Below are 144,179 nucleotides of genomic sequence, written 5' to 3'. Positions count from 1 at the left end.
TGACATTTACACCTGTTGTTGTTTATTAAAAATAAATGTGACTAAAAGATTTTTTTTATTATAGTTTGAGCAGGTGAAATCTTCATCCATTAACAAACCTGTTTTATGCAGTTTAAAGCAGTGCGGCCTGGAGTCTCCATCAGCAGCACTGACAAGGCAGAAGTTAAACTATGAGAAGGTGCTATTCTATTATTAAGCAAGTTATTCACAAAGTCCAGTTAAAGTAACAAGAACATCTTTGGGGTCTAGGAGTTAAAACATTGTACCAGCAAAAAAAAAAATCCAAAAAAAAAAAAAGACAAGAAGAATATGCACATTTTACACAGACAGCGGCCATACAGAGTTTCATTACCCAGGACTCTGAGGCTGTGATGTAGCCAATCCTCAGAATATGCCACTTTCTCACATAACTTTATTATTTGCAACATGCATGACAGCAATAAGACTAATCAAACATCCTTAGTAACAGGAAGAAAGCAGCCAATGAATAACTGAAAAGTTACAATGAAAATGGCCAGCCGCTGCGGCTCGGGCTCTCGAGGGTCCACTCCAAGTTAGAACTGTTTCACCCGCTGTAGAAGTTATCAGTGGTGACCAAGTCATTTTACTTCATGGTTGTCTGCTAAGCTAGAGGAATGTTCTCTTTAGTTCGGCAAACTATTGAGGTGGTGAAGCAAAGAAGCCATGAAAGGTGAAGGAGACTGAAATTCAGCCTGACATTATGGCAAAGTGCGTCTTGCAATGGGCAATTCAACAAAGAACAACTCCTGCCATAACCTGAGCAAAGCATTCAATGTGATATTGTTGCCATGTACGTATTGGCTAATTCATTCTTTACAGTATTCGAAGATACTTTAAAAAGTATTTGTATTTTTGGTATGTATAAATATAAATTGATAGCTCATTTCAGATTTATTTTATTGGTTGTGTAATTTAGTTGAGTGTATAAGAATTTATAATGACTTAGTAATAGCTAACAAATAAGGCCCCCTTTCATCCTCCCTTTCTCTTTTTGTTGATTGTAAGTTTTATTTTACCATCAATTGCCTGTCAGTTAATTAAGAACTTCACTTTATGAGTGTCTTAAATGTATAACTCCATCCCAAGAACTATTATACTAAGAAGTATTTTTCTTTTTCCACTTCTTCACAATAGTTGAGAAACCAAGATGCTAATGGATTATAGGGTTACCAGTAAGGGTGCACTGCAATACACTTGACTCGAGCATTCCTACTTTTCATCCTCTTTCTTTCTCTGTACGTTTCCCATTTGTTTGCTCAGAGGTTGATGCGCTTGCTGCTTCCCGAGCAGCTCTTCTTTTTTCCACCCTAGCAGCCCGTTTCTTCTCTTCTTTCATCTGCATCTTTTTGTGTTAAAACTGATTAAGTCAATGTTTGCGTTGCAATTACTTAGTACGTTTTCTTTCATTTTTCACTTAAGCTGGCACTTAAGTCTTCAATCTGCCTCAAGAATGATTTAAGATATGAAGAGTTAGGGGAAGTGACGGCAAAGGTGGTAGGGATGAGAACGGCGCCCGTACGCATGCGCTGCACGGCCCGCCCTGCTGGCCACTGCCGAGGGTTGATTCTAAAATAAAATAAAAGGAGGAATAACCTTGAAACTCAATCATCATCCCGAAAGCGGATAGTGGATGTCATGTAGTACATGTGTACCAAATGTCAGGTCAATATGTCAAATGGTTTGCGAGCTACAAATGATTTAAAATCCTGGACAGACAAAAAAACAGCCACGGTAGTGTATTATATATAAAGGTTATTGTCACATTTATATAGTACAATGGGTTTCTTACTTGGGTGTGCTAATCAACATGAAACTGACATAAATGGATTTGTGGTAATGACGCCCTTAAAGGAGCCTAAGACAACTGCTTTCCCAAACAGCATGGCTAACTACAGTGCAGTCATTTATAGGAACAGGGAAAAAACAGTAGGGCTAATACAATTTTACATCCCTATACGCGTACTATGAATAATTCCTGTGATGTGTACAGGTAGGCAGTATGAACTTTTATCAGCCATTTGCATACACCATTTGGAGAAGAATAGCGTTTGATACCATTAAACCACTATGAGTCTTATGTGTCATCTCAATTCAGCAGTCGGTTCTCCCCATCATTGAGGCAACTGAATTTGGTGTTGGTGCAGAACTGAGGCAAATGCCCTTCTGTTGGCAACAAGTTAAATTGGCTGTGCTGCCCAATAAGTACCAAGGAATGTATTTATTTTACTGTAGAGTGTCTTCTTCTGGCATTCCACAGTATTTCCTCAGCACGTTTGGTTTGTAAATAGTGTATTAATTTGAAAATATGTTCCTGTTTGAGTACCAGAGGTTTATTGTACATAATATTACACTTTCAGATGGATTCTGGTAACAATACAGTACTCTGAGATATATGATCACAAAGCTAACCGCTGTCACTGCAGTTGTAATTCAAATACTACCTTGCTACGTTATATTTTGTTTGGTAAAAGACTCCCCCTAGTGTTCAACCACCTGAGCACACCGATGGACCATATTGTATCCATTGATTTTCTATATCCACTTCTTCCTGTATAGGCATGCTTGTATCTGGAGGTTATTTTAGCAGCATGGGGGTAAGAGTTATATAAATTTGACATGCCCAGCTATTTTCAGTTGTGTAAATTGAAATGATCTGGCCTGTCCACCACCTTCTGTCTCCAAGTCTGACATCCCCAACGACTAGAAGTCACGTAAAGTGACATCGGCCTAAGGGTTACAGTGGTAAATATCAGACAAATGCTTATCTGTATTACATAGAAATATGTTGTTAATTGAAAGAACAAAAGCACATAAAGTTGTATTTACTAATATTACTGTATATAAAAGTCATGCTACAGCCACATTTCATATATACTACCATGTATATCCAGCAGACATAACGGCCTTTATGCCAACATGTTTTAGAGCAACCCAAATATTCACAGATACCACATGGCTACAGTGACAAAAAAATTTTCATAGATGGAAACATTTAGCTCCGTAAATGGTGTTCAGAAGTATCCAATTTTTCATCATGTTACAGGGAGCTTGAGGCAAAAAAAGTTTGAAAAAAAAGAAAGTCCCTTCTGGTCACATGTGAAGTGTGAAGAATCAGCGATCAAAAAAAGAAAACCACAGAGGGCTGTGCTGCAAACAATCTTTTTGATGACAACGAATCACTCAATAGCTTTTCTCCATGCTCTCGGCCATACTTTGTTTTATCGGTAGTGTTTTTTGTTGGACAGCACAACAAAACACTGGATGTGTTCAATGTTCTCAAGGATGTCATTTCCATTCAGATGATAAACAGCTCTGGGATTTTCACCAAGTTATTCATAGCAAGACATGACTGAGGTGCCCCTTGGCCAAATCAACTGTCTTAAAAATGTGAAATTTTTGGCACATGATATTTCATAAAATCCATCTTTAAGAGATCTTGTACATGTCTTATATGTTTAACATAAGTAACTTAATAAACTACAGAAAACATTTAGTTTCATCAAACTGAAGCTTGTTTGGAAATGGCAATGACCCTACATGCCAGCATGTGACACAGTGGGACAATAATTAGTTTTGCTGCCTTTTGGATCTAGCATCCTCGGTCTGTGTCCTACACTTCGGTGCTGTCTATTTGAAGTTTACAGGTTTTCCATCTGACCGCAGGAGGTGTTCACAGGGGACTCCAGCTTTCCTCCCAACTCCCAGTCCTAAATTGGCTCTGTACTGGTGTGCACATGCAGTAAGTGGCCCCTGTGCTGAAGTGGTGTCCCATGCAGAGCTGGTTACAGCCTTCCATTCCACGTGGCCAGTATAGGCTTCAGTATAAGCACAATCCTGAAATGGATTAGCTAACACTTGTATGGACCACCATAACATCACAGGGCATACTCACTCCTAGGGGGCCAACTTAGAATTTACAATTAACTAAACCTGCACATGTCTTGAATTTGTAAACAGATTTGGACTACCAAAAGAAAAAAAAAAAAAACAAAGTGGGAAAGCGGACAAACCCCACAGAGAAAGCAGCCTGGTCATGGTTCTGGAGCTGTGAGGCAGAAGCTCTAGCAACTATGCTTTCTAAAAACAACTGTATCTACATATAAGCCACATCAGCGTCAAGCTAACCTCAAATAAATATGGACGTTTCAGGTCTCAGACCATCACTGAAATCATTCATTTAGAGGGCTTCATGCAACACTTCTAATGCACAAAATCCGGGGTAAGTTTGCAAAGTCCCACAAGACTTTGGTACTTTTACTTGCTGCTATACTTTTGATTGGTCATGTGCAGATACATTTTAACTCAGTTATTTCTGTTCTCACTTCACATTTACAACCTGAAAAATGATGTAGACATTTATAAAACAATTTATAGTTAAAACATATTAAAAAAAATTTTTTTTCACTTATTATGCATGATATTATTTAATACTACAGAAACATAACAGAGTGTGCCATGTCATGCATCTGCTGCAAGTGCAGTGGTAACTAGAGTAATGTATTAATTGATATTGCTAATCAACAATCAACATTAGTGCTACAAATGAAATGCCATTAATTAATGAGGACTGGCACTTCGGGTCTTAGCTGGGAGAATCAAATGTACAGTTTAAAGATGGCGTGCAGCTGATGACACAACCACATGTCAAATGCAGGCACCGGGGTTAACAATTACAGGCTGACTCACCCGACTACTCAGGAATTCTTTTGTGGTGAAATAAACCATTTATTGAAATATTTAAAGTTGCCTTGTAGGTCCAAAAGTTTCCACTTGGCTGTCTGATTTCCATATTAAATTTAATTTTGAGTACAAGGTTGGTATTTATTTTCAAAAAAAGATAATTAGCTCATATGATAAGATTTGCAAATAATGAATGCAGTTTTTGTTTTTTCTGCTTTGATTTATTTACACTTTTCTTTAGAATTTTTTTTGTTCTTTTGTTTACATCTTCAATATAAAATAATCTGCCTAGATGAATAGTCAGTGCCTGGAAAAGTAATATCCTGAGAAAAGAAAACGTCCATCTCAATGTAATTTCAGCCTCCCCATTTACTGCAGAGATGAAATGTAGATTTGCATTATGAGAAGTCATTTAATCTAGAGAGCCTGATTATACATTTATTAGTTTATAACAGTACACTGTATGCTCCCACCTTTACTGGACATCTATAATAGTAGAAGGGAAGTATGAAAATTTAGGACAGTAACAAAATAACTACGGGGTGGATCAAGCAGCGTTTGTTAATTCTGCTCCTTGGAGATCACTTTAGGTGCTAGCTGTAGTGTTATTCATTTTTATTTTATTCACATATAACCAGCAGGCAATGTAAGAAAACAGCATGGGGACACAGCATCAGGAAAGGGGTGCGACAGGACTGTATTCTCCCTCCATTTCTTTTCAACATGTATGCTGAACAATCATGAGAAAACTTGTCTTTGATTAGGTGGAAATTGGCGTGTTAGAAAGTAAAACAATCAGTGGCCATAATACCAACAATCTGCAATATGCAGATTATACCATACCATATAGAGTTGATTCCAGTTAATCGGACCAGCCGCTTATTCGGACCGAATCCTAAAGAACCGAAACAGATCATATTACATAAGCCTAATATTGTTCACTAATTTGGACCAAAATTCCGTTTAATTGGACCAAAGAACGTGACAGAGAATAAGAAAAAGAAGCCACAAGTCGCCCGCGGAAAGCGGATGTAAGCGTAAAGCGAAAGACCAGGAAAGTGATGATGATGGCCCTAATGAGTTAGTGCAAGTGACAACACAGGATGCCAGGAAATGCATTGAAACTTTGTGCCGCTATTTCATGCAGGAGGGAAATGAAGGCAGTCCCATTGATGCATTAGATGTTTGTGGTGATTTTGTTCAAGTGCAGTGCGTCAACAGAATGCGTCAGATCACACTAGACAAGATCTTCAAACGTTGACTGTAATTTGGTAATGTAACCTTTTTTGTTGTGCTGAGGGTCGTGTAGATCGTTTCGAAGAATTGGTAGATTTCTATTTCAATAAACAAAGTTGTAAGCAACCGTACATGTACGTAGTTCTTGTTAGTACGTTCGCCATACGCGTGTGCAGCACAATAAAAGTCATAATGACATTTTAATATGTTACTTATAGCACGTCCCATCTTGGTTGCACATGTATAAGGCATGTTCGTGTAATCGGACCAGCCGGTTATAGGACCAAAATGATCGCGTCTCGATGTGGTCGGATTAACGGGAATCAATTGTAAATAATAAACACCTTGAGCAGCTGATCAAGTAAGTTAGAAATAAGAATGTGACATTGGGTATGTATCTGAACATCAAAAATCCAACAATTTATTGTCCTGTGATTCAAACATCAGGCCTTGAGGTGAAATGAAACATAGCATTGGGTTGAAGTGCAGTGATGAACAGAAACATCATCTGAAGATGTCAGTCTTGCAATTAAATACTGACTTGTCCACACCATCATGTTCTTTCTTGCTATGTATGCCTGTCAAAGCTGGACTTTGAGAATGGCAGACAGATGAAAGATCAACGTAATGGTGCTGAAGGAAGCTGCTTTGCCTACATTGGACAGTGAAGGTAACAAACAGAGAAGTTCTAACTCACATCAAGAAAGTCATCACTCTGGAAGAAAAGATCAACAAGGCAAAACTGACTTACGCTGGACATGTGAAGTATGCCAACGCTTTAGAAAATAGAATCATGCTTAGAAAAGCCAGCGGAACAAGGAGACCAGGATGACAACGAACACACTGAACTGAGCCCATCAAAAATAACACAAACAGGAGTTTTCAGCACCTAATGGATACTACTCAAGACAGAGGTGTGGAGGAAGCTGTCCAAAAGAGTCGCCAAAAGTCAAAACTGACTTAATAGATAAATCAAATTAAATCATCCGCAACATAAATTAAAATTCTCAATTAAACCTATATTTCTGATTTTAGCATTTCACAACAGCATGCGTTGTACCAGATTGTGTGTTCATAATCACTTGGAAGTTTTAGAATTTACATATGTACAACAATAACAATAAATCTTCACAAATAGTAAGACTTGTAATTAAACCTATTTATCTTTGTGATATTGACCAAAACACTGACACAGATGCTTCAGTATTTGTAAATTAAGAGAGTATATGTATCCATAGTATTCCACAAAACACCATCAAGGTGAATGACAGGTTCAGAGATGGATAAATGGATGGAATAAGTAGAGTTGGTTAAAGGAATTGGCTTCTGGTAAGAGACCTTTCAGGACAAAACTACAGGGTGGTCCAGATCTAAATATGTAGATCCACATCGTCTGGATGACTTTGATTTATGTGGAGACGATTCCAGTTCAGTGCGAAGACGATTCTTCATGTCGTCAGTTCGCACATTTCTCCATGGTCCGGGATTTTTCGGGTGATTTTCTATGTAATAAACTTAACAAGTTATAGCATAATGAAAATTGCATAATTAGATCTGGACCTCCCTATAGTAATTGGAACAGAATGAATAGCTCACGGCTCAGCTTGAAATCTTGATACCACACAAGTCATCATTTGTTTAAAATAAAGGCACCACGGTAAACTATATCTGCACGTTTGAGACTTGCTGACTCCCAATCATTTCTTTATTCTTTCTCTTTCCCTGTTTTTCAGGCGTTTACCACTAAAGGGTCAATTAATCCACTTTTCCATGACAGGAGTATGGAGAGCCTATTGTAGAAACACAGAGCTCCCAGGAAGGAATGTACAAATTTTGAAGTGGATGCTAACCACGGATGGGAAGACGCACTCAAACACCAGCGCTCGTTCACAGAGGACCAATTTAGAATTCAAACTAACCTGACCTGTGAGAAGCTTTTAGGCAGAGCAAACGGAGGAAATCTGCACACACATATATTGTGGACACACTGATTCAGTGACTGAGTTGGGTCCTGGAGCTGTGAGGGAAAACTACTAACAACTGCACTACCGTGCCATCCAAGTTGTGTGCTTAATGGTCATTTCATTATATCATCTGAATAACTAGTTCAAATTCCATTCAGTCAGTCAATGTCCAACCCGCTATATCCTAAGGGTAATGGGGGTCTGCTGGAGCCAATCCTAGCCCACACAGGACGCAAGGCAGGAATAAATCCCCGGGCAGGGTGCCAGCCCACCACAGGGCTCAAATTCCAGTAATAGTAAATTAAAATATTGACAGTGATATTGACGTTTGTTAACACGTCACTATCATCATTTAGCTTTTCCTGGTGGTAACTCAGTAAGATGGGCTATCCTGAATTTCTTGCTTCCAGCAACTTCCTCCTAGTGAATTCCAAGATGCTACCAGGCCATTTGAGAAATATAACCCCTTCAGGGAGTCTTTGGTCTTCCAGTCAGACATGCAAAATACATACCCAAACTCCCTCAAGTGTCCGTCTCCTCTTCATCCGGAGAAGCGGTGTTTCTACAAGTTCTTCTGGCATTGCTGATCTTGTCACCCTACCTCACAGAGTGAACCCAGCAATTTGACACAGAAACTGCATTTCAGAATTAGACAATGATGTAGTTAAATGTCTAAATAAATTTGCCTTTGCAGATATGTTGTTGGTGCATTTTAATAGAATATTGTGTTTAAAAAAAGAAATGGGCGGTTAAAGCAGAAACTTAGTTCCCTGAATGGCTGTAGGTTTTCATTCCTGCTGCTCTCTCCATTATTAACCAGTTACTAATGATAATAACTATGTTGCTTTGATTTTACTTAAATTCCATTTTAATTATTTTGTTACTCCTTTAACAAACAACTAAACAATAATGAGATGCAAAAGTGATCCAAAAGGAAGATTAGGCTAACTTTGATTTCATTTGCTCCTGTGCCTTTCATATAATATCTGTCTCGATAAAATATCTGGGAGAGAAAAAATAAATAAATAATGAAGTCTGAGAAATACTGATCCGCTGTGGTCCACAAAAAATATTTGGATGGAAACGTCACAAAAAAAGAAAATCACTTTTAGAAATGACTGGAGTGGCAGAATGAGAACAATAACAAGACATGGAATTAAATAACGTGCTCCATTAACAAGTAAACAGAAATTTGGTTGGAGTAAAAACGGTGGCCCTCAGGGACTGTTTGAGACCCCTGAGTTAGTCAGTCACCTGTTGGCTTGTTTTGTATCTCTTTATTATTTGATTACCATTTAAGAAAAAAAAACAATTAAGCAAGGTAATCATAATTAAGGCTTGAGTATTATGTTACATTAGGAGTAATAACTCATTACTAAAGCTACTGGGACGAAAAACTGCAGCCACAGTAGCTCTCCAAGATCGGAGTTTCACACCCCTGGAGGAAGATAGATGCACAGTTACATAAATAAAAATGAATGGTTTGGGGGGGTCAGAGTGAGTGAAACTTTAAATAAAAGTGTACCTTAGTTGCTACTCAATATTAATTTATGAGTCATCCGAGTTTATTATAGGCTTCTTACTGACCCTTAAAATGAACTGAATAACGCCGATTGTGCTCTTACAGACCTTTACAAATCACTAAATAAATGATTTAATCGTAGAGTAATGCAATTGTTTAGAAACTAAAGAGACAGCAACTACTGCATCTGCACTTAAAGCAATAAAGTCTGTGTTATGCCTTTCAATAAGCACAGTACAATTTTTGTTTGCATTTATAAAGAGAGTCACATGGTAACTCAAAAAAAAAAAGAGAGAGAGAGATTTGAATTTGCCATCCCAAGTGCTGCCTTAACATGTGCTGAATAAACAGGGAGCATTTCCCTCTGTGGAAAATGAGACCACAGGAGATGAGGCAATAAAGGGCAGTCTGTCCTTGTGGGTAAAGGATTTGAATTGTAAAACACAAGGTGAAAACAGATCAGACAACTAAATCCAACACTAGAAAAAGCAACCTAAAAACATCAATATTAGTATTATATTAATTTTATATAGTGCCTGCCTGCAGTGTATGCCTTCTCAAAGTGCACATCATGTATAGAGAACACTGTGAAGTGTTTAGATTTATTTTTTCTAGTTGTCACATCTTATATATAAATGTCTACGTGTGGAAGTGTGTGCATCTGTCTGTCAAGCCCGGAAGAGAGAGGTGAAGTCGGGGTAAGGGCTCTGCCACCGAGGATACACAAGCGAGGCCAGCACATCAGCAAAGTGAAACCTCTGAAGAAAGACAGTCACTTAGCGGCTAATACAGAAGTGAGGAGAGCACATCAGCAACACGAAACCCCCTAGGAGAGAGATGCCCAGAGTAGTTCCTTTCAATTACCGGACATCTCGACATTTCAGTTTTTTCTGAGGATTTCAATAATTTTTAAAAAGCTGGGCTTTTTACAGCACAGGCTTACATGGCTAGTACAGAATAAGTAGTCTGCTCAGAGAAGCTCGATGCACAAAAGCAGGGATTGATCCAACAGCACTGTGAGTTTCAGTTCAAAGCATTTGCCACAGAGCTACGTCCACTTAAAACAGCCTGAGGTTAAACATTAGGTGCGTTATAAACAGTAAGACTAAAATGACAAATTTCACCTCTTTCTAAGAATGAAAATCAAATAAAACTGTGAGTGACTTTGTGTGTGTGTATCTTAAGACAACAATGTGGATAACGTCCACTTTATAGGCAAAAATTGTCTGAGCTCCCACTCAATCACTTACATTACAGTTTTTCACAATCGATTTGACACATTAGACAGTCTCACAAATGTTAAAGTATGTCACAAACGAGGTAATACGCAGCACAGCTGTGTATCAGGCATGAAAACACTCAAAACGCTGAGTAAATGCATCAAAACGCACAAAGTCGATCAATTATTTGAACACTCTCACCAAATGGTTAGGTTCTGTTCATCATTTACAAACTCTTATGCCATACTTTATGTTAATCAAAACAATAATGGAGGGATTTAGAAAAAAAAATGACACAAAAATACTTACTGTATATATTTACATTTACTGACCAAGTAAACAATACGGGAAAAACATGATCATATGCTACCCCAGACAAATGAAATTGTAGGAAACGGAAATGTAACAGACAAAATAAAATAAAAAACATCCTGTATTATACGGACAACTGTAAACAGTAAGAAAATAACCCCCTCATGGGGCATCTATCCTCTTTTCTGCTTTAGGCCACATACCTGGATCAACACCATACCTTATGTTTTGTCTCTCAAGGCCCCTAAGGGGTTAGGGGGACAATAAATCTTTTGACATAATGAATTTGCCCACAACAAGAATCAGATGTCATGGCCACACAGCCAGCACTCACCACTTCCAGTAATGACATCTTGTCACATGGCTGGTGCTCATACACCCTCCATCCCCATGCTTAAAAAAGACCTCATTTGGGTTGAGGAAGGATGAATATGGTGGCAGGAACATCATGCACATATTTGGACGGGTATCAAGCTAAAATCTTATGCGACTGGAGTGGTGAAATCGGACACCACAAAATCTGACAGGTCTGGTCTGACCACTCTTCTCCCATTCACAGAAATGATGGCATTGCCTAACCTATCCAAGAATAGCAGAAGCTGATCTGTATTGCAGAACCCAATGGTTCGGATATTGTGGAGCACACTCTATTCAGTACACATGGTGATATTGTGCTCTCCTGGCACTTCCACTGTGGCCCTGTGCCTTGTGCATTATTGGACCTTGGCCAGATTCATGCTTGAAGCTAGTGTGGAGTTCACACACTCGCCTTGTGTCATACTAAAGATTTTGGGTTAAATGGTGACTTAAACTGATCCTGTGTTAAAGAGTGTGGCAGTGGCCGTGAATGTGATTTGTTACCCTGATGTGGTTAGGTTTTAACAGCCTTGTGCTAAGTGCTGCAGAATGTGGCATCAGCTCCTAATCACACTGAAATGGACATGTGGGTTACAAGATCAATCAATGTATGGATTAAAACATGACGACATTTAGCAAGACAATGAGTCACACTGCTTTTAATGCAAATTCAATTTTAGGATTAGGCAGATTTTTCTGAAGTTCAAGACAGGAGGAAGATATAATTTCTTTCAAATAAGATGAGATCGTCAGTACCCAGTCTTTTAAACAACTAAATACTGTATATATATTTTTTTTATTGCATATGGAATGGTTTCTTTTCTTTTTTAAATATGAGCACTAAGAAAAATCTGCTAAGTGAATTACAGTAGCCTCTTGGTCATGCCACCTTAATGAAAAGCCTGCCCCACATGCCTCTATGTGATGTAGATCATACAAAATCTACACCAATGCCATAACAATGTGAAATCAGCCAGGCAGCATTTTTTTTTAGCAGGAAAAGGAAGGTGCAGTGGTAGACAGCTTTGAAGTGGTTAATTTGACGCATTTTGCTCCTACACATGCTGGAAGGTGAACTACTGTAGATGTCTCAATTAAGTGTTCAAGGAACTTAAAATGTGGAAACACTCAGTTCTAGACCATCAAAAATTGCACTGATCTTAAAATAATGTAATATGTGGGAAAGTACAATACACCAGAAAGCGAACATACTATTGTGCTAATAAACAGCATGTTTATTAACGAAAAGAAATGGCTTCAGATTTAAGGAATGATTCAACACAAAACCTGTGGCTAATGCTACTCTCTCTGGCCAGGACTGCAGGATCTGTGCTCCACAAATTGAAAACAAGACTTAGATGATAGATATGATACACACGTGTCTATTCAAGCATACATTTAGAGCATCTAATAATAATAGAAATGAAATCATCCTCTTAACAGAAGTAATGAAACTGGCATGTTGTTTGTAAGTGTACAGTGCATCCGGAAAGTATTCACAGCGCATCACTTTTTCCACATTTTGTTATGTTACAGCCTTATTCCAAAATTGATTAAATTAAATTTTTCCTCAGAATTCTACACACAACACCCCATAATGACAACGTGAAAAAAGTTTACTTGAGGTTTTTGCAAATTTATTAAAAATAAAAAAATTGAGAAAGCACATGTAAATAAGTATTCACAGCCTTTGCCATGAAGCTCCAAATTGAGCTCAGGTGCATCCTGTTTCCCCGGATCATCCTTGAGATGTTTCTGCAGTTTAATTGGAGTCCACGTGTAGTAAATTCAGTTGATTGGACATGATTTGGAAAGGCACACACCTGTCTATAGAAGGTCCCACAGTTGACAGTTCATGTCAGAGCACAAAACACGGATGAAGTCAATGGAATTGTCTGTAGACCTCCGAGACAGGATTGTCTCGAGGCACAGATCTGGGGAAGGTTACAGAAAACTTTCTGCTGCTTTGAAGGTCCCAATGAGCACAGTGGCCTCCATCATCCGTTAAGTGGAAGAAGTTCAAAACCACCAGGACTCTTCCTAGAGCTGGCCGGCCATCTAAACTGAGCGATCGGGGAAGAAGGGCCTTAGTCAGGGAGGTGACCAAGAACCCGATGGTCACTCTGTCAGAGCTCCAGAGGTCCTCTGTGGAGAGAGGAGAACTTTCCAGAAGGACAACAATCTCTGCAGCAATCGACCAATCGTGCCTGCATGGTAGAGTGGCCAGACGGAAGCCACTCCTTAGTAAAAGGCACATGGCAACCCGCCTGGAATTTGCCAAAAGGCACCTGAAGGACTCTCAGACCATGAGAAACAAAATTCTCTGGTCTGATGAGACAAAGCTTGAACTCTTTGGTGTGAATGCCAGGCATCACGTTTGGGGGAAACCAGGCACCGCTCATCACCAGGCCAATACCATCTCTGCAGTGAAGCATGGTGATGGCAGCATCATGCTGTAGGGGATGTTTTTCAGAGGCAGGAACTGGGAGACTAGTCAGGATAAAGGGAAAGATGACTGCAGCAATGTACAGAGACATCCTGAATGAAAACCTGCTCCAGAGCGCTCTTGACCTCAGACTGGAGCGATGGTTCATCTTTCAGCAGGACAACGACCCTAAGCACACAGCCAAGATATCAAAGGAGTGGCTTCGGGACAACTCTGTGAATGTCCTTGAGAGATCTTAAAATGGCTGTGCACCGACGCTTCCCATCCAACCTGATGAAGCTTGAGAGGTGCTGCAAAGAGGAATGGGCGAAACTGGCCAAGGATAGGTGTGCCAAGCTTGTGGCATCATATTCAAAAAGACTTGAGGCTGTAATTGCTGCCAAAGGTGCATCGACAAAGTATTGAGCAAAGGCTGTGAATACTTATGTACATGTGATTTCTCAATTTTTTTATTTTTAATAAATTTGCAAAAATCTCAAGTAAACTTTTTCACGTTGTCATTATGGGGTGTTGTGTTTAGAATTCTGAGGAAAAAAATGAATTTAATCCATTTTGGAATAAGGCTGTAACATAACAGAATGTGGAAAAAGTGATGTGCTGTGAATACTTTCCGGATACACTGTATATTATGACGCTGACTTCTGCCTAGCCTCCAACACCCCACTTTGAGGGCTTAATGCACAGTGTAGTATATAGTTAAGTAGCACATTAACTGTTTAAAGTGTGTACTCCAGCGATCAGTTAGACAGGATTTAAATACTGTATAAGGTTAAGTCTCTCCCTCAAAATTAGGCGGTGCAAAAAACACATAATGACGTCATCACCAATCGCCTCCCTTACTCTAGTACGGAGGCACATCCCACTCCTGTGATTGGTGGATATCAGAGAGGTCACAGGTGACCACATGTGGAAGAATTCTTCACAAACGCAGGTGAGCAATGCCGCAATAATTTAAATTTACACGAGCTGTCTTTACGTTTCGAGTGATGACAAAGCTGCATATCAAGCGGTCATTTGAGTAGAATCAGCTCGAAGCCTTAAGAATGGATGAAATTTATTTAAAGGTGTAAACAAGTTCTTAAAAAAAACAAAGAAAGAAAGCAAGCAATGAGAGCAAGAACGGAACCTCGAGGTCACCTTTCCTTGTTATAAACAAAGCTGTCGACTTTGTCGATAGTTAATGGTAGTTAAACAGATCCGATTTCCCTGCTTATGAGCTGCACACACATTTATTGCTTTTATTAAGATCCCTCCTGCGATTTAGACCTTTAGTCATTTGGGCTTACTGCAATTCAATAATGGTTATTGTAAGATTCTCGTTACTTCACAAATACCAAAAGGAAAAACATTTCGGATATGGGTTTCACGTATTCTTTCTGAAAATATGGCAACGGTTACTCAATTTGTAAACGCGGCCCAGGGCAGAATGGGCGTCTCTAGAGGTGAAGTGATGAAATAAACTTCTAACGGGACTACGCAGTTGTTAATGTTGTAGGTCCCCCTAGGTGGCTTCTAGCATCCTTATCACCATCTGTGTAATTCTTGGCACATATATACATATTTTTCTTTGCAAAGAACCTTTCAAAAGACGTGCCACATTTGCATATTTCCTCTGCCGTTTTTTTGCTCAGCTTGTCCCCACTATTTTTACACCGAGTTTTTTTCTAAGCTAGTTTCGTTTTGTCGCATTACACAGCGACTTTTAGCTTGTAAGAGAAGACGTAGTTAGTGCTAGACGGAAGTGCTTTACAGTTTTGAATAATGCTTCTGCTTTACCACTAATTTTATTTTAACATGAAAAAAAATGCAAGTTGTGTTTGTTACTTTATTAAAAGAAAGAGAGAGAGGCGCGATGATTGCCGGGTTGAGTTTATTTGCAGCTGCCGGCTTCAGCCACTTATCCTGGAGGCTGTCCCGGCATGCATCACGTGCAAACCAGACAGTTACCCCCGGACTTGGGGAGGAAAGCGGAGCACCCACAGAAAACCCACAACACCACGGGGAGCACCTTGTTGATGTAAGGCAGCTGCGCTATCAGAATGTCTCGGTTCCGCTCCCTTGCATTTCAACTATGGAATAATAATTCAGTTCTTTGACGAGTGTACGTGTCACTAGAAATAATTTTTGAATATTCATAGTTCATTAATAGAAAATTTAAAGTCCACTGCTAGAAAAAGCATGACAGCTTTTCCATCCATGTAACTCCATTTAGTCCATCGTTAGTATACCCAAAAACTGATGCAGGTTGTTAATATTTTCACATTATTGGTAATTAGTATCTATTTTCCCCCATTTGTATTCACCCTAAATATTTTAGCTTACTTCAAATTCCCCATAACTTCTGTATTCCTGAGGAAATATTAAAATACTAGACAATAGTTACAATAATGGGCGCTAGAACAGTATTGCATAAACATTATTAGGAACGGTCTATATTAAATGGCAAGGGACCTTGACCTCATTCTGTTTGTTGTCTTAATTTTTTTGTTTAAAATATTTTTGCAAGTAAATGGCAACTTTTTCTAAGGTTTGCCTTTGAGCTTTATTGTTATGGCAAAGGCTAATGTAACTGGAAACTGTCTCCTTCTTATGGTAAAGGGTAAATTAGTAGAGGATAGAGCCAAATCAATATGGGGAATATTCTGACGCTCATTTTCTCTTTTACAATCGATCTTTTTGCTCGTATTTTCTTTGTCTTTCAGCCTTTCTTTTGTTGATGTTTACTTGTTGAGCTGACCTTTCTTCCAGGAGATGACACTTGTATACGATTTGAGTGTCTGTGTGTTTTGTCCTACTTGACGTGTCCTTTTTTTTTGGGTGGCATGTTGTTAGTAGATAGTTAGTAAACATGCACGGGGCAGTATGTGTGGCGTCTCCCCAGCAATGGATTTTATTTCCGTGGCCGCGACTTCCCAATCAGCACTCTCCCCAGCAATGCTGTCCTTTATTTGCTTATCATGCGCGGCTGCGGCTACACCATTCACTGTGTGCTCAGCTTCCAGTGTGTGTGCGTCCACGATGCCGGTCGTGCGTGTCGCACCGAGCATCGCGCTTGCACACTTCACCAAAAGACACACACACAGGGGTTTTATTAAAGAGGATATATTAAATATTAAAAGAACCAATTTTGCCTTTCTTACACATTTCTAGTGAGCACTCTCTTCAGCGTTCTTCTGATTTCCATTGTAACTGCATGCAGCATGGAGATACAATTTTTGGCACTGTTGCCTCACATTCTTCATTTGAATCCCATGCCCGGTCACAGTCTCTTATGGCTATGGTATGTTAAGTCAGCTGGCGATGCTTCTTTATGGTTGTGGCGGTGTATTACTGGGTGCTGGTGGTATGTGCCCCCATTTATTTATTGCTTTCATAAGCCCTACACTTGACACTGATAGCACTCTTTTAAATATTGCATCACTACCTTGTCTTCAGGAGTGATGGCATACTTGAGCTCCTACACTGTGAAAATATTAATTCTTCCCTAGCTGTGCTGAATGACTCAGAATTAAGTTTAAATTTTAATTTTTTGGAAAACTGAAAATACAAAGGGCAGCACGGTGGTGCAGTGCTGGCGCTGCTGCCACGCAGTAAGGAGACCTGGGTTCGCTTCCCAGGTCCTCCCTGCGTGGGTTTCCTCCAGTTGCTCCCACAGTCCAAAGACATGAAGGTTTGGTGCATTGACGATCCCAAATTGTCCCTGGTGTGTGTGTGTGTGCCCTGCGGTGGGCTGGCTCCCTGCCCTGGATTTGTTCCTGCCTTGCACTGTGTGCTGGCTGGGATTGGCTCCTGCAGACCCCTGTGACCCTGTGTTAGGATATAGCGGGTTGGGTAATGACTGAGTGACTGAAAATACAAAACTATTTTTATTGCATTAGTTAAATGTTTTGCTGAAGGTCCCATTTTGTTTGTATCCATAGGTCACACAAGAACCCAGAGAAGACATTTTTTATAATGGAGGTGTGTCCATTCTGTGGCAAGCCCTTTAAAAGGTTAAAATCTCATCTTCCTCACTGCAAGGCTGCCCCTTCAGCACAATCCAAGATTACTTCAACATCTAATCGCCATGCAGAGCAAGCAAACACCCGTCAGAAAAAGAGCAAAGAGAAAAAGAACCTGAGCAATTTATCAGCATTATCAGACAGCAGTTACCTAGCCATTTCTTCCACAACTAAAATGATGCCAGGGCATAACTCCAAAATTACAAAACCTAAAGGCTCTTCACAAATTAGCAGTAGGGAAAAAGAAATGTGGGTGTCTGACGTTAGTAGAGATGGTTCTTGGACAGAAGGTGAACATACCAAAGTGTTTCAAAAAGCAAAGAAAAAGAAAGCTGTCAGTTCACAGCCTGCAGCAAATACAGAGAGTAAAGGGGCAAAAAGTGACAGTGAGCCTTCATTACCCCATAAAGTCAAGCCAGAAAATGAAGCAGGAAAAGGAGACCATGCTAATAAAACCAGTGTTTGGAATCACATCAGTCATTGTTTAATAAATGGCAAGAATGTTGTGGGAAAGTATCAAATGCAGGATATAGCCGTTTCATCAAATGAAAGGCAAGACTGCCAGCGGCAAAGCCTGTTTTTAACCAAGACTAATGTGTGGGATCACATCAAAGACAGTTTTTGCTACACAAAATATGGAGCATCCTCTAATATAAAGAATACAGAAGTTCAATTAGGTGGACTGCAGGGGAGTGTTGACCATCAGAAACATATTTGCAATGGGAATTACAGTTTCAGCCTTGTGCACCCTGTTCAAGATCGGGCAATAGTATGGGAAATGGATGGCAGAAATGTGATCACAAGTGATGAAACCTCATCTGTGGCGTATCCTGTAGCATTAGGTCAGCAACGTCCCCGTGTGGCTGTGGTGGGAAGCATGGATTGGCTTCCGGAGCTCCATGCTGGATATTCTGCCATAAGACTCTATATGGTCCCTACTAAATGTTACCCTTTTCCTCAAGGAATTCACCAGCACACTGCTCAAGAGCCTCGTTTTGTCACTACCATTCCACACAGTCTACAAGCAGGTGTGAAAACTAGGTCAGGATTTTCTAGCAGTTGATAAAATTGTTGATCAAATTAACTGATAACAGACTAAGTACCCATAACTTGGATACTCAGTCTTTACTAAGCAACTTTCATAAGATGGCATTATTAATATTTATGAAAGAAAAGAATCAAAAACAAATGCAGATTGAATACTCCAGTTTTGTAATCCCATATTTACAAGTAAAATGGAAAACAACAATTTAAGCTCAGTATTAGATGCTGGACTGGTGTAGGTTGTTTCTTGAATTTTCCTTGCAGTAGACTGGTAAATTTAAATGATAAATGCTGCAGTTGTTACTATTAAATACTGCGAGGTGGGTGCAGGTGGCATCTTAATATGTAATGACTCTTCACTGTGAGAACAATACTGTCCTTGGTGGCCTACATTTTTTGAGCAATTCTGTTTCCTTAACATCTCTTGAACTTTAATTATTCAATAAGCTCTAAAAAACTCTGACTAGAATTCAGATTTCCTTTCTGCCAAAGAGGAGGTTATAATATATAATAATGTACCATCAAAGTTGGGTACCTCTTTGGCATATATGCAATTGCCTACATTTGCCATTAGCTAAAAGAGTTAGCTTCCCCCCCTCCAAGTCAAGGACTGGTCATATATAAATAGGTATAGTACAGGCCAAAAGTTTGGAAGTTAGGTAGTCAAAAACCAAATAAAACCATTTCGGGCGACTACCTGTTGAAGCTCATCGAGAGAATGCCAAGAGTGTGCAAAGCAGTAATCAGAGCAAAGGGTGGCTATTTTGAAGAAACTAGAATATAAAACATGTTTTCAGTTATTTCACCTTTTTTTTGTTAAGTACATAACTCCACATGTGTTCATTCATAGTTTTGATGCCTTCAGTCATGAAAATAAAGAAAACACATTGAATGAGGAGGTGTGTCCAAACTTTTGGCCTGTACTGTATATTACTTTTTCTTTCTTTCTCTAGCAATTGAATTTATCAGGGGCCTGATTTATAAAGTTTGTGTATGTACAGGAAGAGGTATGAAATGTACACTTCACAAAACATCGGACTTTATTCAGCGAAACGTGACAGGAGAACATGCTTATATTTACAACAACACTGACCTATGCATACGCAACATTTCAGAAAAAACTGGGAAATGATGATACCTTTGATCAAGCAGAGAAATGCAGCCAAACCAGCTAAATGACAAGTCAGGTGTATAATAATTCAGATCACCGAGTAGTTATTAGGCTGACCACTCATCATGCCAGCGATCATGGAAGACATAAACCAGCGATGCACTACATTCAGTTTTTGTATGGTGTGGGTTCACATACATAAAACAGGTTTTTGCCAACATAAAAACGGATTTTGCTGCAGTGTCCGATTCTTGTGCTGTAATCAGAGCGATTGACTACATTCATATTGCAACAAGAGCATTTAGCAAGAACAGAGCTGTTTTTGTTAACCACAAGTAGTTGCATTTCATTAATGCAGAAGTTATCCAGGAGGCCATGATGTGCCTGGAAAATGCTGTCTCTTAGTGGCCTGGGTCAGCCCATGATTTTGGGCAAAGTTGTTTTAGCAGATGTGACAGTACTGTATATTGTGATTTGCTGGTAACGTAACTGGCAGAACCCTCAGCATTTCACATAGCCTGTACTATTCACTGTAACAGCTATCACATTATTACACGTGTCTGGCCGTAGTGGCTACCTGTTCAGATGCTGGCACCTTATGCCTTTCCCACACTCCATGAGTGCAGAGGATAGGCACTACAGTACTGCGTGTGATCTTGCTCTGTCATTTGTAGAGCACAGCCAGATTCTCTTGAATGCAGGTGGTGCGCTCTAAATGCTGCTCGATTGGCCAGTGAAGTTCTAGAACATTGTATGAGGTTGGCTCCATATCGATGTTTCAGGACGGTGTTCGAGATGTGTCCACTAAGGCATATTTACAAGGTGGTTGTAGTTTATAAAGTGTAAATTGCATAGAAATGTGTATGCACTAGGTTTTATACTTTTTTTTGGTGTACACATTTTGCGGTTTATGGCATGTGCATTTTCACACTCAAATCCACACACACTTTTATAGATGAGGCTCCAGCACTTTATAATCTTAATTGATTCCTACTTTAAAATATTTTGTTTTGCAGACAAAACCTTATTAGATGTAAAAATTGGAGATCTGCCATCATGGCTGGCATCTTGCAGCCTTGCACCATGGGCAGCTGTTGCAGCAGCACAGAGAAGTAAGTTGGTGGATTTTTATACTTGTATGTAAGTGAATTCTTTGTATTTTCTGTCTGCTGGTATCAGATTTCACACTGTAAATAAATAAAACTAAACCAATGTCTTTAAAACACCATACTAAATCATAAATATCTTAGGCATGCATATATATATATATATACACACACACACATTACATATATTTGTAGTACTAGGATGTTGTACCATGTAAGCCATTATGAATGTAGAGATAAGCCCAGCTAAAAGACACCTTTTATTAGCCAACTAAAAAGATTAGAATAGATTGCGATATGCAAGCCTTCGAGGCAAGTCGGGCCCCTTCTTCAGGCAAGGTGTAATCAATTACATCTTGTCTGAAGACTGGAGATGCCTCGAAGGCTTGCATATCGCAATCTATTGTAATCTTTTTAGATGGCCAGTTAAAAAGGTGTCATTTTGCTGGGCTTCTCTCTCTCTATCTCTATATATAAATGAACATAAAGGAAATAAACATGTGGATACCAAAACATTTGGAACTGCAACAATTTTCTGTATATACACACACACACACGGCCGAAATTATTGGCACCCCTGGAATTTTCCCAGAAAATGCACCATTTCTCCCAGAAAATTGTTGCAATTCCAAATGTTTTGGTATCCACCTGTTCATTTCCTTTATGTGCATTGGAACAGCACAAAAAAAAAAGAGAAAAAAAGCCAAATCTGACATCATGTCACACAGAACTCCAAAAATCGGCTGGACGAAATTATTGGCACCTTTTCAAAATTGTGGGTAAATCGTTTTATTTCAAGCATATGATGTTCACTTGAACTCACCTAACTCACCTGTGGTAAGAAGCAAGTGCTGGCAATATAGCAGTAACACCTGAAGCCAGTTAAAATGGGAGAAAAGTTGACTCAACCTTTCTGTTGTGTGTCTGAGTGTGCCACACTAAGCATGGAGAACAGAAAGAAGAGCAGAGAATTGTCTGAGGACTTGAGATTGCTGATATTTTTCTACAAATTTTCTTAAGGCCACAAGTCCATCTCCAGAGATCTTCATGTTCCTTTGTCCACTGTGCTCAACATAATCAAGAAGTTCACAACACTTGGCACTGTAGCTAATCTCCCTGGACATGGACGGAAGAGAAAAATTGATAAAAGACTGCAACGAAGGATAGTCCGAATGGTGGATAAACAGCCCAATCAACTTCAAAACACATTCAAGCTGTTCTGCAGACTCAGGGTGCAACAGTGTCAGCTCGAACTATCAGTCGACATCTGAACGAAATGAAACGCTATGGCAGGAGAGCCAGGAGGACCCCACTACTGACACAGAAACATAAAAAAGCCAGACTGGAGTTTGCCAAAATGTACTTGAGGAAGCCAAAATCCTTCTGGGCGAATGTCTTGTGGACAGATGAGACCAAGGTAGAGCTTTTTGGTAAAGCTCATCATTCTACTGTTTACAGAAAACAGAATGAGGCCTACGAAGAAAAGAACAACACAGTACCTACAGTCAAACATGGTGGAGTTTCTAAGATGTCTTGGGGATGTTTTGCTGCCTCTGGCACTGGATGTCATGACTGTGTTCAAGGCATCATGAAATCTGAAGACTACCAAAAGATATTGGGGCGCAATGTAGGGCCTAGTGTCAGAAAGCTGGGTCTGCGTCAGAGGTCATGGGTGTTCCAGCAGGACAATGACCCCAAAACATACCTTTGAAAGCATCCAGAAATGGTTGAAGACAAAGCGCTGGAGAATTCTAAAGTGGCCAGCAATGAGTCCAGATTTAAATCTGATTGAACACTTATGGAGAGATCTCAAAATTACTGTTGGGAGAAGGTGCCCTTCAAATCTGAGAGACCTTGAGCAGTTTGCAAAAGAAGAGTGGTCAGAAATTCCAGCTGAAAGGTCTAACAAGCTTATTGATGGTTATAGGAAGTGCTTGATTTCAGTTATTTTTTCCAAAGGATGTGCAACCAAATATTAAGTTGAGGGTGCCAATAATTTTGTCCAGCCCAGTTTTTGAGTTTTATGTGAAATGATGTCAGATTTGGCTTTTTTTCCCCCTCTGTTTTTTGTGTTGTTCCAAAGCACATAAAGGAAATAAACGCTTATACCAAAACATTTGGAATTGCAACAATTTTATGAGGGAAACGGTGCATTTTCTGGGAAAATTCCAGGGGTGCCGATAATTTCAGCCATGACTGTATATGTATATATGTGTAAAAATGGTGATTTAAGTGCCAAATTATAGTTAAGGTGTACATGACTAAATGTGAAATTTGAAATTTCAGTTCCGTCCACGTAGATGAGATTAAAAAGCACTTACAGCCAACAGCTTAAACATTTCAGTTATTTAAAATCACAATCTGCATAACATAAGCCGATTTCTGTCTGAGCAGAAGTTAATGTGTTGGGCACATTCAGCATTAACATTTGTGATGCACCACCTATAGGAAAGTATTTTGTAATTTATGTAGTAATATAATGCATAGGATTTTTCATTCCAACAGATTGTATTTTACAAACATTCGCCTCGCTGTTGGTAATCCTGTACAAAATGCTGTGTAACCGAGGCAACAGACTGACTAATTTAAAGGAAAATGTAAGCAGAAAAAAAAAAAAAGGAAATAAAATAATCTCATTCAGGTCCAACAGTCTGGTGGGCTGTTCTAATTAAAAGTACCAAAATGGGAACATAAATATGTTATGTAAATAAATTAATTAGTTAAAAACCATAAAGTGGGGATGCTGGCTTCCTAGAACCCAAGTTTGAGACCCCTGCGGTCAGACCATTAGCCACTTCCTATTTGTGACGATCAATGGGATTACTACTTCTTTTATAGTTTTCTATGCAAGATTTCCTTTCATTAGTTTAAAGTGTAAGCTGTATGCACTGTTGTTGGAATGGAAAATTAAATGCATTAAAACATACGACAAACGCCTTAGAAAAGGTGCATCGAGGGGTGACGCTGTAGGTAAAGCAGACTGCTGTTACACTGTTGAATTCATTTCAGTTAGATGATTCTTCATCGCCTGGATCAAAGTCCTAGACCAGCAGTCCACATTTTATCGAGGATTAAACCTGCTTGTACTTTCATACCGATGCCTAAGTGATCCAGCTATCGTTTTTTACCTAGACTTATTCACCATACATATGAAGACATTCCACTTCCCCTAAACCTTCACTACCGCTGGTGTTTTTTTTTTTTAAAAAGGCATGGGGAAGAAAGGAATTTCTGGAGTACAATGTGTGGGTCTTTATCGTGACCGTCTTACTCAATTTACTGAAGGCTTGACCTGTGTGCAGTAGGTGTTTGTTATCAGCGGAGATATGTTCTCCTTTCCTCATAAAGAAACATTACACAAACAAGCATGACTAATTTTCAGCACTTTCTGGGACAACAGCTTGGGTCTATTGTTTGTGCTCTGAATGCATTTCCTTCTGGTTTACAGGTTGGAGAAGATACTACAGCAAGTATATCAATGTTAAACAGGGCACTGCTGGTGGGCTGACTATGTTGTTAGCAGGCTATTGTATCCTTAGCTATAGCTGGAACTATCAGCGACACAGTAAGTTCTTTGATTTTGACAAAATGAAATCTACCAAAAATCAGTCTGTTTGTGGAGAGCTAAAGGCTCTGAAGAAAATTAACACAAAAAATGCAAATGGATTTTCATATGCATAAGAACAGCAAGTATAGACCGTAAACCGTGCCAAATGGTACATGACAGTTAAGACCCAAAAGGAACTCTGCTTTGAATAAAGATTCCACAGGATGGGGTGGTTAGTCCCATCAGCGTTAGTACTCAAAAGGCACCCTGATTTTTAGAAAAGATGCAGTAGATTGGTGAAATGCCAAGTAAACACCGCATGACCGATACCTGTATTAAAAAAAAAAAAAAAGGATTTCTAAATTAATCAAGTGGAACCTTGTTGTTTAATTTAGTGGACAGCCACCAGTTCCTCAGCAGGGATACCTTGGCCCTGTAAATTAGTAAGAGGAGTATTAGAGTACAGAGATACCACCAGACATTGGACATAATCTAGTGGCCACTCCTGCTTGCCAAAAACCCATTGTACAGATAGTTTTAACCAAGGCCCAAATGCCTGGAAGATAGTGTGGCGATATTTTCAGGGAGGAAAAAAAGAGATTGAGAGGTAAATGGGATGATGTTTTAGGGAGTGGACACTATTGTGGATGGTGGGCAAGCAACTTCAGCCAAGGTACAGGGAGCAGAACCAGTAAAAGCAGGCCATGGTGAGGGGCTTGATTTCTGTTTGGTTTGCTTGATACCCCGATTCTTTCTATAAATCAGGCCCTAATCTGAGTTTACTTTAATAAATCAGTATTTTTAATACATTTGAACTTAGTGGTCTAAATCCAGAACAAGCAGTGCCATACAGTCCCACATTTTCCTCTGAAATTCATGTGCATTGTAGCCGTCGGCCTCTGGTAATCCTTAATCTCACACTCTCACTTTCTCATAACAGAGGATCATTCAAATCTAGGAACTAGTAGGACTCCTGACCTCTCACATTGTTTGGGAACGTGTGATGTTTGTCCCTCACACAAGCTATTACTAATTCCTGCAGTCCTTCAAGAACCCTCAGTTACTCTTACTAAATGTGTTGCCATTGCAACTGTGCAGTTTGTTTTTAGCATCACAACGTTGCAAAGGCCTGCTTGTGTCCTGTACCACTTTTTCTCTGTAGTCCTTTACTGCCCTGGCCAGGATTTTCTCTAAAAAGTGAGTCCATCTATCAATCCACTTAATCCAAATGCAACCCTGAATCATATTAGGGTGTTCATATTTGTGCTATGAATGTGAAGGGAAATCAAATGCGCATACCTCTAAATGTTTAATGCCACTGTTGATTGGTACAATCTCCTTCTCCTGTCTTTGTAATAGCTGAATATCAGAACCTAAAAACAGAACAGTATTAAAACCCTACAATGTATATAATTATTATTATATACACACATATAAACTTAAGAGACATTGTCTGACATTTGTAAATTGCATAAATGATTAAAATTGTTAGTGCTGCTTATTAGGCTGGAGGTTAGGAATCTCCATAAATTCCCAAAAACCTGTAACTGTTACTTGGGCATTCGTTTAATAAACATAAAAAAAAAAATTGAAGGCAGATGAATAAATTGGAGCAAATAATGACATTTGTCATATAATAAGACATTTCGGAGAATCTGATAAGTGTTCTTTTCCCAATGTATATTATATATAAAGTGTGCAGTGCTTGAATATATATTAGTGAAGTATTAAGTTTGACTTTACTGTATGGAATTTTGTTTTTTTCATTTAAAGAAAATAACACCCTTCCTGTACAATGTGAAAACTGACTTTATACAGGTTGAGATTTAAGGTCAGAAACTTCACTTTGTCGAACTTCATATTAATTCCAATGGTTGCTTTTCTTAAGCCTTAGCAGGCACGGTGATAAATATGTAAAAGTTATCATTTCAACTGCACTAGCATCTACAACCTACAGTCAATTTACTGTAAGTGAGTAAATGAGATTTTCCAATCTTCATTGTTGCAAGTGACAATTATATTAAAGTACCCATTCAGAGGTCAAGAGTTTTTGTTGTGGTAACTATTAAACAAACTAAAGCTAATATATTGTTTTATGAAAATACGTACTGTACATGATAACCAAATCTAAATTGTGTGACTAAGACTGAGATTTTAGTAAATACAAGCACAACAACTTAACACCACCATATTTAAAATGTTTAATGACCCCTGGGTAGTCATAAGTTACATATGTTCCTTTATATTTTGTTTCTCCATTTTTGTTTAACAGAACAAGACCGATGGAGAAAGTATCACTGAACTAGCATCCTCACCAAGATCAAGAAAATGTCTGATAATTTCACATTTTTCTACTTAAGAACTGGAATTATTATTAAAAAGACTGGATAACCTAGGCATTGGTTCATTATTGGCTTTATTTTACAACGTTGCTTTCAGATGCTCTTCATGTGTTCCTTCTACAGCAAGGATGGTCAAATAAAGAGGGTCATAGTGGCAACAGGTGTTTGGTCCAACCCAATTTCTTAATTAGAAGTTAAATTACCTCTGTTAAAGCAGGGTCTTCAAAGCAACATTTGAATTGTGAATTTCCCCTTGGGATTAATAAAGTATCTATCTATCATTTTGTGCTTCAATTTGCTTTACTCACTCAAAGATTCATAACGTAGAATTGATTATTTTCTCTACCCTGTAAGTCTGATGGATAATATTCTAAGAAATGAAACTTATAGTATAGGAATAACCTGGTGTCAAAAATATATAAACAGGCCATACAACTAACAAGTTCTATCAGCAAAAACTGGCTTCTTATACTGTACAGCCACTGACAGGCCTCCAGGACAGGCCCTGAACACCCCATTAGAATACCAAGTACCATACAGAGTGATGGGAAAAGTACTTTAGTAATGCTAAACCAACGGATGGATAAAAGTTGTATGTGACTGAATATCTCATCAGCTATGTACTGTAGTGGGTCTACAGAATTCCGAAGTACAGAGTCGTAAGGCTGAGAATGTGTGCTTTTCACCTTGGCTTACTTTAAACTGGACAATGTGATCACAACTGTACATTTGAACTTTAATGTACTGAATATATTTAGTAGGATATTATTTTTGTATATTTTATGTATTGTCTCTTTAATTACTATGGTTTTGGCAGCAGTCTCTAATCAGGAGCCCGGGATTCCCACACATTTTTCATTTTCGCTGGAATGAAACTGCTGTAATTCCCGGGAACGGCCAAGCTCGCATATATAGCGTGTACAAGTGTAAAAATCGATCAAGAAACAACAGAGTTATAGTTGAAAATAATTACCAGTAAGTGACACGGTTTTTTAGTCCACGGTGTAGTGTTTTGCAGATTGATTCAGTCAACCAGCAGCAGTCGTCAGTCTCCCGGCTCTGACAAAGACCGAGCACAGTGGACTGGGAAGAGTCTGCACTTGGCAGCTCACGATTGCTGGGGCAAGGCAGACTTCATTGAAGTCTGTCAGACAACAGCTTTGAACAGCAACTTGAAATGGCAATGTGTCCGTCTGTTGCATCCACATTATTTGTGCCAGGAAACTTGCCATCACAGAATGACGACAAGAAACTGGATGCATCAGTAAAAGCTGAAATGGTGGTGTTTCAGAGCAACGGCAAGCGCGGGCATCGTTTAGAACAATCTAACTATCAAACTGTCTGATCAGGTAGATCGCGTTACATTCAAAACAAATTTTTTTTTTTTTTTTTTAAGGGTTAATCTATCATATATCCTCCCTATGGCATTTGCCACTTGATTGACATACAGGGCGGCAAGTCTGAGATCTCTTTTCTTCTAACACACTGGTCATCCCACATGCACCCATACAATCAGATTGTGATTCAGACTACGAATGCCATGAATGTAATTACCCTGATCTACATGCTGTCAAATAAACGAACCACATGCTGTGGTGCAATGTAAAGGACGAAGCACGTGTCGCGTACTCTTTGAATTATTTGACAGTAAAACTATGCTATATTATATATAGCATTTTTAATGTAGGTAGATCATTTCGACCTGATCATTTTTAAAGTAGCTCGCAAGCCGAAAAAGTGTGGGCACCCCTGAACAAGATACATGTACTTATATGACAGCATGAACTGCTTGTAGATAAGGTTAGTCTTTTATTGGTGTCAACATATTGCAGCAGTTTTAGTAAAAATAAGTGTCGGTCGTTCTAAAACTGTACACATGTGAGATGCCCGTGCATTATGTCACTGTGTACGGGATTCCCGAATTCCCAGGAAAGGACAAACCCGTCCAGGAATGGATTCCCTAGTCTCAATTCAAAATGAACATATTTTTTTTTTTTTTTTTTAATAAAGGTGACCCTCCTCAGTACTGTACTATTTGTACTAATACTTTACTAAGGAAAAAAAAAAGGGTTATTTGGCAAATCTCAAATCCCATTTTATAGGATGAACACACTATACTAAGCTATGTAACAATATTGTCAACCCTAATACAATTTAAGGTTCCAGCTCCCCACAACCCATTTCAGCAGCACTGAGTGCAAGACAGGAAACAGCTTTTGCCAGGGCATCAGCCCATCTCAGAGCCCATACACACACACACACACACACACACCTTTATACTGCGCCAATCTATAACTGGCAGTCAATTTGTGACGGAGAACACACACACACACACACACACACACACACACACACACACACACACACAGAGTGTAAACCCCACATAGACCAGAACAAATTCAATCCCAGATTCTCAATCCATGAGGCAGCCACTGCACTACCACGCTATGACTGGTGTACTACTTTATTATGTAGCATCTTGAAAGTGTATTGGAAAGCTTTGTACACCATTACAAATCAAATGACAAAGGCATTAAAAAGGTTTACACCATGTAAACCCTGGTCTCTGTACTGCGAGACAGCAGCACTACCACTGCACCACTGTGCTGCACATGAAATAACTACTTGTTTTTTAAATTGCCATAACTTAGTTTGTAGATGGATTTCACTTGCAAATCATCTGCTTTAAATGAGTATGTGGATAAATCCCCACATGTTCAGTACATTGCCACAGTATGCCAGACATTTCAAAAGAAAACCCAAGTCGTTGGAAATGCACAATACCATCTCAGAGGAATTCCATCTCACTAAATCCAAGTGTAACCCTTTGGACAATAAGACCACAACGATAAGCAACTTCCTAGATCTAGCCACCCCTGTAAACCTTGTTGTTAAGGACACCTTTTAAAGATTTTACAGCAAAGACAATTGCAACAGAGATTAGTTTCTAGGCATCAGTGGCAACTATTAAGGAAGATGTTCATGGATCAGGAATTTCCAGTGGTATTCCACATTTCCTTTTTGAGAATATGGCAAGAATGGGGAAAAAAAAAAAAAAGTGTTTGTAAAAATGTCGCCAAAGCAAGGCTTCTCAAGATCAGTCTTTGGGTCCTCTTGTTGCTACACGTTTATCCTTTTTTTTTTTTTTAACTGGAGTCCAACCTTAATTATCTAAACAGGTATTTTTCAGATTGTATTTTTACAAACTGGTTATGCTAAATTTTGAATGAATTAAGCAAAAATGTATATGTGCTAAATAGGTAGGGATTCATTCATTTTCTTTTAAATATTTACTAATAAGCACAACAGAAATGGCTACCCTTTTAACATTCAGTGTTGTTTGCACTGGTGTGTTCTCTGTTCATCATTAGCTGTCCATATTCAGATACACTTAAGACATTTCACGGAAAAAAAAGAGGAAAAAGGGAATTAAAAAGGAAACAGAGCCGAGTATGAAAAGATATGGCAAATACGATCTTATAAATGGAAATCTCACTCATGACATCAGTTAGATATAAAAATGTCCGACTGTAAAACTGCTTGGAATGATAAAAGGCTAGCATACCCACTAGTGCACTCCGAAGTAAATAATGGCTTAAACATCTGGAAAAGCAGAATGAAAATCATGATTCTGATAATGAAAATTTTAGAAGCCAAGATTTAAAATACCAAAATTGTTTTCATGATGTTGTTTCTTTAAAGGGATGGCACCCAAAGCTCATCCACAGGAGAGACCAGGATGTAGACTGACAGTTAAATCTAAAGCTTCGTCTGAGCTCTTTGTTTCTACTACACCTCCATAGTCAGGTATGGCATCTGCAATACTACCACTGCTACTAAATTAGCAGTCGTTCTTTATATGATTAGTTCTTAATTCAAAGTTGATAGTTTAGCATTCAAGCTCAAGGGAAAGGCTACTTTTCTTCTTTAAGTCTTTTCAGAATACCTTCACGAACTTCATAATATAACTATGTCCGCACTAAAAGTTCTTTAGAATTAATCGATCACTTAGGGGAAATGGTAGTTGTATGCGACTCTCCATTCTTTCAAAGTAACATCAATATTTACTACGGAGTGAGCTGGAAAGTTCACACTCTCTCGTGAGTGAGTTCGCTCTTCTAGGGATCCTCAATTTCATATACTGTACAAACATGTCTATGAATATACTTTAGATATCTTTTGTCATACTTCAGTAATGTTATTACTACACTTGGACATACTATAGATTTCATATAAAAATTAAGGGGGAACTGAATTTTTTTTTTTTTTTTACTTTGTATGTAAAGCGACCTTGGGTTTGTAAAAGGCGCTCTATAAATGCAACTTATTAATTTTACTTCTAGTTCTAAATGATCTCATAGGTAATATAACTTGGAGCAAATAAAATTATAAATATTTAACAGCTCAATGTCCAATAGCTCTCTAAAAGAAGATAAAATGACGAAGGCTGATCTAATTTAAAAGTATATGGTTGAGTCTTAAATTCTGTAGTTTTAATTAGAAAGATCATTGTATCGTCTTGCAACAGCTGTAGGAGTGCAGAAAATTGCTTTTGCTAAAATTAAATGCCACCATTACATAGAAAAGCATAATTTGTTTTAATTGAAATACATTTCTACTTACATCAGACTAAATAATCTGAAAAGTTTTTTCTTGATAGTAGAACTTGGTTATAAATGTGAAAACTGGAAATCACGTGGCACTGTCCTGCCCAGCGGTCTCTCGATCTGGATCACTCTTCAGAATACTCAGCCAGAGTCGTTTGTTTCAAGCAGCCTGGTACTTCGATGTTCAGTGTGCAGGTACAAAGCCAGAATGACCTCTTCCACACTTGTTAGCATAATGGCCCTTTTCACCACACTGTCAGGCAACAAAATAAATTGCAATTAGTGTACAAAGCGCAAGCATACGAGTGAGTTACAAGAACATACAAAATGGTAAACAGTATGGTGAAATGTATTCATCAGACAGATTCACGAACAGAAAATTCACTAAAAAGTCTGCATTTATGCTCAGAATTCATTTTTGTCTCCATGGAACAAAAAAATAAATAAATCCCACCAGTAGTGGTAGTAAATACAGAACATTGTAATTTTAGATTGTGGGATATTCAGCATTTCAGTTTAGCAATATGCTTTACAAATAAATATGACAATGTCATCAAGTATTTTTAAAATGTAAATTAAATATGTGACACCATGGTTAAAAAAAAAAAAAAGTTATCAATTGCAAATATTTACTATTTTATACAGTACCTTCTTACACCCCCCCATTCACAGGAGTAGAGAAGGAACATAAACCTCACAGAGGGTGACTCTCAGGATCACAATAAGCAATGTATGGTAGACAATAAAAATGAAGTGAAGCACTACCTACTGCTACAAAATTCGCTGTGTAATCTACAATGACAATAAATCATTTTCTCTGCCTCCTAAATCTGAGAGCCCATACTATCAGGCACAAAAGTTAATTAGTAAGCTCATTATTTACAATGATAAAATCAAATGAAGCGTTCACCCACTCTTGGAACCTACATAATCCAATTTTAAACACTCAGGGAAATGGGGTCTATCCTGGGAGTGTAGGATGTCAGTATATTTTAGAGCACAGTCCTTCAAACTAGTCAATTTAGACTGCGATTTCTTTTAAGATGTGGAAATGTCTATATAATCCCACAGAGGATTTGGTCAAAGTCCAGGAATAATCTTTAAGCTACACAAAATGGACTCCAGACCAGGACCGGTTGGGGGGGGAAAAAAAAAGTTAGGTGGGGGGAAATGAAGAATAAGGCAATTTGGGATAAAGTCAAAGACATAATGAAGTTTTACTGCACTGCTTTAGTGTGTGCAAAATTTCATAAGCTGCTTAAAATATTGTTATTCTAGAAAGTTTCTTTTAGGTTTACTTTCAGCGATATCAAAGCACTAGAGGTGTTTGGCTCCCCTGTATCACAAGTTAAACTGAATTTACTTTTTATTGTCATGTGATTTTACAATTAAGAGACTAAATGAGTTGGGGAAAAAAAAAATAATAATAATAATCAGAAATGAACAAGGTCTGCACAACACAGTACCTTACGGCCCATAATACATTAATTTTTTTCATGTTTCATTTTTTTTTTTTTTATATAGCCTTAAACATTTTTTCTGACATCTCTCCATCCACTTTCTGGATTTCCTTACTCCACTTCACATGATATAAGAACCAAAGCCTATCCAGGCAGCATCTCCTTCCACAGCAGGAACCAACTGTTTAACAACCACTGCAAATACAGTAACCAATGTGCCAAAATCTTATGTCATTTTATTGTCCTCTTCAAAACACACACATACGTACAGTAAACTGGATGTTTTTGCTGATATTTTATAAAGAATTCTAATCATTTTTTCCAATTGCAACTCTACAATTGTTGTATGTTTATTGAAAATATACCTTTACAGGCCTCATCAGTTAAACATTAAAAATGTACCCCCATTGATGTTTAAGTACTTAGGTCTGTCATCTGACCAGATTTGCAAACCATATTTGAGCTTTTATTGTAAAGTTACATTACTGTATTCATTCTAATCATTCACATCAATTTTGCCACAATGTCCGTACTTTTAAATATTTATCAATAACTATTACGGCTGTGTTTATAATAGCATCCTTTAACAGAGAACTAAACTTGAGACACTTTTTGATTTATTCCACATTTATGGGAACTGTAGTAGATTCTAATTTGATTTCTGTATCTCCAGGTTATAATAAGCTCTTTTCCCTGTCACAAAATATCAGAATTAGTGAAGTTACATCTCTGCCTTTGCATTCTGCTGTAAAACTATACAAAGATATGGCCTTTGTTTTGCTTAGCTAAGGAATGCTGTTCACTTAGTGTTTAAAAAGCAAGCTGCCACTTAACGCTACAGAAAAAAAAAAAATGTTTATTACTATGAACTCTTGTAAAAGTTTGACAATGGATTTGCTTAAAAGTAGTGTTAGAAGTCGTACACAAAGGCAGTGCGGAGTATTCTCAGTTTCACTGTAATCGAAAACAAATTTACTTTGCATTTTGAAATGTGTGTTGTTTTAGATCAGCGGTTCAGAGACTCATTCCTGGGGACCCATTGTGGCTGCAGGTTTTTGTTCCATTGTGAGTTGCACTCCGAGCCTAATTAAGTGAGCTGGTATTACCCACCGTCCGGGTTTCAGTATAAAAATTACAAAACTAAGTGGGGTAAATTTTTATAAAAATGTACTAACTAGTTCTAGGAGGATTTTTTTTTTTTTTTTTTTTTAAACATTTGTATCCTGATTTTTATTCTGCTTTTCTAGGTGTTCTGCTTATTTCATCCATTACTTCAGAATTGGACCCATTAATAAGAAAGTATCTGTACATTAACATCTTTTGGTGTTTGGCTGTTGTGACTGCTCTGTTCATTTTTAATTGTTATTAGCATACAATACTACAAAAAAGGGCAAAATATTAGGAAAACTGCACATAATTAAACATATAAAGCTGTGGCAAAAACAGAAATATTTCTAAATGTAAATGCTTTTCTGAATACAGAATAAGAGGGGAAAAGACTACAGCTAAATAATCGATCAATTATTACCATGGATTGGAACAAACACCTGCAGCCACAGTGACCAAGTCTGCGATCCACGGTCTTCAATGTTCTGCACACAAAAGGTACGTAAAAAGAATTCCCATCATTTATTATATGAAAAACCCTGCTTCTGTTAAGTTTGAAAAATTCAATACAGAAAATACCGCAGTACTTTTATTCTTGTGTTGAACATCAATTAGTGTATGGGTGTTTGGGGCCTAATTTCATTTTTATATTACAAGTGTAAATCTTGGGTTTAGGAGCAAATCTAATTCATTCCTATTCATTTTCTTAACAAAAATGCCAGAGAGGCATACAAATGTCAGAGAAAACCCCTCAACAAGCCATACTTTAAAATTTATCAGATTATTGCATGAGGTAAAGTTGCACTTTTTAAACACTAGATGGTGGAAGAGCAATACGACGTTTGTAAATTAGGGTTGTGTTTGAAGATTGCTAGTATTAGAACGGATTTAGCCTTGGAGCAAAATGAATCACAGATGCAAAATAACTTCAGTCAGGGGTCGACAAATAAAATGAGGGAGAAAATTAAGAGTTTTTTTTTAAACTACAAAACAGATCAATTTAAGAGAGACACAAATGTAATCTAAAAGCCTGAATGTAAAACTGGAGTGATGTTGGAACAACCTGATAAGAATGCATCATTCGATTGCCGTTCATAATTTACTGTAAGAACATGTAGAACTTTTAAATAAGCACAGTAAATATTTCAGTCCAGGATACTGTTCTGTCAAAAATAAGAAATGGTAGAGCAGAAGGTTTAAATTTAGAACTGGAAGAAAAAGTTACCCTTGTCAAGGATAAAATTTTAATCTAAAGCTCTAAACCCAATACACTTAACCAAAGAAAGTCTTCAAGAGACCTACTGAAGAAGATTGACTTTTAAGCATGCAGGAATTCATTCTGGGATATCCAGAAACTTTGATGACCTGAACTGTGGTCCTCCACCTTAAATAGAGCTGACCTGTGGAGTCCCACCCGATATGCGTTAAACCCACACACACACGAACATGACCTCTTCAATTCATTAGCTTTACTTGTCTCTACAATGTCTCACCTTATAGCAAGTAACCAGCTGGAATGACTTCATAGACCCCTGTGTGGATGTAGAGGCCTCCTGCATATGCCTTTGCTGGCAATGGACAATACCAACACCAGACAGATTAAAGTGTGGTATCTTCTGAAAAACCAAGTCCTGGCGCAAGACGAATGAAGTTGCGTTTGTTGACTGAGTTTGAGAAGATTTATTTGTAGAGGAAACAGCAACCTGTATAAAAAACGCGTTGAGATTTACAGTAGAATACATAGCAGTGGTAAGTTTTTCATGTAATGAAACAAATCCTAGTTGGCTGTCAATTCATTCCCTACAGATTCACTGTGCAACCGCAAAAATATTTAAGCTGTGTGTTAAGCTAAATACATGTATTCATGTAAGATACGGTAGTACACCAGTCCGATGCTGCAAAATATCCACATTCAATTTGTCTGATAAAGCTTCCAATGCTGCAAAGTTCTCAACCCTCAGCACAGTGTGGCTGGAAAAATATTTTGAAAAGGATGAATAATAATCAATTTACTTATACTTTGTAAATCTTAAATTTACATTGGAAATTGTGTTGCATTTCATCATTCTTGAGTGTATTTCATATTCTCCTAACAATTAAACTTACAAGTGGCACAGATATTTCTTTACTTGGGGCATATCTAGAAATAACATACCTTTGCTGGATCAATGCTAACTGGCAACTCAGCTTTGGGACTAAAGGAGTCAAAGAAAAGAAAGTTACATTGGTGAAAAACACACCTCATCTTTGGAGCAGAACTTTCAAAAACATTGTGTCTATGCTCCAATGCAATTATAAAAAACTGGGAAAATAGACAATTTCCTTCAACTATTTAAGCAACTGTACTGCTGCTCTTCTTTCATAAGGCTATTTGCAGTTTGTGCTTGCATAGCAATTTTGTTTCGAGTCATTTCCATTAAAGTGATCGGAGTCCAGACAGTGCTTTGAGCTCTCAGATATATCATCATGTATGTCTTATTCCTAGTATTTAACAAAGTAAGGTAGCACCTCCTCCAGTTTACAGGTATAGCAGGACAATTTGATTCAAGTACTGTACGCTGCTACTTCTACCACCACTCTGTGGAATGACGGAGAATACACAAGGCTCATCTTGGCAGAAATGTTAAAACACAATCTGAGGAGCCTGCAATATCATATAGTATACAAGTACCAAAGTAAATCCAAGGTTTATAGCCTTTATTTAGGTGGACATTTATTTTCTATTGTTAAAATAGTAGAAAATGTCAAAACTAATAAACATGAGCAGCAGGACAGGCAGAAGATGATCGATACATTAGACTCGTGCGGGTTTTTAAAATTTTACTGCGATTTGGTTTAAAAGGTCATTTTGTAGCAGCAGATAACTAAATCATTACTCTTAGTAAAATATATAAATACATTCTGAAAACAGCAAATCATCTTTTGCCCTCCGTTGCAACAGTCCAATATCAGCAGAGATGGGAAGAGAAACAACAGGGTGGGGCAGAACTCATTGATGATAAAGTTAAATACAACTGCAGTGCCTAACCAAGTCAGCAACCCCTACTTGTAAATTCAAATCAGGATGCTGTAAATCTCAAGCTGTACGACAGTATATTGTACATAACAGTCATATTCGAACAGCAAGATTATAAAATGAACTCCACTTCTTCTACAGCACCCTAGTTTACACGTTTACAATCGGAAAGCAGGCAAGTTTAACAAATGACATTTCAAGGAGATGCTTTTTCTTAGAGGTGTGTTCCCTTCATAGAGGTTACCACCACTTTAAAATCATTTGCAATGTATATTTCAGAAAATGTGCAGAGTGGAGTGCATTTAAAACCCGTCGCTTGATTATTTCCTCTTAGAAAGCATCAAGAGAGACGAGAAGCTGACAATTCAACCTAATTTGTAAAACTACATAATATTTCAGAACAGTACATGTATACATCTGTAGTAATGTATTTACAAACTACACGACATGTGTTCAAGACTCCCTCATGTCAGTTCAAGGGTGCCAGGAAGGTTAAAGCATTTTACTGGAAGTATATCTATTCTATTTAAGGGGAAAAAAACAACAACAACAAACAAAAAGCAATATTATATATATATATATATATGAGAGTTTGAAACTTCAACTTACACAGTAAACATCCATAAACACAATTTGTCCACTTTAAGAGTGATGTGTCAGCATTTAAGTCTGTGGATGTGAGAACTTAACAAGAAAAAAAAAAAAAAAAATGTGAATGAAGCCCCTCAGTTACTAGCACTGTAAAATGCGAATGCTTATTGATTTGGAGCAAAATTTCCCACTCTAGAGAGAAGTACATAATCCTTAACTGGATATGTAGGTGTATAGGTGTACTTTTAAATATTTCACACCCATATATAATTTTGTGGGAAGGTACTGCGATGCATCAAAAATTTTAAGAGACTGTCATCTTTGAGGCATTCTGAAGCAAAAATGTACTACTTTTGGAGTGATGTCTGTGTGTATATGAAAATTCATAAACGAGTCACTATCCAAATTAAACTTGGCACAGTTATTAGCACAGTGGAAGGCCAGAGGCCAATTATTTTGAACAAGACTACTCTTCTAGATTTTGTTCTACAGAGATAATATGCGTTTTTTTTTTTTTTTCTACTTATTTGTGTCTCAACTATTGCGTAAGTGGGGAATGAGAAAATATTTTATATATATTTAGAGATATATATATATATATATATATATATATATATATATATATATATATATATATATATCTCTATATATATATATATATATATATATATTTAGATTTATATATACAGTGGTGTGAAAAACTATTTGCCCCTTTCCTGATTTCTTATTCTTTTGCATGTTTGTCACACAAAATGTTTCTGATCATCAAACACATTTAACCATTAGTCAAATATAACACAAGTAAACACAAAATGCAGTTTTTAAATGATGGTTTTATTATGTAGGGAGAAAAAAATCCAAACCTACATGGCCCTGTGTGAAAAAGTAATTGCCCCCTGAACCTAATAACTGGTTGGGCCACCCTTAGCAGCAATAACTGCAATCAAGCGTTTGTGATAACTTGCAATGAGTCTTTTACGGCGCTCTGGAGGAATTTTGGCTTACTCATCTTTGCAGAATTGTTGTAATTCAGCTTTATTTGAGGGTTTTCTAGCATGAACCGCCTTTTTAAGGTCATGCCATAGCATCTCAATTGGATTAAGGTCAGGACTTTGACTAGGCCACTCCAAAGTCTTCATTTTGTTTTTCTTCAGCCATTCAGAGGTGGATTTGCTGGTGTGTTTTGGGTCATTGTCCTGTTGCAGCACCCAAGATTGCTTCAGCTTGAGTTGACGAACAGATGGCCGGACATTCTCCTTCAGGATTTTTTGGTAGACAGTAGAATTCATAGTTCCATCTATCACAGCAAGCCTTCCAGGTCCTGAAGCAGCAAAATAACCCCAGACCATCACACTACCACCACCATATTTTACTGTTGGTATGATGTTTTTTTTTCTAAAATGCTGTGTTCCTTTTACGCCAGATGTAATGGGACATTTGCCTTCCAAAAAGTTCAACTTTTGTCTCATCAGTCCACAAGGTATTTTCCCAAAAGTCTTGGCAATCATTGAGATGTTTCTTAGCAAAATTGAGACGAGCCCTAATGTTCTTTTTGCTTAACAGTGGTTTGCGTCTTTGAAATCTGCCATGCAGGCCGTTTTTGCCCAGTCTCTTTCTTATGGTGGAGTCATGAATACTGACCTTAAATGAGGAAAGTGAGGCCTGCAGTTCTTTAGACGTTGTCCTGCGGTCTTTTGTGACCTCTCGGATGAGTCGTCTCTGCGCTCTTGGGGTAATTTTGGTCGGCCGGCCACTCCTGGGAAGGTTCACCACTGTTCCATGTTTTTGTCATTTGTGGATAATGGCTCTCACTGTGGTTCGCTGGAGTCCCAAAGCTTTAGAAATGGCTTTATAACCTTTACCAGACTGATAGATCTCAATGACTTCTGTTCTCATTTGTTCCTGAATTTCTTTGGATCTTGGCATGATGTCTAGCTTTTGGTCTACTTATCTGTGTCAGGCAGCTCCTATTTAGGTGATTTCTTGATTGAAACAGGTGAGGCAGTAATCAGGCCTGGGGGTGGCTACGGAAATTGAACTCAGGTGTGATACACCACAGTTAGGTGATTTTTTAACAAGGGGCAATTACTTTTCACACAGGGCCATGTAGGTTTGGATTTTTTTCTCTCTAAATAATAAAACCATCATTTAAAAACTGCATTTTGTGTTTACTTGTGTTATATTTGACTAATGGTTAAATGTGTTTGATGATCAGAAACATTTTGTGTGATAAACATGCAAAAGAATAAGAAATCAGGAAGGGGGCAAATAGTTTTTCACTCCACTGTATATATATATATATATATATATATATATATATATATATATATATATATATATATATTTTATATCTCAACACCACACACCATTTTAATGGTTTGAACTTTTGTCCCTAAACAATGTCGAGTTTGTGGTAGAATATATCACATGGATCCTTTAGAATACTATAAGACACGGAAGAGCACAGTATCACCTTATCTTGTTTGGAACAGAAAATCAGAAGGTCTTGCAATTTATGAAATATTAAAGCAGACATGAAAACTTTATGTTGTCAAAAATGTTAAACACAATATTTTCTCTCTGGCTCCTGAATTCCAGTAATACCCTATGTATTAGGTATCAAAAACAACCACTTTCATATTTTCTTCCTAGCAAGTGAATAAATTTATTTTATAACATAAAGATGACATTTTTCCCACAAAAAAAATTAACCCACACCTCAAATTAAAAAGCGCATTACTTACTGGACAAACTTACAATTAGCCCCTTCCGGACAGAAGCCCACTAAATACTGGGGGCACATCACTCGGCGAGTGTGTCTGTGCTTGCACAGAGGACCTGTAGTATTAGCAGAGAAACACATCCCAATGTGTGTAAGCAGAGCGCACTTTGGTTTTGCACAGATGACTTTACGTGTACAATGCAGACTAAAACACAATACTAAAGAGTCCTAAAGTGACAGCACGTTACACAACAGTGATCCATAACTGGTACATACAAATAAAACTGTTAAATGTGAACGTTGATTACCTAGCACTTTTCCAACAGACTTCAAAATAATTAAGGTTTTAATCAGTAATCATTCATTAGTAAAACAATTTTTTATTGGAGACCATAAAGAAGGCAATGTGAGGGGAGGGGAAAAACCAAACAAACACACTTTCATGAATTTAAAAGTTTTTAAAGACATTAAAACAGATGATGCATCAAATTCTTGGCACATTGAGGAAGGAAAAAAAAAAAAACAGAATTATAGCGCATTCTACACTTAAAGACTTTCCACTTCCAGTCATTTCTTATTTTTGCAGTTTGGAAACACAAGGCCTCATGTTCACAATGGCAGCTGTGAGTTATTCTGTGTTATAAAACTTATTATAAATGCTAGAATGAATTCAAATAAAAGGGCATTCTTGGCCATCACCTCACCGTGCTTACAGAATCCCCTGTCGTACCACGGGCAGTCCTTCACCTTGCAGGCAGGGTCTATATGAAGGAAAGGGCACTCCTTGTTGCTGCATTCATCTGCAAGAAACAAAGTAGTAAAAGATCATTTCAAATGGTGACAAAGCCTCACTGTCTGGAGGTTATGTAGGTACTGGTTGCACCCAACACAGGTGACTAATAAACTAGCATTAAATGCACTGCTGATGTCCATCCTTCAATGACTGAAATGTCCTACAACTTCCTGTGCTCCATTTTTTACTGCTGGAATACGCTACAGCGTTTAGAAGGTAATATTTGTACTTGAGGTACACAAACAACAATACATAAAAATAATCAAAGGTAATACAGACTAACAAGTAAGAGACCTCAGTTGCCTTCAAGTTACATCACACACTTCACTAAAGAAGAAAAAAAATCTAAATGTTTTCTTACTGAATTTAGAATAAAAATAACACTCTGGCATCCTTGTCATGTCGTACTCGTGAAGGAATTCACACTGGTCCCCTTTTTTGCAGAGGCCCCGTAGCCAATGTTTGCACACAACTGATTTTTCTCCATGCAGATGACGAAAGGAACACACGGCTCCTGCAACAGACAAAAAGCAGACCCAGACTTCTGATTAACTTAAAAAACTAGATTATCTGTGTAGAGTTAAATAAATAAAATAAATAATAAAACTTGGGAAAGCATGATTCTATAATCTGAACTACATACTGGTTACATTTAGAGTGCATTCAAATTTGTAAGCAATACGTTCCTCACAAAGCACAATTATTTGTTGATGCAGCTGTGATATCCACAAAGTGAAAGCAGCCATCCTAAATAACCGACTAGACCAGGGGTCCTCAATCACGGTCCTGGAGAGCCGCAGTGGCTGCAGGTTTTTGCTCCAACCCAGTTGCTTAATAAAAAAGCACTTCTTGCTAAAGTAACACTTCTGCTGGAGCCCTTATTGCTTAATTTTGTCTTAAACAGCTATTTGAATTGCTCCTTATTATCAATAACATGCAAATGACAAGAGAGAGCAGCATTTCTCCATTTAGCTTATTTACATTTACACCTCTGTGTATTTACCTGCACTATTGGGTTTAATTAAATACTTGGAAGAAAAATGAAGAGAAAAAAGTGAAGGACTGAGAATTACTCGTCCATTTTAGCCTTCAAATCATTTGCATGATAGAAAGGGAAAGAAAATCTAGGATATGCGAATGACCTGACATAGCAGAGTTAATTTAATTTCATAGCTTGTTAGTGCTTTATTGGCAAGAATTGCTTTCTAATTAAGCAACCAGGTCAGAACAAAAACCTGCAGCCACTGCGGCTCTCCAGGACTGCGATTGAGGACCCCTGGACTAGACACCTGGGGCTCGTCAGAGTTTACTGCTGTGCAACAACACAAAAGATTCCAGATGTATGTTAATGGTTTTAAAAACAAAATAAAATGGGGATCAAAGTTTGTAAAGGAAGCCTTTATTTTATTTTTGTTTCACTGCACACTTTTTTTTTGGACTAACCCCATTTTTCCAAAATGTTTAAAAATCATGGAGAAATTAAAATGCAGTAAAAACACCCTTTTAATAAATAGGGTCACGTTAAGTGCTTTAGGACAGGCCGAATAAACAAAATAAATGCTACAACACATTGACTTTATACAATGCTGGAAAACCCGCCGAGGCAGGGTGCAACTTACCATTTGTTAAAGTACATGCCGAGTCTAAATTATGTTCACACTAATTGACTATTTTTATCCCCACCACACTTTTCCAGGTCGATGGGTAGGTCACTGCGGATCACTGCCATGGCCTCCACACTCCCTCCGATTTGACACCCTGTGATTTCTGGTTATGGGGTTTGGTGAAGGAGTGCGTTTATAGCAGGAAAGTCTGTGATATCAATGACCTGAAGGCCAGAACACGGGCTGTGGTGTCATCGATTACCCACAAAATGTGTGTCTGGGCTGTAAATGGTGCTGTTGCTCGTTGGTTTTTGTGTGTTGCCAAAGATGGTGAACGGGCCGAGACAGTCTTGTAAATCATCTTGAAGTATGTTTTGTGAATAAATTGTTTCCACCATTCAAATGTTAACATAATTTTGACTCACCCTGTATTGTGTTAGTCAAAAAGAGGAGTAGAATTCAGTACATTTTTCCTAATAGTGATTTTGTTTTTTGCAAACGTCAAGTGGATCAACAGTATTTAAAAAAAAAAAACAAAAACAAATGGATGCATAAAGATGCATCAGGAATCTCTTTATAAATATCGGAGTGGCCCGCGGACTCCTAATCTCATCCAGTCAGGAGGTGCCCCTCACAACACCACATCACAATCCTAGCTTATCCGCTGGACTTTCAAATGTAAGGATACTGAGCACATATTCTTCCTAAATGAGACAAGTCCCCTGCACTCCTCTGTCATCCCTGCCATTCTGGTAACTGCACTGGTCAAATAAATCAAAGCTCTCTGGAAAGTTACATGACCGTCCATTATAGAAGCTTTTTCTAATTCTACATCAGGGTCACAGGGAGTGAAAAGCTTCTCCCTTCAGCACCTGGCACAAGATGGCAAGCAACCATAGATGGTGCACCCTAGTCCTTCAGATGAGAAGTTCATGTAGACAACAAGCCAATTTAGAACTTCTAAACCTGGCCAGCTTGGACTCTTATAGTTTCCCTCCCAAAGAAAAGCTCACAGAGACACAGGGAAAATGTCCTCATTCTGGGTGTATGATGAATAAACTGTGATTTGATCCTAGGATCCTGAAGCTGTGAGACAGAAGTCCTAACCACTGCAGGCCAGGACAGCACAGCACAGCTACTGCCAAGGTCATGTGAAAAATTTTAAATTAGTGTTACAGTGAGCAGTGCTGCGCTCTCACTACAGAAACATCCTGGGTTCAAATCCTTTGCCCCAATGCTAACCATGTAAAATTTGCATGCACATGGACTGAAGATTTCAAACTGGCAATATGGGAGTATGGACAAGAGGTTACACTGGACTTACAATGGGCTGGCATCCTGCCTTGCTGCTAGTACTGCTAGGAGAGGCTCAGACATGCCCTCTGTCGAACGGGACCAAGTGAACAGAGTACTGTAATGTGATAATCCGATTTGAGTCACATATGAATGTGTAAGACGTGGTTATCGCCGCGGACTCACAACTCCAGACTCCCAACATTCAAATCTCAACCCAGCAATGCCCATCTGCAGATTCTCCCATCATATCTCAAAGATGTGTGTGTCAGGTTGAAGAGCCAGTGGGTGTGCATGGCAGTAGGTTGTGCAACAGACTGGCGCCCCATCAGCCAAGCAATGCTAATCTAGGAAAAGAAATCTCAACATGACAGTGGAGGGGCTTAGAAAATGTAGGGAGAGACAAATTCATATTTAAATTTTTTTTATTAACTCATCTTTCTTTTTTCTAGATATAGTATAATCAAAGAGGAATTATCATCAAGGCATTTCTACCGCCTCGCAGTACTTGAAGTAGTCCGCCTTACCCTTTTTGCAATGACCTTTGCTGAAGAAGTCACACACTGCAGATCCCGATTCTGTCAAAACAAATAAACGGACAAGTAAATAAATACTGTGCAGGATTACTCTTGATACTGAAATACACTGGATGCTGTCAAAATATTCAGCAGCACAAGTCGTTTTGAATCTTAAGATGCAGCAAATCACTAAGCTGGTGATCAATGTCATGCAGACGTTTGTGGAAAATGAAGGATTTTATGAAACCAAAAAGTCAGATTTTACCTAAATGACAAGAAAAGAAGCATAAATAAGTAAATACAAAGATGTGGAGCACATTGTCTTTCTTGCACGTCACTCGCATTTACGTTCTTGATTCCTCTATAAGGACTGTGGATGTGGACAACAGATTTAGTTAGTTATTTCTGACCCAGTGAGCAACACAAGCATCCTTTCTCAGTTATAAAAATAATAAAAAAAAAAATCATAATAAAAAAATGAAAGCGTCACTTAAGGAAACAAACTAAATACGAAAACTTGCCAGGCGACAAGTCGATTCTTACTGTCCATTCCTGGGAAGGGTAACGGCAGCGTGCCTCTCTGGTTAACCACATCGACTTCAATATCAAAGCGGATTTTTTCCACTCCGGCAATGATGTCCTGCATTTTTAGTTTGTAGACTTCGGCGCGATGCTAAGACACACCAAAAACATTGCAAAATAAAAGTGACGACAGAAGTCTTCAAGTGACGGAGAGTCTTGAGGTTTCTACGCGCTTAAAAAACAAAACACCACCACAACAACAACAACGTTACCGAACGGCGAACTCTGAAAAAAGCGCGCAAGTACACGTGGAAGAAGCGCATGACAACGGAGGAGCCCGGGATGCAGGGGGCTTCGGCTATTGGCAGGAGCTCCCGCCAATCGCGTCAAACAGTTTTCAAGTCAACCAATAAGAAGCAAGCTTAGTGAGCGCCTCATTTGCGAGAGCGCCTTGTGTATCCCAGTCAAGTGTAAACAATTAAGGAAAATGAGGCAGTCCGGGGACCGCGCCCGCAAATTACAAGATTAAAAGAGGGGCAGTGGGCAGTTAGCGCTCTCCGACATAGGAGGAACATACGTGCTGTAAATAAAACCTGGAAACGATCGCTTCGTGTGTTTCTAAAACACCGTGTAATGAAAGATGTGCAGGAAGGTTTTACGGAGTGGATAATCGAGCTATGGAAAAGTGAGGTACACGTGAAATCGGACAGCACGGGAAGTGGGAGCGTTTTATAATTAGCCATAGACTGATAATTAAGTATGAACAAAATCTCTAAATTGTCATTTTTTAATGATTACTAAATCTGACTTACAGTTATAAGAACGGCGACTGTTGACGTCTTAAAGCAAAACCATGTTCATATTTTAAGAAAGAAGACAGTGTTCAGAATCAAGCAATAGCCACAACGTTTATTTGTGTAACACATTGTGAGTACTTTACAAGAGGTTTAAAAAAAATCACAAAAGTGTGTTTTATTTAATGGGCTTGTTTATCATGTGTATCAGAAATCATGTTTCTTCCATCTTAAAAATGTTGGGAAATGAAGGCACTTCCGAAATAAACAGAATTCTGTCAAATTAATTCATGCATTTATTTCTAGTAGGATTGACTACTGCAATGCGGTGTTCACAGGATGTTCAAAATGTTCTTTATGCAGCCACCAGTTAATCCAAAATGCTGCTGCAAGAATTATTACAAGAACAAGAAAACAAGAACACAACTCCAGTTCTTAAATCCTTACACTGGCTCCCGGTTAAGTTTAGGGCAGATTTCAAAATCCTCCTTTTAACATATAAAGCATTAAATGGCCGAGGTCCGGCTTACTTGTCTGAACTTATCATGACTTACAAACCTGAGCACACATTAAGATCTCAAGATGCCGGTCTGCTTAGGATTCCAAGGATTAATAAAATAACAGTGGGAGGTCGAGCTTTTAGTTACAGGGCCCCTAAACTGTGGAATGGTCTTCCTGCTTCTATAAGAGATGCCCCTTCGGTCTCCGCTTTTAACTCCCAGCTGAAGACTCACTACTTCAGTTTAGCACACCCTGACTAGAGCTGCTGATTTACTGTACAGACTGCATGTGTTGTTAGTCATTAGCACTAAAATAAGTAACATGATAGTTAGAATTTGTTACTAACCCTCACCTATTCTGTTTCTCTTCTCGGTACTCAAATGTGGCAATTGGTGCCACGGCCCACCTGCCAAGTTGTTCTGCCTGCCTGCCTAAATTAAAGTCATCCATAATGGAAGATCGCTGGAATTATTGGGTAGAGGATTGGTTGGCCCACTGCTGACTCAGCGGTGGAATGGCCAATAGGGGGAGGCAGCTTGATGGCTGAGGTCTCCAGGACTCTGAACAAATCCACATTGTATTATCGGGCATCATCTACTTTTAAATTCTGCTCAGTACTTGTAATATTTTTAATGCACTATTATATTGTATTGAGGATTACTTGTATTCTGTTCTCTGTATTTTATTTTATTGACCCCCTTTATTTTACCACATCCACTGCACGCCCAACCTACTTGGAAAGGGGTCTCTCTTTGAACTGCCTTTCCCAAGGTTTCTTCCATTTTTCCCCTAGTCTTCTTAGAGATTCAAGGCTGGGGGGCTGTTAAAGCCCATTGGAGCACTACTTGTGTGATTTTGAGCTAAACAAAAATAAATTGTATTGTATATTTTAGTCGAGGGGAGTCTGAGTTGCAGAAAGTGTTTGGGTACCTGCAGGCTTTCCCCATCCAGCCACTTTCTTAATTAGTAACCAGTTGCTTGCTTTTTAAGATTCATTGTCCTCAATCATTTCAGTTTTCTGTAAGCTCCTTAAAAAAATCATATAAAATATTTTTTTGTAAAACAATATTGCTATGAATATATTTTAAAATGTTACTATGTGCTTCAAGGATAATTAATACAATATCTTACAGAATACTGAAATATATTGTAAAACGTAAATAATTGTATGTTGCAATTTATTTTCCAAAATATAAAAATATATTTGTAAAATGAAGAAAAATATACCATCATATATAGTTTAGAACGTGTGTTACAATATACTATAGATTCTAGTTATACTATACAATATATAGTATTATTAGTCGGCACTAACACGGGTTGTAAATGACATTCTGATATCCTCTGATGAAGGAAATTCCACTGTAATTATGTTGTTGGACTTAAGTGCAGCGTTTGACACCATTGACCATTCTATTTTACTGCACAGGCTAGAAAACGATGTTGGACTTACAGGCCCCGTGCTCGCTTGGTTCAGTTCTTATTTATCAAATCGATTGCAGTATGTACAGAAATGTGCTGACAGTACTCCATCATTATACACAGAAGTTGAATATGGTGTCCCGCAGGGCTCAGTACTGGGACCTTTACTGTTTTCACTTTACATGCTTCCACTGGGATCTCTCATTAGGAAACATAATGTTAATTTTCACTGTATGCAGATGACACCCAGTTATACCTTTCATTTAAATCAAATGAAGTTTCTCCGATGTTGTCTTTAATTAGTTGTGTTAGTGAATTAAAGGAATGGATGAATGAGAACTACTTGTCTTTAAATACAGATAAAACAGAGATGTTAATTGTTGGAGGGAATGACGCTGATCACAGCAATATTTTGTCGTCATTTAACTCAGTTGGAATCCCAATTAATTTTACTGAATCAGCCCACAATCTAGGAGTTATCTTTGACTCTAGCATGTCATTTAAAGCGCATATTACAAAGTCGTCCAAAACCTGTTTTTCCATCTTAAAAATATTAGGAAATTAAGGCGCTTTCTAAATAAACAGGATTGTGAGAAATTAATTCATGCATTTATCTCTAGTAGGATTGACTACTGCAATGCGGTGTTCACTGGCTGTTCAAACTGTTCTCTATACAGCCTCCAGTTAATCCAAAATGCCGCTGCAAGAATTATTACAAGAACAAGAAAATATGAACACATAACCCCAGTTCTTAAATCTTTACACTGGCTCCCAGTTAAATTTAGGGCAGATTTCAAAATCCTCCTTTTAACATATAAAGCATTAAACGCCAAGGTCCGCTTACTTGTCTGAACTTATCATGACTTACAAACCTGAGTGCACATTAAGATCTCAAGATGCCGGTCTGCTTAGGATTCCAAGGATTAATAAAATAACAGTGGGAGGTCGAGCTTTTAGTTACAGGGCCCCTAAACTGTGGAATGGTCTTCCTGCTTCCATAAGAGATGCCCCCTCGGTCTCAGCCTTTAAATCCTGGCTGAAGACTCACTACTTCAGTTTAGCATATCCTGACTAGAGCTGCTGATTAACTGTACAGACTGCATCTCTGTTGTTAGTCATTAGCACTATAACATAAGTAACATGATAATTATATTTGAATACTAACCCTCACCTATTCTGTTTCTTTTCTCGGTACCCAAATGTGGCCATTGGTGCCATGGCCCACCTGCCAAGTTGTTTGCCTGCCTATGGTAAAGTCATCCCTGATGGAGGATCACAGGAATCATGGGAAAGAGGGTCCTTTCATCGGAGCAATGTTTCAGCCGTGGCATGGCCAAATGGAGATGCAGCTAGATGGATGAGGTCTCCAGGACTCTAAAAATATCCAAACCTAATTATGTCATATCATCTACTGTTAAACCGTAATTCTAAAATTTTTATTATGCTGTCTTAAGGAATTGTTCTGTTGTGTATATTGTATTGTATTGACCCCCTACTTTTGACACCCACTGCACGCCCAACCTACCTGGAAAGGGGTCTCTTTGAACTGCCTTTCCGAGGTTTCTTCCATTTTTCCCTACAAGGTTTTTATTGGGAGTTTTTCCTTGTCTTCTCAGAGAGTCAAGGCTGGGGGGCTGTCAAAAGGCAGGGCCTGTTAAAGCCCATTGCGGCACTTCCTGTGTGATTTTGGGCTATACAAAAATAAACTGTATTGTATTGTAATATAGTTTAGAGTATCTACAGTTAGGTCCATAAATGTGGACAGAGAGAACTCTTTTCTAATTTTGGTTCTGTACATTAACACAATGAATTTTAAATGAAACAACTCAGATGAAGTTGAAGTGCAGACTTTCAGCTTTAATTCAGTGGGTTGAACAAAAAGATTACATAAAAATGAGAGGCGACTAAAGCATTTTTTTAACACAATCCCTTCATTTCAGGGGCTCAAAAGTAATTGGACAAATTAAATAACTGGAAATAAAATGTTCATTTCTAATACTTGGTTGAAAACCCTTTGCTGGCAATGCCAGCCTGAAGTCTTGAACTCCTGGACATCACCAGATGCTGGGTTTCCTCCTTTTTAATGCTCTGCCAGGCCTTTACTTTCAGTTGCTGTTTGTTTGTCGGCTTTTCTGTCCAAAGTTTAGTCTTCAACAAGTGAAATGCCTGCTCAGTTGGGTTAACATCAGGTGACTGACTTGGCCATTCAAGAATTTTCCATTTCTTTGCTTTAATAAACTCCTGGGTTGCTTTGGCTGTATGTTTTGGGTCATTGTCCATCTGTATCATGAAACGCCGTCCAATCAATCTGATTGCATTTAGCTGGATTTGAGCAGACAGTATGTCTCTGAACACCTCAGAATTCATTTGGCTGCTTCTGTCCTGTGTCACATCATCAATAAACACGAGTGTCCCAGTGCCACTGGCAGCCATGCACGCCCAAGCCATCACACTGCCTGACTCCACCGTGTTTTACAGATGATGTGCTATGCTTTGGGTAATGAGCTGTTCCACGCCTTCTCCATACTTTTTTCTTGCCATCATTCTGGTAGAGGTTCATCTTGGTTTCATCTGTCCAAAGAATGTTTTTCCAGAACTCTGCTGGCTTTTTTAGATGTTCTTTAGCAAAGTCCAATCTAGCCTTTCTACTCTGGAGGCTTATGAGTGGCTTGCACCTTGCAGTGCACCCGCTGGATTTACTTTCATGCAGTCTTCTCTTTATGGTAGACTTGGATATCGATCCAAGTGACGCATATTACAGCCACATACAAGGTCCCTCGCCATTTAATATAGACTGTTCATACAAATGTTTATGCACTACTGTTCTAGTGCCCGTTATTTTAATGGGCTTAATGTCTAGTATGTATTGTGGAAAGCGTACCCCCAGACACAGACAGACCGACACCAGGATGTCCAAAACACACTCCTTTATTGAGTTCTTAAGCACCACAATGTCTATCAGCACCAACTCTCTTCCTTTGTCTTCGTCTTCTTCTTCTTCCTCTCTCTCTTCCCTTCCTTGACCTCCTGTCCTCCTCACAAGCTTTGTCTCCTTCCTCCCAACTCTGGCCCCTCTACTATAGGGAGGCTTCCTCTTTTATCATGACCCGGATGAGCCCCAGGTGCTCCCCTTGACGTCACTTCCTGGTGTGGCAGAAGTGTCAGGAAAGCACCTGGAAGTCCTCCGGGTGACCTTGGAATTGCTTCCTGGTGTGGCGGAAGTGCTGCCATCCAGGCTTCTCTAACTGTCCGGCGCCCCCTGGCGGTGGCCACGTCCTCTAATAAAGAACACCCCAGCTCCGTCCCTGTGGTCCCCAAATAGCCCCGGGCGGCTGCCCTCTCGTGGCCGAGGAGTAACATTGTCCAAGTCGGGGACTATCCAGGCCGTGCAGTGTCCCCAGACATCTGTGACTATATATATATATATATATATATACACACACACACATTTTGAAAATACACTGATCAGGCTTGGAAACGTTTGGTGTAGCTGCAGAATGAAATCGCTATCAAGTCATACACTTAGTGTGTTTTATTAGCAACGACAACTGGAACCGAGTTTGTGACCCTTGAGTTCCTGGTCGTCTGTCAGCTGACTTTCCACCTTCTTATTATTTGGCTGCAGTTTAAGGGAAAAAAAGAAACGAGCCTTCTGAATCGTAAAAAGCAGTTCAACTAAAATGAAGGCACAAAAGTTTGCTTTTTGAACAGCAGTAATTGACTACTAATTAAGACGGTGGACAAAAACAAAAGCCGTCAACTGCTGTCCCCCTCCAGGCCCCCTCTGTTGTAGAGCAATGTCACCTACTGGACACGAGACACATATAGTATGTTAAGATCCGTCAGTCTGCTCCTTGGCTCTCGAAGTCCTAATAACGGTCTATTAGAGACGTGTACGGATTAGGAATATCAGACGGCTCATCTATACACGTCGTTGGGCTAACCTTGGCCCTGAAGGACTGCAGATATTCACTCCAAGTTTCTTAATTAGAAACCAGTTCTTAGGGTTAAAGGAACATTCCACTTTAAAAAGCCGCCTCTCGCCTGCCCATTTTATCCTTCAAACATATTTGAAATTCCTACTAGTCTACATTTCCTTTTTCTAGAAAAAAAAAAAAAAATTCCCATGCTTTGTAGACCCGAGTAGGTTACACTCCTTCAAACTATCCATTTAATCTTTGCTACAAATGTCCACGCACAGCTGGAAGTGGTGCCACGCTAGCTGGTGAGCCGCTGCCCACTTTATTGATGCCTCCTGGTCCGCACGTTGTCGTAGCTCAGGCACCAAACCTCCATTCACAAGGCTGCCGCTTTAACTCCCACGCTCGCCATGCCACGTGACTAGAAGCAGGAAAAACAATAATGGAGAATGTAAAATTTCTAATATGTTAGTTAAATGTCAATTCACTGTATTCTAATTTAAAAGACGGGCTGATGGCAGGTTGGCCGTTATGCGATATTTCTGTCTTTTCAGGTTACTCGTTGAAGTGATCACTTCTGGGAAAGAGAGAATTGCGAGGCCTCACGGTGAGATCTGCGCTTGACTGGTAGGCTGAACGTGCAAACGTATAGAAGAAAATCACCCAACAATCACATACGGGCATCTCTTTCTCTATCAAAAGCATTGTTGTAAAGTTTTAGAGTCATTCTCTATTCATTTTATCTGAGGTGAAAATGAAGGAAATGTGAAATAAGCTACATAAGATAAAAAGAATTCATTCTGAATGAAGCGCTGATGGTTAGCATGCTTGAGAATTTCAAGGATGAGCAAAGGCCGCACTGTTACTAATTTATAAGACTGCAAATAAAGAGCAAGAAAAAGCCATTTAATTAATGAAGTAAATTGACAATGGTTTAAGAAAATGAATTAAAAATAATAATAATTATCTACACTTTAATAAATATCTCTTCATTAATCGGAGACGTCACCCCACAGCGTTTCAGTCTGAAAATAACCATTCTGTGCTCTTTGTAGTCAGCAAGTTCACACTTTACAGATACTCATCTGATACAAAATGAGCTTGTCATCCAATACCCTGTTTAGTCCATTTCTGGGGTGGCCAGAACCCATCACAGGGTGAGGGCAAGGCAGGAGATTCCACTCCAGACCACGGTAAGGCACCGTTACCAATGCACAGCACCCTTTTGGGCCTGCCGGTTAACCTAAGTGCTCACGTCTCAGGGCTGCGGGCGGAAAACCCACACAGAAGTAGAGACCTTTGAAGGACAGGTTATGGGTTACCATTGGAATGCTTTATGAGAAGGAAGACGAGGGCAGGAGAGAGACGGATCAGCTAATGAACAGAGGAGCAGAGCACAACTGGTTTAGTCTTATTCTCAAAAGGAATTAACTTGACTGCTAGAATTTACTTTGAATCAATTAGTCATACATGGCGGGTTTTAAATGTACACGATCACAAAGTGCTTTACAAAATATTGAGGATTATATCCGAGTCAACTGTTACGCTATAATGTACATAAAATAGGAGCGGATACAATGAAAATAAAAAAAGTCTGAGAAACAACACTTCAAAAGATATATATATAAAAAAAATACCACACTTACTGTATATTAAGTTAAAAAGTAAAATAAGTCTCTCATACATCACTCGTAAAATACAAGGTGGGCACTTTTACGAAGATTTTAAGAAGTGTTTATTGAATGTTGATTGATGAAAAGCACAAACGCTTTTATTTTACAAGTGATGTATGAGAGACTTATTTTACTTTTTTAGTACACTTTTTACCTTAAGCATGGTTTTTAAAAAGTGTATGCGCGTGTGTGTATATATATATATATATATGTATGTGTATGTGTATATATATATGTATATGTGTGTGTGTATGTATGTATGAATGTATATATATATATATATTAGTGTGTGTGTGAGGCATGCCGGGATGTGGCAGAGTACACTGACTCTCTTACTCACTTGCCTGTAGACCATTCCCGGGGGATTCCACCTGGCTCTCCTGAGGTTGTCTCCTGTGGACTCAGTTGTATGCACTTCAGTGCTGATTATTTTGCTGAAACGACTTTTGCAGCCAGGATACCACATTACACGGGTGGCTGCCCCAAACCTTTATCTGTCCATGTCTCATTCTTGTGACAATAAATATATAATATATTGATTGTGAGAGATGGCTGGATGCTAGATGGAGTCCTCCCTGCAGCATGGAGGTGCCCCGCATTCCCACAGGGCATCATGGGAGATGGAGTGCGACTTCACAGCCCTGCTGAGTGCCATCGGAGGACGCTGCAGGGAGACACCGGGATTTCTATTTTCCATATAGTCCGGAATTACTCCCAAGCCACGGGGGCGGAAGAACAGAAGTACTTCCGAGCTGTAGAAAAATCTGAATCTTCATCTGACCCGGAAGTGCTGGTGAATCACGTGGACTGAAGGACAGGAGCACTTCTGGGTCATGGACTACTTAAAGGACTGTGGGAAACCCAGCAAGTTGAGCAGAAGTTGGGAGGAAGTGTGACGGAGCTGCTGGGAGGAGAGGAGGATTGATTTATTGTAATTATTGTATTGATCATTGAGTATTGTGGAGGTGGACGTGCTTTGTGCACAGTATATATGAAATTAAAATTATTTCTGATACTTTTACCTGGTGTCTGGACGTTTTGTCTGCAGGAGCGACAACGCCCTCTACTGTCACTATATATTATATATATTTTTATTTTCAACTTTTTAGTCTTTGGTTTGTTTTAGTATAATTCTGTAATCAATATTTCAACACTTTAATATTTCTATCCGTTACTAGCGCCATCTATTGGTAAAATCTTGAACTATTCTTCATATGAAAATTTCATTTCTTAACATGGATTAATTGATCAATTAGTGAAACTGATTATTGATTCATGTATTGTCTTCGGAAGTGAGTAAGTGTGCAAAATTTCAAGTCATTTGGACAATAGGAAGTGGGTTAAATATCAATTACAAGATTTGTGCCAGACGACAAACAGGTGAAGTTAAAAGAAGTGTGGCAATAATAATAAAGGGGTGAGAAGGAAGACTTTTAAATGTCACAGATTACAAGGAAGAATTCTGTATTTTGAATGGAAGCCTACAAATGTTCTTTCTAAAAGTAAACAAGTGTGAAATATTTCATAGCCATCAGTTCATCCATCTTTAACCGTCATCATCATCATGTGCGTCATTTCTCAAGAATTTCATTTTAGCAAAAGCCTAAGTGATGCACGCTGCAGTTCTGATTGATTATTTAATACTATTGCTTTGCGCCAGAAAACTCTTTCTAAAAAATATTGTCTTAACCTAAAATCCGTTACGGAAATTCATTTTTGAATTATGCAATTTGAAACTCTAGTTTTACTAGGGACCAGATATAAAAGAACAATTCTGATTTCTTATTATTTATATACATTTTCCCATGAGCCCCTAGCATGGGTTTTCCTCCGACACGCCAATAATGGGTATGTTACACAGACTGGCAACTCGGTACAAGTAAATGTGGGCATGTGCCATGCGTTAGACTGCCACCCTGGCTAGGGTTGCGTTCCGTCTTGCTCCAGATTCTTCCCTTATAAACAGGAACAACTGCACTCGATTAAAGGGGTAGAAAATGCTGGGGATAAGTGGATGACTGGTAGCATACAGCTGAGATATCCAGTGGAAACCTGAACTTGGTCTTATAGTAAACAAGTTGCTTTGGTGCCAAAACGACTAAACTACCTTGAATTTGATGTCGATATGGGAATGTTAATACATAAAACTGGAGTCTCCCAGAATCAACTGCTTACCTGTCCGTCGACTTCTTGACTGTACTTGAAATCCGTTTTATTTTGTGTTTCGGTATTCACAGTACGCCCCATTACAAGACACTTTACAGACCAGCCAGAGTAATGCACAGATTGTACGTATCAGCCAAGTTGCTATTTACACTCACCTGCTTATCTTATGTTTTCAGATCGCAGAGTCGACATGTGACTGCATCACAATCCATAGCATGGCAGGGACAAGAGGTCTAGTTGTTGATGGACTAGACATTAGTATGTTAGACGTGTTATGTGTGATATGCTGTGCCATTGACCGACGTTGTGAAATATAATGTATGTGCAATTCTAATCATCTTACACTTTAATGTACCTAAAGATCGTTCTTGTTATATGTGCATTTGTGCCTTTTTCTGTCTGCTGCTGTAATCCTTCAGGATTGAAAAGCTTCTCTCCATCTATCCACTTCTAACAATCTGGTTTGTTCCTAACTTGATTCACAGTAACCATACATTTGAAGCACACACTGTCAATGAAAGAGTGTGTCACTCAAAGAAATCTAGAGATACTTCATTACTTATTTTTTGTTAATGTCCATCTTAAACTGGTCAAGTGAGCCTATTGTTAGACCTTAACTTAACAGTAGTGGAGAAAAGTGCCACCAGGAGATGGCGCCAGAGAGCTGAGAGGGTTTCCTAGTGGGCATCTTCACGGGGGCAACGCAGTTTTTTTTTTTTTTGTTTTTTCTCCCCCGGCGTAGGACACACAAGCAGCCTTCACCTACCCTGCCAGTTCCCGAGTTATGGTTTCTTCCTTGTTATTGATGGCCCTCAAATGCCTGATGTCCAGCTCCCGTTTCTGATGCGTTTACGGGGATCGGTAGCGTGACGGAAGGATATTTTAAAGTAATCTTGGGCGTGATTTGTTTTTGCTTACCTGACCCCATTAAATGGTCGATGATATGCGATAAAAGAATGCCCTCGGTTTATAGCCGTGATCGCAACCGCGCTCCAAATTATTTCATGTTAAAAATTTAAGAGGACACAAAATATATTCGGAAGGGAAATGGAGGGCGACACCTGCGCTGTCCGTTAGCGTGAAGTACCTTTTATGTCAATGCTGCTAAACAAAACGGGGCACTGCTTTAAAGGCGGCGCTTTTCAAAATTCAAAAGTAACACCGCGCTCACAAAGGCACTGCACTTGAATTTTCTCTTTAGGTGTTTTTCATGTTAGTCGCCAATTTCAAGACTTGTGTGTGCCCCGAGGAAGAACACGTACGGTAAACTGGCGTCATTAGTTGACTGTGCCATGTAATGAACTCGATAAACTGGTTGGAAAATGGACGAATTTGCTTTTAAGGGCAATAACCTTTTTTCTGCGCGACTGGAAAAATGATCTTGATTCTGTTCCCAGATTTAGGATAAACGTCTTCTTAGATGTTGTTAATTCTCGTGTAGCCCCTCCGGCAAGCCGTTTCTGAAATGCGCTCAGTTACAGTACGTGGGTGTAATTGCGCTGATTAGCTCCTCTGAGGCTGTGCGATGCCCGATTGGTTGTCCGGACGTCAAAGGTTTGTATCTCATGAACTTAGCCAATGGGAGCTCCTTTCATTCAAAACATGCACCCAGTAATCGTGTAGAGCCGTTCGTGCCAGAGATGGGAAGTTCGGATCATTTTACCGACTTGGACCTTTGAGTCTCGTTCAGCCAAATGAACGAATCATTTTTCGAGTCATTTCGTTCAATTCTCTTTCCGGCTCAGACTGCATAGGTTAAGCTTATGGGGCTGTCACGTGATGAACGAACGACTCGAACCCGAAGACTCGAGAGATGAACTAATCAATTCTGTTTCCGGCTCAGACAGTTGGTTAAGCTTATGGGGCTGTCAAGTGATGAAGGAACCACTCGAAAAACTCGAAACAGGTGAATCAATTCCAATACAGAAACTATAGGAAGTTGCGCAAATCCACGCAACAGAACGAATCACTCCCACGAGACGACTCGTTCTTCCCGAGTCACATTAAAGATTCGTTCAGAATGAACGAATCGTTCAAGAACGACCCGTCACTAGTTCGTGCCAGGAGCTTGAGTTTGTGCGGGCAGTATGGAGGCCAGGGTACGAACCGGGGCTGGCTGGGATGCCAGTTAAGTTGGCTTGTCACTTGTCTTGCATTTGAGGCGGTTGGAAAAGATGTGCATAGTGGGTCGAGTGGAGACTCAAACTTGTCCATGCTTGAGAAAGTGTGCTGTGTAATGGGGTGGAATCCCTACCGGGGTTGGGTCCCGACTTAACTAACCTAAGGCGGCTGTAAGGCTTTGTGCAGTCCTGCCCAGGGTTAAGCATGTGGGTAAACAGACGGGGGAATGAAGCCCCACTGCCACCTCTCTGAATTGATCTTTCTCTATAGTTTTACAGTTTAGAACCTGACTTGGATCACCGAACTATAGCACAGTTTACTCTTATACTTTGGGCGGCACGGTGGCGCAGTGGTTCGCTTCCCGGGTCCTCCGTGCGTGGAGTTTGCATGTTCTCTCCCCGTGTCTGCGTGGGTTTCCTCCCACAGTCCAAAGACATCCAGGTTAGGTGCATTGGCGATCCTAAATTATCCCTAGTGTGTGATTGGTTTGTGGGTATGTTAATGTGCCCTTTGGTGGGCTGGCGCCCTGCGTGGGGTTTGTTTCCTGCCTTGCGCCCTGCGCTGGCAGGGATTGGATTCCAGCAGACCCCTGTGACCCTGTAGTTAGGATATAGCGGGTTTGATGATGGGTGGACTCTTATCCTTATTGTCACACCTTTTATCTTAGTGGTTAGGATTTTCTTCTAATTCATATACTACTTGGGGCATTGCCCCCTGCTCACTCTGCCTGCCATAACCCCCACCTGCGCTACACGCTGTTGTGTTGAGGGGGGCTGAATGCACCCCAAGGAGATACCCCCCCCTTAAACGGTGATACAATGGGAAACAGACACAGGTGTTTTGTTTTACCTCCTCTTTGCTCCATCAGCAGCTGCACGTGATCTGCACGTCGTGTGGCACTTCGAATGTTTAAATGCCTGGACAGCGGCTGTCCTTTTGTCTCACTGCCTTGTCTCTCTTGTCCTCCAGCCATCCTCAATGACTATTCAATCTCTTTTTGCTGTTCCATTATTTCACCGAGTAATATTTTCCATTTGTTTGTGCTAATGCGACCTTTACTGTCGTTTATTTTGAGACTTTCACATTTTCCTACTTCCATTATGTCTAAGCTGCTCTGCATGTTCATCGCGCCAACGTTATTAAATTCTTTACAACGTTCTACTTTGTCATCTACTCTTAATTTTATTTCCGGCCCCAGGTGTGGTTACATCTCTTGGCCCAAAGTGTCGTCTCTCCGACCAGGCCTTGTCTCATCCTAAGTTGTTTTTTTTTATATATATAATAATAGAGATTATTTACATCATTAAACTAAGTGATCTGTTCCTTGTGTTTCATGCAGCAAAATAAAAACAAAATGATCACAGATAGAGGACCAGGCATCTTTAAAATTCCTAAAACGTCAGACACTCAGATTGATTAATTGGTGCCCGTTATCGACTTCCATTATGTACTTAAAAACAAAGGCCATCGGCTTCTCACCTTAAGTCCGTCTGGTTAAGTAAGAATGTTAAAAGATTAAAGGTTTACAAAATCGGAGTTTCATGCAAGAAAGGACCCCAAACTTTCACATTTTTGAAAAAAATTAACAACCTTCATTATATAAAAGAGTTAGAGCAGTTCCCTTTCAGTCACCTTCAGAATACTCCCCTTGAGATGCAAAACTCGTACCCAGAAGTGCCAAGGTGTGTGCCAACAGATGAGCATCTAGGAAAACCATCTGGAGAAGAGTTAACACACCCAACACTTGATTATGAACCATGACAGCACACACCACATTGCCATTCCAAGAGCTACTGACCAGAAAACAACGTGGTGGCTGCTTTATACCAACAAGTATTTGCCAGATGTCACTCCAGGTGGCTTCTTTTTGTTCCCAACATTAAAACTGAGACAGAAGGGAAGGTGGTTTGTCACCGTGTTAGAAATCTAGGAGGAAAAACAAAGCAGGCAGTAGAGATGGCAACAAAAGAGAAGAAAGAGAGGGAGGGAGAGAAAGAGAAAAAGAAAGAAAAAAGACAAGGAGGGAGGGAGAGAGAGAAAGAAAGGAAAAAAGAGAGGGAGGGAGAGAAAAAGAAAAGAGAGAGAGAGAAAGAGGGAGGGAGAGAGAAAAAGGAGAGAAAGAAAGATAAGAGAAATGAGAGAGAGAGAGAGAAAGAAGGAAAGAGAGGGAGAAACAGGGATAAAGAAAGAAAGAAAGACAGAGAGAAAAGGAAAGAGAGAGAAAAAGAAAGAAAGAAAGACAGAGAGAAAAGGAAAGAGAGAGAAAAAAGGGAGGGAGAAAGAAAAGAGGGAAAGAGAGAAAGAAAAAGAGAGGGAGGGAGAGAGAGGTTAGGAGCCCACCCTGACAGAGCGCACTGCTGCACCCACCACACGACAAACCAACTCAGGATCCCAAATGAGGACCCGAGTGCAGCCATGCAGCAGGTGACGCCTCGGCACCACACAAGTTCAGATGGAGTGGCGCAGTGTGGGGTTCTTTTATGGTGGAGGAGCACAGGAATTGTTTCCAGGAATGAGAGAGGCGAGTTGAGTGAGGAGTTCCATGGTGGACAGCAGTCCACTCCAAAGCCTCTCAGCTACAAGCCCTCCATTTTTCCACAAGTTTGTAAACGGTCCTGGAGGCATGACAGCTCTGGAGAAGAGTCCAGTCCGGCTCTGGGCCTTTCAAGCTCATATGCCAGCTGTTACACTTAACATGTCTGTCTGTGAATAGAAGAGAATACCTTTGGGTAAAAAAAGCCCACCTAAATATGAGGAGAAGGTGCAGATTTCACATCCAGTAGACAGACAGCGGCTTCAAACACAGGTGGTGTGAGGCTGGAGTTTAAAAACACTTTGAGCCACCAATGACAAACAGACTGAACCCTGCAAACACGTGGGTCCCAGTTCATTCCCCACCTAGGGGGGGGTCCACAATTGGAAGCTGGTAACGTATTTGATTGACTGGTGAAGAGGTGAAGGTGCCTGCATGAATTAGTTAGCACCGTGTTTAAGATGAACGTTTACCTCAGTCACCTACTGAAAACACTGAAGAACTGTAAAGGTGAACCAAACAATATTAAACTGTTAATACTTAAATTCAAAACAGCCATTAAATAATTTTAAAGAGACTCAATTAATACTCACAAAAGTATTCACTTGTGACACGGGGTGGCCATCGTTATTCTCAGAGGTTTGATGACAGCAGCACTTGCCTGATGGACGCACGTCATTGCCGAGTTAGTTCAGGTCTACACAGCAAGTCAGACTCCAGTCACGGACTAAGGAATCATCTAAAAAACAACCTTCAGCCATTTCAGGGAGGTTCGTGACAAATGGCTAACCCAACAGGACCGTTTGCTATAGAAGGTCCACTTCTGGATACGACAGGCACCAGTCCAGCACTTGGTCCAAACCAACGATCTGTCAGTCTGAACCCCGAAGGTTTGGGGACGTGGAAGTAAAACCAAAAAAAACAGATAAGACTCCACATGCACATCTGACACAGGATTTGATGTCCCCCTCCCAGCCCCTTTATTAAAAGGTAATTATTTTAGTGACAGTCTGAACTGGTCTGCTGCTATCAGATTGCTGTGGTTTTGACTGGAATACGACTTGTGGAGGCAGGCAGTGTGGTGCAGTGGTCAAGGCTTTGGACTTCAGATCCTGCTACTGACACCGCGTGGCCACGAGCAAGTCACTTCACTTAGCTGTGCTCTGACAGCTCGGACAAACACAAGAAATGTAGCTAACTGTATCTCGGATGTTGTAAGTCACCTTGGATGAAGACATCGGCCTAACCTTCTTATGTAATACACTACCGCGGCTGTCCGTTTGTCTGGCCAGGATTTTAAATCACCTGTAGCTCACAAACCGTTTGAGCTTTGACCTGAAATCTGGTACTCCTATTTTGTCCACTTTCGCTGTGATGATTGACCTCCAAGGTTATTCCTCTTTTTATTTTACTGTAGAATCCACTTTTGGCAGCAGCAAAGGGGGCGACCGTACGGGTCACGTGTATGGGCGCCGTTCTCATCCCTACCACCTTTGCCGTCACTTCCCCTACCTCTTCATATCTCAAGTCTTTAATCTGCCTTAAAAAATGATTTAAGTGCCAAGTGAAAAATGAAAGAAAACGTACTAAGTAATTGCAACACAACCACTAATTTAATCAGTTTTAACGCGAAAAGATGTCGACAGAAGAAGAGAAGAAGTGGGCCGCTGGGGTAGAGGGAAGAGAAGCTGCTCAGGAAACAGCAAAGGCATCAACGTCTGAGCAAACGAATGCTAAACAGAGAGACGGAGAAAGAGGATGAAAACTGGGAATGCCAAGGATTTACGGTACGGCGCAGTTACTGGTAATAACAATAAGCCATTGTGCGTGTGTTTTAGGTTCATTGGCCTTTACAAACTGGCCCTGCATTATGGAGTGCTGGTTGGTGCTGAAATGGACTGGTATCCAGTCCACAGTGCCACGTGGCTTGCTTTGTGCCCCGCTGACCTTCACAACTGTATAAGAGGGGTGGAAGACAGATGGCGATGGACAAAACTCTTACAAGAAAATGCTAAACAAAAACAATGTAAGATACTAACTCAGAGTTAACTTTGCAAATGAAGCATATTTTAAAATAAAGAATCTGCTGATTTATAATCATTTATTCCAGCAGTTCTTTTCCATGTTCTTTACGCTTGTAATAAGCCGCTGCTTTCAGTGCGACATCAAGATTTCCACCGCCAGCCCACCAGTGACTTCTCTATCTAGTTTATAAGCCGTAAGAAATCATTAGACAGCTTTACGATTTCAATTCCTGTATTAACTTCATGAGTTGCTGCTGCTGCTGCTGCTCAGCCACATACGTGCACGCCTCCCTTCAATGAACCTTTAAATCCTGCTGGGACGCCCCTAGATTTTTAAAATATGCTGAAAGATGGTTATGGGTCGTTTTATCGATTCTCTGGAGGGCTACGTGCTGCAGACTGGAAGCTCAGTCCGTTTGTACTAATTAGGATTCTTCATTTCACGCTGGAATTGCAGAATGGTGCGTCTGGCGTTCAGGCCCTGCTCACAGCCGTCTGTGCAGAGAGTTCACATTCCCCACGTCTGCTTGGGTTTTCCTCCTCAATCCTTGAGCTGTGTGTTTTATGTTAATTGGTGACTCTTAATTATCAGCAAGATTGAAAGGGAAGGTCTACGGGATGGTAGTGAGACCAGCTATGTTATATGGGTTGGAGATGGTGGCACAGGATAGAGAGTTGGAGGGGACACTAAAGATGCCAAGATTTGCATTGGGTGTGATGAGGACAGACAGGATTAGAAATGAGGACATTAGGGGGTCAGCTCAGGTTGGGAGACAAAGTCAGAGAGGCGAGATGGTGTTGGTTTGGACATGTGGAGAGGAGAGATGAGGGGTATACTGGGAGAAGGGTGCTAAGGATAGAGCTGCAAGGTAAGAGAAAGAGAGGAAAGCATAAGGGGAGGTTTACGGATGTGGGGAGAGGGGACATGAAGGTGATGATGGGTGTAAGAGAACAAGATGATGAGGACAGGAAGATATAGAAGAAGATGATCCACCGTAGCAACTAATAACGAGAGAAGCCAAACAAATTTGAAGAAGGTGACTCTTAATTGTGTGGCTGTGTGTGTGTGTGTGAATGGGCCCGGTGATGGCCTGGTGCCCAATGCCACAGGGTAAACTCCAGCACGCCATCCTCTGAAACTAGATTGAACACGACTGCGACGGGCACTTCATGTTGTAGGTTGTGTGCCAAGTTCTACAAGCACAGCACTAAAACTCTGACATGCTGATGCGCCATGTTTGTCAAAATCTGTGAATGCACATTGAAAATGGAATTAACTCCACGTGCACAAATGATGAAAAATTACATACAGAAAGTTTTGGAATTTGTTTCCAAGTTTATAGTCAAAAAAAAAAAAAAGACCTAGCATCAGTTAAATAGCACGATAGGCAAGGTACGGGGCTGGCTGGCTGCCTAATGCCACTGCACCGTCTATTAATTAAAGATCACAGGGATCATCGGGAAAGGGTTGCTAAACAAATACCCTAATCTACCGCTGTGTTTGGGTGCAGGCTGATGTTTCAAAGACGGGACCGTTGTGTCCGGCCATACGTTGGGTTGGAAATTCTAGTGTTCACTGGTGCCCATTAAGGGCAGAACAGGATTGTGTAGACTTGCTGTCAAACAGCCATGATACCCTCAGGGAGAGCCAACTTGGATCTGCGGTCATATGACCAATGATGCCATGCATTGATTACATAACCCTTTTGCCAACAGCACTTTATTTAGGCCTCCTGTGGACCATCACTGGCCACAACTTACCGAGACTAATCATTGCTGTTGAGCTACTAAGTGCAGCCCTTTTAAGCACTAATCAAGTGCGTCTGGTCTCTGCGGAGGTGTGAGGGGCTCAAAGCCCACTGGCACTCGAGGGCACATGTTAACATCATGCAGACAGTGGGTACTGCTCCGTCATGACACCTACTGTTAGTGCAGAACAGATCTGTGCTGTCCAAAGTGCCATCCAGTATATTAGCCATTTGTCCCAGCTTCTCCTTCTGCTTGACTTGTCTCTCTGTCCCCACCTGTCCACTAATGTCCTACACATTGCACACTGGAGGAATTCCAGCCCATTTTCTCTACATGTTCCAATGATCTGACCTTTGTCAAAGTCTTCTAGCCGTGATCAGCATCCATAACTCTACTACAGCTGAGGATTTGGTTTACGTAGACAAACGCAGGGTCCCTTAATGTGTGCCATGAAGTGACCATCTCTTCAGACATTTAAATGCTATCAATAGCAAAGGTTGAAGAAGCATGTGTGCCAGACCCCGCAGCTAGGCATTGTTTCAGTTGACATTTTCGACAGTGTACAGTATGCCATTGTTTGTGGAGTTTATTATTTTACTCAAAGCAATGTATAAAACAAAGGTCATTTTGGTTGTTACCATATCTCCAAATTGTGAGCACTGGCCCGTCAGTCACCTATTGAGAGTGTGGTGGGGTATCATATACTCCAAGCTCAATGCGTTTTACTGCCATTTCCATATTATTTCAGTGAGAACATTAGAAGGTTAAGGTGATCTAAGGAGTTGGGGTTGACCTTATGGTGTACTGGTCAAACCTTCAGCTACAAGGTCATGCTGTCCTGTCTTTCCAAATGAATGTCGTCAAGTATTCCATACATCCACAAAAGGTAATTAAAGCACATAGCTGTTACTGTAAGTCAGTAAGGAGGACTTATTCTGCAGCCTAATACTTTACAGTAAATCTAATGATGGAGCCTCGGGGGGCCCATTGGCTGCAAAACAATCTTTCTTTTAATAGAACATTCTCAACCCAACTTAATCATACTCAACGGCGCAGAGTTTATCCCAGCAGCACTACATGTTGGCAGGAGCCAGGCCAGGGTGGGGAGCCGGTCCAATACTACTTTGTCATTTGTCATACAAAAGAGCATAACCGCAATATTCAGAGTCCTCTAATCCGCCCTCCCATCACTGTAACAGATTGTAGTGAACATGTAAAAGATTGAAACCTGCCGTTTAGTATTCTTCTCCCTCGGCAAGTTAATGACCAAATGTTTGCATCCTGAACATTTTTAAAGTTGGAAATAACCTCCACCTTTTCTTTTTCTTCTTCATGAAGCCCCAGTTTCCCAAGACACAGCCACCCACCCGACAAACCCAAGGCTATATTGAATCAGATGGAGCCGCCTCGCTTGTCGGCTTACCGTTTTTACGTCACCGAAGCTTTAAGACGTGCCATTCAGTACATGATGCTTTCTACTCTCGCTATGCTGCACAGAAGTACCCACACTGTCAAGATGAGCAGCTGCAGTTGCCTGTACTGAACCTACATGGGCACAACAAGGTGAGCTGTGATGGACCATCTTTGAAACACTGGCACCTTTAACAAGAAATGGGGTATAGGAATGTGACCAAGCATTGGACAGCAGAAGTTTAATTCAAGAAGCTGTACCAACTTGGACTGTGTACTGGACACAATGCATTGCCCCAAATGGCATTTTAATCTTTAAACATTGCTCTTGCTTTTTAAAGTCACATAATAGCCAGGTGTATAATGTACAAATATGCCACCTGGCTCAGGCACATTCAGCTGGTATGTGAACTTGCTTCTGTTGTTAGCAACCAGACAGAAAGCGGTGTTTATATTACAGACAGCAATTTCATTTAGTTGGGTCATCACAGTTGCACAGGTGGTGGGCATGGGAGAGTTTTCAGTATTTTCTGGTTTCTCCAGCATCCCAGATATATTAATATTACTTGCATAAAGATCGTTCCTCTGAATATCTTCATTTCTTTCCTTCAATCTCACCCAAACAGAAATGACATGTGAAGTGAGGGAGCCAACAGAAGACCAACGAAGTCAGGGCCTCAAACTTCAGACAATTTCACTCCAGTCGGTGTCGATTCTTGTCGTTAATTAAACCAGATCTTTAAGTCCAGGGCTTGTTGGTGCTCTCGTGGTCCATTAGCAGACATTTCCGAAATTGTTGAATTTCTCTTTCTAAGAGCTCTGGCCAAATGATTTGGGGACCTGAGCAGGTTTGCATTCTTTCATCTTTCTTTATTTTCAGATATTGTATGATGGACACCAGTTGTTTTGGCTCATTTTGTATCTCATTATTGTTGGGCAGCTGATTAAGGAAAAGGAAAGAATTAAGAGGTCTGAGTTTTCAAGAGCAAGTCAATTAAAATTAATTCAAAGGAAGTTAATTAGCAGCAAAAACAAGTCCCCCATTAAGAAAAGGGTCAGAATGAAAACCTGCCGCCATTGCGGCCTTCCAGGACTGAAGTTGGCATCCCCTGGTCTCTCTCAGACACATTATTAAGGGCCACAAGGTTCAGCTTACTCGAGTAAGGTATGGCACAGTGGTACAATGATTAGCACTGCTGCTCATGGCAGTAGAATCCTGGGTTCAAATCAAACTGTGCTCTCTATCTGTGTAGAGTTTACGTGTATTTTTCTGTGTCCAGTGTATTCCACAAACACACCAAGGACACACATGCCAAGTTATATGGGGACTCTGGAGGAAATTGCACTCTCTCACAGTGCAGCCACAATATACACAGGTTCTACTTCGCCGAAATGGATAGGTAAATGGATGGAGGAATATGGTGTGAACTCTGACATGCTACTCTCAATTGCACCCATGCGTTGTAATCGTTTATTCTATGGATGCTTAGCATACGGCGTATTCAAAACATGCCTGAAATTGGGAACTTTCGAGATGTCCGTACCAACAAATGTATGCATCCTTCAAATACTTGCGTCTCAAGTTTAAACCCACAATTAACCCAATTTTTCTGTTATAGGCATATTAAATTAATTACATGATACATACCTTGTTTTTTTCCAAATCTTCCGATACGAGTAGTAGAAACTACATTATCTTGCAAAAAAAAATGGAGATGTGCAGTATTTCTACATTCTACCAATCTTTTAAAATCTTCACCTCCAGATGATTCGAAGCAGTGTTCTGAATGGGCTCTTTCAATCAGAATTTCAGGTGAAGAATGATATTCAGCCTTTAAGAAGACATACTCGTCATCAATACGTGCAGATCACTGGGTAATTCAACAAACACTTCTACACTTAAATATACTCAGGCTATCGAAATTTCCAGAAGTCAAAACTCTAGTTGTGGGTGACATCGTCTGGCACCTACCTTGCTCATCTTTACTTGCTTGTCAGACAGTATGGGAACCACAACTCCTCCTGTAGGAAAGAAACAGAACAAAGGAAAAGAGTTGGGGCACCTCCTTGGTGAAACCACTTTGAAACAGCAAAAGCGAAAAGAAAGTAGTCAAAAAACGACATAAAGCAATCAAATACTGGTAATAACCGAGGAGCTTCATCTCCCTCAGCCGTGGGCCCAAATGTGAACGGCCGCTTCCTGTCGTTCTCTGGTATAGCGGGCATCGTGGAAGGGGTGGGGCTTCGCAGGATGCAGAGGAAGTGATGTCAGTCTGCCTGCTGGCGATCTTCACGGCAGCCACATAAAATACAGGAGTTAGCCAACAGGGCCCCTCTTGTTTGTGTGGAGCAGTACTGCTTACCTGGTCTGAGCCTTGAAGGGGTCCCATAAGCGCTTGCGTCTGACACGTCAATATGCGTACATCCTTGTCTTCTCAGAGAGTCAAGGCTGGGGGGCTGTCAAAAGGCAGGGCCTGTTAAAGCCCATTGCGGCACTTCCTGTGTGATTTTGGGCTATACAAAAATAAACTGTATTGTACTGTATTGTATTCAAAGGAAAATACTGCATATTGAAAAACTGGTTGTGATCTCATACACTGTACTACATGTTGTTTCATTTGAAGACCACTAATTCAGCCATTATTACAGAGTGGGAAACGGATATCCTAATTTGTTTGAAATTAGAAGAAAAAAAAACAAACCATTTTCCATCCAAGGAACTGCGCAAATCTTAATGCTGTCCAGAAGTAACCTTGGTGTGTCTCCATCATCCTTTTGATGCTCTTACTCACTGTGTGTTCAATTGTTCTTTATTGTGTTTACTCTAGATACACAGATCAATACATTAACAAGTTAAAAGGACTGTCATCCTCCATTTGATCACTGGATTTTTCTGGTCACTGATTTGACATTGGCTGCTGGCTACACTTCTAAATTTTTGAATTAAGCGAAATGGAAAATAATGGATGATTTAGCTTTATCTGTCTGGAATTGAACACTTGAGATGACAGAGTAACCATTGCCACGTTTATGAGATTTGTTTTAAGTTCCTCAAAATAAAACTTGTTTATGGGGAATTCCAATGGGTTGAAGGTACCATACTTAACACTGGGTGCATTGTACTCGCTAGAAAAACTGGTAAGTTATTATTCTCTCCCAACCACTTTATAATGGTGCACACTCTCCAGCCAGTGCCTTCAAGAACACTTTGTGTTTACAGATAAGGTGGAAAAAATAATAATCATGCAGCCCGATCAAACAGAGTGTTGCCATCAGCAGCTGTTTGCCTGTAGCCCTGCACTGAGGCCAAGTTTCATGACAGCTGTTGGCCCAAAAGTCAATACCCACGCAGATGGCCGCTTGCTTTTAAAATGTGCTTTTAAGCCTGCGTTGAGAGCAGTCGGACATGCAAATTGATATGCCCTAAAGGCTGCCAAACAACTGCCAAGACCTTTCAGGATACAAGCTTGCTTCTCTGCCACCATTAAAAGTCAGAGTTTACCTGTGGATTTCCTGTTGATTTTGTTAATAAATTGCTGTGTTTGGATCTCTTTCATTTGTCTCTAGAGCCTCTTGAAATCTTTACAACACAACTCTCTGCACTTCTAGACTGCTCTTACAAGAGGTGGCATGACGGTACAGTGATTAGTGCTACAGCCTCCAAGCTTTGGTTTCGATCCTGGTTACTATTTGTGGTTTTTTTTTCCCCACCATTGCCTTGCTAACAGACAATCCAATGTGGCCTCGTATGGATGCATACTGCATGAGTTTGACCAATCAGGGTTGGCTCTTGCCGAGTAGTCATGGTAGAAGTCGAGCGTACAAATTCTTACCTGTATGTCAAACTCCAGCTCCATATTAAATGTGCTGCAGTGATTTGTCATTACCCTGCAGTGCAAACAATGGGTTAAGAAAGTGAAAGGCTGGGTGTCAGATAATACGCGCCCTCCGATTATTATTAAATCAAGATCTCTAATGGACACAGCCTATCCTCACAGCATGGGGCGCACAGTTTGTGAGGTGCACAGTAAGAGCCAACCCTGATCAGGGTGCCATCTAATATATAAACGTCTACACGTGGAAGCATGTGCGTGTGTCTGTCCGAACCAGAAGTGAGAGGCAGAGTCGGGGTAAGACTCTCTGCCACCGAGGAAACAGAAAACTCGCTTAGCCACTAATAACACAAGCGAGGCCACAGCACATCAGCAAAACGAAACCTCAGTAGAAAGACAAAGTCGCTTAGCCGCTAACATCGGTATCCCTTTTACTTTTTCTCTCGCCGCTAATGCAGAACTGACGTGAGCACATCGGCAACACGAAACCTCCTAGGAGAGAGATGCCCACAGTAGTTCCTTTCAATTACCTGACATCCCTGCATTTCAGTTTTTTTTCTGACTATTTCAGTAGTTTCTAGGACCCCGGGATTTTTACAACACAGGCTTTCACAACTAGGTCCTTAGAAGCACATCCATGCTAAACACACATACGCAACTTTATTCCAGGCAAATTTACAAACGCCTGTTTAGAATGTTAGAGAAAAATCAGAGAAGACAAAACCCATACAGACAGCAACCAGGCTGGGACTTGAACCGAGTCTCCTTGAGCCATGAGCCAGCAGTGCCCATCACTGCACAAGTGAGCTAACGACTGAGAACAGACAAAGGAGGCAAACCCCACCATTGAGTGAGAAGACTGTCAACTAGCAACATTCACATCTAATATAATTTATATAGCACAATGCATAGCGAGTGAAATCATTCAAACATCTGGCCTGTTCAGACATTAGATGCCACCTGAAAGGCTGCAAACACTGTGCCCAGTGCTGTGTATGCCACTACAGGGCTCAGGCCACTAGTGCTTTATGGTAGTGGTGGAGACGTCACTCCTTGGGGTTTAGCTTCAGTTACAATCTCTGGCATTGTTTCGAAGGGAAGGACAATTAAAAACATTGTAAAATGTGCTGGTGTGACAAACTGTAATTATTTCTTCAAACCAGCAATTATAAGCTCAGTTGGAGCAAATGCCATGAGAGTGCCCGACATACCAGGTCAGGCGATTGCCATTTTCAGATTTAATGCTAGGTATTCCCATTTCCATCTGCATTCCAAAGCTTTGACTCTAAACTGGCCCAGTCCGACTGGACGGCCAGCTGGGAAAGTTGATGGTAATCTGCCCAGTCTGGAGGCTGACTAATGGAACAGCGACAAGAAACACGTCTGCATTACAGAATTAGTCTTTTGTAAAGTTTGTAATTGCATTTTACCTGTGAATCTGTTAAAGCGATTTGAGCCTACACTCGGTGAAGTCCACCACACTACAATAATAGACAGAACTGAACTAAACTGAGTGTGTTACCCCGTCCCGCTGGATGGCGGCATCCCTCTGACAAGGCTCCTGTTTGGACACCCACACACTAAGAGTCATACTTCCGATTTTTAGGTAGCCCTGTTGGGGTCTTTGGGTACCACTTGAGGGAGCCGTCATGTGGAATTCTGTTTCACTCATAAATGCTTCCCAGGCACAACACTGATGGGCCACAAATACTCATGGGTCTCGGAGGAAAAGGAGCCTCTCTTCACCAGCCAGGCAAACTGAAGTTGAGCACAGGGCGACAAATTGTGCTTTGATGCCCTGTAAGATGGTGCTGTGCGAAGTATGGCTGGTGTGTTGTCGTAGTAGTTGTGCTCTGGGTTGCAGATGCAGGAGGCCCCCTATAGGCCACACAGGAAGGACTCCAGCAATCCACAGCACTGTCAGAAGAAACAGGTTCACAAGATGGAGAAAATGAGTGAGGTTTTGTTGTTTGAATGGATACCCGTCCAGTCTTGGTTGCCACCTGACACTCGGTGCTGCCAGATCAGACACTGTTGTGCCCGAATCTGAACTCGATAAGCATACGCATGATCACTTTATTTTAATAACCCAAACATTTTTTGAGACTGCTGTTCATTAGCTGGTAGATTTCTGCTTACCAACAATGCTGCTAGGATTGGTTTTGGTTCCTCACAATGTATACTGAAATAAGTGGATAAACTACTGTTCAATCTGATTATTTGCTAAACCACCTTAATGTAACTGTATAGTGGCAAGATCAATCAATCAATCAATCAATCAACATTTATTTATATAGCACATATTCATACAAAAAAATGTAGCTCAAAGTGCTTTACAAAATGAATAGAAAAATAGAAGACACAATAAAAAATAAACATAAGTCAACATTAATTAACATAGAATAAGAATAAGGTCCGATGGCCAGGGTGGACAGAAAAAACAAAAAAAACTCCAAAGGCTGGAGAAAAAAAAATAAAATCTGTAGGGGTTCCAGACCAAGAGACCGCCCAGTCCCCTCTGGCCAATCTACCTAACATAAGTCAAACAGTCCTCTTTGTATTTAGGGTTTTCATGGAAGGACCTGATGATGATGGTCACGTAGACTTCTGGCTTTCAGTCCATCAATGTTGATGGTGGAGACTGTCCTGGCACAAAACAGCACTAGGTAGTAAGCGTCTTCTCCAATCAGACTGGTACTGCAACAGTCCCACACTTACTCATACTGCTTAAGGAGAACCTACATAGGCACAGAGAGAACTCCATGCACACTACATGAATCAAACACTCTTAAATCCAATCAATGAAATGATTGGGTGTGAGGTGAATGGCTGGTTGTCTATCCCAAGAGCATGGAGTACAAAGCAGGGACCACCCATTAACGGAGTGACAGTCCGTGACAGGGTCAACTAATGCACATAACACCCATGGGGCTAATTGAGAATTGCCAGTTAACCTCTCACACATCTGTATGGGCATGAGAGGAAAAATGCACACATATGTGGGGAGAACATGCAAACTCCATGAAGACAGCAATCAAAGTGTTGGGTTCAAATGTAGAAACTGTGGCACACCGCTACAGTACCATCCTGCTGCATGAAACCCAAATAAACTCCTTATAGATAACATTTACCAGCTAAAGCTGAAGACATACTAAGGAGCAGGAAGATGTTCTGGGATTGCTTAATCCAACCATCCATTATCTGAACCCACTTCATCTCTTTTTCTATCCTGGCAACAAGACAGAGCCATTCCTGCATGGCCTGCTAGCGTATCACAGAACACACTCACACAGACATACTCTAACTCGCCAGTCAAGCAGTTGATTTCTTAAGGAAAGAAAATGGCATTAAAATATTTCTATAGCTAAGGCAGCTTATCAAGATACTCACTGCGGTGGGTGGGTTTGGATGCTTTATTTCCACTACTGTACATCCCTAAGGTTCACAAAAGGCCCTGCAGTTGTCATTGCCATGTTGTACCTGGCGTGCATTTAGCAGAACACTGAAGCAATGCTAAAAAAAGAAAAAGAGCAATCAGAAGCAGCTTGACACAGACACACTTACCATTGCATCTGGAGACAGTTAGTCCTAAAACTCTTCTGCTTCGTCACCACTAGTGCAAAAAAAAAAAAAAGAGATTTCAGTATGTGACACTCACTCTCTCAAACTGGCATATCATTTGAAGTTAAATACTTCAGCCAGGGCCACACAGTGGCATTGTACCGGTCAACATCATCAAGTTAAAAATGACCAGAGCCAGGATGAGGTACAAGAATTACAAAATAAAAATACATTGTATGAATGTGCACAGACATTAATGAATGACACAGGGTGGCTCAGTTTTATTGGATTTCTTTTTTTGCATCTCAATTGACAAATGAACTTCACCCAAGCGTCCTACAGAGTGCCAGCACTTTGCCATTGTCACACATTCACCTCTAAAGAGGCCAGCTAGGCTGGCTTTTGTTTTCATTATTTTCTCTCCCAGCTGCTGTTGTTTTTAGTGCAGTAACAATAGGCAGGCTCCCTGGTCCCAGCAAATACCATTGTGTCCCACGATATGTCACATGACCACGGCCTCTTTGGATTTGCATTTATTAAACCCATGGAGACAATGGCATTCTAAACCCACTGCTGCCTTCAGCGATGAAATTCAGAGTGCAAAGTGAGGCAGGGAAAAGCTGAACCAGCTGTGCAAAACAAACTTAAGAAATGAAGCACATTACAAATGTTACCCTCTGGACAACAAGTAGGACACTCCAAGTTAAGATACAGATTATGATATAGATAAATAAACTTATAGCCACAGCTTTCATTCACTAATTAAATGAAGTGTTGAGCAATTATGGCCACGTTTCAACTACTGCACCTAGAATTTCCACACTGAATAAATCAAACTGCAAAAGTATTTTTTTATTTGGCTCACGGCTCTATGGACTGCAGTTTAATTCACAGCCCAGTCTACGTCTGTGGAGGTTCTCTGCATACCAGAATTGGTTTATTGGGGATTTTGTTTTTTTCTCCATCCGTCTGGAGTTTTTTTTTTTTTGTTTTTTTCTGTCCTCCCTGGCCATCGGACTTTTCTCTTTTTCTATGTTAACTAATGTTGTCTTATTTTAATTTCTTTTTTGTCTTTTAATTTTACTTCATTATGTAAAGCACTTTGAGCTACATCTTTGTAAAAAATGTGCTATATAAATAAATGTTGTTGCTGCCGGGGTAAAAACTCCAGCTCAACGGACCCTGTAACAAAAATATTTTACTTTAACGTCTGCCAATGTTTACTCAAAGCAACTTACAAATCATATGGGGACAAATGGTTCTTTATGTCTTTCATTAGAGCCCTGGTGGTTTTTTAGTGATGGTCACAAACGAAGCCAGTCATCAGGAGTGAGCCTGTGTGATTTCTATACACTCCATGGCGTACAGACCACGCTGTCTAACAAAGTGCTGCAAAGGTGAAATACTCTCATGTCCAGATTTCTAGAAAGAGCCAGTAGTCAGGGTTCAACTGGTAATCGTGTATTTTTCCAGTCCACTGCCTAATCCTGCATTGTATATTGGTCTTGATGAGAAGAGAGTTTATGCAAAACATAAAACAAAAGATTTTCTAAAATGACAAGCGGATAGTCAAATGGCACATTAGGGTATGTCAGACTTGCTGATCTTGTCGCTAGACCATGCCAGTTTACACAAATGGAAATCTCTGGGCATGTCCCATTTATAGACTGGGTACCAACCTTCCAGCAAAACTGAGCTCACCCCTGTTTGGGACGGCCCATACGTGCTGCCTGACGGAGCCCATGCTCTATGCAGGGTATTGGGAGTTCAGCCGTCGGGCAGTCTCAGCCCTTTCTGCTCTTTTTAACCATCCACACCAGACAGATGAGCATCTCTTCTATTTAGGAGGTCCAAAACCCCCGTTTTTCTGTCATTGCGGCATTACAGTTGTGGCCAAAATTATTAGCCCCCCCCTGGAATCATGGAACATTTTCCTAAACTTCTTCCCAAAGTTTGCAACATTGATGAAACTTGATATAATCAAACATCCACCAGTGCTATTTACTAGCTTTTGATACATTTTGTAATATAAAATATATTTTCAGTCTTGCTTTATATCAAATCTAGTAAAAAATGGGGTGGTCAAAAATATTAGCCCCATGTTAATGTTTGCTTTCAAAACACACCAACACTAATTAACCAATCAGCTTTGAAACCACACCTGTGCAGTCAATTGGCTTCCTAACAACACTCAATCAGCATCAAAAGACTCCCAAGGAACAGGGCTCTTGAACACATGAGAGGGACTACTGTTACTGACCATGCCAAAGACAAAGGAAATCAGTCTGGAGCTCAGAAAGAAGATAGTAGAGGCTCATGATAAGGGGCAAGGCTACACTGCCATTTCCAAGCGATTCACAGTGTCTAGAACTGCTGTACGTTGCATCATTGCCAAGTACAAGGAGACAAACAAACCTGGCCGTGGCCATAAGCGCAAGATTTCAAGAACTCTGGAGAGAACAATAGTCAGAGATGTCAGCAAGGAACCCCGGACATCTGCCAAGATGATTGTTGCTGACCTGGCCTCTTCTGGAGTTGATGTTTCAAGGAACACAGTTGTGAGGGCTCTTCACCGTGGTGGGCTTCACGGCCATAGTCCCAGAAGAACCCCTTTACTCAAAGAGCCCGACTGAGGTTTGCCCGTGAACATTTGAAATGTAAAGATGATTTTTGGAAGTCTGTGCTTTGGTCTGATGAGACTAAACTGGAACTGTTTGGGCACATGGATGTTGCTTATGTTTGGCGAAGAAAGGGACAGGCCTTCAACCCTAGGAACACAGTTGCCACAGTTAAACATGGTGGTGGGAGCATCATGCTGTGGGGCTGTTTTGCAGCCTCAGGCACAGGGAGCCTTGTTCGGGTGCATGGCATCATGAAAAAAGAAAATTATGTTGACATTCTGAGGGAGAATATGCAGAAATCTGCTCGTAGTCTAGGCTTAGGTCGTCGCTGGGTCTTCCAACAAGACAATGACCCAAAGCATACATCAAAATTAGTTCAACAGTTTTTCCAAGGATACCAAAACCAAGATCTTGGAGTGGCCCGCACAGAGCCCAGACCTCAATCCCATTGAGAATCTGTGGCGAGTGCTCAAAGCTCGGAAACCACGCAATTTGGACCAGCTAGAACAATTTGCAATGGAGGAATGGACCAAAATCCCTCAGGAGACCTGTGCGAATCTAGTAAAGACCTACTCTAATAGATTGTTGTCAGTTCTGGCTCAAAAAGGGTACAGTATTGACTATTAATGGGCATGGGGCTAATAATTTTGGATGTCTCATTTTTGCCCTTTCTTGTTTCCACTCAGTGTGTCAATAAAATATCCAAACTACAATTAGTGGACCTCATTATTTTGGACACAGATACGCTTTAAAAAACAAACATTTGTTGTTAATGGTCATTTTCATATTGGAATCAGGAGTGTTGCCTAATTTCATAAGGGGGGCTAATAATTTTGGCCACAACTGTATATGAACTTTTAGATGAGCTTTCATTGGTCGTCAGCTTTCCAAACCTCTACGGCTAAAGACAAAAATCAAACCTGTGTGATTTTCTCGGGGCGAATTGTGGACTGGTTGCTGGCAATTTCAATTCCTTTGTTTCAGCGTGTGAATCACCAGGGTGTCTCAGTAGCAGATAGCATGCGGGGTACTTCTTCCTACTTCACAAGTTGATAAATAGTAGAAATTCCCAGAGTCCTTTTCTTCTTCTTTTTTTTTTTATATAAATAGGTAGTACTGAGGTTCTTGGTAGTGATGAGTGAAAATGTTGCTGCCCAACCCATTCTTAGTCAGAGCGCTTATCAGGCCTGACAAGACACAGCAGGCTCCGCTTGAGTTAAGTCTACCAGCAAATAAAATGCTGAATTAGCCTTTACAGAACTCAGACATGCTCTCTGCCTACTGTAATGAAAGGTTACCCCGCAGAATGACCAATAAGGAAAACACAAAAGATTCATCAAAAGCAAATATGCAGGATTCTTTATTGAAAAAAAATTAATTTGGACACTTTGTTTTTAAATATTGAGGGAAAAAAAATACAGAACAAAAAGGTCTTCAAGGTGTACTTTGCTTCTTAAGCTATGACTGCACATTTGCTTATTCTTTTGATGTTCTAAAACATTTTTTTCTTTTTTGAATTTTTATATTAAAACAAATAACATTTGAATATCCTGCAGATTACAAAAGGACATAGGGTACAAAAGGCTAGAGTGGCTAAGGCCGGTCAAGTCTAATCATTAAGAAGCTATTAAAGCTTAATCTCCAAATGCACTTTCTAAGCATTGTCTACCCTGTGAAATTCTCCATTGTTTCATCCCATTATTCATTGTCTGCTTTATCAATCCAGCATACAGGTGACAAGAAGTTCTTGTAAACGTTTCATCAACACACCATACCAGCTCTCCTCTGCTTAAAATGGATTTTGCTCAAAACTTTAAAAGAGAAATCCAATTTACTTTACCCACACCCTCTGTACAACACATTTAAAGTGCTGTTGTATTCTTTAAAAAAAAAAATCTCAATGAATAGAGAACCAGTTCTTCTGGCAAACCTCTGAAGTGTGAACTTCAGGAAGCAGCACTGAACTGATTGTGTGGATAACAAGACTGACACAACCCTGCAGAATTACGTTTGGACTCCATGGATGTTAAAGTTGGCAGAGTTCCTATTCCAAAATCCCCAAGTATGCATAAAAAAAGCAAGAAAACCATTCATTAATAATCAGCAGAATATTTTCTAAAATATGCACTGCATAAAAATGGAGGATGTTGAATTTCAGATTATAATGTAGTGTTGCACACCCTCTGTACTGCAGTCATGAAGACTAGCAGAGTGCGCAACAATCTGGATGGATGTTGTATGGGAGGAAGAAAGTCACATCCCTAGACACTTAGGAATTAAGAAAAACGGTCAGTCAGCAGGAAATTATTGGGTCGTGTACTCATAACATGGGCTTCCAGATGAATCAATTTTGGAACAACAATTATGTGATTTTGCAAATTCAAATAAAGTACCAACTTGATTAAGTGAGGCAATAAAGCAAACTAAACCACTGCACATATTAGGGACAAACGGGAAGGCACAGAACACCATTAAAAAAAAAAATTATACCCCCGCATTTAAAATAAAAAAAAAATTTAAAAAAAGTTTTGTTGTATTTCAAATTTCAGTAATTGGAAGTAGGCACTACAATTAAAGTCCACGTCACCTTCCCAAGGACTATCTGAAAAACGTGCTTTGGTGCGACAGCAAAGGCAATTCACAGTCACAGCAGCTCTTCACCCTCATCTAAGTAACATTTTAGTCTTAAGAGCGTTCTGTTTTTTTTTTTTAGAACGTACTTTGGTGCGACAGCAAAGGCAATTCACAGTCACAGCAGCTCTTCACCCTCATCTAAGTAACATTTTAGTCTTAAGAGCGTTCTGTTTTTTTTTTTTAGATAAATGATTCAATTATAGATTTTCCTACAAAAAATACCGCAATAAGGTTTGATTAAAAAACGTCAACTTAAGAAACTTTTATTATGCAAATTTTAAGGTAGAAATAGCCTAAATATAAAAATCCAATAAATTAAAGGCCACTCCCCTTCAAATAAATGTGGAGTGTCACCATTCAGTTGATAAATCATTTTTGTTTTAAGTCTGCTTTGTGTGAAAGAAGTTCAGCAGCCACAGACGGGATTATTCAGAGAAACGCAGATTAATTACCATTTTGCCAAACTTTTTAAGTTTTATAATTCTTTAGAAGGTCAAAGACCCACACGACGACAACTGGCAAAATACAAGGCAACTGAAAGCAAGAGTTCTCCTTACACGTTCACGTCCTAATGATCTCCATTAAGCAGATAAGGAGGATCACAATTACTTGACTTTTTTTTTTTGGGGTCTCAACCAGGGGGTTATGCCTCTGTTTCCATCTGAAGTAAAATAACACTGACATGAGATGTACAATATTTCTCAGCTTAGTATGCTTTGTTATCTTAACCTGTTAACGGCCTTTGGTGTTAGAACAATGGGGATGGGGGGCTTTTAGTAACAACTACTCCACTCCCAGCCCTCTCTTTGAAATGAGTGCCTGTGCAGAAGCTAATCACTTGTAGCAATAACACAAATGTGTGCCGACTGCAGATTTTTTTTTTTACTTGTAATTAAAGCAAATTACAATAGTGCAAGCTGCCTGGAGCATTAACCAAAGGGTGTAATGTGCTACTTCTGAAACCCCACAATTTCAACTCCTGTGCTGCTTCTGGCAAATCTTTGGATTTTGGTCACAACTAGCACAGTGATTACCGAGATGCTTTATTTAATGAGTGCAAAGGAAGAAAAAACACAAACAGGTGCAGACTGAACCACCGCTTCTAGTACTGGCAATCAGAGGCTGATGTCTACATCTACCAGGCCACACTGCCCGCACCATCACTCCTGGACTTTAAAGCAAGAGGATGTCCTCTGGAAGCGGTCACTAGAAAGTTAAAGGCAGTTTTAAAATGCTGTGAAGCAGCGTCATGAACACAAGTGCTGTACCTGTTTTGCATTAAGAGGAAAAGTCGTACCGTGTCTACAGTATTGCAGCATCATGTTATTCTGTGTAGATTTAGAACTTCTCACATATCCATTATAAATTTCAGTATATGCAGTAAATATCTTACTTAATCTTAAGACTTGAAGAAACGTAAAATTTCAATATTGTTTTTGTTGCCAACCCCAGAATAGTTTAAAGTATTACACTGCATGCTGAGCAGATTTAGTGTTTCTCAGATTTTAAAAGCATCTCTGCCCAGCATTTTATTATGCATCGCGAACTCGTCCGCATGTAGCAAAGTGCACCATAAAAACTATAATCAACACGGCTTTGCTCGCAGATCCTGTCTATTTCATATTTACAGTGTGAACCTTCATCCAGGTTAATTACACAAACTGAAAGAACTTTTCTCAGCCCACTACAAAATTATTTACAACTAAACAGCAGCTGGGCTATTATGTTATTGTGTAGTGAGCGGCAAAACTACAAAACAAAAATGAAAAGAAGAATTTGCCCTATAGGTGCACATCTATAGTACTGATCAGGTGCACATATCTAGAGAATGTTGAAGGAAAAATAACTTATCTTAACCTAAAAAATATATAAACACACACAAGAAAAGGAAAAAGGAATGTGCCTGTAAACAGACTTTGAGGAAAAAAGAGAAAACAAAACACAAACATTTGTGGTCATCTTCAGTAAAACGTTTGTGGGCTTGTGAAACCTTCCTCCACGCTGTAATTAAAACAACAACATACATTTTGACCAGAAAGAATTGGCACTTGCTGTATTAGTATTGCTGCTACCACCAGATCAACAGCTGGCAGAGGTTCAGATTTTCTTTCACAGTAGGCCGCTGCTTTGGGTGCAGGATCACGGAAGCACATCCTGTTGAAATCAAGTAGAGTTAAAGTAGCTGCCTCCATGCAGGATTTGGATCCTGATGTACCAAGAAACCCCAAGTCCTTCCACTACCGTAATGAGTTTCCCAAAAGGCACTCAAAAAAGTCTGACGGGGGGATAGGGGATATCGGGGATTGAATGTTCAGCTTCTCAAAAGAATCCTCCACCCCAGTATAATGCGACTTCCAACCTTTACTCAAAACACATTCTGCAACTGGGATTTGTTTGCAGTCATTTTTACTTCTGCTTTGTGGTGAACATTCAAATTAAAATGGCCCAGCTAGGAAGTTGTATTGCTAAACTTTTAGTCTTGTGGGAATCCCAACGAATTACAGGTAACCTCAATCAATGGGGGTTCAACTTGCTTCCACTTTAAACTCTGATTTCATCATCGTCCTCATCCATGAAGGAGAAACCTTGATCTTCTTCCTCTTTCCTGGAATGACTAACATTCACATGAGAAGGAGTCTCTTTCTCAAGTGGCTGCTTGTCCTCTAATACAGCAGATCCAGAGCTAGACACCGAGCAGCTATCCACCGGATGTCGAGGGTGCCGTGGTTTAGTCTCTGGGGTGTATGGGGCAGGGTCTTCCTTTGGCAGCAAAATGCTAGCTGCTACATTTTGCTGGCTAGCAGGTGGCAATGACACCTTTCCCATTAGTGTTCCATCTTCCTCAAAGCCCAAATCATCTTCCTCCCAGCCCTTTTTGTCCATAATGCTTAGAATATCTCCTAGCATCGATGGTCCCAAATCTACATGGAAAGACATGATGGATTCAGCATGTTTTAGCCCACCTCCTGTTTTAGGGAGAGATGTTGTTGGGAGATCTGAGAGTTCACCAAAGTCTCTTTCATCAAAGTGCTCTGGTTCTCCCTGCAAAGAGGCTGCAGCTCCATTGACAGGCCTTTCATTGGCAATCATCTTCAGTGGGCTAGAAGAGAGACTTTTTGGTACCGAAATAATGCTCGCCCTTTGAGGTGCTTCATTGTCGTCATTCAGATGTGGTAGGGAGACTGCATTTTTAACAAAGGACGGTGAGGTACTGGGAAGAGCTAGAGTTGACTCCCGTTTATCTACTCGGGTTACAGACTGCGACCTTTTGCTGTGTCTGAACGTACGGGACAGGAGACTAGGCCTGGAACCAGAGCTTTGCGGATGTGCTTCCTGTTGTGGGGGCTCCCCTGATCGGGTGCTGAGAAAAGAGGTATCCCCAAAAGCGTCTCCACCCCGCCCAACGTGCATGGTATGCCGAAAATCTCCCAAAGGTGCACTGATCATGTCTGCAGTGAGGTCCACACGTGAGCGGCGCTTTGACTGCGACGAATTTGACACCAGCTGCTTTAGGATAGGCATGTTTTGAGAGTTACTGATGCTACTGGTGGGGAGACAGCAGTTTGTTTGACAAATTTTTTTTCACTAATTTAAAAGTTCCTAATGCGTCTGAAGAAACAGATCAGAAGGTCAGGGAACCAGCATTTCCAAATATCGCAGCATCAAGTACATTGCAAGCCAGCACCCAATGACAGGTTACAGATAAATTCAGAGCTTGTAAGTGTTCTGTAATGAAAAAAAAAATAAAAATAAAGTATTAAAAATTCAGCAAGGTGAAGCTTCATCCCAAGACCCCTCCATGACGTAAAAAACATTTCAAATGTACCCTTCCCAGGCTGAGCCAGTATCTACAGTATGCAAGATAATTTATATATAACAGTAACAGTCACTTGATAGAGAGGATGAGCTTTAGGATTCTCTGAATGTCTACCTTCATGTAGTCAACTTGGACTTTCAGCAAATTTAAGCACATTTAAGTGGGAAGGAGGTGGCCACAATTTAAGTATAACCTCTTAGGATAGAGGTTCTCACAGCATGCTCCATTTAGGGCTCCTCCACACACCCCATATTATTATTATTATTATTATTACTGACACCCGTTTTAGCTGGCAGCTCCAACTCATTCAGCAGGTTTGTACAAAAAGAACAGCAATTTAAAGCTTGCAATGTACCACACCAGACGTTAGCCACGTGTTTCCGACAATCGATCTCTACTAGTGGAGTTGAGTTAACACCCCAGTACTTACTAAACTGGTAACATATCAAGAGTAGTGTACATGAGCGGGCCTTGTGTGGTAAATCAATGACAAGCAGGGTATTATTGAGATACACTACGTGGTTTTAAATCTGAATGTTTGATAAGAAAGCATCTTTTTCATTAATGTTTTCTACATTACAATTTAGATCTTGGATTTTAACACTTAAAATACAATTAATATTTCTTTCAAGGGACTTTTTTATATCACTGATTTCAAGATTGGTAATTTCAGAAACAGGACTAAAGAGCTAATGTGGGTCAGACCACCTACCGGCGTCTAACGAGCATAAAGAGACTGCAAATAAACATTTTCATATTAATAAGCATTTAATGTTCAGCATCACACGCACAGCTGAGCCCCTGAATGAAGAGCAGCTTGATAAGAAAAGCAGGCTATGCGTGTCAAGCAATTCTTCTGAACATTTGGAGGCAGAGTTACTAGCTGCACCCTAAACCAACCGCTTCAAAAGCACGTTTGACTAACAAAGTGTGAAGTTCTTGCTCATGACTGACTGATGGACACACAAATAAAACTGTCTTGAGTCCAAGTACCAGAGACAACAGCAAATGTAAAAATAAAGGAGGCCGAGCAAAATGGAGGCAGGTTGGAATTTCTAGACAACAACAACATGCTTAACATGCTCTCAACATAAAATACAAATTGGGAATTGCCTCTCTTATATTTGTTAATTGAGAAATAAAACAAATCTCCATTTATAAAAACATTTTCAAAATAACACACCAAAGAAAGTGAAAATTAAAACCATTACTCACCTTATTATTTCCAAAAAACACTCTAAAATATTAAAATAGGCACATACCAAGAGGAAAAATATATCAAACAAAAATGCTTTATAACAATCTACACTCATAGATTAATATATTATTCAGCACGATAGCTACCAAGAAATGAACATTTCGTCAAAAATACTTTTCTGTGTAAGAATTTTTATTTTATAATGCTGGAAGCAAAGACTAATGAGGAAAAGTGCATGAATCTGTAGAACGCATTTCAGGTACGGATTACTCAGTAACAATAAAAATAACTATGCATGCTTTCAAAGCCCTTAACAACACTGAGAAAGTAAGTACAAATTATTCTGAGCATTTTAAATGATTACGATTCCAAATGTGAATTTTGGAAAGTTCATACCTCAAAAAGATAATCACAGACACCGAGAGATTCATAAAGTAACGGACTACCATCCTCTGAGCACCCAGCTTGAGAAGCACTGCCGACATAACGTGGGGCCTTCAGAAAGAAATCAAGTCACACCAGCGCTGTTAACACCTTCTTAAAGGGACAACCTATTTGATGTTAATCCTATCACCAAAACACAATGGAGCACACGGAATTGAGAACCAATTGATGACCCAGACGGCTCCTCTGCACTTATTAAAGAAAAGGCAAGAAAAAAAAAAAAAAAAAAAAAAGATGCATTATACTAAAAGAACTGAACCAGTGTTGTCTAGTGGCACAGATTCTATTCTACAAACTAGAAGAATACTGTTTAAATAAACATCACTCTGTAATCCTAAAAAAAATCACTTAACTCCCAGAGATCAAAATTCAGAAATATGGAAACAACTTCATCTATTTCTAAAACATTAAAAAAAATATATATTATAGAAACAAGGGGATGTGCTGGAGAAGGAAAAACAACCGCACAACAAATAATGAAGTCTGCAGGAATAAGTGCATCACAGCAATAAGAACTATTTAAGACTTAGTCCAGGACGGAGAGGAGACTGGAGGAAGAACAAACACTTAAACAGATCATGCCTGCCTTTTGTGTTAACAGAATATATTCAGAACATAACATACTAAAGCTGCTTATTGCAATTCAGTGTCACAGTGGCTGCTGGAGCCACTCCTGGCAGCACCCTAGACAAGTCTCCAGTGTTGGACTAAATTAAATGTAAATGCAGCTATTTAAACTTGTATGTAGCGATGTAAAGCAGAATAAATGAATAAAGAAACGAACAAAGGGCATGTGCACCAACATCATCCATTTTCTAAACTACAATTTTGGTTTGGATTTGTAGGTCATCCATAATTTAGAAAAGTAATTTGCTGCATGTTCACAAACCTGGGCTGTTTTCTTTACTCCCACATCTGAAAAACATGAAAGTTAATTTGACTTAAAACTCTACAATGATCCTGTCTAAGCAAACTGGCTGCGCGATGGACTGGCACACTATCCAGGGTTGGCTCCTACTTTGCTTCTGGTACCTTCAGGAAATGTAAACTCGAATTGGAGCAAGTGAGCTTGAAATTGGATGGCTGGAGCTAGTCCATGGCGTAACTTCACTTGGACAGCCCATTGTACCAATCATAGATTCAGAAAACATCAAACAGACTTTGCAATAACACAATTAGAAATTTGAAGGTGGCCAACTTTCAGGAGTATCGAGCACATTTCTATATGCAAATAAACTAAAGCAGACAACCTGTTGAAAATGAAAAGGAATCCCACAGTTTTAAATTCCACCTTTTTTTTTTGTTTGTTATTTTTTAGCAGACTGCTTCATCATCTTCCATTTATAGTGCAGATTGGCTTAAGGGAAGGAAAAAAAAAACGTACTCTGCACACAGAATTACATTCAAGATAAAAGCAGCCACAAATATTTACTTCTTTAAAAACACTGGGCTCTGTACCATACTAGAATATAGTCTCTGCTAAAGAGGTCCGTCTCCCCCAAGAAAACAACATCATGACATGTCCTGTTTGCTCGAGTGTTGTGAAAAAGGATATCAATACCTTCAAACAATGTAATATGGCACATAAGTGACTGGGATCAGAATCCTAACAGGGTGAAGGTAAATTAAAGTAGGGGAAAAAAAACCAACAACTAAAGACTGAAAGGATATCTGCAGAACACGGGACATAACTGGGCCCCCGGCCAACTAAATAATTAAGGATCCACATTTGTGCTGACCATGGTATGAGCAACAACCAGCATTGGCACACAGTCCCACCACTGGTAACACCAGGAACAGTGCATACACGTGCAATGTAACAGACAGCTCGTTCACACGCATCATCTATGCATCTCATGCCGGTCCTTTGATGAACATTCAGCAGGCATTTTTTTTTTTAATTCACAATGGAATTAGTAATTTTCTTAAAGAAAAGCAAATAAACAATTACCATAAAACATCCATAAAAATCATGATTTACATACATCAACTGGGCTATTAAATGTGTATTACTACCAATTTGTATGCAGCAGGAGTTGCCAGTTCTATTTTTTAACCCCATGTCTTCCCTTCGGAGTGGCAGGGAGCAGAGGCCTATCGCAACTGGGTGCAGAGCTGGAATTAGGCCTGTATGGAGCAGACCCCCTTCCACATTCATGTTCACTTGCACTTGACCCATCTGATATGTAGCAGACCAAGTCTTAGCAAGCACAAAATTCAACTCTGAGAATCTCTGTATTCATTTTCAGTTAAGATAATGTGTGTGTCTATTCCTTTTTTTTTTTTAAATAATTATTTAAATCTCCAGAAACAATTGGCTGTGCAAAAGACCAGAACAGCACTCAACAGGCATGTGTGGTCCCGTGATTCCAGCAAGTTAAAACTCTTTAACCACTCACCATGGCCTTCTGTTATGCTGCAAATGCAAATCATCTCCAACACCAAAAGCTCCATGAAGTGAAGCCATTACAATGCACAATACACTGTATGACCTCACAGCCACAGCAGTGTCCACTTTTTGGCAATAAATTCACTCTAGTCTTGAGGATATGCTAACTGCAAGGTTCACCATCCAAGACATTTTTATTGACTACTTTCCAAACATGTACATATTGGATGCTCCATTGCTTATTTTTATTGATTAAACCTAACACAATCTACATTTTTACCAATATATTTTTTGGGGATGCACACTGGCGTCGTATCACTCACTACTGCTTCAGTTTTAGGCACTGGGATCAGATTCCCAGGCCCAGTTATTCATGGCACAGAATTCGCCTATCCTCCTAATGGGGATGGGCTTTAATGTAGTGGAAATTCTGGCTTCGAAAATAATGGGCCATAACTGTCAAAGAGTGAATAAAATAAACAAAAAGCTATTCAACCATGTATCTCTTTGTGTATCTTGTCCTTAAAACGTTTGAAACAGAACAGATCCCTAACATTCTCTTCAAATGAAAATCCTAATAAATTCACATAACTGTTTGCAGAGAAGATGGATGGCATACCACTTACCACCCAAAAATCACAAAATTAGATTGATTAAATGTTGCTTATGAGAATACATGGCATTGCTCAACAGAATATTTTGTCAGCTTATAAACTGAAGACTGCCTTCACGAGGAACACGAGGTATCAAAGATAACACATGTTGGTTATATTGTAAAAACACACTGATTGAGGACAAGGAGGGAGGTGGCAAGTTGCCAAATAATTGGCCTTTTTATTTCATCTGCTCAGAAGAATATAATTTTGTTACAAATCATCATGCATCAACATTTGCATTAATTTCACCAACAAGGCAGTCATGTGGTAAAAGACTGGAGCAGCCTTGCAATTACAATATAAGGAAAAACACCAAGACTCATGAAATGAGATCCCTCCAAGAGCCCTGATGGGTTAGCACTAACAGGGCGAAAATGTAGGTTTTACATTTCAGTGCCCTCGGGTTAAGGGGATAGGAGTGTGGGAGGGAGTGAGCCATCACAAGGTCATATGGGACAGAAGGCCACACTACATCTCCAACGCTTGTGGAGGACAGCACAGAATCTCAGAGAAATGACAGAATCAGAGTCTGAGTAAGCAGCAGTGAACAGTATCAGGGTCTCAGATAGATGTATAGCTGCAGAGAAACCACATGCCATGAAAGGGAACTGGACTTGACTGGCTCCCTTGAAACCAAACATTATAGTTACCCAGGAGAACACCACCTAATAGTTTTAAATGATCTGAGCTGCTCCGGGGCAAGATTCCTTTGGCGATTTTCCACTGCATAGTACGGCACAACATGGTTCAGTTCAGCTCACTTTTGGGGGGTTTTCCACTGGGAACAGTACCTGGTACCTGGTCCTTTTTTTAGTACCACCTCAGCCGAGGTTCCAAGCGGGCCGAACCTTTACCAAAACGTGACGTGTAAACTCTGCTGGTCACTGATTGGCCGGAGAAAATCGTCATTACTGCGTCACTGGCTATTCTTTTCTTTAAAGGTACACACACGCGGAAGTTTGTGTCCCGTCTCTCCATCGCTGGACGCAGTTTGTTGCATAAGTGGATGAATGTTTCTTCAGACATTCGAAAGTTCTCCAGCCACTGAGTGTTTGTAAAACCGGGAACAATCAAATCCCACCACTCTGAAGCACGGTTAAATGTCCAAACAGATGGTCTGTTGCGGCGACTTGTGGAAGATCTGTAATATACAGAATCAGCATTTTAATGTTACACTGACAGTTAAGTTCATTTGATGCCTTGCAGTGATAAAAGTTAGCTAGTGATGTGTTGTCGTGGTCTGCGTGTTGTTGTAAAAGTTCCACGGTGTCACGGCAGTAGAGGCGGCGCAACTATAACGACACGTGAATAATCCCGCCCACTCTAAAGCAGTACTAAACTGCAGTCGAAACGCAAACCGAGCCGAACCAAGGTGAGCTGTACTGAACCGTGCTGTGCCGTACTATGCAGAGGAAAAGCGCCATTTGAGGCAAGGATCAAATAATCAATGGACAATGTGGTACTGTGCTTGGGGGATTGATAAAAGAAAACACAAGAGGGTCTGCACTGGGTGCTGGTCCATCACGTTTGATGTCTGGGTGGGAGCTTCATTCATATTCAATGTGTATTCAGGCCCTGGGGCAGGGCAGACAATTGGTTTTGCTTTTATTTATTTTGATAATCTGAGTTTCTACTTGTATGTTTTTTTGAATGAAACAATATTTTTATATAGTTTTACACTCAAGAGGTTTTCTTCCATTGGCCCTTGTTATTTTATTATATACTATACAGCCATACAACAGACAGAACTAAAAAGAAAAAAAGGAAACACTTCTGTGCACATGAGAGAAAGTGTAAATGCCGTGGTTAGTTCTGGTAGTCCAAGCCTTTGTGGAGTTTACACATTTCCAGAAGGCGTTCTCTGGTTTTCCTCCAAATACCAACAGCGTGCAATTCTGAATTCATCCAATGTGACCGAGTGCGAGTGTGTGCAATGTGAGATGGACTGGCTTGAATGCCCGCACACAATAGACTGGACTTGGAACATAACTGAAGGAAATACAGACTCACAATTTCTGATTAACAATGTATGCATTTAGTCCGTGGCTCTTAAAACCAACTACCGTATCAGTATAATTGTTCAGCTTTGTCAAAATTAGAAGCAGAACGTATTCAGCACAACCACCCTTAACAGCACTTTGCCTGAAATTTATTTCTCTCTCCTGAAGGAGCCAGACTTCTGTACATCTGTTACCAGAGACTCATTATGCTGAAACTGCGTCTAAAGACAACCATTCATCAAAACTGTTGCATCGTCTGCTGCCCGAGTTCATAGTTATTAAAAGTAAGGCACATTGCTCTGCTTGCCTTTTTAAATTTCTAATGGATTAGATCTGTTTTATTAGCTTATGATGATGTGAGACTTTGTTAAATAAAAAGTAAAGAAATCTCGTGTTTTTTAGAATTTTAAAAAGGAGAAAGTAGCCATCTTAAAGCACATATTTTGAAAATACATTTTAAGGATAATAAAAAAGGCTGCTTAATTGTACACAAACAGATTTAACAAAAGAAAAAACAAAACTCCACACGATTGGATTGCAGTTTCATTCATCACATTTTGAGGCAGCCAGCTGTAGCTCACGCGAGAGCTGCCAAGCGTGTAAACATTTTTGTTGCCTTGTGTCTGTTATACTCGCATTAGTTCACGTTTTAGTCTTTTACTGACTTATTGGCAAAGTTATTTTTATTAATTAACTCGCACATCTTCAAATATTGAAGGTACAATTTGAATTGAAAAAGCAGGGGCAACGTTATTGATAATCACTTTGCTAATCAATAAGTATCTGCTTGAAGGGGTTAATTAGATTAGGGTCATCACTTACTTCACTTCCATGTCATGTATTATTTGGCAACTTTTGTACAAAAGCGCCATCTTTTTATGCTTCAACAAACTTTTCTGTTATTAAATTATTAATGTTAAAATTTGGCCTCTGGCTTGTTGCTACAATTTACTTTTTTTAAAACAGATTTTTCAGTGGGATGATCTGCTGCTGTCATCGCCGACCCCAGCTTTGGCTCGTCTCAAACTGCCTTATGGAGAAGCTATGAACTTCAGAGAGAGGTCACGTGGTGAGCACAGATGACAACGCGTGAATGTAACAAACCTTAAGGAGTGCAAAGCGAGTTACATTAAAATATTTCTGTACTCCGCTAGCACTGCAATCACTACTGCCAATGGAGCCGTCTCACACCATATCGGAGAAACAGCTTGTCTGAGGACAGCTAAGGCAAAGATCCGGAGTGAGGATAAACGTAAGGCAGCGACAGTTCAAAACTGGCCAGCCTCCATCGCTTTTTAGTTAAAAGAAATATCACATCTCAAGGTGAGTTACAGCGAGTTCATTTATTATGGCCTTTTGGGTATTGCGGACAACCAGGTTTAACCTCCTATTTGAGATTCTGTTTAATGCTGGATGGGTTACATGAGACGAGTCCAGAGACTCATATGAATAAGATATACTAAAAAAGTGAGGAAATTACGAATAAAAGTGGAAATGTGTGACCCAGACTTTGAAATGAAGTCTGAATTCATCCATGTTACTGAATAGAAGGGAGTTGCATCATCTTGAGGTTTATTTTTTAAACTTGCCAACAGAGATGATTCACTGCATTGCAACCACTCTAAAGAGGATTCACTCTGAACCCTGGTGTTTTCAACCATTCAACTTTGGATGGAACGGACTTCTAAAGGGCATGTTCCTGTTGTGGACAAAGCAAGTTGGACCCTCTGTATACAAACGTGAATACTTTCAAATGTAAACCTGTGGTACATCTGGACGGGTCCATCTTACTGCCACCAGCAAGCCTGTTATTGACAGCAGCAGCTCTTCAATATTCTTGTGTGTGTTTGGGGGAGGTTGTCATTTGTTGATAGAGATAGATAGAGATAGATAGATACTTTATTAATCCCAAGGGGAAATTCACAATATTTAAATACATATACTTTTCCTCTTCTCTTGAGCTTTGGTAAAGTTTTAATTTCCCCTTGGAGATAAATAAAATGTATCTAATCTAAATGTGTTCAGATTACAGATTCTTATACTTGGAACTACCAGTAGACATCAACTGAGCACAAAGTGAAGCTGGTGATTTGGATCACTAGGGTGTACGACAACGTTTATGTGGCTTACTCAATATGAATGTGAATACAGTTCGAGTGTAAATATAGCATTTCTAATCTGGTAGGATTTGAGGCAAATTGAACTACAGTGGAAATGTATCTACTCACAAAAAAACACACTGAGCTAGGAAGAAACACAAATTTCATTACTAATTCCTCTTAAATGCAGAGTGTTAGATTTTGCTGAAATTACAAACTCTTTTCTGTTGTCCTGACCTTGACAAAAACAGATACCCGTAGCAATACATTAGCTGAAAAAGCAAAAGAGGGAATTCACAATGTCATTCCTCGCAGTGGCCTGCTTCTCTGCACTGCAGAGTTCTGCTGTAATTAACCTTCAATTGTCTGTCTGATATTCATTCAATCCTACAAAGACACAAATGTACATAATTCTAAGCATTAACAAAAACACAAATAAATCTGAAAGGACGAATGAACTCAACATTAATGAACAAATGCAAAAGTGGTCTTCAGTTCTTGAATTCCTCAAAGCCAGTTCTCTCTCAAGTCTTGAGACAGCTAGCTCACTAACATCAATGGAGATGATTCTTTGACAGAAGTGCTTAGCTGGTTAACTGCACTTCATTTTCACCTCAAAGCCTACATGACCTCATATAAAGTAAGTTCCACCTTTCCATTATTACACGTTCGAGCTGATGCCCTCCAAACACTGCAATTACAATATACAGTATCAACATTTGTAATACTCTGTTGCAACATGCAGAGGAAAACTTTTGCAAAACAGAAAATTAATATGTATGTGCATGCACTGGACATGCAGCAGAAATTCATCAGAATCTAAGAAAATACTAGTAAAACTAAATATCAAGGAAAAAGGTACAAATGAAAAGGAAAATGTGGAGAAAAAGGAAGTACTATTTGATTGGATAAAAAAGGTGAAGGCACATAGGCAGGAAAAAAGAAAACGACATTACCTCTCAGCGTCATTAACTATTTATTTTTTTGCAGCCGTTCTCCATAGGAGATTCTTACCATTCTCTGTAAGCCACTTTGTTTTACTAATGTACAGTGCCTGAAACTTCAATGCAGATACACTTCATGCTCAAAGTCAAAAAGCCATCCTGACAACAGCAGCAGCAAGCAACCTATACTGTACATCTTAAAACCAGGGGGAAACAAATGTCATCAATTACAGCCAACCAAAAGCTGCACAGGCACTATTGAGACTTTCCTAACTCCTACCCTCCCTCTTCAGTAATCACATCACATGCAAGATCAGCTAGATTTGAAAGGGAGGACAGTGAAAAAGGAAGAAAGAGAGAGGAAAACAAGCAAGCATATGAGGTAGGAAAAAAGGCCAAAGGAGGGAGCTTTAAGATAAGCACATCAGAGGTCTGAGACCGCCAGGAGTGCTTTGCAAATGCAAGTCTAATCCACAAAACTCTGCCAACACCTTTTGTTTCTTTATCTTTTCTGAACCGAGTAATCCCTATCTTCTATCTTCCGAGTTGGCTCTACAAGGTCTTAGATAGGAAAGCGGACCTGTGAAAACAGCAAAAAAAAAAAAAAAGGTCTGCTTGTAGCGGAGAGTGTGTGGCAGCAATGCTTCCTTTGACTTCCACATTTTGAGGAGCTAGTTTTAACAATCTAACACTGAGCAACTTACAGAAACCTGTGCACATTAAACATCTTAATCTTTAAAGAGGGAATCTGTATTTTCATTTTAGACATAAGCATCTAAGCAGATAATAAAATGTCTCTTTATAAAGGTAACAGTCCTGTCCTTCATACCAGTGTTTCTCAGTCCCTCTCCTACTCTAACAACTGCACTTAATTCACTAATGGAAACCAATCAAAAAGGTCTTAGGATTGCGCTTTATTCACCAAGGGCAAAGCTTTGATAATTGCGCTTGATTGACCCCCAGACACCTACAGTACCTCTGACCATTGCGCGCAATCCACCAAGGGAGACGGAGCTCCTCAAATGCAGGTGGAGTCGGTGCCTCGATGCGTCATGTTGAAGGCTGCTCTACCAGCAGCATTGTGATCGCTCACACAAGTACAAGGCAGTGTTGCAAGGAACATTCACAGACGCACATTTGCAGGATGACTGATTTATAATGGGTAAATGGTATAGAAATGTGCGTATGCCACACATTACAAATCTGACTTTTTGTTTTGACCATATGCATACTTTCACACTCTAATCCATGCAACGTTTTATAAATGAGACAGACCCCTAGACTTTTGGAGGAGTGTTCTGTGGTCAGATGAAACAAAAATAAATTGTTAGACCATAATGATCATTACTATGTATGGAGGAAAGAAGAGTGAAGCGCTTAAGCCAAAGAACACTATCCCAACTGTAGAGCATGATGTGATGCTCATATCGTATTATGGGTTTTATTGTTGGTAGATGGACTGGGTCACTTCAGAAAATAAATGGCAACATGTGAAAAAAGGTTTATCTAGAAACTCTGAAGCAATGACATCAAGCAGAAAGTTAAAAACTTGGTCGCAAATGTGTCTTCCAGCAGGACAAAAATGCAAAGCACATTTCCAAAGTTGTAAGAAAACGGCTTTAAAGCAACAAGATGAACATACTGGAGTGACCACTACAAAAACCCGACTTAATTTTTTTTTTTTTTCTGTCCACCCTGGCCATCGAACCTTACTTATTCTATGTTAATTAATGTTGACTTATGTTTATTTTTTATTGTGTCTTCTATTTTTCTATTCATTTTGTAAAGCGCTTTGAGCTACATTTTTTTGGATGAATATGTGCTATATAAATAAATGATTGATTGATTGATTGAATCTAATTAGTGGGCTGAACTGAAAACGCATGTCCAGCAAGGAGGTCCACAAACTTGACTTACATCAGATCTGTCAGGAGGAATGGACAAAAACTCCTGCCACATATTGTGAGAAGCTTATGGAAGACAACCCTAAGTGCTTCATTCAAGCTAAGTGCAGTAAAAGGCAATGCCACCCGATACCAATAAAGTGTATGGGAACCTCTGACTAGCTGAAAATCAGATTTAGTAAATAAAACCTGAAATAAATCTATCACAAATAATTCTGACAGTACCACATATGGAATCAGATTCCCTGTGTTAATTAAACCTTTTAAAGTATGTATACTAACATGACTTGTGGAATTGTGAAACATTCAGTCTGAAAGGTTTTAGCCTGGGTGTAAGTAAACTTTTGGCCTCAACTGTAGATACACAGAATAGTGATTATAGATGAGAAATGAATATCTTTACATTTCCATGAATGTTCAACAATCAACTATCCTAATCAGCTGTATGGTAATAAGCTCATTGTATCATTTCAGTTACAAAAAAAAAACACAACACTAATTTATTACTTTGACCCTCTCTAATCACCGAGATGACCCCCGGATTTAGTCAAGCATGTCTAAAAATAATGGAGAGCTGCGGCAACTCCCAAGAGCGCTGGACTGGTCTTGGGCCTGCTAGTTCTAATGGCTGAATCCATTACAGTATTTAAAGGACCTGTTGGTTCAGCACTTTAACCAGAATTGAGCACAGAATAGTAAGTGTGGAGAGCCGAGAGTGCTGTGCAACTGTAACAACACTAATCATCAACACAGAGGTTAATAAGATTTACATTATGTCTTCTTGGTGCCTTATCAAATGTGCGAGTGGTGCAATTGTTGAATCTAATTTTCTGTCCTACAAGAGAAGACAAAAAAAAACAAAAAAAAAAAAAACAAACAATGGCACTCAGAATAGAAAATGAAAGGGATGAAGTTCCTTTCAACAAGTATTAGAATCTGTAAAGCATGCTTGACAACATTTTTAATATGTCAGCAGACTCAAAGTAAAACTAAAAGCCAGACAGGTAATTTATAAAGCATACATAACGTGACTTGTTTTAAACTAGGCGCAGGAATCAGTGCTTCAGTGTTACTTTATTATAATCTATGACAACTTTATATGCCCTCTTAGTCACTTCTCTTGGTACAACAGATCTTTAGGTGCCATACCTGGACATTATGCGCTGCTACCAAATAATAACAGGGCAACAACTTAAACATGTGACGTACAGGCACCCGGACTGCACCGATTACCTACGCTCTTTTGTGTTGTTTTACGTATTATTCAAGCACTAATAAGTATCCTGTAATTATTTAAATATTATAAGATTGACTGGACACTTCCTGTTGGAGAGCCATTCTCTTCTTGTTATAAAGGTAAGAGAGAAAGACCTGAATGAAGAAGCTTTATACACGACAAGTCTAAAAGGTGCTGGTTCATTACAGAAACTAAAACACATTATACATATAAAATATGAGCCCAGGAAAACTGACATACTTCTTTCCTCCAATTGGCCAAAAAAAGTTTAACAGCAAGTGCTAAAATTGTAAAAAGGCAGCTAAAGTCATTGAAGGACACTAAACATGAAACTGGAATAACAAGCATCCTCATGAAAGGAGCAAACCAGGACTTGAGCTTAAAGCCGGCTATGCCAAATCTTGAGGCACAAGGACCTGTCCTTTCATTTCACAGCGTTTCATTTAGTTTGCTTTAATGGCGTATGACAAAGACACTGCCCTCCGTAAATTAAATGTAACAGGTTTTACAACATACATTTCATAGGTTTCATATTTTTTAGAGAAATTGATAAAATGTTTATTATTCAGCCATCTTGATTATATGTCAGGGAAGATGGAAAGCACATGCAGAGAGGCACAGAGGCTCCCATTTGACAATTTACTGAAGTAACGAACTTGCAACCTGTTACATGCCAAGGGAGGGGTGGGAGGGTCCTGGGGGGAATTTTAAAACATTCCACCAAGGTAAATAAAAAGTGTAAAGCCTGTTTTACCTCCAAGGACGCTGAAACCCCTCCAGGCAAGCAACCTGTGTCTGTTGCACTTTGGGAAGGCCAAGAGATGACTTTACTTTTTCTTGTCCAGAGTGTGCACATGGCATTCGTTCAGCACAGACATTAACTCCGTAATATCATGAGAGACTGAAAGTGGCTAAATATACAAGTGGTTATAAATAATGTGCACAGCAGCATGGATGGTGATAAAAAAAAAAGACCATTTAAAGAAACCAGCAGATTATCAGCTACAATTTTATATCCTCCTCTAAAACAGGATACACAAACTTGTACTGTTAAGATAACTCAAGATGTCCGTATTTCCAACCATTTTATCCACGTTTTAGGGTTGTGGGGATTAGACCTAGGATACAAGGTGGGAACAGAACGAATAATTCACACTTTTCTCAAAAATACTTATTTGTAATTAAACAAACTTAATCCATTTCAGGGCAATGGAGGCCTGCACCCTATGGCACAATTCAGGAATTAACCCTGGACAATGTTTCAGTGTATGGCGGGGCACACTCATACTCGCTCATGCCGTGGCACAGTCCTCAGACTACAGAGCTATTTACACACTGGCAAGAACAGGCAAAATCTACACAGACACTCTCACCCTTCACACTAAAGCGCCCGCCATAACGTTTGGAACAAAGACACTTTTTTCCTGGCCCCTCTGCTCCACAGTTTCAAATTCCAAATCAAACAAACAATGTCGACATGATTAAAGTGCACATTGCAGACATTTCCATTTATTGATATTTGCATACATTTCAGTCACACCATATAAAAACACTTTTTTTTTTATACATGCTCCCCCCATTGTAAGAGGTTGCAGCACCAAATACTGATTATATAGAATAATATTATTTTATTTTTTTTTTTTTAACAGCAGGTTTGGGAATAAAATACACCAAAATGTGTTTATAACCACCACTTTTCTAAATAGGCTAGCACTGTTCAAATAAGTCTTCTTCACAAAAGAGATGACATTAATATAAAACCTTTTCACATGGTTTCAGGGAATTCGGGAGCCATCTGTCCACAGATATTGAGATCAAGAACTTCAAATGAAGCTGAAGGCCCGCACAGGCAAGCAGTGCTGTTATTCGAAATCAGATCAAAGCTTCCCTTCAAGGTGAACACTGCTGTTTACGCTAACCATACCGACTATGATTGGTTTCTGTCATGACCTTTCTGTAATTAAAGAAAATAAAACCACTGTGCAAACTGATCTCCACAAGGCAAATTTCACTGCTAAGGAGAAGGAGGAGGAAAAAACAAGTGAAACTGAGAAAGTCTGAATTGCCCTTTAGGTCATGAATCCTGTCCTCTGAAAGACAGATTGGGGACCCGATGCCATATGCTGATCAGCGGTGATCCCACTGCTCTTTTAAAACTGCACAATAATAATAATTCTTTGCATTTATACAGTGCTTTTCTCACTACTCAAAGTGCTCAGCCATTGCAGGTTAAGGGCCTTACTCAAGGGCTCAACAGAGCAGAGTCACTTGTGGCATTTACGGGATTCGAACCGGCAACCTTCCGATTACCAGTGCAGATCCCTAGCCGCAAAGCCACCACTCCGCCTCTAAAGAAAAGTTACTAAAATGTAGAGATATCATTCTACAGATTTCCAATGTGTGATAAACTGGAGGGCATGAACTGTCCGGTGTTGCGTGTGTCCCCCTGGCCAATACATGTCGGTGTGTATGTATGCATGCAGTCAAACGATTTGGCCAGAGTTCAAGGTATTTCCAAGAATAGAAGTGCAATAAGTATCATAACCGTTCTCTTTTAAACAAGTAGATGCATATTTATGGAAGTTGTGGCTAGTATTCAATGAGTAAATTGTTTTAAAATTAAATCCTGGGTGTCACACACTTTGTCTACTTTCTTTTTCACACAAATGTTAATATATGAGATTCAGAGGATACACAGTTCTACAGGCTTTCATCTTATGACAAGTAGAAGACAGCCACAAGCGAGGCCAAGAACGATTGACACGCAGCGGCAGTCAACAACGTCTGTAAATAAAACAACTTTGCCCTTCCTACTGGGGACGGAGACAATATGAATATTCTTTGTGAGATTATGTACACAAGAGTGTTGCAAGACAGGGCATTTTAATTCCATGAGATTCTGAGCAAAGTCTACCTCAGGCCAATAAAGAAACTTGAGGCAACGTAGACAGAGCATCAGAACTGCTAAGCCAGCAACCGAGGAGGCCACAGCAGGAGATCTCATTACATCAGAGTCCTTAAGGGAGCACAAGAGTGGGTCCTGCTCGCTCACCCGACGTCAGACCGGCTTAATCCATTTATTGGGGGCCAAATCTTGTTTCAGCAGCATCACATGTACGTCAGGAGCCAACTCTGGATAGCGTACGTGTAAATCTGCTTTAAAAAAAACAAAAATCTAGTCTTCATTTTGTGCAAGCTAACAATTACTGTATACTTTATTTGTGCACAAGGAGAAATTAAAATTTACAGAAGCTCCCCAAAAATATAAAATCAAATTTTTAAACCCACCTAATCCAACTCGGGGGTTTTATTCAATTTCTTACAGACAAGATTGTTAATATAATCAATATTTTACACAATTAGGACTTAAAAAAAAATACGTCAAAGGCTTAGCATAAATCTTTTTATAAATAAATTTATTCAAACTAAAAAAAGTGTATAAAACCAGTTGCTTAATAGTTCAGTAAAAGTTGTTCTTTCTCCTCTTTGCTCCAGACAAAGAGCAGCACAGTATTTTTTGAACTCAAACCAGGAAAGAAGAACTTAAACAACATATTTATACTAAGGAGGTAACACTGCCTAATAATGGTGAAACTTTACTAAGATAATTAAAATAGTATTTCATAAAAAAGGCACAATTGTCTAGTAAAAGGTGGATCTCTAAACCTCCCACCCCGAGGCACTAAATTAGCTATTGTTGCATGTTGAATCAAGGAGCATTTCATTAAAACACATCTTTATGATGTGCAAGAAAGTATTCTTTTCATTTCACCATTATGTGCAAAAGATCTTAAGAGGCCTGACAGGTCTTTATAAAAAAAAAACAAAAAAAGGCCCCCACACTTCAAAGGGGACAGCTCTGGAGCAGCAGTCATGGTAAGATGATCCCACAGTCCGATCCCAGTGAAACAGATGAACATCTCTGAAGTAGTAATAGTATTAATAGTAGTACAGGTGCCTGTTACCTACACAGATTACAGTGAAATTCTTACCTGCATGTCTGACAAACAAGTCGTCACACTCTGACCCCTTGACAAAGGCAGAATTTTGTAGTAACACACAAAATCTTGCAGAAATTGTCATTCTGCACTAAAATAATGAAAGCCACCTTAATTAAAAGGGTAAGTGTCTGTGTATCTGTCTGGTTGCTATGTCTCTGGCATATCAAAAGATGGCAAATCAGACATTTGTAGGAATAAAATGCATTGCATTTGCCATTCCAACAGATGCCGCATCAGAAACATTAAGACCGCTTTTATGAATCCCATATCAAGTGGCATATAACAGACATAAGCATTATACGGTGCACCGCAAGTGTTAATGCCAAGGTCTGCCTTAATTAGTTAGATTTCAACCCGCCTTAGATGGGCAGCACAGCTGGTGCTAAATGATTCAAAATGTCTACGCTTTCAAACAACAGAAATTGAGAAAACCCGTTGCTGACTTTATCTGTTCTTTGTGTATATTCTGTTCTGTTGGCCCTACTTCTTCCAAAAACACGGGATAACCAGGTGATTGGCAATTACTTCAATTCTCTTCATGTCAATAATGTATATGCACATTTTAGTATTCATTAACATTTATAATGCACTGTGCTTAATAATATCAATGAAGTATTTATTGTATGTGTAAGCCATTATAGCATACAGAGAGGACTGAAGAGACAACAAATACCGATTTGTTTAATAAAAACTCCGACTGCTGCCATTAGCCGACATTCCATTAAGTAAAATGTCAGACAGGAGAGCCAAGCAATATGCAGGATTTCATCAATCTGAGCCTTACACTACCTGTAGCCGAGTGCTAGGTAAGTGGTACCAACATGAAGGTAAGAGGTGGTTCTACAACATCTGCCTCATCTCAGACCTTTTGTATTCCTTACCTGAAAAATCTCAAAACCACAATTCAATGGATCTGTATACACACACGTTCATAAAATGCCAGGGCTATTAAGGCTTATTCACCTCATCTTCATGTTTAATTACATGACATTCTCAAGCTCATTTTGCTCAGTTTGGAGTTGTTTGGAACTGGACACATTCCCAGCAACTTTAGACTCAAGGCAGGATGGAATGGCAGTCTATCACAAAGGCCACACATGAAAATGTTCACATTAAGCCAATGCAAAAATCATAAGTTAACTCAACAGACATGTCTCTGGGATGTGGAAAGACAGTTGAGGAGTATCCGAGGAAAAACACACAAACACGGGAAGAACATGACAATGACAATGGCGTGCAAGATTCAAATTCAGGATTTGGGATTCAGCAATACTAACCACTGCCCCACCATACTGCCTTTGACTATTTATTAATAATCAACATACACATTTCAATGTATAAGAATCACTTTGCTTCATCCATAAAATAAATTATGCACATGCTGGTTTCATACAATTATTCTTTAAATCAGAAACAAATGAATTGCAGAATATTAGAATTTTTAATAACTTCCATATCCTTGATCTCAAAACTATGGATGTTAACTGCACAAACTAAAGAAAACAGTACAACTAGTTAAAAACACAACCATTTGCTATCTATTTGACTAGAATAAATATTCATTTATTCATCTTTGGTTTTTATTACACACAGGTAACTAAAAAGCACAAGCAGTCTGGGTAACAGAAAAATAAACTCTTACTGAAGTTAAAGCTTAGATCAATTTGATAAAGTCCTTTTCGTCCTTGTTTCTGGGATGTTACTGTATAAAGATGGGAGGTCAATGTCTGTATTACCCTTTCAGAGTCAGCACTGGTACTCCTGCACCCTGCTGACTTGGTGAACCTCTGAGCCTAATATAGTCAGACTGCAGTCCAAACAGAGCTCTCCTAATAACATGCCTGCTGCTTACAAGTATCCCAGCGTGTTCCAAAATAAGAAACCCGCGCCTAACCTACTCATCATTGTCTTTGCAGATAGAGCTCTTGTGAGGGAATCTATGTGGTTACAGTCAGTCAGTCAGTCATCATCCAACCCGCTATATCCTAACACGGGGTCATGGAGGTCTGCTGGAGCCTGTCCCAGCCAACACAGGGAGCAAGGCAGGAAACAAACCCCAGGCAGGGCACCAGCCAACCACAGTGCACACACACACCAAGCACACACCCCAAGCGCACACACACACACACACACACACACACGGGACAATTTAGGATCGCCATTGCACCTAACCTGCATGTCTTTGGACTGTGGGAGGAAACCCACGCATTTACAATCCATCCAATGTTTTTAACCCACTTATCCACGTGAGTGATGTGGGAAGTTAGTGTGCCTACCCTAGCAGCACCTTAGACAAGATCCCAATTTATCACAAGGCATACTCAAAAGCACCGGGCCGATTTACAGTCGTCAATGAAACTGATAAGCATGCCTGGGTGTATCTGGAGGAAAATTCAGAGCCGATACGAGAAGCCATCCAGTTACCGTGACCAATACGTTTTAAACACAGAGCTCCATGTGCAGGTGAGCGTTTCTAACTTCTTACATCCACTGTGCATACTGTTGTGCAGTTCTTCCCATTTGGGATCAGCAAAAAAAAAAAGGTTAGAAAGTTCACTAAAACCTGAATGGCTGGATTCCTATTCCTTGACTGGGAACATGCCAGATCACAGAAAAAAAAATGTCTATGGGTAAAATCCATCTTGAAGATGTGTGGAATATAAGACACCTGACTTGAAGCTGGAGCTATGGAGTGATGCGCATTGATACTGCAGTACCATGTACTGATAAAGAAAAAGCTTTTTAGAAAGTGGGTGTATAAAGTCAACCCACGAGACCATGTGCAGCACTGTGCACTACCCTCCATACATCTGTGTGAACAAATCCGTTCTGCTGTTTGAATGCGGTGGGTAGACTGCAGATACATTTTCAAACTCTACTGTTAGCTTGGCAATAAAAAAGCTGATGTAGAATGACATGAAGAAGCAGCAGGAGAATAAATTGGCTTCCAGATTAGACAGGAGCCGTTAGCCATAAAGAAACATGTCATACTATGGTTATAATAAAAGCAAGAATGAATTCTTCGTTACAACGAGCTGAATACCTGGAGAGCAATCTGAAAATACTAATGCTAAAAGCTGAGGTTTCATCATTTTATTTTCTTTGTTGCTTCAGTGCACTGACAATGATTAACCCAGAAAGAAGAATAAAATGAAAAATAAATTTTAAAAAAGGTCATGTGACTTGAGGAATGGACCTAAACAACAGAAATCACAACGAGCAGGAGACGGTGAAGTCAGCTGCATTCTGTATGGCGACACCAGACTGACTTGTGCAGACAGCAAGCACTGAAGGAAACCATCAGGTGCTGAATTAGCTGAAAACAAACATCGGCACTACAAGCAGCTTCTCCAGATCACATGAAACAGCAAAATCTACAGTTACTCCCTGTGATCAATTCCAAAACTAAATATATACAGAGAGGAAAAAAAAATTTAAAAAAAAAATCAAGGTCAAAGCATTCTCACGCTTAATGCAGAAAATACAGTTATGTCTGCAGAAAAGCATCTACAAAAAAAATAAAAGCAATGGTAGATTTGTTGAGGTGTTTGACATACTTTAGTAAATCACCAAGAGGAAATGGTCGTTTCACATGACCTTTGGAGGTCAGAGCACAGGACATGCATTAAAACCCACATTTTAAACATTTCTGACAGGACTCAGAGAGCCACACTTCATAGGCATGATGATGTGAAACAGTCAAGGAAGGAAAAAAAAAAAAACACACACACACCCCATCTTGAACCACAGTCTTTGCAAAAAATCAAATCATAAATTCCCATTTGGAGATAGAAGCAGCAATTAATCAGTGCTTTTCACTAGCTTTTGATGGAGTGCACATTTTCCACAAGCTGCCTGTTAACAATCACGGCCTGCTCCTTATAACACGGGGACAACGTACAGAAAATCACCTTTGAAATTAAGATAACCACTACAATAAAAACTGGAAAGGGTGAAACGGCACATTAACTACCACACCGGCGCTTCAGACTTTCTATTTTACTCAAGTAATAAAGTACACCTTAAGACACAGCACTTTAATAATGTGAAAACTTACCTAATTCTAATTTTTTTTTTCTACAATGTTTGCCAATTTTTTTTTTTTTTTTAATAAAATTTTATGAGTAACACAATGGGCCAGATGTTCAAAGAGAGCAAAAAGTCCAGTCCAGCTCTGCTGGGTCTGTTTCACCGAGTTGCTCTAATGCAAATAGGGTGGTCCAGATCTAATTATGCAATTTTCATTACACTATAAAACCTATTAAGTTTATTACATGGAAAAATCACCCAAAAAATCCCGGACCATCGAAGTGTGTGAACGCCGAACTGGAATCGTCCAGACATAAACCAAAGTCATCCAGACGATCTGGAGCACCCTATACAATAAGTGCTACCTCTAACTAAAGATGGGAGATGAACAATGAAACCACCATCACAAGAATGCACTCCAACGCTGCACAAGATGAGCTCTTAACACCAACCTGTCATCTGTTCAACAGGCAGCTGTCCATACAAGGAAGCCCAAGAAAATATGTGGAGGCCACACAACCTGGGAATAAATCACAAGCATCTGGAACCGTGTGGCTCAAGTGTTGACCACAGCACTAATAACTGAAGACTTTTTTTTAATGATTATTTAAGGATATTCAACTCTGATTACTGTACACCACGCAGGCCATCAAGAGCTTTGCCGAAAAGTACAAGATCAAAGCAGCCAGCACGGAGCAAACTTATTACATTAATACATCAGACGGGCTTAATTCAGTCATGTGCATGAAGCGGAGCTCAGCGAGTGGTTGTTACCTAGAGGTGTTCTGTATGGTGCCTGTATAGAAGAAGTTTCTGATGTGGCACAAACCAAACTACAAACAAGCAAAACCAAAACGGATTGTATACAGTGCCGAATACGTAAACCTCAACATCCATTTTAAAAACCAGCTACGATTCAGTATCGAGAGAGGGAGAGTTTAGGTCACCTTTAAACTTCCAGAAGGGCCTCATTTCTTTAAAGACAAAGATTTAGCAAACTGCAGAAATAGCCCATGGCCACTCAGTAACATCACACAGTTCCTACACACTTCTTGGTCACAACTTGCAACTCAACCTCAATCCAAAGGTGCCATTTTAGATTAAAATATAGGGTGTGTGCTGACCACTGGTGTCAAACCAAATAACCATCATGTATTATAGATCCAGCTTGACGTAATGCATGTTTTAGGATATTGTGCACCATTATGATGCGAATACCCATAAAAAAAAAAAAAGGTAAACTGTGACCATAAAAGGATAGCAAACCCAAGTATTATTGAGGAGTGTGACGCTAGCTAGGAAAAGTCTCCCACGCTACTCGAACACCACCACAAGCCTGTTCCGTTGACACAAGGCAGGACTGAGCCACGCTGGTCACCCCACATTGTGACCCTCCTAACTTCATGTCACAGCAGCCATTGAAATTCGTCGGAAGTGCAACACCTTTCCACTCTCCAGTCGCCTAGTTCGGGGGTCACGTGATGACCACAGACTCACTCTTAGAGGAAAGGAGTGGAGTCAAATCTGTTTCAGGGTCCACTGACGCCCTTCTCCATACCGCTTTTAGAAAGAGCCGTTATTTGAGCACATGTGGCATTTCTGTATCTGGACCAAGTCTCCTTTATACGCTCTCATTAAGAAGGCCGTTTTGCCCACAGAACTGCCACTTACTTGACAATTTGGCTTATTTTATCAGCCTCTATAGACTCTAGAGACTACAGCGAGCGACACTCCCACGAATACAGACGTGTCAAGATGCTGGTCTCTCCACAAAGAACATTACGGATCATGAAACGGTCAAAGTCACTTAGACCATGCAAGTCAAATGTTGGTTTGAGCGACAACAGAACCCCTTAATGATGTCGGTGTGCTGCAGATACTGAGCTGAAGTCGCATGAGAAACCGTTTAGTGTAGACGCCCATCTGCAATAATCAGCAGGTAGGCCTAATAAAGCACTTACTGGATGTACAGTATGTTATGCAAGCTGTGCCCTACCGTAAAATTAAAGGGGACTGGCTGTGCGATTGTGGCTCCTGCCTTTCATGCGTACAGTTCGGACAGTCTGTGCCTCCCTCTTGATTTGATCAAGTGCCTTTGCAAACGGATCGAAAGATGAAAACAAAAATGACAAAAAGCACCAGCACTGGTTAACACAAACGTCAGCTGTCAGGCAGTTGAGGGCACCTGCTGTTAGTCTGTAGGATGATCGGCACTGCGGAAAACATCTTTTGTATTAGCCAAAGGAAATAAACTGAATTATATAAAAACAATAAAAAAGGGATTCCGGTTTATCCACCATGCTGGTAAGGCAATGCATCTGAAGTTTTAAATGGGAAGGAAACAAATACAAATACAATGTGCAAAACTCTACTGACAAGAGGGTTAAAAAAAATAAAGGAGAGGATGTAGTGGTTTGTAAGTGAAAACTGCATTCCTCGGCCCTAGTGAGAGGCAGCCATCACTTGTATCAGGGCCAGTTTTTCAACATTCCTCTTTAACGACACCAAAAGCAAGCCTTAATCTAATGACTCTTTTGTCGGCATCACCACCATCTTCTCAGACTCTTGCGAGAGGATGCTGCTGGCGTATATCTGAGAAATAAACTGACTGGACCTTCCATCCATTCCCTCTTCTATCAATGGCTAGGGTATGTCACATTACAGGACTTTAAGAGCAATTTTCTACCGTAACCTTCATTTGTATAATTTGAGCACATCAGAGGCAGCCGACAGTGTGCAACTGTTAAGACGACCTGCCATGTAGTCTGACATACGCAACAACTCACTCTAACTAGTCTTCGACTTGCTCCCATAAAACAAACAGGTCTGAGTTATCGTTAGTTGTAGGGATGAGCTCTGTGTGTGTGTGTGTGTGTGTGTGTGTGTGTGTAGGAGAGCTGACAAACAATGAATGCTCACCTGGAAGTACAAGATGGGGGCACTGCGGTTTTGGACATTACAAAACAAAAGAGAAGTTTGTCTGATGTCTTGTATTTCAAGTGCCACGACAATATGGAATGGCGTCTGAACTCGCCATACCTGTTAATGCTTCGGACAGCCCTGACTCCATCAGACAGCGTGCTATTGGCCGTCAGAAAGAAAAAAAAAAAAAATACAGGGTCTCTGGAAGGTCATCAGCCAGTCAGTAAGTTAGACATGTCCAGGAATTTGCAGTTGTTTAATCTGACACGGTCAGGCAAGGACATCAGTAATCAATGCAGACACTATGCTTCTGAATACTTGTCCTTCAATTCATGACCTTACCGATATAATTACTCTCTTGACAAGTTTCAACAGTAAGTTTAGTGTACTGTGGAGTAATCCTGTAGTCTGTATTGTGAAATTCACATTTGTTCTTACCCTGACTCAAGTAAATGTGGCCACTCGGCACAAAACAAAGCGAGAAAACAGGCAGTGTTGCTCAGAGGCCAAGAAAACAAATAGTACGCCACAAAACTGCCGATTGTGTGACCCTAAAACAATTCAGGTAAGTGACAAATGTTCAGACTGAATACGGAAACAACTGTGCCAAGCACTAAAAACACCCCGAGTTGCTGGTTCTGTCCTCGTCGCTGAGCCCCACTAACTCGAGTAAGTCGCCCAACTTGCATATCCTCCACAATCACAAACAAATAAAACTAACAAAGCCATAGGTTTGCGCTTATAAAACAATGCGACGTGGGATTCACTACAGCAAGGCACTATATAGAAGTAAAGGAAGTTGCTCGAGTCTGACCTGCCCGTCACTTTTGACTCAAGCGCCCCCCCCCCCACCGTATTAAAGTAATACTTCACTCAAAAGTGGAACTTTTTTTTTTTTAAAATGTGTTACTAACCCCATTCGGTTTGTAGTGATAGTCAAGAAAAACTTTAGATCGGACGTTTTTATAAAGAACAACAACAACAACGTTGGGGGGTCTCTCTTTAAACTGCCTTTCCCGAGGTTTCTTCCATTTTTCCCTACAAGGTTTTTATTGGGAGTTTGTCCTTGTCTTCTCAGAGAGTCAAGGCTGGGGGGCTGTCAAGAGGCAGGGCCTGTTAAAGCCCGTTGCGGCACTTCCTGTGTGATTTTGGGCTCTACAAAAATAAACTGTATTGTATAACGTTTCTAATAGAATGAGAGCCTATGATGTCCAATGCTGGGAACAGCAAGCAATATTAAAAAGTCCCAAGAAAAACAAAATCTAACCTTAGTCTCACGGCATAATCCACGTGTCAACGTCATTCAGTTGTACGCTCACTTCTTCCCATAAATCATGTATTGTTTACTAAAATATTGTTAAATAACAAATAACTTTGACTTGAAGACAGGGCTCTTGGCCACGAAACGAGAGGGAATGGTGGGTCTTCAAATGGACCTTTTGATGCCGATTGCCAGCGTTGGTCATCATCAGCTTCCATTCTATCACAAGAAAACAGATTCAAAATGTTTTCTCTGCCATCACTGCAAACCACGGGGGGGCAAGTGAACATATTTAAAAAGTTCTGCTAACGGTGCCAACCAAAGCCATTTAGTAAACCCCGGCTTATCCGTGCCTATTGTTTTTTTTTTTTTAATTGAATCTGTCATTTCCAAATATACAAGACACCCTTTTAGTAGGAGACCTCCCCAAGACAGAGGGTGACGTTCGTCTAATCCGGCTAATGACTAATTCTACAAACCTCCACTTGAGCTCGTCTCTACAGTTTTACTACACAAAACAAACGCACACGTCAGCTCGGCTTTACTTGCTAAAAGAGCAGATATGCTCCCAAATAGAAATGTGTGGCCTTACAGATAAACCATTGTGCTTCTCTCAGCCCGTCCTTTCTTAGGCAAACAGGACTTTTCAGTTGTACAAATATTCATTGTGTGCTAAGCTAAAGTAATACATTTTTTCAAACATACTTGTCTCAGTACCATCCAGACAAACGCATTGATTTCATGCCAGGGGGGGAAGATGGAGCAGCAAGAAGCTAAAACATGACAAACAAAAAACGGCTCGGCTACTTTCCACACAAGTCGCTCTGAAACACACCAACGTACGGTCACAAGGTGGACACGACAGCCGGTTTATCACAGGGGATGCAGTACACACAGATATTTATTTAGTCGTTTTTATTTGTCAACTAACCGTCTTGCCTGAAGAAGGGGTCTGAGTTGCCCCGAAAGCCTGAATATTGTGAGCCAATAAAAGGTGTCATTTTGCTGGGCTTTTCTCTACATTCATAATGGCCAACACAGTACAACACCCTAGTACTACAACGACAAAGCAAAGAGAATGTGGCACTTCGCAGAATACTGCGACCCATCAGCAAATGGCATCTCCAAATGTCACTCTTACAGTTCCAGGATACACCATCCTGCCAGACATGAAGCATGGCCTGTGAATCAAGCTGGATGATAAAAACTTAAATTGAACGCAGTCCGGCAGCAAGTTTCCATTTTTAAATTGACAAGAGAAAAAATAAAATAAAATGCTCCCGCAGGTGCTAGAAGACCACCGACAGCAGCACCCCCAGACACGGCTTCTCCACTGCGTGCACAGGGACGGTGCTCTCAAGGCCACTCGACACTCTGACAACTTTTGGGAAAGTCTCAAAATTGTCCCAATCCCCCCCCCATATTGCTGTGTAATTGTTAGATGTCTCCATCCAAGAATGTTATATTAACTCTTTGAGGGCTGAATATTTTTTCCAAAAAGTAAGAGTTTTTTTAAAAGCTCACAAAGCACATAAATCAACATAAAACATCTGTAGCTACATGCCATGGCTGCTGTTGGCACACGTTTGGCATCACTGGCGGCAGAGTCTGTTTGAGGGCTCCACAATGGTCCGCAGGAATGCACGGTGGGCCGGCTGCCTGGCTTTCTTCGCACAGCAGGAGGGTGGCAGTGCCGGTGACGCAATATGGTTTGTACCACTCGTCATCATAAGCAGTGGTCCTCCCAAGCGGACGCTGCTGTAGGAGCATCAGCTACACAAAAAAGTGTTCAGCACTACGATCAGCTGGTGACCAATTAGACGATGCTGGTACCTTACCTTAATTTTCGAAAGTGATCCAGATCACTTGCATCAAACGTGGAGTCCGACAAGTCAGAGTCCTAGTCAACGAAATTACGTAAAACGTCCGCGGAGTATTTTGTTATGCACATTCACTTTGGTCTCTCAACAGATGTCGGTGCCATTGTAGAGGCCGTTTGCTCTTAATTACTCAGGCATGCGTAGGGAATCAAGGTCAAATTAACAAAGCTATGTAACTTTACTTCTAGCAAAGAGAGTCAAACTAAAGCGCAACAGCCAGTTTTGTTGCAGTTTGCAGCCGATTACCGTCCTCTACTCCTGAATTTTGACAAAAGTCGACATCAGCCCTGAAAGAGTTCAAGTAAAGTACAGGGCCTTTAAGTGACTCACCGAGAGGACGCTAATAGACGGAGACTGCGACTCGATTAGAAACTCTGTGCTTTAACGTTTAGGATTCCAGCTGCTGTGCCCGCCTCACTAATGTCAAACGTTTATAAACGTATCCATGTCTGGAAGTTACGATGTATAAACCATTTTAATATTGGTGCCACCCTTACTGCTAGGGACAGCTTTTTTTTTTTTAGTGTTTTTGTAAATGGCAACTTGCACAGTTGAGCTTGTTCAAACAGACCAATCTTTTAACTTTGCTCGGTTTGGCCTACCATGTGACCCCCACTTCAAATCCTCTCTTTCTAGCCTCGCCGTGTCCAATGAGACCATTTCAGGGTGGACCACAGCGGCACTCCCAGACAGCCATCTGCAGAATCTGTGCACATTCACCGAGGAGCAACTTGTGCTCTGCACTTTCTTGTAATCCTTACAAATTGTGTGTATACAAAACTAAACACCTTCGTCAAGCAGACAAGGCAAAATGTTGATTTTGAGGCGCACTTTCTAAAAACAAACTAAGAAAAAAAAAAAAAGAGTAACAACAGAAAAAAGTCAAATGCATTTACCAGAACTAAAAGCCAGCTGTGAAGACAGGCCACCAAAGAAAAATGGACATCCAGAGAAGACGGGCTGTGTAGTCAAGGTTGGCTTTCCTTCCTTGAGTAGCAGTAGAGTGTTGTATCGTGTTAGCCATAGATTGATACAGGAGAAAGTAGGGTGAAATGACACCTTTACCTTGAGTACAAAGAGATTAGTGACAAATACGTCCTAAACGTATGCATCTATGATATACACTCACCTAAAGGATTATTAGGAACACCTGTTCAATTTCTCATTAATCTAATCAACCAATCACATGGCAGTTGCTTCAATGCATTTAGGGGTGTGGTCCTGGTCAAGACAATCTCCTCAACTCCAAACTGAATGTCAGAATGGCAAAGAAAGGTGATTTAAGCAATTTGGAGCGTGGCATGGTTGTTGGTGCCAGACGGGCCGGTCTGAGTATTTCACAATCTGCTCAGTTACTGGGATTTTCATTTCTAGGGTTTACAAAGAATGGTGTGAAAAGGGAAAAACATCCAGTATGTGGCAGTCCTGTGGGCGAAAATGCCTTGTTGATGCTAGAGGTCAGAGGAGAATGGGCCGACTGATTCAAGCTGATAGAAGAGCAACTTTGACTGAAATAACCACTCGTTACAACCGAGGTATGCAGCAAAGCATTTGTGAAGCCACAACACGCACAACCTTGAGGCGGATGGGCTACAACAGCAGAAGACCCCACCGGGTGCCACTCATCTCCACTACAAATAGGAAAAAGAGGCTACAATTTGCACGAGCTCACCAAAATTGGACAGTTGAAGACTGGAAAAATGTTGCCTGGTCTGATGAGTCTCGATTTCTGTTGAGACATTCAAATGGTAGAGTCGGAATTTGACGTAAACAGAATGAGAACATGGATCCATCATGCCTTGTTACCACTGTGCAGGCTGCTGGTGGTGGTGTAATGGTGTGGGGGATGTTTTCTTGGCACACTTTAGGCCCCTTAGTGCCAATTGGGCATTGTTTAAATGCCACGGGCTACCTGAGCATTGTTTCTGACCATGTCCATCCCTTCATGACCACCATGTACCCATCCTCTGATGGCTACTTCCAGCAGGATAATGCACCATGTCACAAAGCTCGAATCATTTCAAATTGGTTTCTTGAACATGACAATGAGTTCACTGTACTAAAATGGCCCCCACAGTCACCAGATCTCAACCCAATAGAGCATCTTTGGGATGTGGTGGAGCAGAGGAGCTTGTGCCCTGGATGTGCATCCCACAAATCTCCATCAACTGCAAGATGCTATCCTATCAATATGGGCCAACATTTATAAAGAATGCTTTCAGCACCTTGTTGAATCAATGCCACGTAGAATTAAGGGGGTCAAACACCGTATTAGTATGGTGGTCCTAATAATCCTTTAGGCAAGTGTATATGGAGTCTGCAATGAATCCGACAGCATTTGAGGACGCAGTGGAGTCAATGTTGCTTCTATCATTTCTACATCTTGACAGTTATAAATATCGGGTGACAAACACAGATGAAGAACTGACTTTTAACAAAAACACAGAAGTCACCTGCAAAACGTGCAGCAGCACCTCTACCGTTTAGTGGGAGTCCTTCCATTATGCTTCTCTTTTATACATCTCCGATTGACTTTTTTGAGCTGCTGGACTTGGTTTGGAAATCTTAATGTCAGTAACAAAAAGAGAACGGAGCAGTAAAACAAGATCTCAACAGTCCAATCTCACAGACTTGTTTAAGAAGCAAATCTTACGGAAAGCAGAGGGGCCTTCTCTCAGACAGGCCTGCATCCTCAATTTCTGCTGGTACCACCAGCTCGGAGGTTCAAGGTTCCAAGGATAAAGAGCAACCCTGTCAATACACTCCTTTATCACAATTGCTATTAATCTTCACCTTTAATAAACATTTGCTGTTTTAAATCAAGAGATGGACGGCGATCATTCGCACCACTCATTTGGCAAGATGAAGATTTCTCTCTCTCTCTTTTTTTTTATTTCTCTCCATTAAGCGCTCCCTGCTATATTTCTTTGTACCAAGTTTATGTTTATTGGCCGCGTTCTTTGTGATGGGATTTTAATGTTATGCCATAGTCTCCCTGTAAAGCCCGCCGACAAACCAATTTTCCATCTCAGGACAATAAAACTGAATTGAACTGAATGTGTATAATCATTAGTTATTACATAGTAACCCTCTGGTGACTCAAAACAATCTCAACACCAATAAAGCCATGCTGAAGTTCAAACGGGGCACAGTGCAGTTCCAGACTGAGGTACCTTACTTACAGTGGTGTGAAAGACTATTTGCCCCCTTCCTGCTTTCTTATTCTTTTGCATGTTTGTCACACAAAATGTTTCTGATCATCAAACACATTTAACCATTAGTCAAATATAACACAAGTAAACACAAAATGCAGTTTTTAAATGATGGTTTTTATTATTTAGGGAGAAAAAATCCAAACCTACATGGCCCTGTGTGAAAAAGTAATTGCCCCCTGAACCTAATAACTGGTTGGGCCACCCTTAGCAGCAATAACTGCAATCAAGCGTTTGCGATAACTTGCAATGAGTCTTTTACGGCGCTCTGGAGGAATTTTGGCCCACTCATCTTTGCAGAATTGTTGTAATTCAGCTTTATTTGAGGGTTTTCTAGCATGAACCGCCTTTTGAAGGTCATGCCATAGCATCTCAATTGGATTCAGGTCAGGACTTTGACTAGGCCACTCCAAAGTCTTCATTTTGTTTTTCTTCAGCCATTCAGAGGTGGATTTGCTGGTGTGTTTTGGGTCATTGTCCTGTTGCAGCACCCAAGATCGCTTCAGCTTGAGTTGACGAACAGATGGCCGGACATTCCCCTTCAGGATTTTTTGGTAGACAGTAGAATTCATGGTTCCATCTATCACAGCAAGCCTTCCAGGTCCTGAAGCAGCAAATCAACCCCAGACCATCACACTACCACCACCATATTTTACTGTTGGTATGATGTTCTTTTACTGAAATGCTGTGTTCCTTTTACGCCAGATGTAGCGGGACATTTGCCTTCCAAAAGTTCAACTTTTGTCTCATCAGTCCACAAGGTATTTTCCCAAAAGTCTTGGCAATCATTGAGATGTTTCTTAGCAAAATTGAGACGAGCCCTAATGTTCTTTTTGCTTAACAGTGGTTTGCGTCTTGGAAATCTGCCATGCAGGCCGTTTTGCCCAGTCTCTTTCTTATGGTGGAGTCGTGAACACTGACCTTAATTGAGGCAAGTGAGGCCTGCAGTTCTTTAGACGTTGTCCTGGGGTCTTTGTGACCTCTCGGATGAGTCGTCTCTGCGCTCTTGGGGTAATTTTGGTCGGCCGGCCACTCCTGGGAAGGTTCACCACTGTTCCATGTTTTTTCCATTTGTGGATAATGGCTCTCACTGTGGTTCGCTGGAGTCCCAAAGCTTTAGAAATGGCTTCATAACCTTTACCAGACTGATAGATCTCAATGACTTCTGTTCTCATTTGTTCCTGAATTTCTTTGGATCTTGGCATGATGTCTAGCTTTTGAGGTGCTTTTGGTCTACTTCTCTGTGTCAGGCAGCTCCTATTGAAGTGATTTCTTGATTGAAACAGGTGTGGCAGTAATCAGGCCTGGGGGTGGCTACGGAAATTGAACTCAGGTGTGATACACCACAGTTAGGTGATTTTTTAACAAGGGGCAATTACTTTTCACACAGGGCCATGTAGGTTTGGATTTTTTCTCCCTAAATAATAAAACCATCATTTAAAAACTGCATTTTGTGTTTACTTGTGTTATATTTGACTAATGGTTAAATGTGTTTGATGATCAGAAACATTTTGTGTGACAAACATGCAAAAGAATAAGAAATCAGGAAGGGGGCAAATAGTTTTTCACACCACTGTATGTCTGCAGTTGCCATTTCTACTCAAACGTGTGTTTATTTGCCGATTTCCCTTATAGTGACAGGCCTGCTGTGAGACTGACCCAGCTCAAGTTTACCCCAAGACAGAGTTGGTCCCGCTTTGTATCTCACTGATGCCAGCCTAAGCTCTTGCTCATTGTAACCCCCGAGTTTGACATTTCAAGATTTTTAAATTTCCAAGAATTAAAAAAAAAACGAACTTCACATATTGGCTTTAAATTACTAAGACCATCCATAATGTTTTAATGGATGTGTATCAGGCCTCGGCCAAACCTCGAAATCCTCTATTTATTCTTCATTGTAGTGGTCTCATGTCTGGCCCAATCCCAGGTTTCCTAACCAGTACATACTCGCTAAGCACGTTTTACAGCTGCAGGAATGACAAGTACGTGAGTGACGGTAGTCGAGAAATTGAAATGCCGCACATAAATGTGTTATCACAAATAAAGACCTATTTCGACACGTTTATTAAATGAGCCATCGGTGCTTGTAAAAACGTATCCTTTGGGAAAGCCCAAAACCCAGGGGGAAGCACACTCTCCTCCTTCCCAGAATCTATTGAGAAAAAAAAAATTATTTGCATACGTTGTAGCCAAGCGGTGTGATAGCACCAAGCAGTCTGTTTAACCGTCAAATGAGGACTAACAGCAAACACTCAGCATCCTCGGCGTGTCAGTTTTTAGGCACCTATACAGTCAGGCGACTCAGGTTAACATGTCGCAGTACTCAGATATTGCTCCTTACACTTCTAATATAAAAACTGGAACGATCGGAGGATCGATCTCACACCCGAAAATTGAAAAAAGGCGGATGCATCCCGACACAAACACATCGAAAGTGCACAATGACATCCGTTACTGTGGTAACAAAAGTAACAAATCTTTCAGCGGGGATCAAATACAAAGCGACGTACAGAGCGGGATTCGTCTGGCTCCTTAGGACACTCCCTCTCCCGCCGCTCCACGCCCGGCGTCCAGGCTTCTCTGCGCCAGCACACTGCGGCGGCTCCGCGATGCTCAGTCCTATCTCCACGAGGGCTTAATAACGTCGTTTGTGACTGTCGAATGGGATCTCTACCCTTTAAACAAAAGCCCAGCCGCTCGGCTCATAAAGACTCGTGAGCGTGCGGAGTGACTACGAGTCTAGGGAGCTCTCCTTCACTGGTAGGCTGGAACAAAGGATACAAGGTCTGTAGGTTCATTCGTCTCTCTCCCTGCCTTCCTTACGCACTCTTGCCAAAGCTGCATTTTCCGCGACTATAATGACACGGCACACAACATGCTGAAATAAAGCGATAAAAAAACGGACGCAATTCAGAAATAAAGCGCAACACTTACCCCGAGTCGGTCTTCTCCAATGATTTACCCTACGAAGATGCGACCATGTCTCCAAAGCACTTCACCGCTCGCCGCGAAGTCCAAGTTTAAGTTTACGGCGTTTGTCTCAGTTTTTAATTCTTCACTTGCTTTATCCAGTCCTTGGGAATGTAGAATTATAATTGCCTCACTCAGTTAACTTTTTTTTTTTTCTGCCGCCTTCCTAACCAACGTGCGAAGTCAAACATCAGAGCAGTCGGTCGTCTCCGTGCCAAATATGAAAACTGCTTCAAGTGTGCCACTCTATGCCATCCGCGCATGCGTGCGCAAACCCACCTCCCAACTCACACTGCGGTGGCGCTCGTGAATCATCACTTCGTAGCCCGCGCTCTTAAAGACGCACGAGGCCGCTGGACGTTTACCGGTTTCTGGAAATAAAAGTCGCGGGACTTCCCAGTAGGCTCGAAAGAATTTCGACGTCGCGTAAGACGCGATAAAAACCCAGCCAGCGATAGCTCGAGCTTGCATATTCAAATGGTATGCAAAGAGACGCGTTCATTCGTGAGCAAAACAACAGAACAAGCTCAGGCTGCAGACATACAGACAACGTTCAGATTGCTGCTATAAAGTCGATTAACGATTTTTTACTTAGTTTGCCACCAAATGAATCCTTTATTCTTCATTGTTAAAACTGTTGCCATTCATCTGAATTTCACTATGTATGAATACGCATAGGGCGGCACGGTGGCGCAGTGGTAGCGCTGCTGCCTCGCAGTTAGGAGACCCGGGCTCGCTTCCCGGGTCCTCCCTGCGTGGAGTTTGCATGTTCTCCCCGTGTCTGCGTGGGTTTCCTCCGGGCGCTCCGGTTTCCTCCCACAATCCAAAGACATGCAGGTTAGGTGGATTGGTGATTCTAAATTGGGCTGTGTGTGTGGGTGTGTGTGGGTGTGTCCTGCGGTGGGTTGGCACCCTGCCCGGGATTGGATTCCTGCCTTGTGCCCTGTGTTGGCTGGGATTGGCTCCAGCAGATCCCCGTGACCCTGTGTTCGGATTCAGCGGGTTAGAAAATGGATGGTTGGATGGATAAATACGCATATAATTTGGAGTATAAATGTACAAAAGATTAACACCCCCATATATTTACTCCTCAACTGAAGGTTAAGTAAATTGGCAGTGCTAATATCAGCATTGAGGTCTGTAAAGGTTTAATGTGCCCTTGGAGACAAATAAAGTACAGTATCTATCATATAGTGCCTTCCCTCCTTATCTATCTAATACCTTTATTCCTTATCTATCTGTCATATAGTGCCTTCCCTCCTTATCTATCTATCTATCTATCTACACTTGTGCTTGAAAGTTTGTGAACCCTTTAGAATTTTCTATATTTCTGCATCAATATGACCTAAAACATCATCAGATTTTCACTCAAGTCCTAAAAGTAGATAAAGAGAAACCAGTTAAACAAATGAGACAAAAATATTATACTTGGTCATTTATTTATTGAGGAAAATGATCGAATATTACATATTTGTGAGTGGCAAAAGTATGTGAACCTCTAGGATTGGCAGTTAGTTTGAAGGTGAAATTCGAGTCTGGTGGGATGCCAATCAGGTGTGAGTGGGCACCCTGTGTTATTTAAAGAACAGGATCTATCAAAGTCTGCTCTTCACAACACACGTTTGTGGACGTGTATCATGGCGGGAACAAAGGAGATTTCTGAGGACCTCACAAAAAGAGTTGTTGATGCTCATCAGGCTGGAAAAGGTTACAAAACCATCTCTGAAGAGTTTGGACTCCACCAATCCACAGTCAGACAGATTGGGTACAAATGGAGGAAATTCAAGACCATTGTTACCCTCCCCAGGAGTGGTCGACCAACAAAGATCACTCCAAGAGCAAGGCGTGTAATAGTCGGCGAGGTCACAAAGGACCCCAACTGAAGGCCTCTCTCACATTGGCTAATGTTCATGTTCATGAGTCCACCATCAGGAGAACACTGAACAACAATGGTGTGCATGGCAGGGTTGCAAGGAGAAAGCCACTGCTCTCCAAAAAAAACATTGCTGCTCGTCTGCAGTTTGCTAAAGATCACGAGGACAAACCAGAAGGCTATTGGAGGAATGTTTTGTGGATGGATGAGACCAAAATAGAACTTTTTAGTTTAAATAAAAAGTGTTATGTTTGGAGAAAGGAAAACACTGCATTCCAGCATAAGAACCTCATCCAATCTGTGAAACATGGTGGTGGTAGTATCATGGTTTGAGCCTGTTTTGCTGCATCTGGGCCAGGATGGCTTGCCTTCATTGATGGAACAATGAATTCTGAATTATATCAGAGAATTCTAAAGGAAAATGTCAGGACATCTGTCCATGAACTGAATCTCAAGAGAAGGTGGGTCATGCAGCAAGACAACAACCCTAAGCACACAAGTCGTTCTACCAAAGAATGGTTAAAGAAGAATAAAGTGAATGTTTTGGAATGGCCAAGTCAAAGTCCTGACCTTAATCCAATCGAAATGTTGTGGAAGGACCTGAAGAGAGCAGTTCATGTGAGGAAACCCACCAACATCCCAGAGTTGAAGCTCTTCTGTACGGAGGAATGGGCTCAAATTCCTCTAAGCCAATGTGCAGGAATGAGCAAAAGTTACTGGAAACGTTTAGTCGCAGTTATTGGGGGGTCACACCAGATACTGAAAGCAAAGGTTCACGTACTTTTGCCACTCACAAATATGTAATATTCAATCATTTTCCTTAATAAATAAATGATCAAGTATAATATTTGTGTCTTATTTGTTTAACTGGTTTCTCTTTATCTACTTTAAGGACTCGAGTGAAAATCTGATGATGTTTTAGGTCATATTTATGCAGAAATATAGAAATTTCTAAAGGGTTCACAAACTTTCAAGCACCACTGTATCTATCTATCATATAGTGCCTTTCATATCTATCTATCTATCTATCTATCTATCATATAGTGCCTATCCTCCTTATCGATCTGTCTATCTATGGAATAAGATTGCTGTTCCAGATGGAGTGAAGCCAGCATAGTGTTCGCTGTACAAGCCACCACTGGCTAACAGGATGAGGGATATGCAGTGGAGGCAGTTACATGGCCTACTAGTGGTGAACTCCTTTTTGGCAATAATTAGCCCTGGGCTTTCTGATGCTTGTCCTTTTTGTGATGTCTCAGAGAGTTTTCCCATGTTTTATGTTTTGCATGAGACTTTAACATTTAACAAAAAGAACAGAGAGCAAATATGAGCACTGTAAACTTTTTTATAGGTCAATCTAAACTCAGCATGTGGAAAACATGAAAAATTAAGATTAGTGGGTCTGGGCTTCAAGATTTAAATGGGGTTTCTATTATAAGGGGGGTTTAAAAAAAAAAAAAAAAAGAAGAATTTCAGTGGGTTTTAATTTTAGAAATCTGTAAAGAATATAGAAAACTTTAGGCATGTGCGGTGTGTCAATGATGTGTTACGTGAACGCGTTGATGAGTTACACTTTGTGTTCTAATTTTTTCCCTCCCTCTGCTTCAGAAATTGTTCATAATAATAGCATAACGAAAAGTACATTTTGTTTCTGTCATATAGTTAGTTATACCTATTGTGTGATGTTAGTTGTTTAATTTTTATCTCAATAATGGTAGTTTTTAAAAAGTAAAAAGAATATCTATCTATATGATATGATATCTTTCATATTTATTAATGTATGGGAAATGTGCTATATAAATAAGATGTATTATTATCTATCTACTGTATTATAGAACACCTCTGATATCCGTGTGTGTATACACCCTGAAGGGCTGGCTCCCTGTCCACAGATTGTTCCTGGTTTGGATCTGACATTTGCTGGGATAGGAGTTTGGAAGATGGGTGGATGGAATACATGAATGTACACTTTTTTTAATGAATCTATTTTCAGTACCAGCTTATCCCGGTCCGGATCTGGAGTCCTAGAATCTAGAACCAATCCTGGGAACAATCACGTTCATTATGCAGATAGTCATCTTAGCCATCTTTTAAGCGCTGTGCCTCTTATGTTTTCAGACTATCAATCAGTGTTTGTTTTGAAGACTATCACAAAGCAATTTACATAGTAAACGTGGGTACATTTTGAAATAAACAATAAATACAAGACATAATCATGAAATGTTACTATTTTATGTTAAAGTTTAAATAAGTAAAGAACAATTGAATAATTTAACATAACATTTTCAAACCTGCTTAATTCAATGTACGCTTTTCAGGGGCTGGAACCTATCCTGGCAGTAATGGGTGCAATGCAGGAAATGGCTCTGGACAAAGTGGAAGACTACTGTAGCATCCACTTACCTGCGCGCCCGTCTTTTGGAATTGGGAGAAAAAGTCCACGTGGACAACGAGCAGGCGTGAGATTCAAACCCAGATTGCGGGGTCTGTGAGGTGGCTGCACCAATTACTTTACCACTGTACCATACACAGCAGAATCCATCCATCCATTTCCCAACCCACTGAATCCGAACACAGGGTCACGGGAGTCTGCTGGAGCCAATCCCAGCCAACACAGGGCACAAGGCAGGAACCAATCCTGGGCAGGGTGTCAACCCACCGCAGGACACACACTAGGGCCAATTTAGGATCGCCAAAGCACCTAACCGGCCTGTCTTTGGACTGTGGGAGGAAACCCACGCAGACACGGGGAGAACATGCAAACTCCACACAGGGAGGACCCGGGAAGCGAACCCGGGTCTCCTAACTGCGAGGCAGCAGCGCTACCAACTGCGCCACCGTGCCACCCACACAGCAGAATAGTACAGTAAATGGATGATATTTTATAACTGCGGACATAAAGGTTAGGTTAATTGGCCCAATGTAACTGAACGTGGTTGTGTGCATAAGTGGGCTTTACAATAAAGTGACTCCTCATGCAGGTCTACTTTCTGCTTTAATGCTTTCTGAATAGGAACAACTTCCTGTGTCCCTGAACTGGATCCATGGTTTTGAAAGGGTAGTAATGGGGGATGGATCTATGGATACAGAAGTATATAAAAATGAAAAATGTTTTCATTGGAATTATATGTTGAAAAGGGTTACCTTGATGTGTCACCATTGTCTTCTCACTGGAATTCTAGCAGATGTCTCATTTTCTTTTACTCTTTTAAGATGCCAATGTGTTTAGACACTAATGGTATACTGCACTTACTTGAAATTGTTCTTGGTCCCTGCTCTTTTGAAAGACGTCCTGGGAGGTCCTCAGATTACCCACACTGTTGCCTGTCCTCTTTTCCCCCAGAAGTAGCCAGAGATTTATATGGTCAACCGGCTTTGACAAATTTCGCCTTCATTTAATCCTTTACGACTGTAATCTGTTCACCCTGCCCTGAATCTGTTCGGAGTCCAGTCTTTCTTACTTAGAGACATCCTTTCTGAGTGACTCCTAAAGCTGCACTAATTCCTCTCCTAAGTCCTAATCTGCTGTTTACCAAACAGCTGCTGGAGAGGAATCCGTAGAAGTATGGGAGCTACATACGGGATATCTAGAAGGCTAAAGTAACAGTGACACATCTTCTGGGCTACAGCACTCCTGCTTTTGGGAAACGGTCTAAACGTCTAAATAGAGCAGTGCCGAGTGATAACAAATGGATTCTTTGGCTGGTAACATGGCTCTTCTGGGTAGCCCACTCTCCTAAAAAAGAACTTGTCGCACAAGTTGGAATTCACATTTGCCGTTCTTGTTGGCACCCCTGCAGCCGACTTTGAATGCCATCTCGTAGTGGTGGTGATGATGTATCCCCAGGCTGATGCAACTTGTCCGCGTCATTTCAACAGAAGATGTAAAAAGGACAAAGAATCAAAGGGACAGAAGTGGGGCGCCGTCTGAGCACCCTATTTGATGTCCCGTTGTAAAGAAAGGAAAAAAAAACTAAAAGGGTTTGCCTTTTGTTGTTGCTATGCTTGTTCTTTTGAGCTGCAAATGAGAAAACGGAATACTTTCGGAGTCAGAGCTCTGTCGTCTCCCAAAGTAGGTCCAAGACTGATAACTGCATTCATGTGCTATCACACAGGCAGTAAATATGAGTCACACACACACGAATGAATGTTCTACAGAGCTAGGAGTTGGATGATATGGAGAAAACAACCTGAATTCTCACATTTGTGGTGCAGCCCTGACTTTTCAGCTTAGTTAATTGTGTAAAATAAAAAAAAAAATGTAACCTGGTCAGCCAGAAAGGCCATTTTTGTGATTGAACTGTACGTGGAGTGAAGTGATACACATTTAATATGTCTTGTTTGCTTTTTATTTTCACAGAAACAAATCCAGTTTCTTTAATTTTTTTTTTAATGAAAGTAACACCATCCATCCATCCATTTTCCAACCCGCTGAATCCGAACACAGGGGGTCTGCTGGATGGATGGATGGATGGATGAAAGTAACAAATGAACAGCGATCTCGCGCTTCTCAGAGGGCCTGAGCAAAAATTCATGTGGACCCATTAGAACGGGAAGGTGAAATGTTACAAGTTGGAGCTCCAAAAGCTCAGATAACATATAAACGCAGCATGAATGCGGACTTTCGCATTGGCGTGATTTATACATGCTGGTGACCGGAAGAGGTGGGGCTTGCGACATTTCATAATAATTCATTACATTTATATAGCGCTTTTCTCAGTACTCAAAGCGCTATCCACATAGGGAGGAACCGGGAAACGAACCCACAATCTTCCACAAGGCAGCAACACTACCACTGCGCCATCTGTGAGAACATTTGTGATGGAAGTGAGGTCACTGGTCCACTATTCTAGATAAAACAGAAACCAGTACCTGTGAGACACTTCCCAGGCCTGCGCGTTTTTGACTATTTTATTTTTATACACTCAGCTAAAGGATTATTAGGAACACCTGTTCAATTTCTCATTAATCTAATCAACCAATCACATGGCAGTTGCTTCAATGCATTTAGGGGTGTGGTCCTGGTCAAGACAATCTCCTCAACTCCAAACTGAATGTCAGAATGGGAAAGAAAGGTGATTTAAGCAATTTGGAGCGTGGCATGGTTGTTGGTGCCAGTCGGGCCGGTCTGAGTATTTCACAATCTGCTCAGTTACTGGGATTTTCACGCACAACCATTTCTAGGGTTTACAAAGAATGGTGTGAAAAGGGAAAAACATCCAGTATGTGGCAGTCCTGTGGGCGAAAATGCCTTGTTGATGCTAGAGGTCAGAGGAGAATGGGCCGACTGATTCAAGCTGATAGAAGAGCAACTTTGACTGAAATAACTACTCGTTCCAACCGAGGTATGCAGCAAAGCATTTGTGAAGCCACAACACGCACAACCTTGAGGCGGATGGGCTACAACAGCAGAAGACCCCACCGGGTGCCACTCATCTCCACTACAAATAGGAAAAAGAGGCTACAATTTGCACGAGCTCACCAAAATTGGACAGTTGAAGACTGGAAAAATGTTGCCTGGTCTGATGAGTCTCGATTTCTGTTGAGACGTTCAAATGGTAGAGTCAGAATTTGGCGTAAACAGAATGAGAACATGGATCCATCATGCCTTGTTACCACTGTGCAGGCTGGTGGTGGTGGTGTAATGGTGTGGGGGATGTTTTCTTGGCACACTTTAGGCCCCTTAGTGCCAATTGGGCATCGTTTAAATGCCACGGGCTACCTGAGCATTGTTTCTGACCATGTCCATCCCTTCATGACCACCATGTACCCATCCTCTGATGGCTACTTCCAGCAGGATAATGCACCATGTCACAAAGCTCGAATCATTTCAAATTGGTTTCTTGAACATGACAATGAGTTCACTGTACTAAAATGGCCCCCACAGTCGCCAGATCTCAACCCAATAGAGCATCTTTGGGATGTGGTGGAACGGGAGCTTCGTGCCCTGGATGTGCATCCCACAAATCTCCATCAACTGCAAGATGCTATCCTATCAATATGGGCCAACATTTCTAAAGAATGCTTCCAGCACCTTGTTGAATCAATGCCACGTAGAATTAAGGCAGTTCTGAAGGCGAAAGGAGGTCAAACACCGTATTAGTATGGCGGTCCTAATAATCCTTTAGGTGAATGTATGTCTCTATTATAAAAGAAAATCTTGAGACAAATATATTGCCAAGGGATTTTTTCAAGTCCCGCCCTCCTCTCAACCATTTCAGGTTAATGTCCTACGTCTGCGGTCCTCTCACTTCTCATTTGTGCGAATGCTTTTGTCAGACACAGTTCCCTTTGCTCTCAGCTCTTAGAAATTTTTACATTTTCCACACTTTAATTTCCCAATAAAAGAAGAGTTATTATGTCCAAATCTTATTGAAGAACTTCATCCCGAAGGGTTATCAACAGAAAGAAACGATGAAGTCAAACGAATTAACGTGGAAATTGTCTATCAGTTACATGGCAAAGTGGTTAAATGCGTATCAATAGACTCTGCAGAAACAGTTGGTGGTGATGTTGCGGAAGATGAAAACATCAACTTACAAAATCCCGTTGAATATCTACAACCATTAACAACCTACCGGCCGAATTACTGATGAAAGAAGGATGTATCGTAATGTTATTGCTTAATTTATGTACGAGTGATGGGCTATGCAATAGGACAAGGTTAGTTGTATTCCAAATTGGTCGATCAATTTGAACATGTAAAATTGTAACAAGCGACAGGAAAAGTAATGTAGTACCTAGCTTTTGCTATGACAATTATAAATCACGGGGACTAACATTCAAAAAAGTTGGTTTATTTATTATAGAGAAAGAAACGATATTCACTCACGGGCAGTTATATGTTGCGTTGTCACGATGTAACTCCAAACAAGGAATCAAAATTTAACGCAATATTGACGAAAAGTTAATTCCAAATATTGTTTTTACTGAAGTTTTACAGTAAAAGTGTAAGTTTAAAAAGCATTTGCATGTTAACTTCAAAGCCAAACGGAATGAAAACGTATAACATAATGAATACCTCTCAATTTTTTACAAAATTGAGTTTTAAAATGTTTTACTATGGTTAATTACTCGCTGTAATGCAAAACAGTTAGTTCTATTATGCATATGTAACAACTCCCATGAAAAGAACAATCTGTTTAAATTGTACATCCACTTCTCCATATGCGAGCGGCAGAGCCGTGAAGTGGCTAGTGTGTAGCGCCCGCCCGGTGGTTGGCGAGCGAAGCAAGCAGGGGGCAAAGCCCCCTAGGAATATATAATATGTGTGAGTATTTTTACTTTTTTAAATGTAATTTCTTTTTAAATACATCATCTTACAGTCCTAACTGTATGGTAATGTGAAGGATTACTTTCAAAAGGTACATAACCTGGTAGGTTGCTTGTTTGCCATCATTGTGAAATGAATGACTGCACACTGAAGCAGTTAGTAGTTAATTGATCATGTTTATCTGGTGATGAGGCCAATTTAAGTACAGTATCATGTACGTGTAGGTGTTACCATCAGAAATGACATTTTATTAAGAAAGGACTTACTGAAATGAAAGAACAGAGGAAAAGAAAAAAAAAAGTGACATGAACAGTAAGGCAGGGGGTGTACTGTGATGGCTGGGATAGTGAACTTTAAACCACAAGGTTGCTGGCTCAGTTCTTGCCACTAACTCCCACTGTGACCCCAAGCAAGTCACTCATTTTTAATTTGCTTTAACTGTATGTGAACAATAGTAATGTAGCCTGATCTTGCAGGTTGCCTTCGGTAAAGGCGTGTTCCAAATGTACAACAATTATAATAAAAGGAAGAATGTTAGGTAAATAAAGGATTGATTTACAAGCGTGAACTAGCCAATACTGGAAAAAAAAAAAAAGGATTAAATATTATTAAAAAAAAGTTGGGAGTACATAGTCCCCACCCAGATTATACTAATCGTGCAAGAATTAGGATGTCCTGTGCTGCTTGCAGTTTATCCTACACTCTGTACGCTGTCCTCCTGAGTCTGTAGCATCTATCAAGAGTATAATGGGGCCCATACTACATTAGGCATACATTCTCAAGAACACTTAATCCAGTTGATTGCCATGCAGGACTGGCGTCCATCTGGCATCATGGGGTATAAGAGGGTAATCAACCGCAGGCACTCACACAGGTGCCAATTTGGAATCTGTAATTATCCTATCCTGGATGTCTTAGTTAACTCTATTATCTCCATATTATCCCCATTGCTTTCATCTCCATGCTAGACATTTCTTGTCACAGGGAGCAAACCTGGTAACCATTAATCTGCAACCTCTTTTTTGCCCTGCTGACTTTCACAGTTTCTTACGCCTCATCAACACTGAAGAACTATGCCTGTCATACCCATGCCCGATGCATCTTCTAATCCAAGCAATGCTTATCTCTTGGTTGCTGTAAATATCATGACTTTGCACAATCAAGGCACGGATTTCAAAAAACATTTAGCCCACCTGTGATGAACCACTGAACAGAACGGCGAATTGAGGTTATGCAAATTGACAGCCAACAAACTCTTCAAATGTTTTAGAACATGAAACTTCAGTAGCTGGTAAATGTGAAAAAATGAAGCATAAAGCTTAGTTTATTTAGACTTTCAAACCAACACAAGTGACTTATGAGAAACAAATCGTGAGGGATTTAAAGGCTTATTTAAATCACCTTTCGTGTTATTCAGGGAATATGCAGAACCAGTTAAAGAGGAGAATAAAACGATTAGCTTTTCAAAATAAAATGGATGTTATACTTGAGGTAATGGGGCCGCATCTGGAATACTGGGCACTGTTCTTATCTCCCTGTTCCAAAAAGACAGCGTCGTATTAGAAGAACAGCAAAGTGCCTGCCTGGATTAAAACCAGGAGCTCTGAACTGGACCTCAGTACTGGGTCTTCAGAATTATCAAAGACATCAATAAAGTTTCTTTATCAAACGTGTCTGAGCTAAATACTGAATTACATACATAAGGGCATTAATGGAAATTAAGGTGAACAATAGTCACAGAAAAGTTCGTCAAAACTGTTAACACATTAGGGAGTCATATAGATAAACTGGATTCGCTAAGGACTTTAAAGAAATGTCTGGATGGGATTTTACAATGAGTTGATTATCAGGCATGAACGGAATGGCCTTGAGTCATGAGTAAAAAATCTTATTTCTTGAAACATTGTTGTGCCTCAAAACCATCCATTCTCTAATCAGAACAATTACCACAGTGTTCCTCATTGTCTTACCTTTTCCTTTTTTTCCTCTGTGAATAGTCTTAATTGTATCACACTAGTGAGAATTAATGAAAAGCAGATACTGATACAAATGATTATTAATTCTGAATTATAGCTGCAACTTCAGTATCATTTACTTGAGCACGCTAATTGGCAGAAAAGCGATTAACTAAAAATTACAATAATTATCCATCCATTCATTAATCCTTTGACCCTGGAGGCGCTGACCACAATGCAGGACTTTGTCTTAATTCCCATAGGACAGATGAACTAACACCTAATTAACTTAACACATGCACCTTAGAAATATAAGATAAAAAAAAACAATACACAGGAAAGAAGAAGAAAAAAAAAAGCAGACACAGGAGAACATTTTCAGTTTTCTTCAGTGCATCCGAGTAGAAGAAGTGGTGCTTGGCTGTGTAGATTTGCATCGTTAGGGATCAGGGATGAAGGAGCACCAAGGGCTAATTGAGGGGGTTCAGGTATGGTGTCTTTGGAATGAAAAATGTCCAGACTGACGTGAAAAATGACCATGAGAAGACCAGAAGTATCCTCCTGTGTCCGGTAGCTTTCCATACCGAAGTTGAGAAGAGGGCTGTGGTAAAGGCTAACTGGAGGGAAGAACAGAGGAACGTGATTTAAGAGGGGAGGGTTTTGATGATATTCCAGAGGCTCAAAAGTAGGCAAGCCATTCACGTAAGGAAGGTCAAGTGATGAAGCAGATTTCTTGTTTTGCATTAGATTTATATTTCTTATCAGTCCTTCTGTAATGATATTTCCAGTGGTGTTCATCTTCAAACCAGTGCACATTTTGTGATATATTTAAACACCTTGGTGTGAATCCAGGTGTAGAGAAATGGCTGCAGGACACAGTTAGCATTACAATACGAGTCATTTTTCAAAAAGATCCCTTTGTTTTCAGTACTCATCCTGAACGCATAACTGGCAGTAACTTTGATTCATAAGGCACTTTTACTGCCAAGACTCTGCATGTCAGACTGATGCATCATGTTTTCCTCAGCCTTTCTGGGTGCCCAGGTGAAACTCATTGCTCATACATTTTATTTCTGAATGACTAAATCTTTTAAAAAAGTCAAGTATATCAAAGTATTAGGTGATGTAATACTTAAAGCAAAATATTAACATCTTCAGACACGGCACCTTAGGTCATCATTAATGGTATTGTTGCTTTTTGTTAGGAAAGTAACCTTATAGTATTAAGGAAAATAAAGAGAACTGGAGGTTGTGCTTTGAATAGCTTGGGTGTGCAAGATTACATTAAGAACCATGCAAGATTCACGTTTGTGTACTGCTTAGATCTGAAAAGTTTACGGTATGACATCATTATCTTATGCCCTATTAGTATCGTTTGCACAAATCCAGCCTGTTTAACACATGCATATGCTTACAGGTCTCAGTTCTTTAACACAAAAGTAAAACTACTTACAGGCTCTGAACTCTGGAGCAGTTCGTCAAAGAAGTCCATCCATCCATTTTCCAACCCGCTGAATCCAAACACAGGGTCATGGGGGTCTGCTGGAGCCAATCCCAGCCAACACAGGGCACAAGGCAGGAATCTTATCCCGGGCAGGGTGCCAACACTCACACAAACACACCCACACACCAAGCACACACTAGGGCCAATTTAGAATCGCCAATCCTCCTAACCTGCATGTCTTTGGACTGTGGGAGGAAACCCACGCAGACACGGGGAGAACATGCAAACTCCACGCAGGGAGGACCCGGGAAGCGAACCTGGGTCTCCTAACCGTGCCGCCCTCAAAGTAGTCTATTCTTTATTTAGCTCCCTTTGCAAAATTAACTGAGTCGAAGTCAGGTTTGATGTGCTGTAAAAGATGCTAGAGGAAATAAAAGAGTGAACAGTTAAAACAAAAAATGAATACAAGATATGACAGACTTCTGTGGCAATGTAGTTTACTCTGTCTTGTTGATTTATGTGTGGCAACTTCTTTACTTTCCCAGGATCTTTCTTAACCTTGCAGATTCTCTCAATGCTAAGATGGTTTTCTTCACATAGCTTTAAGACAGGAATGCTAGGTTAGTATGCTAATATAAACGTCCCTTGTATGAGTGAGTGTGGCTACATATGTGATTGTCACCAGTGATGGACTGGCATCATACCCCAGGTTGGTTCCTTCCTTATGTCCTACATAATTGTCATTGGAAAATTAAGAACAAGTGAAACAATATCAAACATACCTTGACTGCTTAAGGATGCCTTCATTTTGTGAATACATTTCACACAATTCCATTTTCTACCAACATAACACTTCAGGACTTTGTAGAGTACACCACTTTGTTTTGCAGAGGGATTCAGTCAGATTGTCAGTGGGTAATAGCCTATGGATAGCATCCTCTTTAGGTGAATCAGCCTATTTTCACTGTGATTGACTGACTGGGATATTCCAGGACATGAATCTTACTTGGTTGAAAACGTCAATGTGTTGCAGGCTGTTTCCATGAAGAAAGGTACAATTCTTTTTTCAACTTTCATTCAGAAGGCAGCAGGTTATGCACTAGAAAATCTTTATATTTAAAGTGAATTATGGTCACCTCTCTCGACATGTTCCTGCTGAGCTGAAGATAAGCCCATAGCTGGATGCTGGCACCACCATACCTGACAGCAGGTTCTTTGGGTAATGAGTATCGATAGCTTTGCGCAAAAAAAACAATGTTTGTGTGTGTAAATAGTAAAGGTTCAGAACTTGACAAGTCAGGTCAGGTCAGGTTGGGGCGCATGCACTGGTAGAGCGTGTTGCCGCACCCACCACACTACGAAACAACTCAGGATCCCGGTTGGCAAGCCCAATCCAGCCCAGGCAGACAGGCGGTCCGGTCCCACCCACACATTTTAAGATACGATTTTGGGAGAGTTAATATTTCTTGGTGCAAAACTTATATGGGTTTGGAAATACGGACTTTTCATTCACTAGTGAGCAATGGCATCCTTTTTACTTAAAATGATCCTTACGATTTTCACTGTAATATTTCTTTGATCACATGATCTCGTTAAGGTAAAAAAATAAAATCTGTCATTGTATGTTTTGAATTCAACAAAATCACAAATGTCGTTATGGTTGTTTTGACTTTTGATGTCCACTGAACATATTGTATATGTTGTCAAAAGGTCCCTTCCCTTGTGCGATCTTACTAAAAGGGAGGCTGTCAATTCAGGTGGCATTAGTGCCAGCTTTGCTATTTTTACAGGAAGGACTCTTTTTGGGCACAGCACAGAACACTCACAGAGAGAAAAGGAGCTCAGAGATGAAGCTAGAAAACTTCTACTTGCATCTCCTTGAATGAGCATAAAAAAATGAGAGACTGGGAAGATGGCTGCTCACAACACCTTAGTTGCTGAGAAGCTACTCCATGTATCCAGGGTGGTCTATAATGGCCACAGAGCACCAAATATTTAAAAAGAAAGCAAAATCCCATCAGCAAATAATAAAGGCACATGCATGGCTGACTTATGAAATGTGTTCTGGAGTAGCAGCTGTATGAATACGGCAGGGAACTGGGTCTTTTACATTCCTCTCCTTTTGTTACATGTAGTATTCCTCTTTTTGGTGTTAACAGTATATTGCCATTTCTTTATAGAAATCATGAAAATAAAAACATGGATATGCACAATTATTTTCTCTGAAGACACACTCCTAGTGTCCCAAGTTCAAATTCTGTGCCCAGTTGTTGTCTGTGTGCACATTCCTCTTCTGTCCGCATATCTTTTTCTTCTGGATTGTCTGTTTTTATTTGCATTTTCTCCAAAGATGTGAAGGTTATGGTGACTGTCCACTCGAAATGTAACACTGGACAAGTGTGGCTGCGCCCAAGATTTTCAAGCATTGAGCCTAGTGCTTCTCAGCAAAGCTTCAGCCCTCCTTAGCCTGAATGGCATTAAGTGGATTTGATAATGTTATGTAAACTTTAGGATGATGCTAGTAAATACATTTGAGATGGAGACACAGCAGCTGTTTAGTTAGTAACTAGATTGAAATTTCAATGAGCTCCTCAAAGTCTTTACATTTTGATAAAGTTACTCTATGAACAATTTTAATATCTCCAGTCATCTGCCACGCCGTATTTTCATCCCTGATTTCAAAATGTCAGCATTTGTAGTTGAAAGCATACAGTTGTTCATTACTTTGGCAAAGTGAAAGTAAACTGGTGCATTTTCTAAGCGGGCTGCCGAACAAAATCCAGACACACGGTGACTTCATATCTCAGCTTTCATCGCTCTCCTGACCGAGTCCAGACTTCAAATTCTTCTGTAGTTTTGTCACAGTCTCACGTGAACTCAAAATGACAGAGGTGCTGGAGCAAAGAGCTCATACTGATGGCCTTTCTTAAGTTCTTTGTTCATCCTTTTCTATTCCTTACGAACATTAATGGCCTAAGCCTCCATCTGAGTTTACAAGTACACTCGTCCATTTTCCTTACCTGCCTTGCTCCAGTCCAGGTTCGTAGGATATTCTAAAAGTGCTCAACTAAACATGTATTCTTTGAGATTTAAAATAAGGTGGGGCCACAAAAAAAAAAAATTCATATCTAACCATTTTGCAAATATTGTAGAGTTTAGCAAATGTAAAAACAACAAAATCCTGATTTCATTGCACAATCACTCTTGCTTTTAATTTCATTCAATTGCAGTTCCCATTCTCCAGGTCTGGCATTATCCATGCTGGCGTTACTCAAGGCACTTTATCACAACCCACCGTAGGCTCTTCAGACCTCAGCAGCAGGCTGCTGCCATCCTGACTTTATCATTCTTCTACAAAGGCAAATCTGTCCACAAAAGTAAAACTGAGTCAAGTTGTTGGCTTAGTGCTTGGCAAGTCCCAGGGCAGTTCATCTTTCTGGTACAGCTGAGGCTCCGTGGTGGAGACCACTGTGTATCATTACAGCTGGAAGAAAGGCGCTTAGAGATTTTGAAAAAGCATGCGACAGATCAATTTTGTCTAATTATGACTAACATTGCAACTAGCAGTGTTAAACTCAGATCTTGGAGGGCCTCTGTGGCTGTAGACATTGCTTTGCTTTTTAAGATTTAGAACCTTTCATTGTTTGTTTCATTAAACAGTAGCCAAATAAAAATGAGGTGCAAAGCAAACCAACTAATGATTAGCTATCCTGATCCCACTTGCACCTCTGTGACAATCACGCAATGTCTGCTTCAATAAAAATACATTTGTAAAGAAGGTCCAAAAACATCTGTTTGCTCTGGAATCCAGAATATTTTGATGGCGCCATCAGAAAAAAGAAAACAACAAAATATGGCAGAATGAAAACATTAAGAAGCTCTGTATTAACAGCAAGAAATGGCTTCTAATTAAGACATTTTTTAGGAAGAAAATGCTGTCCTGCCAGGAAATGAATTTGATATCAGAGTTACCTGGTCAACTGTTGGTTTGCCTTGTATCTCTTTATTGTTTTAGGGGGAAAACAAAGGAGTATTTTGACTCCTAAAATGCAGGTCATTTAAAATTAGGATACGTTTAATTACTGACAGTAATTGGCTACTTATTAAGAAAACGGCTGAAATGAAAACCTGCAGCAATTGTTGCTCTCCAGGGTCTGAGATGAACACACCTGATCTAGTACTTTCACTTTACCTTTAAACTTGCAGTACCTAGAACTCACAATTTAAAAAGGAATACTTTTAATATTGACATTTGAAATGTTTTTGAACCTTCCGAGTGATCCTCGACTTCCTCTGAAGGGCAACACTGTGACAGCTGTCATATTTTGCAATGGCCCTCTGGTGACTAAGGAGTTTTCATTTCTCTATGCTGGATTCTGTTCAACACTTGGAGTAATCCGCTTTAGTCTTTCTGTATGATGAAACAATGCAACTGCCAAATATTTTCAAGTTCAGGACTCTTTTCAGCACAGTGCGACCTTTCGGGTTCATGAGTTTCAGTGAAAGTGCACTTCATGGCATACTACTTAATTGTGCAAAAAAGACAAAAAATAAAACGGAAACACATTACAATATGAAAATAAAGTTGGATTTCATTACTTCACAAACCACAGTTCTTCAGTAGACTGTTGCTATTTGCAACATTTAAGTCCTAATCAACCACTTGTCCCTACAGAAAAATAGAAAATGCAGATGGGTCTTTATAACAGCATGTGGAGATAAACAGACAGTGGAGTTGCAAGAAAGTATCAATTTGGCTTTTGTCCAAACAAGAACACTGAAAAACTTCCTAGCCCTCCCAAAAATTGCAATCCCATTAACCAGCCACTGGAGGCACTATTATCAAACAGCAAAATATCATAATTAAATTGCCTTACACCTTAAGGATGATTTGAATCACAATATTTAAATTGATGCACACCTCAGATAAATAGACAAGATACAGTAATTTCATCCTGTTTTTGGAGTAAATTTCAGTAGCAGGAGGGACTGATCTCAAGGTGGGATTAGAAGATAAAACAAAGCACACTTGCTCCAGCAGTTTTACACACTACTGGATCTCCAGTGTAGAGTTTCTGAAGTCCAGAAATCACTCCTTAAAAATCCAACCAATCACAATGCAAACATCAGATGCTGGGTGATAAAAACCACAAGTCTTGGTTTCCATGGATGTGACAGTTTCCTGTCCACACATTGATTTTTTTGTTTTGTTTAACATGTTTTTCACTTCTGTTTTGTTTGTTTCATCATGTCTCTCTCTTTACATGATTATATTCTGAGATCCAGGCTCCAGTAAGATGTCTTTTTTTTTTGTATTATAAATATGTAATATTTTAAGAATATGATTGCCTCATAGGAGCAGTAAAGCAGAACACTCTCTACTCCATCTTCCCCAAAAAAAATAAATAAAAAAAAAAAAAATTCAAATGAAACAAATCATGCCATTTCACCCAAGCCATCAAAGGCTGCAGTAATGTTTAAGTGGACACTCTCCAGCTTTCCAACACAAACTCATACATATACTTGTGGGAAAAATATACTTGTGTTTTCTTAAGAAAAAAACAAAATATAATTAATCATAAAATCAATTTTAAAAATAAAAGAGCAGGCTATTAGTTTTCTAGAGAATGCAGTAAAGTTTTGTCAAACAAAAGATGAGAATCCAGCAATAGGGGCTCGAGATCCTGGTGCCAGGCTACTTGGTGGCCTGTAGAGAGTGTTGTGTTGGCTGGGTGGGTTTGAGGGCTGTTGCTGGGGTGTGGGAGTCCGGCTGCCCTTGGGTCTGAAGAGACTGCCTTGGCCTTGCGACTGAGGGGCACTGTTGAGTTGTGGAGGCAATGGGGGTAGCGGGGGGAGAGGTGGAGGAGGCACAGAGTGTTCAGGTTCTCCAGAGTCACTCTCTGTGTAGCTATAGGCTTGTGCACGTGAAATTCCTTTCTGTTGTCGTCGCCAGGAGTTGTAGTAAGTTGGATCACTGATATAGTGATTTACAAAGGAGTGCGTCTTCTGTCGGTTTTGGTCGACTTCATACTCGCTGTCACTGCCCTGTAAATACAGAGAGATAACAAATGGATTAAGATCAAAACATAATCAGCTTCTTCAGTGCTCACTGCTAACAAGACTCTGGTGTACTGATTCAAGCAAACAAGTGGAACTTCTTTTAATATTTGCAAAGACCATTACTGGCCACTCCTCTGTGGTTCACATGGTGGTATGCTCTCCTTTATTTACAATTTGGGCATTATTTGAGGGAGCTTTCAACATGCTTTTATTCCTAAATATTTGTTTCTTGCATATTCTGATGGTCAGTTTTCAAATAATGTGTGTGTATTTAGTGAGGTTTTTTTTTTTTTTAATTCCACAATTTAGATTTTTCTTTTGCCCTTAATTAAAGTTTTGTCATGTGCTCCCATCTGTTTCGGAAACAGTTTTAGGTTTTTCTGAAGTTCCCTTTTGATCCATGGTTGGCTGTTATTATACAAGAAGTGCTTCTGAATACCATTGATCACACAGTGTGTCAGCTTTGACAACAGGATTGATAATGGTATCCCATGTGTGCTGGGAAACCACGGACCTGCTGGGGGCTGAGTTGTAATAGGCAGGAGTCGAGCCTTGACTGTCTGTTATGAAGCCCACGCTGTCACACTGGACATTACTTTTGGAAGACAATTACATTATTTTGTTTTTATGGAACAGTCAGTGTTCTTCTAGGTTTAAGAAAATTTTGGAAAGATTTAGTTTTAATTTACATTTCAGTTTTTGATTAGTTTGTTAAATCAAATAACTAGTAAGGTTCTGTTGTCCCCTGTTATTACAGCCTGCATTAAGTTTAAGCAAATGGATGTTACATTTTAAAAAGACTTCCAGTTGTGCAACTCCTTGACATACAGTATGCTTGTGTGTTATTGTGGCCTGTCCTTTGTCACCTCAAGGCCCTGGGATTCTAAACTGGCCATGTTGCTGTTTCCATTTGTGAAGTTCATAATGAATATATTTGACTGGGCACTAGGTGACTGTGTGTGAAGCTCACAATTTACATAATGTTTAAATTTGTATTGCTGTATTTGCCAGAGGAAGGTGCTGGAGGGCATCAGTGATCCGACAATTTTCATTTTAGTTTTCGTTAATGAGACAAAAACTGGGAAGAGTCTAAATTTAAATTTCATTTGTGTCTTCTACAGCAATTTACACCTTAATGGATTACTGGTGAAGTCTGTTTTTCTGTGAGTAGGTCAGTTACTGTGAGATTATAAATTGGCTGCTTTTCCAGGACATTACATGTCTGCTGGATGTGTTACTTTTATATTTACTACATCAAATGTAATCAGCCAAAATTGACACATATAGCAGGCATTACTGCTATGCTCTGTGTTCTTTTGCTGATTGTTTTGTATTTTTGTTTTGTAGTTTATCTGCAATATTTAAGCTTTGAAGTATACTTGTTTATGTTAACTTCTTTGATATTTGTCTATATGTTGATTTTATTTATGGATGAAACTTTCAAAGTTATGTTGGACACTCAATAAATATCTGCATTTTACATTGTTTGGCAAACTGTCTGAATAAATGTAGAGTTCTGCACAAAACAAGCTGTCTTGTGTGCTGTGCTCAAGCATACACTGCAATAGCCTGGTCCAACATCTTAGGGTGGCTCCTGGTTTGCACCCAACACTGTTAGGATAGGCTCTAGCCTTGTGTGGCCCTGAAATAAATTAGGTTTAGAAACCAGATGGACTTCTCTGTCTCTCAGTCTGTTAAGTAAGTGCTGTATGCTTTTAGATTTTGATACAATTTTGGAACTGTTCCACTTAAGAATTTTGTTTGTGTTTTGAGGGATGGCCGGCATCTTTACCTGGCTGGGAAACCTCCTTAAAGGAAAAACAGGGATAGATGGTTTTTGAAGGCCACTATCTCCCCCAAACTGCTACTTGGCAGCCCACCGGGGCTGCAATGGCGCCTCGGATTACCACAGGCCTGTATGGGAATTGGTGTTTGTCAACTCAGCCATGTTGGGTTTCATGGATTCTGCCAGGGGTAGCTGCAGAGCCCTACTTAAGGGTTTCACCACACCTGAGAGTGGTTCCAGACATCACTAACGAGCCACCTGGAGAACTCTCAGGTGCAGCATAAAGAGAGCTGCCCACCTTCATTCTGAGAGTCAGAGTCGGGAGGAAGAGGATGAAGCTTACTGGAGGAGTAGTGGAGGGGGAAGGAAGACAGAGACATTAAGAAGTGCTGTGATTTGTCCTTTTGTACTGTGCTACTGAGGGGAACTATTTGGGAAGTGTTAGGGTGTTTTACCGTGTTAGCCATTATGAACGTAGTGAGAAGTCTAGCAAAATGACACATTTTATTGGCTAACTAAAAAGACTGCAATATGCAAGCTTTCAAGGCAACTGAGGCCCCTTCTTCGGCCTGAGTTGCCTCGAAAGCTTGCATATTGCAATCTTTTTAGTTAGCCAATAAAAGGAGTCATTTTCCCTGTGTAAATAAACATGTGTGTTGCTGCACTTGAGGCTGTGTTTGTTGTGTCAGGTGTTTGGGGAGCTGGAGCACCCCCTGGTGGTTGTAGTGTACTTGTTTCACATGTTTTTGTATCTTATTTTAAGTGTAAGCACCCTGTGGGTGTGTGGCCCTTTGATTGATTAGTGACTAGTGACCAATCCAGGGTTGTTTTTTTTTTGTCACCTGCAACCTTAACTTGGAGTATGTTGCTGAATGTTAAGTTGTTTTAACTATCTAAAATTTGTTAGTACCTTATGCAAGGTGTCAGTAGGGTAGGAGTCTATCCCAGCAACACCGAGTACAAGCCATGAATAGCCCTGAATAGAGCGCCTGTCCATCGCAGAGCTCACATACTCAACATGATACACACAAGCAATTTTAAACAAAAACGACTTTAGCTCATTGTACCTTTAAACTAATTTGGCATTTATGTATAATCTACAAATACACAGTAATGCACTGCAATATGTTTAAGTCGCAAAACAGTCAAGCTATAATTAAACACAACACAAAGTTAATCAACATTCTAAAGTTACAAATTAAATGACAGCACTAATTGAGGGCGAGATACACTATAGGGACATATCTACGTCTAAAGACCTCTATGGCATTGCTAGACTACACACTGTATACATATATAAACTTTGGACCTCACCCAGCTTAGAGGAACAACATGGAGTTTAATGTTCTTTAATGAGAACAGCACCTCCTATAGGAGGGAAAAGAAAACTGATTAAAGAACAATGTTTATGGCAACCTTCATACTGTTCTGCTAATTACTGCGGATAATGAGCCGGGATGTTAAGAGTTTCATTTTATCATTTATATGCAAGAATGAAAAAAAAAACACAACATATACACCTAGAAGATCATCAAGCAGACAAGGTTAAAATCTATCCACTCTTGAACATGTTTGTTTGAAGCTCAACAAATATCCACCCTAGGAGGATCACAAGCTCAATACAAGGTACTTGGATTAGCATTGGTGCTCTGAAGTAAACTCCATGGATGTGCAAGGACAGCACACTTCCAGTGACACAACTGGTGTAAATCTGCCATATTGTTACCCATGATAAGCCAGTGACAAAACAGACACGTTATGAAGCCACGGTGCCCATCAGATCTCCAGTCAATTCCACCCATTCCCAATGACTGTTACTCCTCTATTTTAAAAATAATGATTTATTTATATTCTGATTATTGATCTACAACTATAGCCTCTCAACTATGTACAGTGTCTGTGTTTTTGTAATTTTTATTCAGACATTGAGTAACTACTTTTTGTGTGTTTGACTTTTAACATCTGATTGATAGTTCTACGTCTATTTTTTTCTTCAGCATTTTCAGCCATGTTATTATGTGAAAAGAGCAATATAGAAATGTCTTTATTTTGGCTTTTGTGTACTGCCTGCTTTTACATGTTTTGTTTAATACTTTATACGTTTTTTAGTTACTTAATATATTTTAGCATCTTTCTAAGGCGACAGTGATAGACTGAGTCTAATAAAGTTCCTCAAACTGTCAAAGTTATTATACTCATGTTAATATGTACAGCTCAAAGTTTCCCTTTGCTAACAAGAAAAAAGGCAGTTAACAGATCTGTCCAAAACATTGTTCAAAGCATTTCTGGAAAATGATTTCATATGCTTGTTAATTTAATACCACAAGATGATTACGTAAGAAAAATATTTTATCAATTGATGCTGCCATACAAGCAGTAGCAATAGAGACATCCTCATCAGCTGGGCCAGTTAGATTAGTCAGGTCTGAGACGTTTGTGGCTAACACATCTCAGAATTGCCTCAGGGCTTTGGAAGTCAGAGTGATAACACATGGAGAGAAATGTGGGATTTTTAAGATTTAGATGAGGCTTTTGTTTAAAATTGTGTCAAGGTACTCACCCCCATGAAAACATTTCTCACCTCATCTCATTCTCAAATCCACTTAATGCAATCAGGGTCATAGGGGGCCATAGCTTATCCTAGCAGCACTAACTAAGTTCAAGGCAGGAAACTGCCATGGAAAAGCACCAGTCCACCCACAAGGAGGTTTACTGCATTCTTTTAAAGTTGTCTTATTGCAATTACGATTGTCTTACTGGCCAGTGTGACCTTTTGGTAGCCATCCATATAACTTTACTGTGCAGATCCACCATGTCTTAGGTGTTACATGTCTGACTAGCTTACCTACTTGATAGAACTGGAGACCTAATGTCTTGTTTACTTTAATTGCCTGATATTTCGTAATGAAAGGTGCTAAGCAGATGAAACAACTGACTGGCTGGAGGATTTCAAAAAGCAAGCAGGAAGGATCCTCTCAACTAGAGTGGTGCTTTTCTGCTTTTTATCCCATCCCTCCATGTCTTTTCATTCCCAAGCTGGCTCTCTTGCAGAACTGAGTAATGAAGTTTCTTTTCAGCACAGGGACAATGAAGTCTTTTAGATTCACCACAGTTCCATTTATCACAGCAAACAAATAAATCTTAACCATATAAAGACATTGCCAGCTCACAGATTTCTGAGAAACAATGCATTTATGTTTACAATCCTGCAGCTACACAAGTGGCAGACTGATGTAGCTCCTCTGTCCAGCTCCCAGAAAAAAAATAAGAAAACCTTTAATTTGAACTAAATTTTAACTTGCCAAAAAAGAACACAACCACCATATTTAAGTTAGTAGTATTATTTGATGCAAAAGACACCACAAAATGTTTTGTAAAAAAAAGAAATGTAAAATTTCACCTATGCCATCAGTCTCATTCTGAGCTCAGTATGGTGTGCACTGTGTATGCCCCAGCTGTACATAACTGCGTATGCCAGCACTGTGACTAACATCTGGTACGGGAATCCAGTCAATTTATAAGCAGCTTGTACACTGTCTGAGTGTGATGATGTACTTGACAAGCTGCCAGAAATGCACACTGCAGCGTCATCCTTCATTCTCTAGTCACACATAAAGTACATGTATCTATCTCTCTATCTTATAGTTCCTTTCATATCTATCTACTGCCCTTGATAAAAAGTTTTCATGACTGGTGGTCCTATGTTGTTATGGAGAAAATATTTCTTTATATTTTATTCTCTAATTTCCATCCATCCATTATCCAACCCGCTATATCCTAACTACAGGGTCATGGGGGTCTGCTGGAGCCAATCCCAGCCAACACAGGGCACAAGGCAAGAAACAAACCCTGGGCAGGGCGCCAGTCCACCGCAGATTCTCTATGTAAAATATTTGCTGTGTGAAAATTAAACTAAGGAAGGTTTAAGGTTGCACCATGGTTAGTGCTGCTGCCTCACAGCTTCAGGAGAGCCTGTAAACATCTGTGTATAGTCTCTGTATGTGCTCCTGTCCCTCATCCTTAAATGTTTGGACATCTGACATGTCTATATTTATATTAGAAGATTAGAACAGTTTTGATGGAAACAAGTCATTCTGAACAGGCGGCACATCAATCTTATTCACCTAACTTCTTAAAAATGACATTGAAGATCCTTAAAGTAATACTTTCTATCACAGTACCATGTGTCTATGGTTTCCAGATTGAAGAAAAAAGTTTCTAATGTTTGTGCAAATATTACCCTTAACAAGTGTACATTTTAAAATAACAATTGAGATGCACTTGACGAAGTCCCTTTATAACTTAATTTTGAATGCTTCAATTACGCCACATCTTAATCTATGTCTGCTTAAGCTGGAAAAGTTCAGCTCCTTCAAACTATCATCATAGCTCAAGTCTCTCAAGGCACACTGGCCTTGTATCCAATACTACTGGATTAGGCTCCATCTCTGTTTGACCCTAAAGTAAAATTATGTAGTTTCAGAAGATGGATTTTAGATGCACTCATTTTAATAGCATTTTATAGAATGTTTGCACACCCATTTCTTTCAAATCAAAATCAATGAGATCATCTGAACTTGTGGAAAAAAAAATATCTGGCAAGTTTTTCAATAGTTTATGTCTTAACTCTCACGAGTTCCATGCCAATATTAATGATAGCAATTAGCCAATAACCATCAGATTCTTTAATGATGAGAAACTAAACAGACTCAAGGAATTGTTGTTACTTGCGTCTGATTCAGACTTTGTAAATTGTAAAACAGAAGCTCTAATGTGTTGTGCAGCTGTTATTCAAAGTCACCTGAGGGTTCATTTTAGGAATGATTTTTTTTAGTTTATGTTGAGCCCTCTACTTAAAGTACTCCTGGACTAAAGACCAACCTGTACAGACATACTCAGACAAGTGAGGATGGGATCTCAGAGAAATTAGGTACAAAATACAGAAAAATTGGTATTAATGAAATTCTGGAAATTCAAATACTGGAGTATAACATAACAAGCCACAGTTCAAGGAACACAAAAAGAAATAAAACAGAAATACAGTAAAATGGATTAGTAAGCACTGACTGGGGATAGCATCAGATGTAACGACACAGGTAATACCACAGTAGGTTCATTCTAAACTTAGGCTGAAGTCAGAAGAGGAGTGTGGCCTTCCGTCACAGAGTTTAGGCCACATGATTGATGGTGTCTTTTATAGTTTATTTATTTCTGAGGTAGCTGTAATTTTCAATTTCAAATGCCATGTCTTATTATAGCCCTGTGATGTACTGGTGCCCAGTCAATTAGTTTCTGCGTTGCGTCAAAAGTTCCCTGACGATAAAGAGTTCTAAGAATGTGTTTGTATGTAAGTATAAACTTTACACCTACTCACTGAGAATTTAGATTTCACTCAATTTCACTATGGGTGCTTACTCTTTGTTAAAATGTCCTTGGATTATTTTTTAGGCTCGTGGGTGTTTACCACATGCCGAGGACAATAAAGTAACTGTCCATCCTTTTCCAAAAGTGAGCTAAATTATTAAAAAGGAAAAATTGTAAATGACAAGGTAATACATATGTTAAAACTGAAAAAAGGAACTAGCACAATTGGTAGTTATAAGTATATGAAATTGCAGTTCCAGGGCCTGCCTAAAAAGGCACTGCTTTCTGTTAAGGACGGACTTCTCTTTTGGAAGATTCTTTGTACAGAGAAGCAAGCGTTGAGAGAAAAAGAGGTAAATAAAGGTTACAGTCGTTGTACATGGTCTAAGAGGTTTAACTACTGTCTGCCATGTTGTTGTTTTTTTATTTAAGATCTGCTTGCTTCTAGTCACACCTCCATCTATATGCATGGAGTGCTAATTGACTTAAGGGTTACGAATAGCTGCAGCCCATCATGGCGGCAAAGCTCCTGCATACTCAGTAGAGTGCCATATATCCTGTGTCCTCTGTGGGACACTTCAGACATACTAATCACTCATGTTCAAGCTGTCCTAATATGAATTTTGTTTCAGATTCTTAATGCATGCTGTATTATATCAAGCAAAAAAAAAAAAAGCAAAATGTACACTTGTTGCTTTTGTTGTATTGTGCTGTTACAAAATGTCTCCTCAGGCACATGCTCCATCAATGGCTCAACAATGGTTTGATATGAAACAGCATTTTCCTCTTCAAGCAGTTCATAGCCCAAGTGGCACAAAGTTAAGGTGTGTTTTCGGGAATTTGAATTGTGACTCCACGTTTCTGTGGTAACTTAGAGCTCTTGCATTGTTGTGACCCATCCCAGCCTTCCTCCACCTATGTAGGTATGTTTATCCAGAGAATTTATGTCAATGAAAGAGATGCTTTTCAGAAAAAAGTCCTGCTTATTCTAGTTAATGACATTTAAGTCTCTTACTCAGTTTATAAGGTGGAGGCACATAAGCCCTCTTGGCATGGGTTTGGATGATGTTTGCCTCTTATTACATTAGATACACAAAGGTAAATCAGTTCCAAATGCATTTTTGTTTATGCTGCAAATTCTTTTCTTGTGTAGTTCATATGACATTTTCATTTGCATCTACATTTTGAATATTTACAGATTCTGATTCAACATGTAGATTAAGCTTACAAGTTAGCTATTACAATAAGCAGCAATAAGACCAGAAAAAAAGACTGCTACCAAAGAGCAGTACAATATTTTTGAAGCACATTCTGACCACGTAGCAAAATGTCTTGCCTTTCAAATTTACTAAGGTCAAAGGATGGCCTGAGATTGACCATGCGTGATGGCTTTACTTGAAACTCGAGAAACTCTCAAGGCTTTCAGTGTCATTGGTTGTTTACGTGTGCTGCTGTATACACATCATTTCATGTCAAGATGGGCTGTTTCTTGAAATAAGAATCCATGATTAGCTTAGAACTGTAGCCAAGTAAACTTTTCCTGTGTTCAATTAAAAACAGTTAAAGATAGAACACAAAAAGCTGCGCCTAAATGAGGAGGAGGAGGACACAGAAATCACAAAGCCAACATGTCCAACTAAGGAAATAAAATCCAAGTGCTTTGGAATGTTAAATGTTAATGTCTGTGCCATTAATTAGGCATACTTGATGGTAAATTGTTTATATTCAGAAGAGTAGAAGCACATGATGAGGCTTGCGAAAAACAAATCTGAACACTGTCTGAGTGACCTTCAGGCCAGTCTCTGCTTTCATAGTAAAGTAACCTTCTCTGACGTTCATATCAAATGATGTGTTTTTTAAATAAATATGGGCTACTTGGCTTTATATATTTTGAGCAGAATTCAGATGGTGGTGATTTAGTATTTTAATTCAGTAGTCCTGATAGATTTTCTTACCTTCCTGCTAAACATTTTTTTCAGACTTTAATGGGGTCCACAATAACATTCTTGAAACTTCTACAGATAAGGTTGTGCCTCTGTTCAAAATTGTTATGAATATCTAGAGTGAGTACTTGACGTGTATCAGGATAGCCTCATTAATTCACATAATTGTGGCTCTCTTTGTTCAAAATCTGTCTGCTTCACTCAGCCGCCAATGAATAAATAATAAGGACAAGTATGGTCATTTGAGAGGCAAGATGAAGGATCCTGTAAATCATCTTAGCTCTGCCTCGTCACACAGGCAGAGCTGCAGTACTGTGCTGCTAATTACTGAAACAGCCATGGGTATCTCTGTTTACCTGTGTGGACTGATTGGCAGCCAGTTTGCTATGGCAACAACATTACCTGCCCTGAACCTCTTCTTTAGAAAACAATACTTTACTTATTCTGCTGGCTTAAGTAAAAGAAATGGGATATAAGAAAGCCAGGGGAGGTGAGCTTAAAATCTTAAGATATTAGGCTTCAAGTTTAAAATGTTCGCTTTGAGAGAGAACTTATAAAAAGAGTCTAAAAGAAAAACAACACCCACAGGAAACAGAAAAAGTCTAAGCCCTTGAAATATTTTGTTGAAAGGGGCAAAAGGGTCAAAAGAAGAGTCAAAGTCAAAGTAGTCTCCCCTGAGTCTGACAATGCCCTGCTGCTTCATTAAATGTCATCTGCAGATCTGACTTTGAGCACAAGCAGAACAGTACAGAGGAGCTGCTCCTGTCTCAACTGCCATGGCATCACCAAAAGAAACCAACCTACAGTACGAGAAGTTACATCTGCGAGTTTAGAGAGAAGAAGTTAAAAAAAGAAACACCCAGACTGAGCACTGGAGCCTTCACCGAGTCAGAGAAAAGGAATTGGACATTATTCTTTTTTCTATACATGTCCCTTTTTATTCAAGGGAAAACAAATCTGCTCTTTAATTTACAATGTATTCATTTGTTCACTGGTTCACTGAAGGCTCACATCACCATGTCTTTTAAAGCCAGGCCTTCTTCCAGAATTGAATTTTTCTTTGAGAAAACAGAACTAATGGCTGTCTGTGGCCATCAAACTGAAGTTACAGCCTGTGTAAGTGGAGCAACGGACCAAAAAAAACAAAGAGTAACGGAAGGAGACAGACTAAAACAAAGACCAAGCTAGGGAGCGTGACAAATGACAGAGTACTATCCATCAGTGAACACTTGTAACAAGAGTGTGTACGGCAGATGTAAGGTGGTGCTGGTGATGGGGTAAGAAATACAGTACATTACCAATGGCCTGGTAGGCCGAGCGTCACTACTCTGTGTACTGCACATATGTTTGCATTACCTTTCCCGCTCTCGGTTATGATTTATTTCCTTTGTTATTTATTACTTTGAGATCTAAG

The 144,179-nt window shown here is 40.0% G+C and overlaps 3 protein-coding genes across 7 annotated transcripts; 1 reads left to right on the top strand and 2 right to left on the bottom strand.

Moving 5' to 3' along the window:
- The first annotated feature begins 14,638 nt into the window (after positions 1 to 14,638).
- si:dkey-21c1.4 (uncharacterized protein C17orf80 homolog) lies at positions 14,639 to 27,190 on the top strand. Its single transcript, XM_039740302.1, has 5 exons — positions 14,639 to 14,689; positions 17,679 to 18,787; positions 20,931 to 21,026; positions 24,469 to 24,585; positions 26,840 to 27,190. Exons 2-5 carry the CDS (start codon positions 17,713 to 17,715, stop codon positions 26,866 to 26,868), a joined length of 1,317 nt encoding a protein of 438 aa, XP_039596236.1. The 5' UTR covers positions 14,639 to 14,689; positions 17,679 to 17,712; the 3' UTR covers positions 26,869 to 27,190.
- Positions 27,191 to 31,483: 4,293 nt separating this feature from the next.
- On the bottom strand, positions 31,484 to 45,522 carry LOC120517647 (putative cleavage and polyadenylation specificity factor subunit 4-like protein). Of its 4 annotated transcripts, none has more exons than XM_039740077.1 (8): positions 45,142 to 45,522; positions 44,630 to 44,680; positions 41,567 to 41,719; positions 41,117 to 41,212; positions 40,435 to 40,528; positions 36,239 to 36,278; positions 35,577 to 35,786; positions 31,484 to 31,769 (listed from the first exon to the last, which is right to left on the bottom strand). In XM_039740077.1, the coding sequence occupies exons 1-8, from the start codon at positions 45,212 to 45,214 to the stop codon at positions 31,701 to 31,703; spliced, it is 786 nt and encodes a 261-aa protein (XP_039596011.1). In that variant the 5' UTR covers positions 45,215 to 45,522; the 3' UTR covers positions 31,484 to 31,700. The 4 variants fall into 4 exon arrangements, with proteins under 4 accessions (XP_039596011.1, XP_039596012.1, XP_039596010.1 ...); XM_039740078.1 differs by having other exon boundaries at positions 40,448 to 40,528; positions 45,164 to 45,522; XM_039740076.1 differs by having other exon boundaries at positions 45,164 to 45,521.
- A 32,470-nt stretch (positions 45,523 to 77,992) lies between these two features.
- LOC120517154 (cdc42 effector protein 4-like) lies at positions 77,993 to 115,443 on the bottom strand. 2 transcript variants are annotated; one of them, XM_039739311.1, is made up of 2 exons: positions 115,032 to 115,443; positions 77,993 to 81,830 (listed from the first exon to the last, which is right to left on the bottom strand). In XM_039739311.1, the coding sequence occupies exon 2, from the start codon at positions 81,624 to 81,626 to the stop codon at positions 80,646 to 80,648; it is 981 nt and encodes a 326-aa protein (XP_039595245.1). In that variant the 5' UTR covers positions 81,627 to 81,830; positions 115,032 to 115,443; the 3' UTR covers positions 77,993 to 80,645. The 2 variants fall into 2 exon arrangements, with proteins under 2 accessions (XP_039595245.1, XP_039595246.1); XM_039739312.1 differs by lacking the exon at positions 115,032 to 115,443 and adding an exon at positions 114,608 to 114,700.
- Positions 115,444 to 144,179: the final 28,736 nt, after the last annotated feature.

Source organism: Polypterus senegalus, chromosome 17 (assembly GCF_016835505.1).
Source record: "Polypterus senegalus isolate Bchr_013 chromosome 17, ASM1683550v1, whole genome shotgun sequence".
Lineage (NCBI taxonomy): Eukaryota > Metazoa > Chordata > Cladistia > Polypteriformes > Polypteridae > Polypterus > Polypterus senegalus.
The sequence above is the reverse complement of the archived record's forward strand: the minus strand, read 5'-3'. Positions and strand labels throughout refer to the sequence as shown.

What these genes read in the sequence shown, in the direction of transcription:
- si:dkey-21c1.4 (XM_039740302.1), top strand. Translation starts at nt 17,713, where the DNA reads ATGGAGGTGTGTCCATTCTGTGGCAAGCCCTTTAAAAGGTTAAAATCT. An exon ending in TGTTGCAGCAGCACAGAGAA is followed by an intron (nt 21,027 to 24,468) that starts GTAAGTTGGTGG and finishes TCTGGTTTACAG; the next exon opens with GTTGGAGAAGATACTACAGC. An exon ending in CTGGAACTATCAGCGACACA is followed by an intron (nt 24,586 to 26,839) that starts GTAAGTTCTTTG and finishes TTTGTTTAACAG; the next exon opens with AACAAGACCGATGGAGAAAG.
- LOC120517647 (XM_039740076.1), bottom strand. Translation starts at nt 45,266, where the DNA reads ATGCAGGACATCATTGCCGGAGTGGAAAAAATCCGCTTTGATATTGAA. An exon ending in TTATTTTTATTCTAAATTCA is followed by an intron (nt 41,213 to 41,566) that starts GTAAGAAAACAT and finishes TGTTTCTTGCAG; the next exon opens with ATGAATGCAGCAACAAGGAG. An exon ending in TTAGCATTGATCCAGCAAAG is followed by an intron (nt 35,787 to 36,238) that starts GTATGTTATTTC and finishes TTTTTTATACAG; the next exon opens with GTTGCTGTTTCCTCTACAAA.
- LOC120517154 (XM_039739311.1), bottom strand. Translation starts at nt 81,626, where the DNA reads ATGCCTATCCTAAAGCAGCTGGTGTCAAATTCGTCGCAGTCAAAGCGC.